Source organism: Pelodiscus sinensis, chromosome 33, assembly GCF_049634645.1.
Source record: "Pelodiscus sinensis isolate JC-2024 chromosome 33, ASM4963464v1, whole genome shotgun sequence".
NCBI lineage: Eukaryota > Metazoa > Chordata > Testudines > Trionychidae > Pelodiscus > Pelodiscus sinensis.
The window spans coordinates 3,337,165-3,479,717 of record NC_134743.1 but is presented as its reverse complement, the minus strand read 5'-3'; the positions used below and the strand labels follow the sequence as shown (position 1 = coordinate 3,479,717).

The 142,553-nt window shown below is 52.8% G+C and overlaps 1 protein-coding gene across 1 annotated transcript; it reads left to right on the top strand.

Annotated features, from left to right (window-relative positions):
• The first annotated feature begins 35,893 nt into the window (after positions 1–35,893).
• On the top strand, positions 35,894–137,682 carry LOC102455270 (uncharacterized). The gene is made up of 35 exons (XM_075914435.1): positions 35,894–36,001; positions 36,305–36,334; positions 39,317–39,625; positions 42,866–42,895; positions 44,921–45,379; positions 46,984–47,313; positions 47,821–48,150; positions 51,933–52,262; positions 53,867–54,196; positions 54,704–55,033; positions 58,816–59,145; positions 60,750–61,079; positions 61,587–61,916; positions 62,796–63,125; positions 67,019–67,348; positions 68,915–69,244; positions 70,261–70,590; positions 76,300–76,629; positions 78,180–78,509; positions 81,400–81,729; positions 90,035–90,364; positions 95,863–96,192; positions 98,061–98,390; positions 99,570–99,899; positions 100,949–101,278; positions 121,573–121,896; positions 123,719–124,048; positions 125,076–125,399; positions 127,673–128,002; positions 129,723–130,037; positions 130,484–130,813; positions 132,394–132,723; positions 133,743–134,057; positions 134,668–134,997; positions 136,330–137,682. Exons 1-35 carry the CDS (start codon positions 35,968–35,970, stop codon positions 136,470–136,472), a joined length of 10,533 nt encoding a protein of 3,510 aa, XP_075770550.1. The 5' UTR covers positions 35,894–35,967; the 3' UTR covers positions 136,473–137,682.
• The last annotated feature ends 4,871 nt before the right edge of the window (positions 137,683–142,553 follow it).

The following is a 142,553-nucleotide window of genomic DNA, read 5'->3' as shown; positions in this document are numbered from 1 at the left end:
ATTCACCTCCCCTCCTGGATCTAGGCCCCTAGGGCTCCCCTCCCATCCCAGATCCCCTTTGTGTCCCCCTCTGTGTTCTGGATGCTCCCAGCCCTGCCAGTGCCGTTCCCCAGACTCCTGTGTCCCTTCCTAATGCCCTGCTTTCCTCTCTGCTCCCTGCTGCTCTGAAGGTTTTCAAGGGCAAGGATCCATTGTGGGACTCGCCCTCACAGCCGGCCTGGCTCTGGTGCTGCTGGGATGCTTTCTGGTGAAGGCGGGTAGGTGCCGCTGGGTTGCAGAGGGAGCTGGGATGAGCGGCTGTTCCTGACCATGACGCTGACACAGTCAGCTCTGCTCCGATGGCAGGGAAGGGCACATCTGTAGTTGTAACCCTGCTGCACTGACTGGTTTGACATCACCCAGCAGTGAGATCCCTGGGCATCTGTCCCCTGCCCTAACCACTGCTCTGTGCTGCCTCCGGGGATGTTGGGCTGCGGGGCGGCTGGACACCACAGGCCAGCGGTGAGGTGCGTTGTGTGGGGGACTGCGAGGCAGCCTCTGTCCCAGCAGTCCCCCCAGGACATGACGGGAGCTTCCCTAACGCTCTTTTCTTTCTCTCGGCAGTTGTGTTGCGCTGCAGGGCTCACAGGTAGGAAGGAACCTCGCCCTGACCCCCATGCCCCTGCTGAGCTGGGGGGCTCATTTCTGCCCTGCATGGAGCTCCACCCTGGGGAGCTGTCCTGGGCCCACCATGCACATGTACCTGGAGTTCTGGGAGCTGGGGGGCTGGCCCTAGCCTGGGAGCCCAGTCTCCACCCCCTGCCCCCAGTGAGGGCAGTGGTGCTGCTGCCCTCCCACCCCTATTGCTAAGGGCAGCAGGGCCCTGGCCAGGCACCAGGTGCTGCCTGTGGGACTGACCCAGCTCTTGTTCCACACAGGGATCCCGGCACAGACCAGAGCAGCCCAGCCACTGACGATCAGATCCAGTGTAAGAGTCTGTTGTTCTGGCACCGCCCTGGGGGGTGGCTCGGCTGTTTGTCCGTCTGTTGGCAGGGGTCAGAGTCCTGGGTGTTGGGAGCAGGCGGGGCCCTGGGTAGCCAGGCCAGAGAGCCCTACCCTGATGGGGACAGTTCTCCCTGCTGCCCCAGCCTCTGCCCAGCCCAGTGATGGGATGACAGGAGCCTCCAGCCATGGGCAGGGGCAGGACAGGTGGGAGCCCGGGCAGCTCCTGGTGCTGCAAACCGCAGGGTGGGATCAGGGGTCTGGGCAGACACCTCCCTGCATGGGGAGAAAGGAGACGCGATCCAGGAACAGCCAGAGCATCGCCCTGTTATCTGTGGGCAGCCAGAGTCCAGGGCGCCTGTCCCAGTTCTCACCCGCAGGTATGGGGAGCAGACTGAGCATGCAGCATCCATGAGACCTCTCCTTTCCTCTCACCCTGACCACGGGCTCAGTGTCCATGGGCCCAGCCAGCCTGCTAAGGCTCACACTGGCCAGGTGGCGCCTGGCTCCATCTCTCCCCAGTGTCCCGTCTGGGCTCCGGGATGGGTCTGTGTCCCTGGGGGACGTGGGGTGAGTCCTCTCCAGGTGCAGGCCAGCAGGACAGGATGCACTTATCTTGGTTCTCTCCCTAGATGCCGAGGTCACCAGAGCCCGCGCCGACCTGGTGAGTCACCCGGCCAGTACCCGCAGCGCAGACAGGGCCTGGCGAGCCGGGGGTGGACAGAGCGTTCCCATGGAAATGGGCAGCAAGAGATGGAGCTAAACCCTGGGAATCCCCCTGGGCCAGTCCCAGCGCCGGCACCTCCAGCCCGGCCAGGAGTGAGGGTCACAGCGTGGGGATCCCTGCCCCGGGGGGTAAACAGGGACCATCCTGGCATGGAGGGAGAACAAATTGGAGGGTCTGGGCGTAGTTCTCCAGTCACTTCCCCTGCATCCACATCACCATAGCTCCACTGGAGTCAATGGGGCCAGATTCCCCACTAGTGTAAATGAATAGTGTCTCCGTTGGTGTCAATTAACCAAATCCCCAGTGGAAATCCACAATGAAACGGATCATTTACAGCAGCTGGGGATCTGGGCCCATAAATGCAATAGTCTGTGAGTCTGTGATCATGGCTGGCTCGGTCGGGGGAGTTTCCCTGAGTGACCCATGGCTGGTCTCACCCCAGAAGCCCTGGCTGAGGGGAGCCCTGGATCCTATGGGGGGCTCCAAGCGCCTGTGTCCACCCCATTGGTTCCAGCAGGACGGGAGCACGTGGACAGTGTTCAGACCTGGGCTCCACCCCTTGGCTCCCACCCTGGTGCTCCCCAGAAGTCACGTTCTGCCTGGGAACAGGCTGTAAATGTCTCACGGGGAGAGCGATGAGCCGCGGGCACCAGTCACCAGGGTCCTGGTGGAGTCTCCAGCCCTGACAGTTGGTAACTCGGGATTGGGTGCGTCTCACAGACCCAGGAGTTGCTGTGGGGACGGCTCCGGCCGGTGTCTCACAGGGGTCAGACGAGGGGGTTGCACTGGTCCTGTCTGGGCTTGGATCCACATGGACCAGGATTCCCGGCCGGCATGTCTGCGTGTTGGGGGATTTCCCCTGGCTCAGCAGGGCTCTGACCTTGCCTGTGTTGTATCTGTGTCCCAGCAGCCCAGGCAGGACGGGCACGAGGCCGTGACGTACGCGGCCATAGGAAAGGGCAGCTCTCGAGCGCAGGACGCCCGGCCGGCTCCGTAGTGCTGGGTAAGGGCGACTCTGTGAATGGGCCCTTGTGGGATGGGGACTGTTCCCCCCACGAAGCCAGTGCAGGGAGTGGTTTGGGGTGAAGGATTTGACCCCACCTCCCTGCCAAGTCAGAGCCTCCATCTCCAACGATGTGGCCTGTGCGGGGCCCCCTCCCCAGCACCCTCCTGCCAGGCCCAGAGCTCCCTGCCCTTCTGCAGCACTTAACTCCAGGGACTGGTGGCTTGGGCTGGGCAGGAGCAGCCTCAGAGGTAGGGAGCTGCCCCAGCTCTCCCTGCAGATACGGGGCAGGCTGCTCGCACTGGAGATCCAGGGCTGTCACCAGCCCACTGCTGGTGGGAAGAGGGGGAAGGGGGCAGTGGCATGCAAGCTGGTCACTGGGATTCCCTGTCACTTCCCCATAGGATCCCCAGGGCCCCACCAGCCAGCGTGAGCCCCACACTCGCTGCAGCCTGAGCGGCGCCCGGGGAAGGAGACGGCAATGGAGCCTGAGAACCAGCCAGCGAGAACCAGCCCTGGGGCCAGTCGATGGTGCAGGGGAGGCTCAGACTCTTCGTGGGCAGCGGGAGCCGGGGGTGGCCGAGGCTGGGCCTCCTGTCACAGCCCGTTGCCCTAGTTCCAGCAGAACCGTCCTGGCAACGTTTCCACCCCGCAGGCCGGTGCTAAATCCCCTGCAGTGACTGCTTGAGGAGGGGCAGGGGCCACGAACCATTTGCACAGGCAGCTGCCTGACGTGCACACCCGGCACGGGACGTGCAAATGCACCAGATGGGTTATCGTGTGGCCCCTCACGGCTCCTGCCTGTACTGAGTGTCCAGCAAGCAGGCGCTGAATCAGATCTCTCCGGGGCCAGCTGACGGTGGGGCGGGGAGGGGGCAGTGTGGGATGCCTGCGTGGGAAGGCCAGCCACATGCTGCAATGCTAGGGGAGGAGGGGAGCGCTGGGGTCTGTGCTGAGCCTCTCTGCAAGCTCAGGGCGAACAAGGGGGCAGATTTTTGAAGGCATTGACGCGCCCAACTCCCATGGATGTCAGTGAGAGTTAGGTGCCTACGCTCCTTTAAGCAGCTGGCCCCAAGGGGTCCCTGGGAGGCTGAGTCTGAGCTGGCTCATGTGCAGTGAATAAAGTGATTTGCCTTCTCCCTGCCCAGCCTGCCTCCTGGGAGCATGCCTGAGCGTCACTGGGGGCTCCCAGAGGTGCCCCACCCCTGTGACCCTGCCCAAGTTTTGATGCTAAATGGGTTGGTCCCTCATCCCCGGCCTGGTTCCTCTGCATGGCCCTGCCTGCATCCCCCCTCCTACAGGCACCAGTTGCCTATGCCTGGGGCCAGGTGTTACAGTGAGACCCACACGGAGCCATCGCCTCCCTGAGCTGCTGGGAACTTGGGGAAACTTTGCAGAGTCGGCTCAAACAGCATTTTCTCATCCTCCGGGGGGCTGCAGAGATTCCCAGAAGCAGAGAGTCGTGAACATCCCAGACAGAGGGGGCAGGGCGTGATCACCCCTCTCCACTCCTCCTACCCCCCCCCCCCCCAACGCTGAGATCAGCCAAATGCACCAGAGCCCTCGGAGTTCAGGTACCTTACACTCAGGCATCCCCAGATCAAGAAGCAGAGTAAAGGGACAGGGCCCCACAACCTCCACTCTGCCTGTGCTCCGGCTTCGCACTTTGGCAAGCGGGAGTTAGGGGAACCTGGTCTCCACTCAAAGGCTGGGCCTGCTACATCTGCACCCCTTCTCCAGCCCCTCTCCTATGCACACAATGTCATTCAATGCTCCGCTTCCACTGCCCTTCCGCAAACCCACAGAGCAGCCCCGCGCCGCCCCACCTACTTGTGGACAGTCCCCATGTGAGAGCACCCTGGAGCCCCGTGACTTGCACATCCTGCACCCTTTGTTGGGCAGCCCTTCATCAGGCAGCGCAGCTCGGCCCTAGAACTGACAAGCCCGACAGGCGCATGATGTGGTGAATCGTGTTACTGGGGCCAGGCTGTGGGAAGTAATGCCTGATTTGGGGCACATGTAAGCAGGGGCTGAACTGCTGCTTGCTATCAGCCAGCTAAAAGGAGGGGTGGGTGTGCCCACTACAATTGTTTAGCTCTGCAAGGTAATTAAGGGAATGTCTACACTACAGCCCTAATTCGAACTAACAACACAAATTAGTTAATTTGAACTAAGCTAATTTGAACTAGTGCATCTAGACCTAAAAACTAGTTCGAATTAGCATTTTGCTAATTTGAACTAGCATGTCCACATTGAGTGGACCCTGAACCGAAGTTAAGACTGGCTGGAACAGGTGCCGGCAGGGCATCAGGTTAGGACTTAAAGCGTGGAGCTGCTGCCTCAGGCTAGCCAAGGGCTGTGCTTAAAGGGACCCGACCCCCACTCTGGACAGACAGTTCTCAGGGTTCCCCACTTGCTTGTCTACCTCGATGAGGGACAGCAAAGCAGTCCTGACTTGGAGTGCCCTGAGTGCCCGCACTCGGCACATCACAGCACTCGGCCATCAGCCCGGCTGCCATTCAGGGAGGTTAATTGGGGGGCTGTCAGGATCCAGGAGGCCCTGCAGAAGAACTTCCACCCCGAGGAGCCTGCAGAGCCACCCCAGTCCTCCCCATTGGGGGCTCGTACCCCATTCCTCCCTCACCTCCTTCCACTTACCCCTCCCTTGCCCCCCTTCCTGATGTAAAAAATAAAGGACACATGTTCAAAAATAGAAACTCTCTTTATTTAACAAAACTGGGGGTTTGTTAACCTCTGGGCAGACTGGGAAAAGGAGGTGGGAGAAGGGAAGAGAGAGAGTGGGAGAGGGGAGGGAGAAGCCAGGGAAGAAGGAGGAGGGGAAGTATAAAACTATGGTACGCCATATCTTCAGTACTGTGTACAGATGTGGTCTCCTCACCTCAAAAGAGATGTTTTGGCCTTGGAAAGGGTTCAGAAAAGGGTAACTAAAATGATCAGGGGTTTGGAACAGGTCCCATATGAAGAGAGGCTAAAGGGACTGGGACTTTTCAGCTTAGAAAAGAGGAGACTGAGGGGGGATATGATAGATGTCTATAAAATCATAAGTGGTGTGGAGAGGGTGCATAAAGAAAAGTTCTTCATTAGTTCTCATAATAGAAGTACTAGAGGACACCAAATGAAATGAATGGGTAGCAGACTTCAAACTAATAAAAGAAAGTTCTTCACAAAGCAAAGAGTCAACCTGTGGAACTCCTTGCTGCAGGAGGCTGGGAAGGCTAGAACTATAAGGGTATGTCTACACTACCCTCCTAGTTCGAACTAGGAGGGTAATGTAGGCATACCGCGCTTGCAAATGAAGCCCAGAATTTGAATTTCCCGGGCTTCATTTGCATAAGCGGGGCGCCGCCATTTTTGAAACCCTGCTCGTTCGAACTCCGTGCAACACGGCTACACGGGGCACGAACTAGGTAGTTCGAACTAGGCTTCCTAGTTCGAACTACCGTTACTCCTCATTCCACGAGGAGTAACGGTAGTTCGAACTAGGAAGCCTAGTTCGAACTACCTAGTTCGTGCCCCGTGTAGCCGCGCTGCACGGGGTTCAAATGAGAGGTGTTTTAAAAATGGGGGCGCCCCGCTTATGCAAATGAAGCCTGGGAAATTCAAATCCCGGGCTTCATTTGCAAGTGCGGTATGCCTACATTACCCCGCTAGTTCGAACTAGGAGGGTAGTGTAGACATAACCTAACAGAGTTTAAAGAGAAGTTAGATAAAGTCATGGAGGTTGGGTCCATGGAGTGCTATTAGCCAGGGAGTAGGAACAGTGTCCCTGGCCTGGTGACCAGCAGATTGGCTGGTGGGAATCACTGGCTGGTGGCGTAACGTGGCGCAGAGCAGCGGCAGGCATGGAGCGATGACCAGCAGCGTGAAGCGGCAACCAGTTATGTGGCATGGCCACCAGTGGCGTGGCGTGGTACAGTGGCAGGCAAGGAGCGGTGACCAGCGGCCTGGTGCGGAGCGGCAACAGACGAGGAGCGGCAGCAGCAGGCGAGGAGCGGTGGCAGGCGACCAGTGGAGCATCCGGTGGTGTGGGACGAGACAGCTGGTGGAGCGTGGCGGAGTGTCGTAAAGTGCCCCCATCTATCCCACCACCCCCATTTCTACCCAGGTTGGGAGGTGAAACCCTGCGGGTGAACTTTGGGACTCTGGGTGGCATGGACCAGGGACAGAGACTTTTGGAGTGTCGGACTTTTTGGACTTCACATGATTCTTGGCGGGGGGGGGGGGGGGGCTTAGCTCATTTTTGTGTTATGAACTCTGTTTGTGGTGTTTCCCCTAAGTTAATGCCGTATGACTTCTCTCTCTGTTTCATTAAATGTTTCTTTCCTACACTCAGACTCAGTGCTTGCGAGTGGGGAAGCATTGCCTCTCAGAGGCACCCAGGGGTGTGTGAATTTCCCAGACTACTGGGTGGGGGCTTGAGCCGGTTCTGTGTGAGATGGACCCCAAGATATTGAACCCAGCCCTGGTTACTGCCAGGCCTACCCGGCAGAAGGGTTACACACAAAACAGCAATTTAGCATATGAGGGTGCTCAGAGACTGTTTGGGTGCTAGGAGCCCTGTGGCACATTCATGCCCATTACAGTGGTTGGCCAAGAATGGTGAGAAGACAGAGATGAGGGTTTGACTGCTAGAAATGTTTTTTTTTTCTGGGACCTTGTGGAAGGTGCCTGGACTAGATGCTCAAGATACCAAAGAGTGGCCCATGGCGGTTGTATGGAGCAGGTAACTGGGGAAGTTGCTCTGAGACCAAGTTGTGAGGATGTAAGACAAGTAATGCAAGTAATAAAGTGTGAGTTTGTTAAACAAGCCCGAAGCAAAGCAGTGGTGACTGTCTGTTCCTGCCTTGGCTTTGAGGAGCATCTACCATATATATCAGTGAGCGTCCCGCTTGTAGGGCTAGGGGCTGGTAAGAAGGGAGAACAGTGGGGGAGATACTAGTAAAATTTCCACTTGTGAAGCTTGGTGGTGGCAGAAGATACATAGTCCCAATGCAGATGGTGTCACGTTACTGGATCTTGAGGGGAGCAGCCAGATCACTGATGCACACATAGGTGGGGGTGTTGGTCCCAAAAATGGTATAGAAGGGGGCCATGTGAGGTATTGAATAGAAGCTTATTATCTGATAATCCTATGTACGCTGTTCATGTGTTTGTATAATGTCTGTGTGTGCAATTCTTAGCATGTACTTGTATGGACACTGAAGATTTCCCTGCATGTGGCAGGGCCGGGCCTGTGGACATGCTAATTAGCGAGGCCCTGTGGGACAATGGCTCTCAATGGGCCAAGGACACACCTAAAGAATGGGGGCTGTCACCTGAGAGCTGCCAGCAGGGAACACAGAGATTGGCCTCTGGCCAGGTGACCTGCTACAGCCAAGAAGGGACCAGGAAGGAGGGATAAATAGGCCATGTGGTAGACGCCATCTTGTTCTCAGCTCAGCACTTCATCCCAGAGGAGCAATTCAGGGATCGAAGAGCCTGAAGGACCTGTGAACCCATCCTGATCCTAGGATGTGCAACAAGGACTTTTAAACCAGCAGCTGTAACATCTCTGCTAGAGCCTGCATCGAGGACTGGGAGATTCGGTGCATGTAATGTATGATTCTTTAGCAACCTTACTCTCATGCTTTTCTTTCTTGTGATAATAAACCTTTAGTTGTTAGATGCTAAAGGATTGGCTCAGTGTGATTTGTGGGTAAGGTCCAAAGGGTAAATTGACCAGGGATCTGTGGCTGGTTTCTTGGAACCGGACAGAACTTGTTCGGGGTAGGTGGGATTGGGTGCTAGGACCCCCCACCTGTGTATGAGGCCCGGGGCCATCTGGGGCACGGATATTGCTGGGGTGTCGGAGGGGTTTTGCTCTTGAGGCTTCAGGCAGGATGCTGAAGTGCTCTGTGGGACTGGTTTGTGGCCTGTTTGGAGAGGTCACCAGTCTGGGGACTGTAAAGAGCCCCGGATTCGAGCAATTCGCCCTGAGCGGACGCCCTCAGCTGTGCCCAGACACGGCCAGGTCCGTCACAGATGGAGCTTGTAACATGCGACTGTCGGGCATAATGGTCACTAAGTACAGCAGAGAGTGAGGGGTGTGGCTATGCCCTGAGGAGAGGCTACTGCAGGTTGGAGCTGTGCAAAGAAACAGTCTGATCTGCCCAGTCTGGGTTCTGGCTGTGAAACAGTTACGAACTGGTAACCTCAGGGAAAATCCAGTTGAGAACTGGAAGGACCGACACGTACCACAGCCCAAGGTGAGCATCAGAACATAAGAACAGCCATAATCAGTCAGAACAATGGTCCATCTACCCCAGCGTCCTGTCTTCTGACAATATCAAATGCCCCAGAAGAAATGGACAGAACAGGAAATTAGGGAGTGATCCATCCCCTGTCGTCCACTCTCAGGCGCTGGCAGTCAGAGGCTAGGGAGACTCAGGGTGTCAAGCCACATTCCTGGCCATTTTGGCTCATACTGATGGATCTATCCTCCAGAACTTACCGAATGGCTCTTTGAGCCAACCCCATGATAGTTTTGGCTTTCAGAGCATCCCCTGGCAACAAGCTCCACAGACAGACATAGTGCTCTGCAAAGTCCTGTTTAAAACCTTCTGCCTGATCATTCCATTGAGTGGTCCCTGGTTCTTGTGTTATTTGATGGGATAAATCACATTTTCTCATTGACTTTCCTCACTCCAGTCACGAGTGTATACACCCCCTTCTTACGTCTATTCTTCTCCAAGTTGAAAAGTCCCAGGCTATGTCTAGACTACATCCCTTTTTCGGAAAATAAAGCCTTTTCCGAAAGATCCCTTAACCCTCTTGAAATAAGGGATAAGGGATCTTTCGGAAAAGGCTTTATTTTCCGAAAGATCAGCGTCTAGACTGGCGCTTTTCTCCGGAAAAGCTCCGTGCCAAAAAAAAGCGGCAGCCATTTTTATGCTAATGAAGCGTGGGAGATTTAAATCCCCGCTTCATTAGCAATTGTGACACATCTCATTTACATCCCTTTTCCGAAAAAGGGATGTAGTCTAGACGTAGCCCCAGTGTTTTTAGTCTCTCCTCGTAGAACAGCTCTTACATACCTGAAGCATTTTTGTCATCCTTCTCTGTCCTTTTTTCAATTCTGAAATAGCTTTCTTGAGATCATGTGTCTATATCTTCCTGCACTATTCAATTGGTGGGTGTACCATGGATTTATACAGAAGCATTATGGTATTTCCAAGATTATCATCTGTCTCTTTCCCAGCTTGAAGGCTTTTCACATTTGTGACTGTACCTGTTCATTTCCATTTAACTTGCTTCCTTGTTTCTGTGTCGTTCCACCTTCTGCAGCTAAATGGCCCTGTGGTGGGCTTCTTTGGTGCCCCCCCCCCCCCCGCCCTCCACCACCACCAACAAGGATGTTACATTGAACTATATTATGGTTGTTAGTACCAAGTGGTTCAACAATATTTACCTCTTGGAACAGGTCTCATGCTTCCCTTCAGACTAACTCAAAAATTGCTTCTCCTCTTGTGGGTTCTAGGACTTTTCCTATAAATAATCCCCTTTGCTCCATTGTCCCCATTGGTGGGTCAGACAGATCCCAGTGGGAACTTAGCCACTGACATCAATGGAGGTTCTCTCCCTCACAAGTGTCAACGTTTTGACACTTGTCTAGCAGATGCTAGAAGGACTTTGCAGCTTTGGAGCAGTGGCTCTGTGAGTAACATCTTGATGAAATAACTCCCAGTTTTCCCCAGCAACCAATGCTACCCCTGTGCCTGTCCCAATTTACCGATGTTCAGGCCGCTCTGACTTTTTGTAGGGATGTGAAGAAGGTGCCAAAGTCAGCAGTAAGCAGGGACACCCCTGCAACTTGAGTGCTGGAGAGGTGCCCTCCCCCAGCTGACATTTCTCTCCTGTGTCACCCTGGCTCGGCTCTGAGTTCAATGTTAAAACCCCAGTGTTCAGCATGAGCCCTCTGACAGAGCAGCTGGGAGAGCAGCATCCCTCTGGCCGCAGAGAGGCCAGTAGCAGACACGGCTCCATCTCTCACAGGGGCTGTAGCTTTTCTTCTCTCACTCTCGGGGAGCAAGTGACAGATCAGAGAGCACCTGCGGCTTCCCTGCTCCCTGCACAGCAGAAGGGGAGAAGTCAGATCAGTCAACCAGACCGACATCTCTGGGAGCAAACAGACAGGCCTTCGCTATCGCCAAATCCTCAAGGAGCCACTGCAACACTCATCGCTTCTCCCAATGGTCTGGCCGCTGGGCCTCTGGCTGCTCTGTGAGTATGGACACAATTAGCTGGGGTTAGCTTGCCATTAAGTGAAGACTGAGAACTGCTAATAAGTAACTTAGTTATTTCTAGGAGGTATGTTCAAGGTCTCCTTTTTTTTAGCTTCCACAGCTCCACTACTCACCATTGGCACAATTTACCAAGGGTCATGGTGCATCTCCATCACTGGCCATTTTTAAATTAAGACTGGACATTTTTGTAAAAGATCTAGAAATTATTTCAGGGAAGTTTTCTGAACTGTGCTGTGAATCCAACTAGATAACCACAGATAGATAACCCTTTGCTCTTAGACGTTGTTAATCTAAGAACCATGTGCTTCCATGAAAGTCCCAACCACTGTGTCCAGTTCTGGACACCAAATTTCAAGAAAGATGGGGACAAATTGGAGAAGGTCCAGAGAAGAGCAACAAAAATGATGAAAGATCTAGAAAACGTGAGCTGTGAGAGAAAAACTGAAAAAAATGGGTTTGTTTAGTTTGGAATAGAAAAGACTGAGAAGGGACACGAGAGCAGCTTTCAAGTATCTCAAAGGGTGTTAGAAGGAGGCAGGAGAAAATATGTTCTCCTTAACTCTGAGGATCGGACAAGAAGCAATGGACTTAAACTTCAGCAAGGGAGGTTTAGGTTGCACACTAGGAAAAAACGTCCTAACTGTCAGGGTGGTTAAATATTGGAATAAATTGCCTAGGGAGGTTGTGGAATCTCCGTCTCTGGAGAGATTTAAGAGCAGGTTAGATAGACATCTATCAGGGATCATCTAGATGGTGCTTGGTCCTGCTGTGAGGACCTCTCAAGGTCCCTTCCAGTTCAATGATTCTGTGAAGGTAAATTATAAACACTGTACTAGAGAGCACAGCCTTTATTTCCTGCATGGTTAGCAACTATAAAGTGATTTCAGTGCTTCATTCCAACTCATATTTCTGCTGCTGGTTTAAATTGAGAGGGGAAGGAGCCAGAGGGGAGCGAGAGCTTACAGAGAAGAGGGAGAGAGGGGCTGAGTGCGGCCACAAGGACCATAAGGAGCTGGGATGAGATGAGGTCACTGGGTCACTATCTGTGGCCGGGGAGAAGAGGGAGAGATCTGTAGGCCCGGGGTGACAAGGGGTGCAGAACAGAGCAAGGAGAGGGGACTGTTGCATCCGTTGTGCCAGCTTTTTCTGGATAGAGCCTGGACAGAGAGCAGAAGAGGCAGACATGGGCAGGACAGTGAGTCAAGACTGGGCCTGAGGCCATGGCATCAGTTTGAGTGGAGACGTGTAGTTGCTTGGCTAAGAAGATGGGAAAACTGATGGAGGACAGAACAAATTTGTAGGGGAGGAAACCAGCCGGGGGACGGGATTCCCACTGGAGATGGTGAGATTGGGAGGGCACCCCCGTGTGCTCATTGCCATGATGGCAAAAGCTGTTCATTTTAACCGTGTGGCTCTGATAACCTCCCTGTTGGCCTGGCGGTACTCTGACAGAAATTCATATTTCATTGTGCAGGGGCACTGGCCGTCAGTCAGGAAATCTGCCGCTCTCCTGGTGAGTGTTGGGGCCAGGTAACGACGTTAATTATAGAACAGAGGGGCCTGATCCCAGGCGCACTGCAGCCTGCTGATAGGCTAAAAGGGAGTGTAAATTCACATTCACTTTACCAGTGGATGGGGCTGCAATGTAAATGCTCCTACTATCTTTTTCCATCCACGTGCAGTATAATTTTTTTCTGTATGACATGCAAAAGTGCAGCACTCTAGAAACACAAACCTAGCAGTGGGAGCTCTTCTAATCACCTGGGCAGCATTGGAATCATTCTGGTGCAGCACCCTAGTGTCCAACTTCCAGGGAGCACTGGTCAGGCCCTGTGTATCCGGTGGGCAAAGCAGAGCCCTGGGGACGAGCCTGATGGACATTTTGGATACCGCCAATGACTGTAAAAAGAGCCCGATGCTGTTGCATTGCTCCAGGTTCCTTCTGTCTTCAGTGGAAGCAGCATCTGACCCACAAGTTCTGGGGGCCCAAATCCAGCCGACGTGTAAATGGCAGCACGGATTGCATGAGATCATGTGCACACTGATGTGAGTGAGATTTGTACAAATTCAGCAGCTGATTTCTCAGGTGTAGCCTGCCAGGCCCCTCCCCTAGGTGAAGCCTCTGGAGTAGATAGGGGTAGTCAGGGCAGCTGCTCCCCAAGGGATAAAAGCAGTAGAGCTGGTGGGAGCAGAAGGAACAATTCCCCCTCAGCCATTCTTGTTCTCCATCACATAAAGTCCCAGGGTGACACACCGGGGCCTGGCGAGTCTCTGCTGTCATACAAATGCCAGCTCCATGAGTGATGAGCCGTTTCGCCAACTAACGTTTCCTCCCTACCCAGGTGACCTCCCCGCCCCGTCACTGCTCATGGACAAGGGCTCTGCCCACCACAGGGACAGCATCATTCTGCTGTGCTTCATCCCCACGGACACCTCAGTGAAGCGCATCATCTTCTGTAAGGACGGCAAGGAAATCTCTACCCTGCCCATGAACAGAAACAAATTTGTCTTTGAGTTGGCCCAGCCAGCGTCTCTGGAGAGTGCAGGGAATTATTCCTGCCGCTACCAGCACAAGGACGACCGGAACCAGGAGAGGAATTCACTCCCCAGTGCCAGCCGGTACCTGAGTGCGCCAGGTAACACGCTACAGGAATGGAGGGCTGCTTAGCACACATGGGTGGGCAGGCAGCATGGGCGTGGTGGATGCAGCCAGTGGCAGATGGTGTAAAAGTTTCTAAACTTCCATCTCTTACACTCATCTCCCCTGCCTGAACCCCAGCTCAGTGTCAGTTAATTTAGTTTATTTAAGCAAGATTCCATCAGCCCTTTTTGAGTTTCGTGAAGATGAAGCGCAGGACTGGCCAATTCAAAACATGGCCAATTCCTTACATGTGAGATTGGCAGGTGTCGTCATTAATGTCTGTACAGGCTTTGCTGGAAGCTCAGAACAGACAGGACTTAACTGAATGTGAAATTGTGTGTTTAGCATAATTTAATCTAATCTTTTTGGTTGTATGTTAATTATTTGGACTTCAGAGTAAAGGGTAGATATATTCATATAGCATTATCTTAGGTTTGATATTTGATACATTGACATGATACAAAGTTTCAGTTTTAGTTTGTGTGGGTGTGTATATATAGAAAGGGTCAGACTGGATGGTTACAAGGAAGTAACAGAAAGCAGGTCTATTAGCTGCAGATTTAAAAAGTTCCTGTTTCCCTAATAACCAAACAAGGTATATTCCAGGTTAATGAAGGCACCTAGAGTCAATAAAAAAGCTGCTAGAACCAGTTGAGATAATAAAGTTTTTAGAGGGACACCTGGGGCAAATCAAGGACCAGAGGGGACTGGTTAAAGCCCTCCCCCCCTTTAGTCAGTTCAGTTGCATGCAAGGTGTGGTAGGAGGTGGACACGCTAGTGGAAAGCAGGAACTGGAGAGATACTGTCAGGTACCAGAAGGGAACCCTGCAGATACAGAGGTGAGGGGCAAGGAGAGCCCTGCCTGGGAAATAGCCCATTTATGTCCTGGAATGCTAAGAAAGGTGAATACCTCTGCTGGAGGGAGAGAGATCAAATTAAGAAATCTTGTCTGTTGCCTCCAAACTCGGAGAGAATAATTTAGACTATGTCTACACTGCATGCTTATTTTGAAATAACTCATCATATATATAGTAGCCCAATGTCTGTGAGTCTGTAACGCTGACGTACACAGCCCCGCTCCCGGCCGTGTACGTCAGTGCCCCGCCCCATTCCCTTCCCTCTGTGGTGGCTCCGCTGAGTGCTGCGCCCCTCAGCCGGGCCACTGCAGGGGAGCCAGCAGTGCAAGGGAATGTTTGGGCTCCTCCTGGCTGTGTACGTCACCACCCCGCCCTCCCCTTCCTCGTGGCGGCCCAGCTGAGCAGGCAGCACTCAGCCGAGTGCCACGGTGGGAGGGGCAGGGGAAGACAAAGGGGGACGGGGAGAGACGGAGGAGAGAGAGAGGCAGGAGGAGGAGGAGGAGAGAAAGGGAAAGTGAGAGGCTGGAGGGGGAGAAGAGAAAGAAAGAGACGGAGAGAGAGGCAGGAGGTGGAGGAGAGCTGAGAGAGAGAGAGGGGGAGGCAGTAGGAGGAGAATGAGGGAGTGGGAGCGAGAGCACGAGCGAGAGACCGGAGGCTCAGAAGAGAAGACCAAGGTGGAGGAGAGACCTGAAAATCCCGTCTTATGACAGGCTAATTGGCAAGTCATAGATATAGTAGCCCAATGTCTGAGAGTCTGTAACGCTGGAATGCTGGCTGTTCCCTCTGGGCAGCGCTGTTGCTGAAATGCTGGCTGTTCCCTTGGGCAGCCCGTGCTGCATGGGGAGTATGGGGCCCAAATGGCCGCTTGCTCCCCTGCGGCAGCCCGGTTGAGTGGCACAGAACTCAGCTATGCGCCACGGTGGGAGGCGAAGGGGGGCGGGGAAGTGATGTACACGCCCAGGGGGCGGGTCCTGGACAAGGGTGCATCCCCGATGGAGTCAGAGGAGAGCGGAGAGTGAGACGCAGGAGGGGGAGAAGAGAAAGAAAGAGATGGAGAGAGAGGCAGAAAGCGGAGGAGAGCTGGGGGGGAGGGGGAGGCAGGAGGAGAGAGAGAGATTGGAGGCTCAGGAGAGAAGACCAACGTGGAGGAGAGACCTGAAAATCTCATCTTATGACTGGCTAATTGGCTAGTTATTTAGAAATAAAAGAGTGTGTGTCAACACAGCAAGCCCCTTATTTTGAAATAATGGGCTTCTTACTCTGACTTCTGTAACCCTTATTTCACAAGGGCTGTGTCTACACTGGCACCCTTTTCCGTAAAAGGGATGCTAATGAGACACTTCAGAATTGCAAATTCCGCGGGGGATTTAAATAACCCCCGCGGCATTTGCATGAACATGGCTGCCGCTTTTTTCCAGCTCGGGGTTTTGCCGGAGAAAAGCGCCAATCTAGACGTGATCTTGCGGAAAATAAGCCCTTTTCCGGAAGATCCCTTATCTTGTCCGTTGCCTCCAAGTTCAGAGAGAATAATTTAGACTATGTCTACACTGCATGCCCTTTTCCGGAAGATCCCTTATTCCTACTTGAAAGGGGTTAGACTGAGGCTGTGTCCAGACTCCATGCCTCCGTCGACGGAGGCATGTAGATTAGCCAGCTCGGAAGAGGGAAATGAAGCCGCGATTAAAATAATCGCGGCTTCATTTAAATTTAAATGGCTGCCCCGATCTGCCGATCAGCTGTTTGTCGGCAGATCGGGAGAGTCTGGACGCGATGCCCCGACAAAGAAGCCTTTCTTCATCGACACAGGTAAACCTGGTTTCACGAGGCTTACCTGTGTCGATGAAGAAAGGCTTCTTTGTCGGGGCATCGCGTCCAGACTCTCCCGATCTGCCGACAAACAGCTGATCGGCAGATCGGGGCAGCCATTTAAATTTAAATGAAGCCACGATTATTTTAATCGCGGCTTCATTTCCCTCTTCCGAGCTGGCTAATCTACATGCCTCCGTCGACGGAGGCATGGAGTCTGGACACAGCCTGAGAGTTGTAGTTGGCCACTGAGATGAGCCATTAGACCAGGAGTTGCCATTTTCCCCACAGAGATAGTACTCGGACTCCCACTACCCAGCAGGACCACTTTGTGAAATTAGGAGCATTGTCACAATATATACACTTGAAATTTTGTGCCAGGCTGATATTCTTTAAATCCAACACTGAAGAATATACAATCTGAGATTTATGGGATGATTTTATGGAGTTGTTGTTCTAGAAAGAAACTCCAGTTCCCTGGCTTCACTCCCAACTACTTCCATGGCAATTATTGTTGTTTTGCTTCTAGTGTATATAAGGATTTCAGATACTGAGGAAGCTATAATCTACTGTACATCTACCCTACAGATCTACCTGGAGCCCGCAACTCTGCAGGGGAAGCATCTGCCAAGGGTAACTGGTTTTCTTAAGCTCTGTGTGTTCTCTCTGTCGGAAGGGGGAAGCCCTGCTCTGACATTGAGCAATTCTGTCCTGTCCTAACTGGCAGCAGCCCCAGGTGACAGCCTGTCGGCCTAACCACAGAGGATGTGGTTTGTTACAGCCGATGCCTTCAGAGACTTGATTCTTTAATTCATGAAATAGCAGCTGATGCTTTCAGCACCCCCTGCCTTGTCCAGGATGTGTCATTGGTGGGTGACATGCCCCCCAAGTTCTTTGTGGGGGGCAGCACTCAGCAAATAGCTCTCCAATCAGGCATGGAGTGGGACTTGCCTATGAGCCCCAACACTCAGCCCAATGGCAGAGCATCTCTCATTCTGCTCCCTCCCATGGTCCAGGGTCTGCTGCTCTGCTCTGGATCTGGATCCTCCGCTCCAGCCTGGTGCTGCTCCTCGTGATGTCTGCCCCGATCATCACCTGCATCGTGGGGAAAAGAGCGGCCCCTCGGCCTGACCTGGAGCGACAGGAGAGGCCTGGAGGGAATGGCAGGGAAGAGCCCCCCTGTGCTGAGGGGAGTGGCAGTGAGGAGGAGAAAGAAGAGGAGGCTGAAGGTTCTGGGGGCCTGTGATGGTCCCCGGGGGCACCCAGGGCCATGAGGCACTTTGCTATCACCTGCCCCGAGCATGAGGAAGCCACGTCTCTGTCCACTGGGTGGGGGCGACCCCTCCCCATCTTCCCGGGTGGGGGCGACCCCTCCCCATCTTCCCCAGCTACAGGCCCTACACTCAGCCCCATGGCCTGGGACCTCTCGTCATGCTCCCTCCCACATTCTAGGATCTGGTGTAGCCAAACCTTAGTAAATGCTCAGGCCTGCCCCCAGCTCAGACAGCAAACAGCCCATCTCCAGGGCTGTGCATTGTCCCATGCGCTGAGTGGGTCAGCCGAAGGGATGGCTACAGTGCAGCGGACGGGCTTGACATCAACACTTTTGGAGCCTCATTAGAGGGAGCACTGGGCTGGAGTGGGCCTGTGGCCAAGCTGTGAGCAGGACGCATCTTTCATCTCTCTTATGCTGTGTCTTGTGCAAACAGCTGGCTGCGATTATGATGCCCAGTGGGTCCCTGGCTCTTGGCAGCGACCTCTCAGGCCACCTCTGGTGAGCTAGGGTGTATGAATCTGTCCCAGGGGGTCCCATAAAATTATGTGCACCCCCCTTCCCTCTGCCAGTTGGTGCCCAGAAGTCCCTGGGTCACAGGGCAGATCAGATTGTGAGCTGTCTAGCAATGAGTCCATGGGGCTCAAGGTGTGTGGGGAGTAACACACCGACCAGATGTGGGGAGGGGGCAGTGAGAAACATGGGACACCAAGAAGCAGCTCCAGGAAGCAGCCCCCATGGGCTCCTCTGTGATGAGAGCTGAGTGTTAGATGTAACTACAGATCCACCCATTTCCCCCGCTATGGCAGTGCCCATTCTCTGTTCCCATGCCCTGGAGAGGTTCTGAGGAGACTGTAAAATGGCCTTCTCCCCCCCCCCCCCACCCCATGCTCTTCAGCCACACCGCTTGCTGCGTGTCTCTGTGTGCTTGTGTCAATAGAGAGGAGGCCGCAGCTCCCACCCCCAGGGCAGAGACCTGCCATGGGTGAGCAATGACATAGTTGGTTACTAAGGTTACTCCCACTGGGCCTGGCTCAGGGAGGGGGAGTTGGATCCAGCAGGAGAGAGCTGTGGACCTTGCTCCCAGCCCACTTCACGTGGCATTCTCCCTACTGTCCCAAAGGGTGCTCTTTGCCTGCCCTCCTGGGGCTGGACCAGGGGCTGTTCTCCCAGCCACCCAGCCTTGCTGAGAATGCAGCACAGCCACTGTCCCGCAGAGAGAAAGGGCCACATCAGATGGGTGCTGGGACAGTCACCACATCACAAGAACGTTGTCACTCTGGGACTGTGTCTATCAATACTGCTGGGGCTGAGGGGTCGGGGTTGGGGGAGGAGACAGTCCTGGACTGGGGACAGTGACCGCAGCCTGTAACCACGGCCCCGTCTCCAGGCTCATTTCACACAGAGCACGGGACTCTGTTTATAACCAGGCTCGGCCGGACTCGCTTGTTATTGGTAATGATCAGCAAACATCCAGTTCCCCACACGCACCCAAATCCATGAGAAAACATGTCTATCGAGAGTAATCAACAGCTGCAGATAAGTGAACTGCTTGAGACATTGCTAGAGGTTGATTTAGGGATATTTACTGTGTATATTTCAATGCGTGAGGATGACAATATGTGTTTTAATGGCTATAAAGCTGCAACTTTTTGAATCTCAGAGTCTAGTTATTAAATAATTGCCTGCACCCTGTGACAGATTCAATTGCAGGGGTTCCCTGGTGGGCTTATCATGCTAGTGAGCCTGCCTACCTGCCCTCTGAAGCACCCCACCATCCTTTCCATCCGAGACACATGCCCTGGTCTCCTCCAGCCAAGGCACAGAGTTGGGGTAACCGTCCCTCAACAGAACAACGCAGACACTGAACCAGCTCATCTCTGGGAGGGATGGGTTATAAGGCCATTGACAGCACCCAGGAACACAGCCCCAAAGAGAACCAAATCCCCAAATTAACCCGGCTTACTCTGTAGAGAAGTTTTACATAGAGAAAACTCATATTATCAGTCTCTTTTATCAATGAAAGAGACATGCACAGCAGTTGCTTCCATTTCAGGTTACAATTTACAATTTACACTGGGCTTGATAATAAAAGGGTTTTTATTAAGTACAAAAATAGGATTTAAGTGATTGTGAGGGAAAGCAGACAGATCAAAGTAAATTACTAATCCAAAATAAATACAAAATGTCTGTTAATCCTAATACACCGAGAAACTTGTTACGTGCAAATTCTTACCCTAACAGTTGTTCTTATCATCTCTTTCACAAGTCAGGCAGCCTCTTAGCCTGATCCTTCCCCCTCTTCAGTTTGAGATGCTTCCAGCAGGCACTTGGGTGGTAAGTGGGGGGGGGGGGGGGGTCTCTTGGCATCTGGCCACCGCCTCAGTTGTTGGGTTCCCCACCTTTATATCACTTCCACTTAGGATGGAATGGGTTTCCTAGGGAGGTGGTGGAATATCCATCCCTAGAGGTTTTTAAGTCTTGGCTTGACAAAGCCCTGGCTGGGTTGATTTAGTTGGGATTGGTCCTGCCTTGGGCAGAGGGCTGGACTTGATCATCTCCTGAGGTCTTTTCCATCTCTATGATTCTATGATGGGGTCAAATACTACAAAGGATTAATATAAACAAATAACACAAGTATGTAGGGAGAAACTTAGAAAGACCAAGGGACAAAATGAAATCTAGCTAGCTAGAGACATAAAGACTGACAAGAAACATGCAACAAATACGAGAGAAGGAAGTGGAAGACCAAGGACAAAGGAGGCACGATACTCAATGAGGGGAAGTAAAGCAGTGAGGTCACACCGCATGATGGGGGCAGTGAGGGACCCCTCGGCACAGCTGCCAGGGCCCCTGCTTCACAGAGCCTAAGACCCAAGTAAGCCCCACTCAGGACCTGACCTATGAGGCTTTCAGCCCTCTGCTTCCTTTCCATGTGGTTTTGCTGCAGGATCCAGGGCAGATCGACTGACGTCTGAGCAAACCCAGTCCCTGTGGTGCACAGCAAACCCCATCCCCCTCCAGACTGCCTCAGCCCTGCCCCCAGCCCTGGGAACCCTAGAACATGGGGCCTCCAGCCCCACTCCTGAGCTGTCACTAGGGTCTGGTGAATTGGGATGATCACACTGGCCTGATGTTATGGGAAGGAGTAAATAGCTCTCTTTTACTCACTTTCTCCACCCCACTCATGATTTTGTAGACCTCAATCCTATCCCCCTTAGTCACCTCTTCCCTAATCTGAAAAGCCCCAATCTGATTCATCTCTCCTCATCTGGCAGCTGTTCCAAACCCCTGACCCTTTCCTTTGCCCTTGTGAATCCAATATACCAAAGAGAACCCTTCATCCCACATTTGAAGCTGCATTTTTGTTCACCTTGCGAGTCACATCGACACCCCCCTCATTGTGGAAAGCGTCTCTTGTGCAGTTGTAAATTCTAAGTAATACGAGATGCTTATAGCTAAGGAAAGAATGCCTGGATCTGTCCTCCCAATTTAGAAGACAAGAAGGATTTGCTGATTTTCATTATAAATAATGATTGCAGCCTAGAAGTAATGGGAAAGGCCTGGCCCAAGGGAGAAGAAATGTTACAAGATATAAACCAAAGTATAACTCTGAGATGCTAAGCTAAAATGCTTTTTTTTTTCGCGAGGAGGGGAGGCAGGGGGAGGAAAGGTGTCCCACTGATCTTAGATTTAGTCAAACTTAAAAGCCTTCAACACTAGAAAGACTGAAGATATTTGTTATACGCCATCACCACCTGCTGGAGAGCAGTGGAAGCAGCAAAGAAACTGAAAGAACTAAAACCTAAGCACTCACCTGGTTCCTGTTCTGGAGGATGCAGAGGGTGCTCTCCCTCTCCCCCCCCCCAGAAAACACATGGAAAGGATTTGCCTCATCACAGAGTCAGAAGGATAAGAAGAAGCGATGACATTTCATTTCGAAGTCTGTATTTCCCTGTATGGCCTTTCATCTCTATAACTGCTGCTCATCTTGCTGCAGCTACACAGGGATGGGTGTGTGGTAGTGTGTGGGCTGCATGAGTGACCCTCCTTCACCTCAGTGGGCCACAGGATCCAGCTCCAGAGGTGGCATGGACAGTGCAGGCCACTCACCAGCACTCCCTGGGACAGGCCCAGGGCAGCGGGGGCCACCCAGTGGCCAGCATCTGCTCCCCAGAGCAAGCCAGAGTCGCAGGGGCCATGCTGCCAACCAGCAGCTGCTCATGGAGTGCTTGCTGCCCCTCCATGCTCATGCTTGGGTATAACTGACCCTGCTGTCATATCCCTCTGTAGCCAGACATGAACCCCATCTTGTTTCCCCCTCCCCCCGAGAGCAAGAGAAAGGCAGTCAGCCTTTGATGCCCTGGGAACGCAGGTGTGCTGCCTGTCCCTGACTCTACCATAAACAGAAACCAGACAGTAAATGGGCTAGCTGACAACCGGGAACCTCCCGTCGTCGTGATGGCTAGTACCAGTAATTGACACGCCCGCACTGTCCCAGGAGAGGAATCTTCGCCCATCACATACCAGAGGTGCCCATTGTCTGCATTTTCCCAGGTGTGAATTATGCTTTGCACCCTTCATGGGAAACGTGGCATTCAATGCCATTTTTCCTAATTGGCCACTTGAGACCAGGAAGAAGCCTATGTGACCCAATGGGTATAAAGAGGGGTTTACTAGCCCACCCCATTTGAGCTCCAATCACCTACACCTGCTGGCAGGTATTGATTGTCTCCCAAGGTCCGTGGGACCCCAACCTCGCCCTACTTCTTCCCCAGGAATTGAGAGAAAGACGCTGGCCACGCCAAGTCTGGAACGCAGGGGTGAGAATTATACCTGCAATGTGTTTCTTTATGTGTACACTTTAATTGTTACTATGTTATAAGTTTAGTTACTCTAGTATAGTTTAAGTCAAACTGCTTCATTTCTATTGTAAAACTGCCTTTGGTAAGGTGATTTAGCTATAAACTGTGGAACCCAATTAACTTGTCAATCAAACCGCAGGGAGTCTTCATATCTATCTGTAAACTGCAATAAACACTTAACTTCTATTAGAACGGCCGTTCCCTTCTATGTAAATTCCGGTATCTTGTTAGGCTGTCAATCACACTTAAGGACACTTTCTCCTTAATTGAAGCACTCGAGTGGCCATTTTGTTTCATTGGAGACCTGCGGTCAGCAATTATCCAATCAGACTGCAGAAAAATCATTAGCTTGTCAATCAAAGGTGCAACAGCCATTTTGCTTCATTCATAAATTGGGCGGCCATTTTTAAAGCCCCAAGAAATCATTTCCCTGTCAATCAAATTGCTGCGGTTTGCTTTCGGACCGCTGCCTAAATTATAGTAAAAATAAGTTGATGCCCTCGTTCACTTTATATCTATTGAACCAAGTTTTCTTTATTTTCTTTCTCTTTCTTTCTCCTACAAATAAGCCAGTGCGTGTCAAGTTTCTGACTTGAACCCGTGCTGCTGTACCCGAACCAAACACAAACAAAAGAGCTCCAGCTGGTCATAAGGGACAGATATAGGGAGAGCTGGGCATTAGTTTTTTTTTATTTAACAGAAATGAGCATGGGCAGGAGGAGGGGAGCTGTCTGAACTGAGAGGGGGATGAAGACTGGGAGGAGTGGTGGAGCAGCTTGCTGAGCCCCGTCGGGTGCGGGGATGTCGTTAGGGTTGGGCGGCTCTGGGGGCCCCAATGAGGTGGGCAGGGTCAGAGTGGGCAGGAGGGGCAGCTGGAGCAGGGCACAGGAAGGCAAAGGAGGCGGAGGAGGGGCCATAGGAGGAGCCGTAGGCATGACTGGGGGAGGAGGCATGGCATGGGGAGGGAAACTGCTCCAGCTGCCCCTCCTGCCCACTCTGACCCTGCCCACCTCATTGGGGCCCCCAGAGCCGCCCAACCCTAACGACATCCCCGCACCCGACAGGGCTCAGCAAGCTGCTCCACCACTCCTCCCAGTCTTCATCCCCCCCCCCTCAGTTCAGACAGCTCCCCTCCTCCTGCCCATGCTCATTTCTGTTAAATAAAAAAAACCTAATTTTGTGTGAAAACCAAGCAGGTGTGGTTGGGGTAGGGGCAAGGGGAGCGGGTGAGAGGGGAAAGGGAGAGAGATGGAAGGGTGGACACCCTGGGGAGATTTACAGTGGTTCCTGTAAGAACCTCTCCCTTACGGCCTCCCAGATGCACACCCCAGCCTCATGGGCCTGGTGGGTCACAGCTGCCTGGGGCTCTCAAAGCTCTGGCCCTCACAGGCAGCCTCTGCCACCCACCCTGGGAGGAAGGCCTCTCCCTCGCACTCCACCAGGTTGTGGAGCACACAGCAAGCCACTGCCACCTCGGGGATGTTCTGCTCCTCTATGTCCAGGCGGGTGAGGAGACAACGGACCCATCCCTTCAGACGCCCAAAGGTGCATTCCACCTGCAGGCGGTCTCTGTTCAGGCATGCATTGACAATGTCCTTTGTGTGATCCAGCTGGCTGGTGTAGGCATGTATTAGCCAGGGCATGAGTGGGTATGTCACGTACCCCACTATGCACACTGCCATAGTCTGGTCACCCACCGGAAACTCCCGTCAGGGGAAAAATGTGCCTGCCTTCAGCTGGGCACTCAGGCTGGAGTTGCAAAAAAAAAAAAAAGGTTAGGGAACTCCAGAACAACAAAGCCTCCCAGGTGGCCTCCAGATCATGGATCCAGATGACTCTGTGCAGCAGCAGGGAGGTGATGGCCCAGAGGACCTGCAGAAGGAGAGAAAGAGACACACAAATGAGGGTGAGAAGGCACCAGCGCCCAGGCCACCATGTACATTGCCCAGAGCCCCTGTCCTGAGGGTCCTCTTATGCAACACCTCCCCTCTCCCTGTGCAGGGCCTCCTGTGATCCTCTTACCTGCATCAGGATGGCACCGACAGTGGACCTCCCCACCCCAAACTGGTGTGCCACCAAGTGGTAGCTGTCTGGGGTGGCCAGCTTCCACAGGGCGATGGCGACCCATGTCTGGAGTGGGATGGCGGGCTGCAGGTGGATGTCGTGTCATTGGAGGGCAGGGCTGAGCCAGGCACAGAGCTCCTGGAAGGTGGCCTTCTGCATGTGGAAGTTATGTACCCATTGCTGGTCGTCCCACCGCTCCAGGACCAGCCGGTCCCATCAGTAGGATATAAGGGATAAGGGATCTTTCGGAAAAGGCTTTATTTTCCAAAAGATCCGCGTCTAGACTGGCGCTTTTTTCTGGCAAAGCTCTGTGCCGAAAAAAAGTGGCAGCCATTTTTATGCTAATGAAGTGGGAGAGATTTAAATCCCCGCTTCATTAGCAATTGCAATATGTCTAATTTGCATCCCTTTTATGAAAAAGGGATGCAATCTAGATGTAGCCATAAAGCCACTGTATCAAGAGAGATGAAACTGAAGAGAAGGAATGGATTAATACCCAGAATAGTCTCACTATATGTACTATTGTATTCATCATTGCTGTGCATTTAACATTGACACTGCTCTTATTATCTCATTCTCATAATACTCACCCTATGGGAGGGGGGGAATGCAATCAATGATTTTAGTTATTATTCACTTACTAGCCAATTAGCCCATCATGTCTCTCCTCCACGTCGGTCTTCTCTCCTGAACCTCTGGTCTCTTCCTCCGTCTCTGTCTCTGTCTCTCTCTCTCTCCTCCTCTTACTGCCTCCTTCTCTCTCTCTCTCTCTCGCTCAGCTCTCCTCTGTCTTCTGCCTCTCTCTCAGTCTCTCTCTTTCTCTTCTCCCCCTCCTGCCTCTCACTCTCTCTCTCTGCTCTCCTTTGTCTCCGTCGGGGATGCATGCTCATTCAGGCCCCACACCTTGGGCGTGTACATCACCGCCCCGCCACCCTTCGCCTCCTGCCGTGGCTCTCGGCTGAGTTCTGAGCCGCTCAGCCTGGCTGCCGCGGGGGAGCAAGTGGCGCAAGCGGCCATTTGGGCCCCGCGCTCCCCATGCAGCACAGGGACTCAGCCAAGAACTCAGCCTAGCGCCACAGCGCGAGGCAACAGTGCGTCCCAGAAGCGACTCATAATGCTACAGCGTTACAGAGTCACAGACATTGGGCTGCTATATCTATGATTGGATGGTGGTAGGATTTTGTTATATCAAAGGTATTCACTAGCAGACTTAGCCCATGTTGCCCAGGTCTTTCAGGGCATGATCTTGGGCATGGATGCAGAAGGCTGGGAGCTAGGGGCTATCCCCCAGGCCACCTCCCAGCCCACCTGAGACCTGTTCTCTCCCCACCCCCGCCAGGTTGTCTTGGCACAACCAAACCCTGATCTTGATTTAAGTTAGGAAAAGAGGAATCTGCCTACCACATTCGGTGGCCCTGGCTCTTACTATTTAGGAGGATTTCTTGAACAAATGGACTCACTGACAGACACACAGACAGACAGATGTACTCTGAAATATAGAGAGAGATTGTATGTTCATTAGAGTGAATTTGTTCCTCTAAATACTGCACTGCGTAACAGACAAGAATAAGACAAGCTGAAATGCAAGAAGCTGTACATTACAGCCTGCAAAACTTTGGTTTAGCTATTTTAGGTCTTGGAGACAAGAAATGCTGACATAAGTGACCGGAAAATAAAAGTGGCCTAAGACTGTGGGAAAAGAGGTACCAAGTAATAATATTGCACAAAATTACCCAGAAGACTCATATTAGATCATAAAAATACCGTAAAGGCGCATCTGGCTCCTTCATGTGTCTTAAGCACAGGGTACAAGTTGTGTGTCGATGCAAATGAGAGTAAAGGGAACTTACCCAGCCTATAGAAAATTGGGGTTCCTTAAGTTTTATGGGGACATGGACGAATTAGAGAAAGGAAAGTGGACATATTTATGGGCATATGCAGAATGTAGGTGTAGACAGAATCACACTGTAGAAAGGGGGTGCCCAGAATGGGAAAACTGAGCTCCCCCTCAGTCACTCCAGCATGAGCCGACCCTCTACTGACAATCAAGCCCTGAGAAACCCGTCAGACCCTAATGCTGCTATCAAGGGTATGAATATAACAACATGTGTAACTTGTGCACAAGCCTGAATAGAATTTCTCTATGCTTGGGTCATCCTACCTTTAACTGTAACTTGAATAAAACTTATACAATAGACTGACCCTTGTGCTGGCGACTGTATGCGTGACCGCCATTGGTCTTTAGATGTCTGCAGACACTTTAAAGCTGCGTCTAGATTCGCAAGATTTTGCATAAATACTTTTAACGGAAAAGTTTTTCCATTACCAGTATAGACGCTCTCTTGCACAAATACTTTTATGTGCCTTTGCGCAAAAGATTTGCTTTTGTGCAAAAGCATCTGTGCCCAGTGTAGACGCTCTCTTGCACAATAAAGCTCCGCTGGCCATTTTAGCCATCGGGCTTTCTTGTGCAAGAAATAAATGTGGCTGTCTACACTGGCCCTCTTGTGCAAGAATACTTGCGCACGAGGGCTTATCCCTGAGCGGGAGCGTCGGAGTATTTGCGCAAGAACCACTTATTTTGTACAGTACAAAGTCAGTGTTCTTGCACAAATACTAGTGGCCAGTGTAGACAGGCAGCAAGATTTTGCGCAAAATCATGCCAGTCTAGATGCAGCCTAAATGTGAAGTAACGGGGGTGACTTTCGCTCTGTTATGCTTGGGACTGTGGCTGCCAGAGCCGAACCCAGGGCAGTGTCACGCAACACTCCACAATGTACTCTCAGGAAAGTTAAGGGCTACGCTTCTGATAATCCTCCTAGCAAGAAGACTCCAGGGCTCCGCTGCTGGCACGGCCTGTGTCATAGAGCAGCAAAATGTTTGTCCATGAAGGAAAACGCACCAGAGCTGTGAGATGTGCTCTCTGTGTCTGTGTGGCACGGAGCAGAGTCAGGACACAGGGAAAGTTTCCTTCTTCCCCTTTCCCCCAATAAATCTCCTCTGGCCAGCCCCACTTCCCTGCTTTACACCAGCCCTGCTCTGCTCGGGGTCATGGGGACTCTCTGGCAGAGGAATAGGTGGGGGGGTCCGCAGGTGCAGGGAGACCTGGTTCTCAGATGTGTCTACTGCTGAGATGCTGGTCTGGCTCCAGAGAGAGGTGGCAAATCACTTTCTCCCATCGTATGACATATCTCTGCCACCTTTTGCACATGTGGCTGCTGGCAGGGATAGCGATCTCGCAGACATGATAGGTGAAAGTGAGGGTCTGTTCGGGCTTCAAAAGGCCTAGGCCAGACTGCACCTGAGAAAAGGGAAAGAGCACACAAGGAATTAGCCAACCAATGAACCTGCAGCTCTGCCATCAGTACAGCAGATAAGAGACAGACAGGACAGAGGCCTTAACCCCAGGTGGGACTCAAACCCACAATCCCTGGCTTCAGAGGCTAATGCCTCGTCCATTAGGACCACATGTCAAAATGTGTGAGGAATGTAAATTCTTTCTCCCAAATGCACATTCCTCTCATTCACTTGGAAGATATATGCCCTGGTTTTGCACTTCACAGGTGTGTCTGCATCCCCTCTTCATGAGGCCATTACACAGGGCTCTCTGGGTATGTCTACACTATGGGATAAGGTCTAATTAAGATACACAACTTCAGCTAGATTGTGTAGCTGAAGTTGAAGTATCTTCACTTAAATTTTGGCGCTGTCCACACTGCAGGAAGTCGGCAGGAGCACACTCTCCCTTCGACTTGCCTTACTCCTCGTAGAGCAGGGTTACTGGCATCAGCCGGAGCACCCCCTCAGTTCAAATTAGCCTATCTTCACTAGACCTGCTAATTCTAACCCTGGAAGATTGACTGCGGCAGCTTCAATCCTCTTGGTAGTGTGGATGTACCGTCCTTTTCCCACACATCTTTAGAGAAGGGCCCATCCTAGAGTCACACCTCCCTCCTTCAGCACCTCCTTGTCTATGGCTCTAGGTGGCATAAGGATCATTTGGGGACATCCAGGGCTGGATGGGTGCTCGAGGCAGCCTGCATGAGTTGTTACCAGATTTGCCCAATGCTCTGGGGTATGCTCATTTATCAGGGTTACTCTTATGGGACTAGGGAAAAGTTAACCATTCTATCAGTGTGCTGTTTGTGCTACTTGTGCTCTCACATGGAGTTGAATTCTCCCTGCTGCCAATTCCCCCTCCCACTGGAGCTCTCTTGCAGGAACTAGGTTCCTCTGGATGGGGTTCTTACCACCTTAGCAACACACACAGACACTCACACCCACTAACAGTATGTCTGAGAGGACTGGGTAATCAGCACTCACAAGCTGACCCCCTTATATGTCCCTGGACTCAGCTGGCTGGGTTTCACAGCAATGCCACACTGCACCCTTATGTGCCTTTGGACTCCGTGGGCTGGATTAAACAGCACTTTAAGCTGCCATCCTCATAAGCCCCCAGGTTCAGCACCCCCTATCCCCACTTTCACACCACAGTCATTCACTGGTAAACCACACGATGAGCAAACCCCACAGGATTTTAGGCACTACAGGGATCTTTAGCTTGGGTACAAGAAGCGTTGTTGCAGAGCAAATGGGGAAGCCAAAACAACACCCCTTAAGGAAGAGAAAGTGAAAGAGAAAGAAAGAGAGAGAAGCAACCAGCTTAACAATGAAAGTGATTTATTTCTGAGTAGTGACTAGATATAAAAAGTTACAATATTAAATCTAAATTGGAACTGATTACAAATGTTAGGTAACCATATAACAGTTTACATAGGGCAGGGTCAGGAGGCTATGCTTAGAGAGAAAGTTGATTGGAGGGGGAGAGAGAAAGAGAGAGAGAGAGAGAGAGAGAGAGAAACCTCACCACTCCACAGAGCTTGCACTGATCGGGGTTCCCAGATGATGATGGTAGCCGGGGGTCCAGAGGGCAGGAGAAAAGCAGGACAGAGCCCCCAGCATGATCAGACAGGAGATGAAGAAGTCTCAATGGAACTGATGCAGTTTAAGTCCAGGTATCAGAACAGTTTTCTTGGGGCAAGGATAGGCATTTTTATAGGGATAGTTCAAAGAGAAAGAGGAGAGACAATAAAGACCGATCACCCCTGGTTATGGGTGATGTTCCTTGAACGAGCTCACAATGCAACTAGGCAGTTTCAGTATTTTAGATGTCAATAGGATCGTTACTAGAATTGGTCTGATAACTACTAATTTGGGCGTGAGCAGGCCTAGGTTCATTAGCATCTGGAGCAGGGACTTCCCATCAGGCAGTGCTTCTCTGCTTTCGGTATCCCATAGTTCAGTACGGTTCCTGCCTTGGAAGAGCTGCTCTCCATTCTGTATGCTAATGAGATGTCCCTCTGTTCCATCTTTAATGCACATGAGGCTGGGGTGTTTCCTTAATTGTATCACCCTTGTCTGAAGCAGTTTAGGTGTGTCTTCTCCGGCCTTTTCATTGCTTTGTCTTTGATTCTAGCAGAGGCCTGAGGGAGGGGGATGTTTTTTTATGAATGTCACTCCCTGGCTCCCCAAGAGCACAAGGCTGACAGGTTCTGGTTCCCAAGAATCACAGAGCTGGTGGGTAACAGAGTGACCTGGCTGGGCATGCCCAGGATGAGGTTCATGGGCTGCTGGGTGGCTGGTGGGGTAGGAGCTCTAGCTCTATTAGATGCAGACACAGGACATCGGTATACAAGGCAGACAGATGATGAGACCTGTACTGGCCCAGGTGAACCCCAAATTGTCCCACCTTCTTCCCAAGGGCATTGAGGAGTCTCTGTCCCTTAACAGTGTGTGGCAGAATAGTTCAGCATGGGTATGTCTAGACTACGGGCTTACGTCGACATAAGTTTTGTTGACAGAATCTGTTGACAAAACTTATGTCGACATAGAGCGTCTAGACTACATCCAGTTCTGTTGACAAAGCAAGCCGCCTTGTCGACATAACAGTGTGGACGCAAAGGACAGTGTAGATGCAATAATGCCTTCTGTCGACAGAACTCTGTAGATAAAAGGCGTTATTCCTCGTAGAATGAGGTTTACATACGTCGACAAAACTGCTGAGTTTTGTCGACGTTATGTCGACATAACTCAAAGGCAGTATGGATGCAGGTATAGTTTTGTCGACAAAATTCCACCTTTGTCGACAAAACCCTGTAGTCTAGACACACCCTAAGTCTCTGAGATGATGAGTGGTGAGAGATGCCTGAGCTCCCTGGGGCTCTCCTGCTCTGGTCCTCAGCCCTGTCTCCTTCCCTGTGCTGCGGTGATGGGGTGAGTGGGCAGGGAGAGAGAGAGAGACTGTGTGAGCTGGATGCTAGGGACATCTCAGACACAGAGCACCTGCTCTTTAAGGGAGGCCATCAGCCATCCCCAGCCATTCCAAGCAGAAGGCAGCAGCTATGAGCAATGGGAGCCCTAGGCAGCTCTGCAGGGCCGGGTACAGGACAGGGGGCTCCTGGACATCAGCACCCTGTACTCTGCTAGCAGGCATGTCCAGGGACACTGAGCCCCTGGTCTCTGGGGATTACAATAAAATTAACTCCCATCTACGCTTGAGGTTTTGTTTTGTCAAACAGAAGCTCAACAGAGAAGATTTTGCAAAACCAAGACCCAGGCCTTCCCCCATTTTGCTCCTCTCTACTGTTAGGTCCTCTCCTGCACTGTGATTCATACCTACAAGTCCCAGGGTATCTTTGCCACACGAGACCAGATTCTCCCTCCAACCACCTTCCCAACAGCCGAGTCACTGCTGCTGAGCTCAGCTTTGGAGACATTTTCCCTTTGCAGGGAGGATCAGGCCCCAGGAGTTTTCGGGAGGCTGGGTTCAGAGATGTTTGAGCTTCCACAACAAATGCTGCATTGCCTTGTGGTCTGGGTTCAGTGTGTGGCTGGGAAGCAGATTGAACGGAGCAGGAAGTGGACACGTGGGTGGAGGTGGGGATGTGACAGTGGCAGCAGGAACTGGAGGTTAAAGAGAAATGTGCAACTGAAGTAATATGTTGCTGCCACCCACTTCTCATTCCCTCCAGCTGTGCTACTAACACTCACTGCTCCATTCCCTGATCATGCTCCCTGTCACCCCAGCCAGATAGCCCCCTTGGCAATTCCTCTCATTCAGCATCCCCAGAGCATGTCCTGGGATGTGCAGACTCCACTCTGGGTAACTGAGGGTGAATAAGCTCTTGTGGCCAACCCAGCCGTATCCTGGGAGGTGCCAGACTTGGCAAGAGGAGAACTCAACACCACAAGGGCAGCTCAGAGAGGGGAGACGGCTTCTGCCCCAGCTCCTGGAAAAGGGCTGGCTGATGGCAAGAACTTCTTGGATGACACAGATCAAACTGCCCGAGTGACTTGTTAGGTGGGCAAAGGCCCCTGACCAGGTTTACTGCTGACAAAGCACAGTACTAGCTCTGCCTGTACACTGCAGGGACACGAATACCCACTCAGACCAGCTCAGTCAGCAGCAGGGCTCTCCACTGCCCTGCCAGCCAGACAAAGATTCTGTGACCCCCCTTTTACACACTGATACCTTCTGTGACCCACCCTTTTACACACTGATACCTTCTGTGACCCTCCCTTTTACACACTGATACCAATAAGCTGCATATCGTCATCCTGTGATGGGTTGAATCCAGGACTAGCCTTACTATGAGGCAAACTGAGGCAGCCGCCTCCGGTGCCAGGCTGGGGGGGGAGCACCACTAGGACCCAGAGTGTCTGCTGCTGGTGCATATGTCATTTGGGGGCATCATTTGAGCTTCCCACCTCAGGTGCCAAAATGTTGTGGGCCGGCCCTATTGAATCACAGATATCCCCAGTGGGTTGTCCCCCAGTGTTCTGGTCAAGCCACTGACACCTCCCTTCCTCCCTTCCGGGGCTGCCCACCAGCATGTCCTGCTGGGCCAGAAGCTCTGGACTTCCCCCAAGCAAAGCACAGAGTTGGGGTTAGTGCCCTCCTGTAGAGCAACACAGACACTGAGAAGCCTCTGCTATAGAGGCTCAACACCCAGGGACCCAACCCCCAAAAGGGTCTAGGACCCCCAAATAAAACCTCTTACTCCGTGTAAGTTTTGCACAGAGAAAGATCATAAAGCCAGGCCTGCCCCCTTTACCAATGAAAGAGAGATATGCACAGTGGTTACCCCCCTCCACACAGTAACAATTATTTACACAAGGCTTGATAATAAACAAGTGTTCTATTCAGTACAAAAAAGGAGGATTTCGGTGACTGCAAATGAAAACAGGCAGATCAAAGTGAAAAGAACACCAGCTAATTCTAATATACTAAGAAACCTGTTCCATGTGAATTCTACCTCTAAGCAATTGATCTAAACATCTCTTCCACAGGCTAAGCAGCCCCCTGGTTTTTAGGCAGACATCTTCAGCAGTAAGAGGGGCTCTTCTGGCATCTGGCAACTGCCCTGTTGCTTGGAGGGTTTTTTCTCCTCTTATATTCTTTTCTCCTGTTATATTCTTATATCCTTTTGCCCAAGATAGAAATTCTTTGTGCTCTGATATTTTTGAGTGGAAAAAATATCAAATCCAAAATGAGTTTTAGTATCAGCTGGCCTAGTCACGTGTCTCTCCAGGACCAACCACAGATAGGGTTTGCAGGACAAACTAGAGTATTCATAGGTCACTACTTTGAGAATTGAATCATTAAGTTTCCAGAGCATCAGAAATGCCCCTCATTAGCACAGTTGGAATGCAAACCAGATTCACACTTCGTATTTCTAACCTCCCATACAAGAATGATACATGCACCAGAACAGGCCAGACACATTCAGCAGGATGTAATATTAACACGGATAGGTCACATGAGGTATTTTGTCCAAAGCATCTTTGACATGCATACTCAAAAGCCAATTTCCATGAAACATGGGAGAGGGGAGACCCAGGACATCCCCTCTGCCTGGTACCTGTTGGCTTAAATAAAACATCTCCAGTCATTATCCTGCCACTGGCTGGCCTAGCTCCCACTGCCAGGGTGAGTGCAGATGAGTGGGGACAGGTGAACCCTTCTGCAGCCCAGCCACAGAACATATCTCACAGACCACAGGGCAAGGGGAAGAGCAGGGACGAGAAGGGGCATGGTGAGGGCAGAGCAGTGGTGGGGCTTGTCATGAGGTAGCTGCCCTGGGTTCTGTGCCTGGCCCATGGGGGGTTGCCCCAGGCCCTGTGCCCTGCTAGGGATGGCCTTGAGCTTCAAAGTACTGATTACAACAATGTAAAACAGAGAGGAGCTGAACCCGGTATTCCACAATACCAAATGCTGTATTCACTGGGCAGCTGATTTCCCTTACTCCAAAACTTTATTTCACATAAATCTGACAAGCTTCAGAATGGATCCGAAAACCTGGGATGGACTTTTTTAGTCCTGAGCTTAATGGTTTCCCCGCCTGGCCTGTGGTGGGAGCCAGGCTCCGTTTTCTTTAGAAAGGAAATGCAGCTGAGTGTTTTCAAATGCCATTCAGGGGTTTGGCTGAATGGGGGAGAGCTCAGTCTCTCTCACTCCTGCAGCCAGTACCCCCCATGCTGGCTGACCAGGCTGTAAGCAGGGCCTCTTCCTGGAACTGGTGCCTTGTTCATGCCCCTATGTGTTTTCAATCAGCTGCCATAGCCCCTCTACTGCACTCTCCCCCAGAGAGGCTGGGGGAGCCTGGTTCCCTCTGCCCCTGCCCATTCAGCCCACAACCCTGCACAGGTCCTGCTCGGGGGGGACAGAGCCCACAGCCCAGGGCTGTTCCTGCCTCACCCCTTCCACCAACACTCAGCAAAGCACTGCCAGGGTGCCAGGCATCACGGAGTAAGGGAGGGGGGCTATGCATAGTCCATGGGCAGGGGCCAGTCCAGCCCGTTGGTGGGGGAATGGGGAGACGCAGACGTGAGAAGGGGATGCCGGCAGAAGGGCAGGGCTGGGTTTTCAGCTTTGAATCATGCTTTTCAATGACCAGTCCATAGACTGGCCCTGGCCCCAAGGTCTCTCTGGGCACAACTTGGGAAGGCAGCAAGCCTGGTGAGAAACATGGGCTTAAAAGCCGGGGACTGTTCCTCTTGGAAAAAGGACAAGAAAGAGGGGTATGGGCAAGGCTATAAACTCATGACTGGGGTGGAGAAGGCGAACAGGAAAGTGTTATTTCCCCCTTCACGTCAGGCAAGATTTGGGGTTCTCCAGTTACACTACAAGGCAGCACACTGAACGCACATGCCAGGAAGTCTGTCACACAGCGCAGTCAGCTAGTGCAACTCATTGGCAGGTGGGGACCTGCAGACCAAAAGTGCAACGTGGTTCAAACCAGAATGACAAGCTCATGGAGGGTAGGTCTATCAATGGCTGTGAGCAAAGATGTTCAGGGACACCCCGTCTCCCCCACGCCCATGCTCTGAGTGCCCCTCACCTCTGACAGTCAGAAACTGGGACAGGACGGCAGGAGTGAGCTCACTCAGTAAACTGCCATTTGGTTCATTCTCTCGGAAACGCTGCCACCAGCCGCTGTCAGAAGACAGGACCCTGAGCTAGAGGGACCATTGGTCGGACTCAGGGTGGCCATTCCTATGGTCTTATGATGGCTCCTGCAGCTCCTAAGTTAGGCCAAGGAAGAGGAAGAGAACAGCTGCAACTGGCAGAGGAGGGCAAAGCACCCTGCACTGTGAGTCGTCTGCCACCCCACGTGGGCCTGACTGGCAGGAGCTGGCCGTGCCCTCCTTGACTGGCAGATGCTGGTTCCAGCCCATTCCCCGTCAGGGCTCTGGGAGGGTGCAGGGCTGAGTGGATAGAGGGGAGCCAGGATGACCTCAGAAATAGCTCCTCACCCTGTGATGGCCCCTAGTCTCAGCCCGTCTCCTGGGTGCCACTCCAGTTCCCCAGCTCCTTCCTCTTCAGGCTCTTGCTGGAGTCAGCATTGTCTGTTTCACTTCCTCCCGGGACTGAGTGGTGCTTCCGGTGCAATGAGAACTCCTGACCCCAGCATGAAGGTGGGGGCAGCTGAGTTCATAGAAGACCCTCTCCCTGGTCCTTCCCTCCCACAGTGTACCAGGTGGGGGAGGGGCCATGATGTGGGAGCACTGTGGCCTTTGCCCCAAATACTCACACCTTGGTGGCAGTGGGGTAGGAACATGTGGGGCAGAACTAACAGGGAACACGTCCCCTGCTGAGCCCCCACCCTGCTCCCTGCAGCACTGCCCATCTGCTGCCTAGTCTTCTTGGTGTATCTGTATGCCACATTATTGACCCCTCTGTCTTCCCCCTACTCTCCTTCCTCCCAGCCCCAGGACACATGCTGAGCCAGCAGCACAGTGATCACGAGACCAGTCGTGGGCTCCAGCCCCTCCCTCGCTGGCCAGCAGAGCCCTGTGCAGGCCATAAAAGGGGCTGCCCTGGGTGGGCGCGTGAGACGCTCTTGGCACCGGATCGTGGCAGGAAGGAGCCGCTTGCTGAGGCAGCCATGGACCTGCGGCTGGGCCTCTGGCTCTGCTTCGGTGAGGGCTCCCTGAGGTGTCAGGCCCTGGCCCATTGGGGGAGGTGCTGGCGGGGACAGGCTGGGCCCTGATGGGGCTGCTCTGTGCACCAGGGTTAGGAGCAGGGCAGAGCAGCCGATGGGCAGCCGGCCTGGGGCTGCCCCGGTCTCCTAGGTCCCAGCCCCGGTCACTGCCGTGTCTGGCCCTAAACACTCTGGACTCTGCCCCATCTGGTGCCACCTGCCCGCAGGTGCCGTGGGGCTGGGAAGCTCTGGGGTGCAAGGGCCCCTCTCTGATCCTGATCGTTTCCTCTTCTCTCCCCAGCTGCCGGCGTGGGAGTGTATTCCCTCTCAGGTACGTATGTCTGGCCCCTTGGCCCCTGCCCTTTGCCAGAGCCCAGGCCACAGCAGGGCCTGAGCAGAGATGGCCATGACATGATTTGCAGAGTCAGCTGTCCGAGCGCAGGTCCCAGCAGGCAGTGGGAGTGAGGTGGCTGACTAATTGCAGGTCCCAGCATGCAATGGGAGCGAGGCTCTAGGAGCGGCCCACTATGGGACTCATTTCTCCCCATCCAGCCGCTCTGGTTTGTCCTTGTGCTGCCGGGCCCAGCCTGCACTGGGACCTGCCAGACACCCCCAGCTGTTTGCCCATCTCCAGCAACACTGAGGGGCACCAGCTTTCTACTTGCACAAATATCCTCGCTCCCCCTCTGGCCCTTCCCACTGAAGTCTCTGATACCGCACCCCTGCTCTGTCCCTGCCCCTCCCTCCGTCACTTGCTCATTCTCAGGGGCTGCACCAGGCGGTTGAGGTGCATGGGGAGGAGGGGAGGACTCTGGCAGGGCATGCAGGCTCTGAGATGGGGCTGGGTGTGAGGTGTTTTCAGCTCCAGGCTTGGATAAAAGGAATCGGGAGGAAGGTGAAGGATCAGGGTGGGCCAGGGAATTGTGACATGGGGGGTGTTAAGGGAGCCATGTCCGGGCAGCACTGACCTTAAGCAGCTCCCAGAAGCAGTGGTATGTTCCCACTCTGGCTTGCCCCCTCTGCAGGCACCACCCCCACAGCTCCCATTTGCTACAGGTCCCAGCCAATGGGAGCAGTGGCAGCCTACAGAGCCCCCTGGCTGTCCCTATACATATGTAACCCCTCCTATTGGCTATCCCATGTGGTTTAAAGTAAAAGGTTCGGGAATGTGGCTAGTCCTAGGGAGATGCAGATATAGGCAAACTAATACTAAATATCGCTTAAACTTTTATTAAAGGGCTTCTACATATAAATTATTATTTTACCAATTTCTTACATATGTAGGCACTAAATAAATTATTAGAATGACCAATGAGCAAAATGCAATACAGTAAAGAAAATTCCTTGAGGTTTCTCTTAATCCCAATAGTTGTTAACAAGGGACTAGGGATTATTACCAGTTACATTTACATCAGTCTTACTTATAAGACTAATCATTTATCTAAAACTTTTAACACTACTACTTAACAATACCTCTAAACAATTTCAGATAACAATACTTACATTTAACAGACACACGAACTACAACAACAACATATTTGGTATTCGTTATGTTTGGTATACGTTACACTCTACAGGAACTCATTTGGTTCGGTGAGTGGGAGGTGGCCCTCGGGTGATCAGTCCTCAGACCTGACTCATATTCTGCCTTTCGATATTTATTTGGGATTCCTCAATTTGATACAGGAGGGGAAGCTGTTTTATAGAGAAAGCTTTTGCGCGCTTTTTGTGATAGGCTAGCAGACCCTGTCTGTTAAGTGATGGGAGAAGGGGGTGAGATGGTTTCCTGTTTTTCCTTTTCTTCCTTATCGGGCATGGCACAGTCAGCACAACCAGCACGAACTTTACATTAACTTTTTGGGTCTGGTTTTGGTTCCTGTTCGTCGCTGATCTTTAAGTTACATAGTGTAAGGGTTTTTCATCAAGGGGAAGTTGACTTTTTGCTTGGATGGCACGAGAGAGGCCTGGCCAGCAAAGAGCCTGCTTTCACAGCCCAGTGCGAGGTTATTCAGCATAGGGGAAGCCTTGTGACTTCTTACACCCCTGAGGGAGGCTAGGCTTGAGGCCGCTTGGTGTGCTCTGCGTTGTGTGTGTGTGAGTGCACCTCAAACTAGACCCACACTGACAAATCACCAGGAACAGGCTTTATTCTGTAAAAAACATAAAACAGGAAAACAGCTCAGCAGCCCCTTCTCTCAGCATGCAGCCTGTGTGCTGCTTCTAGCACAGTCCCTGCTGAGACCCTGCTGGGGGCAGAGGGCACATCCCGGCAGGAACCAGGAAGTTCTCCCAACATGCCGCAGTTTGTAGGCCACAACTTGTAGTTCCCAGGGCTGTTACTGAAACACCCTGGACCTAGGGCTACACATAGGATCCAGAGGGGAACGTGCTCACTGCTTTCTGGAGAGCAGCAGGGAGCCTGCCAGCTCCACCACCTGGACAGTCGATAGCCCAGTCAGCTGTGCCGACCGGAGCTGGGGGGGGGGGGGCATTTTGGTATAGAAAATATTAATAATAATAAAAAAATAACCCTCCCTCCCAGACACCACCAAATAACTTTCCACGGGGTGCGCCTCCCTCGCCGAGCTGCCCCGTGTGTTCACACACAATCTAACTCTATCTCCCCGGTCAGGGTGGCCCCTCTCCCCACGGGGCACCCCCTTGTTGTCCCACTGACCTGGGGCCCACATTGTATCCCAGCCCTGACCCAGCACATTGGCCGCATGCTGACAGCAGGGCCCATGGGACCTGTCCAGGCTGGGCAGCGCTGGGCAGTGTGGATACAAAAGAGAGTGTCGGGAAGTGCAACCAGTTCCCTGGGCAGAGGGGGAGGCAGTGAGTGGTGTATACAAATGAGCGAGGGCAGGTAGGGACATGCCCACCTTGTTCTGCCCTCCAACTGCCAGCCCTGGCTCCACAGCAGGGGCACGGCCCTGACTGCCCAGGAGTCGTGTGCTCTGCAGGCAGGCAGCTGATCTCCAGGGGAGACCCCCCCCCTTCTCTCCCCAGTGTGTGGAGTGGAGGGAGGTTCTAGTCCCTGCTCTGTACAAGGCTCTTGGTGTGACCAGGAGTAAGTCAAGTCCTGGCTGCATGCCTCAGTTTCCCTTCTGCAAAGTAGGGGCAATGAGGCTTCAGCATGTTCTGGGGCTCAGTGACCTGCCTGTGCAGGCATGGAGGTGCAGGACAAGGGCCCAGGGTCACGGGGGAAGCCCGTTCTGCCCTGTTCTGCACTCGCTGGCGATGCCTCACGCTGGGCTGGGCCTTAACCCCGCAGCCCTGAAGCAGGCGTCCCAGCAGCTGTTTCCTTTGCCAGATGTCAGGCTGGTGGGGGGCCCCCACGGCTGCGCCGGGCGAGTGGAGGTGCTTGTGGCCGGGCGCTGGGGCACCGTGTGTGACGACAGCTGGGACGAGAAGGACGTGGCCGTGGTGTGCAGGCAGCTGGGCTGTGGGCAGGCTGTGGAGTCCCTGAGTAGCAGCGTGTTCGGCCCAGGGTCCAAGTCACAGCCTGTCCTGCTGACGGACGTGCACTGCGAGGGGACGGAGGCGGCTCTGGGGAACTGCACATACATGGATGCAGAGTACCTCTGTGAGCATGACGAGGACGCGGGGGCTCGCTGCCAAGGTGAGCTGACCTGGAGCAGTTATGAACAGAAAACTCCTTCCTGCAGCAGGATTAGTGACCCCACACACTGCCCGCGACTGACAGCCCCCAGCAGGGCTGGGAGTCAGGACTCCTGGGGTCCATCTCCGGCTCTGGGAGGGAAGTGGGGCCTAGTGGGTTGGGGGCTGGGAGGCAGGACTCCTGAGGTCTCTCCCTGGCTCTGGGGGTACGTCTACACTAGCTCGTTAGTTCGAGCTAGGTAGGGTAATTAGGGCAAGCGGAGTTGCAAATGAAGCCTGGGATTTAAATATCCTGGGCTTCATTTGCATGTTCCCGGGTGCCGCCATTTTTAAACCCCCTTAGTCCGAACGACGTGCCCACAGCTACATGCGGCACGGAGTAGGTAGTTTGAATTAAAGATCCTAATTCAAACTACCATTACTCCTCGTGGAATGTGGGCACAGAGTTCGGACTAAGGGGGATTTAAAAATGGTGGCACCCGGGAACATGCAAATTAAGCCCGGGATATTTAAATCCCAGGCTTCATTTGCAACTCCGCTTGCCCTCATTACCCTACCTAGCTCGAACTAATGAGCTAGTGTAGAAGTACCCTGGGAGGGGAATGAGGCCTAGTGGGTTGGGGGCTGGGAGCCAGGTCTCCTCGGTTCTGTTCCTGGCTCTGGGAGGTGTCACCTACATACACTAGGGCAGGGCACCCACCTTGTCCCAGTTCCTAGAGCTCAAGGAACCCCGACCTGCTCCCAGTTCTTAGGGGCCTGTGAGAAAGGCACCTGCCTTCCGCCAGGCCCTGGGCCCAGGGAGCAACCTGGGGGTTTGCAGGGGATTTGCACCAATGAAAGAGCCTGACAGTGGTACCTAGATCGGAACACACCCCCTAAGTGTGCAGGGCTCTCTGATGGCTCACCCTGGGGACCCGCGGCTCTGCCTCTGGCTCTGCTTTGGTGACGATGTCACTGGGTGCGTAAAGCGCCCGCCAGCCGGGTGTTTCCCTGGTGGGAGCACAGAGAGCTCACCTGTTCTCGCCCTGGGCTGAGCCCTGCCCTGCTGAGTCCCCTGCACAGGGAGTGTGGATTAGTCTGTGCTGGTAGGGCCCCGGTGGGGCTGGTCTGTGCACAAGGGTTAGGAGCAGGTGTAACATGCCAGGTGGTCGGGGCACCGCTGAGAGGGTCAAATCAGGGAGAATTCTTACAGCCAGGGTTACTTACAGCCCTAGACTGGGGCCCTTCTCCATAAGGCGCCAAGCTAGCCACACACAAACCACTTCAGCTGCCAGTGTGGCCAGTAGGAAGTCACACACGCAATCCCCTTAGACACTCCAGCTTCACCCGTGCCACAGCCGGCACCGCTCCTTACACAGAGGAGGGGTTATCAGACCGATCTCACTGACTCCGAACAGGTTCTTCCAGTCCCAAGGGCCAGCCCCAGTCCCGGCTCAATTTGTACCTCAGCTCTTACCCAAAAGCGCACGCTGGGCCAGGCCTGTAGCATCTGAAATCTAAGGGTGTATTAATAAAAGGAAAGACAAGGTGGAGAATGAGATTGTTAAAGTGATCACATGACATGCGCCAATCACCAAGTCCCTGATGCAGGCCTAGCAGAGATGGAACAACCTGCTAGTGTAACCGTCTCTGGAGGGCATGGATGGTTGGCCGGGTCGACGCTCCTGCCCAGCTCTGTCTCTGGCAAAGGTTCTTCTGGAGCGGAGAGTAAGCCCAGGATCCTTTTCTAACCTTGTCCCTGCAGAGTGAATTCCATTGTCCCCCTGGCTGCTGGGGCCTCCCAAAATGGGGCTGGTCACATGACCACTAAACTAGTTTAAGGCGATGTCTACACTGCAGGTTATTTTCGGAAGAAAGTAGCAAATAGTGAACTGCAATTTGCATACCTTTACCCGATTCTTTTTTCAGAAGAGGCTTTTCTGACATTTGGCCCATCTACACGGGGGCCAAATGTGGGGAAAACCTCCTCTTTCGGAAGATCCCTTATTCCTCATAGAATGAGGGATACAGGGCCTCCAAAAGAGCGTGCCCACTTTTTCAGAAACTGATCCAAAAGGTATCCCAGAAAAACTCTATAGTGTAGACATAGCCTATGTCCTTTCTAAACAAGGAGCCAGGGAGTATCCAGGTGTGTCCTTCGCAGACAAAGGGCCAGGTGTCAATTGGCTCCTCAGGTGTCAATTGGCAACGCTTAAGAGCCTTTGTCAATACAGTGTCCACTATTCATTGGGCCACCCCCCTACCCCCCCACAATAGGTGGATGATGCCGTCTGCAGCCTCCCCATCAGAGAACCTTAAAAATATAAGTACAGAGCCCGTATCCGTAACTTGACCCCTGAAAATCATACATGGATGTGAGCAGCGTAGACAGAATCAGCAAAGCACGAGCTTTCCTTAGACGCCTCCCATGACCCATCTTACGCAGAATTTGGGGCAAACCCACCAGTGGGAGCAGCAGTGATCTGGCTGCTCATATTAAAATCCAATAACATCACAGTAGTGCAGAGCAGCTCATGGGCAGCCAGCCTGGCACCACCTTCCTGCAGGTGCTATGGGGGGGGGAAGCTTTGGGGTGCAAGGGTCCCAGCAGGCAATGAGAGAGAGGCGGCTCCCTGAGTGTAGGTCCCAGCATGCAGTGGAGGCAAGGTGGCTCCCTGAGTGTGGGTCCCAGCGTGCAATGGGAGTTAGGCGACTGCCTGGGTTCAAGAACACAACAGGAACAAACTGGGGCGTGGCTCTAAGAGTGTGGTGTCCAACCAGTTCTGAAGCAAACAAGCTACGGTCAACCAACTACATAGTTCAAGCCAACTGGCCACACTTAACTGGCCAAATAGCCACATGTGGCTAGTGGCTAGAATAGGGCTACTCAACTTTGGAGGCCCCGGGGGGCAATGATACTCCTAGCACATGCCAAGGGCCACAACTTAAGCAAATACCTTCTTTCACACTCACAGGACTGAGTACAAAGATTAAGGCAAGACTACACAACACACAGGCCCCATTTAAGTCAGTTCTGCTGATATTAATAAAATGCAACAGTGGGGCAGAGCGGCCAATGGGCAGCCGGCCTGGGGCTGGCCCAGTGTTCTAGGTACCAGCATCTGTCACTGCCGTGTCTGGTTCCAAGTGCTCTGGACTCTGCCCCACCTGGTGCCATCTTCCTGCAGGTGCCATGGGGCTGGGAAGCATTAGGGTGCGAGGGCCCCTCTCTGTTCCTGACAGTTTCCCCTTCTTTCCCCAGCTGCTGGTGTGGGAGTCTCTGCCCTCTCAGGTACGTACGTCTGGCCCCGCAACACCTTCCCTTTGCCTGAGCCCAGGCCAGAATCCCACCCTGGTGTCACAGCAGGGCCTGAGCAGAGGTGGCTGCCACCATGCTGGGCCCAGCATGCAATGGGAATGAGGCAGCTGTCTGAGTGCAGGTCCCAGCATGCAACGGGAGTGCGTTGGGAGCCCAGATACAGGTCCCAGTGTGCAAAGAGAGCAAATAACGTGCCTGAGGTTAGGACCTAGAAGGCCACAGCAGTGAGGCAGCTGCCCGAGTGCAGAACCCAGCATGCAAGAGGTGCTAGAGTCTCTGGGAACAGAGGGCTGAGTGCTCATGTGCGGCCTCGCTGGGTGATCACTGCACAGTCTGCCTGGGGAGGAAAGAGGGGATCTGGCAGTCCCAGAGGATGGGACAAGTGGGGCCTGGAATTGACACCCTCTCAAGTACCATGGGGCAGGGTTATAGAGGGAAAAAGCTCTCATGTGGCAGGATCAGCTTCCAACACACTATCCGCTACTGACACATCCCAGAGGGGCGGGGAGCCAGGTCTCCTGCATTTCGTCCTCGGCCCTGGGAGGAAAGTGGGGTCTAGTAGCTAAAGCAGGAGTCCCAGAGCTGGGATAGGGTGCTGCCTCTCTGGTCACCATGGTCTGTTCCCAGCTCCAAGGCACCAGCAAATACCAGCCCGCATGTCCCTTAGGATCTCAGTTTGGCTTCTGAGACACTCTGAGTTTGGGTGCCCCACACAGCCCATGGGGAAGACCCCACCGGGGCCCTTGTGACTGACCCTCTGGCAGGGACATCCTGTAGCTCCACATGGGGAAGGGGTTTGATCCCTGGGCAGTGTCTGGGTCATGGTGGGCACCCGTCCTCTGAGAGCACACAGGCTGCTGGAACTGGGGCAGGAATGGGGGGCAGGGATGACTGTTACTGCCAAAGCTCCTCTGGGACCCAGGGCTCAGCTCTCCACACCTGCTCTGACACTGAGACAGCAGGGATGGACAGGGCCTGTGACGGACACAGCACGGGGGGAGGAGGGGCCATGGGAAAGCTGGCTCCCAGACAGCAGCAGTTCAATGTGGCATTGGTAGGAAAAGCAATAGAGCCCTAGACAGCCAGTGTGGGGCTCCGGGCTGTGTGTGTATGAAGCAGGCTGCGTGGGGCAGGCTTGCCAGGGCTCCCAAACTGCCATGACCAGAGGATGTTTGCGGCAATCGTGTCCTGGGGACCAGCCCCTTGGGGACCCTTATCAAGAGCTCGGTTCTTACCCCGTCAGTCAGGCAATTTCCCTTCACTCGCTTACACTTTAACCACAGAGGCGATGCTGGCGTGGGGCGCTCTGGTAACCCTGCCCCAACTATTGCCTCTGGCTCCATCACGGCAAGAGGCAACATTCCATACATCACTTGTTTTGCCAAAACGAGAACCCATTTGCTTCTGCCAGCCAACCAAGATAGCGCAAGGCTCATTTCTGCTAGAGAGACAGGGACAATTGAGATAGGGCTTACCAAGGGAGGCTGTTGCAGTGAAAATGGGATGTATGGTCAACTGTCCCCTTCAAGCATTTGCAGATTCAGGAATTTTGCTGCCTCTATTCTGTGCCAGTTGGTTACTGGACAGAAGATAGAGCCTGACAGAAAGAGGGTTTCCCACTAGATTTATTTGGATTCAGACTGACCCTGTAGGTGTTCATGAAGACTAGAAACTTTGGACAAATATATCCAGAGACTGGCTCTTAAACCTGTCCTTGCTTCACAATGGAGGGCCAATAAATTTGCTCGTGAACCTCTAGCACTATAACCCTGGAGAAGATGCCAGTGTTGACCCCTCAGGTAACCCTTATCCAAATAACAAGTGAATGGGTACAAGACACATCGGAGGAAGGACCGCGTTCCTCAGCAATCTTTGTGATCAGAAGCAATGGATTCACTAGGAGTGTTTCTTACTTTGGGGGTTTCCAGATTTGGCTCCTCCAGGGGAGATTCCGCTCTGGTTGAAGAACGGCTCAAAATGCCAGTGTGGATTCCTCAGGTATCCCTTCTCCATCTCGCAACCGTGGTACAAGATCCATCGGAGGGAGGCACGTCTTTCCCCAGTGTGCTTTCGGATCTCATGCACAGAATTCTCTCTCTGAGCGTCTCTTCCTTTGGATGTTCACAGACTCGGCCCCTCCAGGGGAGATTCCGCTCCGGCTGGCGAACGGCTCGAGTCGCTGCGCTGGGAGAGTCGAGGTGCTACACGACCAGCAGTGGGGAACCGTGTGTGATGACAGCTGGGACTTAACCGACGCTGGAGTCGTGTGCAGGCAGCTGGGCTGTGGCACGGCGCTCTCAGCCCCAGGGGGGGCTCGGTTTGGACGAGGCTCTGAGCGTATCTGGCTGGATGAGGTTAACTGCACGGGGACAGAAGCTGCCCTCTCCGAATGCACGGCCCGGCCCTGGGGAGACAGCAACTGTACCCATGGAGAAGATGCGAGTGCCGTGTGCTCAGGTAACTCTCATCTATGTCACCTCCTAGCTGGCGCAGCAGGGCTCTGTGGTGCAGGGTTGGGTGTTGGTTCTGTCACAGTTCAGGGAAGTCTCATCAGTATTTCCCCTCGGCATCCAGCCACGGCCCCCAAAGGCAGGCTTCCGGTTCCTGAGCCATCGCCGCTCCTCTGTGGAGAGCCCTGTCTCTCCCTTCTGGTTTGCCTATTTTCATGTCAGAAGGCCCCTCTCCCCCATTTAAACCATGATTTCCACCGCCAAGAGAGACTGGCTCGTTAGGCTAGCCTCCGTCTCTGCGGACACTGATTGCAGCATCACTGCCAAAGGTTAAGTTGGCAGCCAGCTCATCTCTTTCTTAGCAAATGCCGTCATTATGAAGATGAGCGCTTTCCGGCTTGGGTTACTCTGGGTGCTGTGACAAAGTGAATTCAGGCTTGGGTTACTCTGGTTACTCGTAGAATCTGTAGCGACCTCTGTGCCCCAGAATGGTGCGGGTACCCTGTCCTGGGAGGAGGCAGACATCCAGCGATAGACCTCTCTGCTCTGAGTCACTGGTGTCTCTGTGACCAGCTCCCAGGGCAGCCAACCGAGATGTTGAGCTTCGGAGGTGCAAAAAGTGGGTACAGAATTAGCCTCTAGATTACAGTTGAGTGTTGATCATTCAAGAGGGATCCAAGCAGGCCTGGAGATCTCCTGTCCATGGATTAAAACCTTCCCAGATAAAGCGTAAGTGAGATTGAAAGTAAAAAGGATCAGGTCTTTGTAGAGCTTTCCAGCAGCCTCTCCACCATTCAGTCCTGGATTCTTCCAAAAAGCTCTTTCTCCCCAGCATCACCAGGAATTAGCTACACGGATTGGGGTGACGTACGAGACAGCCATTCACAGATGATTTGCCATACACTTTAAAGAAAGATGAATTCGGTGTAGACGGGAGCCATTTGATTCTACAGTTCTCCTCTGACAATATGCATGGAAAGACACAAATACACCCACATTCCCTACTGTCTGTCCCTTAAGGTTGAATGTGGCTCATTAATCCTGCGGTATGTTTAAGCCAGTCTGGCCATGGGGCACAGTCTCCAAAACCTCCCTGTGGCATCGGCACTACCGTCATGCAGGCCGTGGGGAGGATGACTGAGTGTGGGAGGGGATGTCTTCCCCTCTCTGTTCTGGGTTAGCCCTGCGAGCCAGTGAGGATGACTGTCTGGAGTAGCGGGTGTGGACTGGAGCTGTGAAAGATGTTTTGCCATCTGAGTCATCCCAGACCCTGCTGGCTCACAACACTAGAATGGGGCTGTGTATGGGCAAGGACCCCACTAGATGCATTTGGAGTCAGCATGACCCTGGAGATGATCATGATAATCAAGGTTTCCAGGAACATGCTCTTAAACCAGCCTTTGTTCAAGAACATCGTCTCCCCTCATTTACCCTTGCGTCTCTAACCCTGTAATGATGGAGAAGATGCCAGTGTTAGTCCCTCAAGTAACCCTAATCCACCTCACAGCCAAGGCGGTGCAAGAACCATCAGAGGGAAGCACTTCTTTCCCCGGCGTTCATTTAGATCTGATGCACGGGAATCTGAGTGTCTCTTTCTTTGGCTGTTCCTAGATTCAACCTCTCCAGGGGAGATTCCGCTCCGGCTGGCGAACGGCTCGAGTCGCTGCGCTGGGAGAGTCGAGGTGCTACACGACCAGCAGTGGGGGTCCGTCTGCGATGACAGCTGGGACTTATCTGACGCTGGAGTCGTGTGCAGGCAGCTGGGCTGTGGGACGGCGCTCTTAGCCCCAGGGGGGGCTCGGTTTGGACGAGGCTCTGAGCGTATCTGGCTGGATGACGTTAACTGCAAGGGGACAGAAGCTGCCCTCTCCGAATGCACGGCACGGCCCTGGGGAGACCACAACTGTAACCATGGAGAAGATGCGAGTGCCGTGTGCTCAGGTAACTCTCATCTATGTCACCTCCAACAGTGCACAACATTATGCTGCAGGGATGGCTGTTGGTTTTGCAACACTTCAGGGCGGTCTCATCAGTATTCCCCCTCGGCATCGAGCAAGGGCCCAAAAGGCAGGATTCCAGCTCCTGAGCCATCGCTGCTCCTTTGTGGGGATTCCTGTCTCTCTCCCTCCTGGCTGGGCTATTTTCATGTCACAAGGCCCTTCTCCCTCATGTACACAGTGATTTTCACCACCAAGAGATACTGGCTCGTTAGGCTAGCCTCTGTCTCTGCAGACACTGATTACAGCATCACTCCCAATGGTTAAGTTGGCAGCCAGCTCAGCTCTTTCTTAGCAAATGCCTCAATGATGAAGATGAGCGCTTCTGGCTTGGGTCACTCTGGGTGCTGTCATCATAGAGTCTGTAGCGATCTCTGCGCCCCAAAATGGTGCTGGTACCCTGATGCACAGGAATCTCTTTCTCAGCGTCTCTTCCTTTGGATGTTCACAGACTCGGCCCCTCCAGGGGAGATTCCGCTCCGGCTGGCGAACGGCTCGAGTCGCTGCGCTGGGAGAGTCGAGGTGCTACACGACCAGCAGTGGGGAACCGTGTGTGATGACAGCTGGGACTTATCCGACGCTGGAGTCGTGTGCAGGCAGCTGGGCTGTGGGACGGCGCTCTCAGCCCCAGGGGGGGCTCGGTTTGGACAAGGCTCTGAGCGTATCTGGTTGGATGACGTTAACTGCAAGGGGACAGAAGCTGCCCTCTCCGAATGCACGGCCCGGCCCTGGGGAGACAGCAACTGTAACCACGGAGAAGATGCGAGTGCCGTGTGCTCAGGTAACTCTCATCTATGTCACCTCCTAGCTGGTGCACCAGGGCTCTCCTCTAGCTCTATATGTGCAAACACACTAATACACTAACCTTCTCTACCAGTGGGTGTGTCTACACAGCAGGGTTAACCTCAAAAAAAGCTATGCTAATTGCGTAGCTTGGAATCAAACAGCTTATTTCCAAGTTGGGAACGTCTACACAACGCTTGCTGGGAAAAAGCGCCTTCCCTTCCTCCTCGTACAATGAGGTTTACAGATATGGGAGTAAGCAGCACAGCATAATTTCGACATTATGTTGAATTCACCTCTTGTGTCCAGACGCTGTTATTTCGGAATAACGCTGCTGTGTGGACGTACCCAGTATGTCCCGAGAGGTTAAATATGAGTCATTTATCCTGCGGAATGTATAACTCGTTCCGGCCCTAGGTCGCTGTCAGCAAAACCACCGTGTGGAGCTGTGATTGCCCTTTCGCAGGCCCGCGGTGGATGAGAGGAGTGAGTGGGGGGTGTTCTGCCCTCTCTGTCGCTCGTCATCCCCATACTCCAATGTGCAGGAAGAGCTCAGTGAGTGCACGGACGACACGTGTTTGCAGCCAGACCGACCCTGCGAGCTCTCATGAACACTTGAAACTTGAGGCCTGTGAGTCCAGAGACAGACTCTGAAACCACTACTTGCTTAACTATGGAGCCTCAGCTAATTTACCACTGAGCCCCTAACACTGTAACAATGGAAGAGATGCCAGTGTGGGTTATCATAGAATCATAGAATCATAGGACTGGAAGGGACCTCAAGAGGTCATCGAGTCCAGCCCCCCGCCCTCAAGGCAGGACCAAGCTCCACCTACACCATCCCTGACAGATGTCTATCTAACCTGTTCTTAAATATCTCCAGAGAGGGAGATTCCACCACCTCCCTTGGCAATTTATTCCAATATTTGACCACCCTGACAGTTAGGAATTTTTTCCTAATGTCCAATCTAAACCTCCCCTGCTGCACTTTAAGCCCATTACTCCTTGTCCTGTCCTCAGAAACCAAGAGGAACAAATTTCCTCCTTCCTCCTTGTGACACCCTTTTAGATATTTGAAAACCGCTATCATGTCCCCCCTTAATCTTCTTTTTTCCAAACTAAACAAGCCCAGTTCATGAAGCCTGGCTTCATAGGTCATGTTCTCTAGACCTTTAATCATTCTTGTCGCTCTTCTCTGTACCCTTTCCAATTTCTCCACATCTTTCTTGAAATGTGGCGCCCAGAACTGGACACAGTACTCCAGCTGAGGCCTAACTAGTGCAGAGTAGAGCGGCAGAATGACTTCACGAGTTTTGCTTACAACACACCTGTTGATACAACCTAGAATCATATTTGCTTTTTTTGCAACAGCATCACACTGTTGACTCATATTCAACTTGTGGTCCACTATGACCCCTAGATCCCTTTCTGCCATGCTCCTTCCTAGACAGTCGCTTCCCATCTTGTATGTATGGAACTGATTGTTCCTTCCTAAGTGGAGCACTTTGCATTTCTCTTTATTAAACCTCATCCTGTTTACCTCTGACCATTTCTCTAACTTGCTAAGGTCATTTTGAATTATGTCCCTATCCTCCAAAGAAGTCGCAACCCCACCCAGTTTGGTATCATCTGCAAACTTAATAAGCGTACTCTCTATCCCAATATCTACATCATTGATGAAGATATTGAACAGTACGGGTCCCAAAACAGACCCTTGAGGAACTCCACTTGTTATCCCTTTCCAGCAGGATTTAGAACCGTTAACAACAACTCTCTGACTACGGTTATCCAGCCAATTATGCACCCACCTTATCGTGGCCCTATCTAAGTTATATTTGCCTAGTTTATCAATAAGAATATCATGCGAGACCGTATCAAATGCCTTACTAAAGTCTAGGTATATGACATCCACCGCTTCTCCCTTATCCACAAGGCTCGTTATCTTATCAAAGAAAGCTATCAGATTAGTTTGGCATGACTTGTTCTTCACAAACCCATGCTGGCTATTCCCTATCACTTTATTACCTTCCAAGTGTTTGCATAGGATTTCCTTAATTACCTGCTCCATTATCTTCCCTGGGACAGACGTTAAACTGACCGGTCTATAGTTTCCTGGGTTGTTCTTATTCCCCTTTTTATAGATGGGCACAATATTTGCCCTTTTCCAGTCTTCTGGAATCTCCCCTGTCTGCCATGATTTTTCAAAGATCATAGCTAAAGGCTCAGATACCTCCTCTATCAGCTCCTTGAGTATCCTGGGATGCATTTCATCAGGACCTGGTGACTTGCTGACATCTAACTTTCCTAAGTGACTTTTAACTTGTTCTTTGTGTATCCTATCTTCTAAACTTACCCTCTCTCTGCTTGTATTCACTACGTTAGGCACACCTCCAGACTTCTCGGTGAAGACCGAAACAAAGAAGTCATTGAGCATCTCCGCCATTTCCAAGTTTCCTGTTACTGCTTCTCCCTCCTCACTAAGCAGTGGGCCTACCCTGTCCTTGGTCTTCCTCTTGCTTTTAATGTATTTATAAAAAGTCTTCTTGTTTCCCTTTATGCCTGTAGCTAGTTTGATCTCATTTTGTGCCTTTGCCTTTCTAATCTTGCCCCTGCATTCCCGTGTTGCTTGCCTATATTCATCCTTTGTTAGTTGTCCTAGTTTCCATTTTTTATATGACTCCTTTTTTATTTTGAGATCGTGCAAGATCTCCTTGTTAAGCCAAGCTGGTCTTTTGCCATATTTTCTATCTTTCCTACACAGCGGAATTGTTTGCTTTTGGGCCCTTAACAACGTCCCTTTGAAATACTTCCAACTCTCCTCAGTTGTTTTTCCCTTCAGTCTTGCTTCCCATGGGACCTTACCTACAAGTTCTCTGAGCTTATCAAAATCTGCCTTCCTGAAATCCATTACCTCAATTGTGCTGGTCTCCCTTCTACCTTTCCTTAAGATCATGAATTCTATTATTTCGTGATCACTGTCCCCTATACTGTCTTCCACTTTCAAGTTCTCAACTAGTTCCTCCCTATTTGTTAAAACCAAATCCAGAACAGCTTCTCCTCTGGTAGCTTTTTCAACCTTCTGAAACAGAAAGTTGTCTCCAATGCAGTCCAGAAACTTATTGGATAGCCTGTGCCTCGCTGTGTTAGTTTCCCAACATATGTCTGGATAGTTGAAGTCCCCCATCGCCACCAAATCTTGGGCTTTGGATAGTTTTGTTAATTGTTTAAAAAAGGCCTCATCCACCTCTTCCACCTGGCTAGGTGGCCTGTAGTAGACTCCTAGCATGATATCACCCTCGTTTTTTACCCCTTTTAGCTTAACCCAGAGACTCTCTACACAGCTATCTCCTACATTCATCTCCACTTCAGTCCAAGTGTGTACATTTTTAATATACAAGGCAACCCCTCCTCCCTTTTTTCCCTGTCTGTCCTTCCTGAGCAAGGCGTACCCTTCCATACCAACATTCCAATCATGCGTCCCATCCCACCAGGTTTCTGTAATACCAATGATATCATAGTTGTATTTATTGGTTAGCAATTCCAGTTCTTCCTGCTTATTACCCATACTTCTCGCATTTGTATATAGGCATCTAAGATACTGATTTGATCTTGCCTCCCTGTTGTGCCCTGACCCTCCTGAGGGTTGCTCAGGTATCCCTTCTCCATCTCGCAACGGTGGTACAAGATCCATCGCAGGGAGGCACATCTTTCCCCAGTGTGCTTTTGGATCTCATGCACAGAATTCTCTCTCTGAGCGTCTCTTCCTTTGGATGTTCACAGACTCGGCCCCTCCAGGGGAGATTCCGCTCCGGCTGGCGAACGGCTCGAGTCGCTGTGCTGGGAGAGTCGAGGTGCTACACGACCAGCAGTGGGGAACCGTGTGTGATGACAGCTGGGACTTAACCGACGCTGGAGTCGTGTGCAGGCAGCTGGGCTGTGGCACGGCGCTCTCAGCCCCAGGGGGGGCTCGGTTTGGACGAGGCTCTGAGCGTATCTGGCTGGATGAGGTTAACTGCAAGGGGACAGAAGCTGCCCTCTCCGAATGCACGGCCCGGCCCTGGGGAGACAGCAACTGTACCCATGGAGAAGATGCGAGTGCCGTGTGCTCAGGTAACTCTCATCTATGTCACCTCCTAGCTGGCGCAGCAGGGCTCTGTGGTGCAGGGATGGGTGTTGGTTCTGTCACAGTTCAGGGAAGTCTCATCAGTATTTCCCCTCGGCATCCAGCCACGGCCCCCAAAGGCAGGCTTCCGGTTCCTGAGCCATCGCCGCTCCTCTGTGGAGAGCCCTGTCTCTCCCTTCTGGTTTGCCTATTTTCATGTCAGAAGGCCCCTCTCCCCCATTTAAACCATGATTTCCACCGCCAAGAGAGACTGGCTCGTTAGACTAGCCTGCGTCTCTGCGGACACTGATTGCAGCATCACTCCCAATGGTTAAGTTGGCAGCCAGCTCATCTCTTTCTTAGCAAATGCCGTCATTATGAAGATGAGCGCTTTCCGGCTTGGGTTACTCTGGGTGCTGTGACAAAGTGAATTCAGGCTTGGGTTACTCTGGTTACTTGTAGAATCTGTAGCGACCTCTGTGCCCCAGAATGGTGCGGGTACCCTGTCCTGGGAGGAGGCAGACATCCAGCGATAGACCTCTCTGCTCTGAGTCACTGGTGTCTCTGTGACCAGCTCCCAGGGCAGCCAACCGAGATGTTGAGCTTCGGAGGTGCAAAAAGTGGGTACAGAATTAGCCTCTAGATTACAGTTGAGTGTTGATCATTCAAGAGGGATCCAAGCAGGCCTGGAGATCTCCTGTCCATGGATTAAAACCTTCCCAGATAAAGCGTAAGTGAGATTGAAAGTAAAAAGGATCAGGTCTTTGTAGAGCTTTCCAGCAGCCTCTCCACCATTCAGTCCTGGATTCTTCCAAAAAGCTCTTTCTCCCCAGCATCACCAGGAATTAGCTACACGGATTGGGGTGACGTAAGAGACAGCCATTCACAGATGATCTGCCATACACTTTAAAGAAAGATGAATTCGGTGTAGACGGGAGCCATTTGATTCTACAGTTCTCCTCTGACAATATGCATGGAAAGACACAAATACACCCACATTCCCTACTGTCTGTCCCTTAAGGTTGAATGTGGCTCATTAATCCTGCGGTATGTTTAAGCCAGTCTGGCCATGGGGCACAGTCTCCAAAACCTCCCTGTGGCACCGGCACTACCGTCATGCAGGCCGTGGGGAGGATGACTGAGTGTGGGAGGGGATGTCTTCCCCTCTCTGTTCTGGGTTAGCCCTGCGAGCCAGTGAGGATGACTGTCTGGAGTAGCGGGTGTGGACTGGAGCTGTGAAAGATGTTTTGCCATCTGAGTCATCCCAGACCCTGCTGGCTCACAACACTAGAATGGGGCTGTGTATGGGCAAGGACCCCACTAGATGCATTTGGAGTCAGCATGACCCTGGAGATGATCATGATAATCAAGGTTTCCAGGAACATGCTCTTAAACCAGCCCTTGTTCAAGAACATCGTCTCCCCTCATTTACCCTTGCGTCTCTAACCCTGTAATGATGGAGAAGATGCCAGTGTTAGTCCCTCAAGTAACCCTAATCCACCTCACAGCCAAGGCGGTGCAAGAACCATCAGAGGGAAGCACTTCTTTCCCCGGCGTTCATTTAGATCTGATGCACGGGAATCTGAGTGTCTCTTTCTTTGGCTGTTCCTAGATTCAACCTCTCCAGGGGAGATTCCGCTCCGGCTGGCGAACGGCTCGAGTCGCTGCGCTGGGAGAGTCGAGGTGCTACACGACCAGCAGTGGGGGTCCGTCTGCGATGACAGCTGGGACTTATCTGACGCTGGAGTCGTGTGCAGGCAGCTGGGCTGTGGGACGGCGCTCTTAGCCCCAGGGGGGGCTCGGTTTGGACGAGGCTCTGAGCGTATCTGGCTGGATGACGTTAACTGCAAGGGGACAGAAGCTGCCCTCTCCGAATGCACGGCACGGCCCTGGGGAGACCACAACTGTAACCATGGAGAAGATGCGAGTGCCGTGTGCTCAGGTAACTCTCATCTATGTCACCTCCAACAGTGCACAACATTATGCTGCAGGGATGGCTGTTGGTTTTGCAACACTTCAGGGCGGTCTCATCAGTATTCCCCCTCGGCATCGAGCAAGGGCCCAAAAGGCAGGATTCCAGCTCCTGAGCTATCGCTGCTCCTTTGTGGGGATTCCTGTCTCTCTCCCTCCTGGCTGGGCTATTTTCATGTCACAAGGCCCTTCTCCCTCATGTACACAGTGATTTTCACCACCAAGAGATACTGGCTCGTTAGGCTAGCCTCTGTCTCTGCAGACACTGATTACAGCATCACTCCCAATGGTTAAGTTGGCAGCCAGCTCAGCTCTTTCTTAGCAAATGCCTCAATGATGAAGATGAGCGCTTCTGGCTTGGGTCACTCTGGGTGCTGTCATCATAGAGTCTGTAGCGATCTCTGCGCCCCAAAATGGTGCTGGTACCCTGATGCACAGGAATCTCTTTCTCAGCGTCTCTTCCTTTGGATGTTCACAGACTCGGCCCCTCCAGGGGAGATTCCGCTCCGGCTGGCGAACGGCTCGAGTCGCTGCGCTGGGAGAGTCGAGGTGCTACACGACCAGCAGTGGGGAACCGTGTGTGATGACAGCTGGGACTTATCCGACGCTGGAGTCGTGTGCAGGCAGCTGGGCTGTGGGACGGCGCTCTCAGCCCCAGGGGGGGCTCGGTTTGGACAAGGCTCTGAGCGTATCTGGTTGGATGACGTTAACTGCAAGGGGACAGAAGCTGCCCTCTCCGAATGCACGGCCCGGCCCTGGGGAGACAGCAACTGTAACCACGGAGAAGATGCGAGTGCCGTGTGCTCAGGTAACTCTCATCTATGTCACCTCCTAGCTGGTGCACCAGGGCTCTCCTCTAGCTCTATATGTGCAAACACACTAATACACTAACCTTCTCTACCAGTGGGTGTGTCTACACAGCAGGGTTAACCTCAAAAAAAGCTATGCTAATTGCGTAGCTTGGAATCAAACAGCTTATTTCCAAGTTGGGAACGTCTACACAACGCTTGCTGGGAAAAAGCGCCTTCCCTTCCTCCTCGTACAATGAGGTTTACAGATATGGGAGTAAGCAGCACAGCATAATTTCGACATTATGTTGAATTCACCTCTTGTGTCCAGACGCTGTTATTTCGGAATAACGCTGCTGTGTGGACGTACCCAGTATGTCCCGAGAGGTTAAATATGAGTCATTTATCCTGCGGAATGTATAACTCGTTCCGGCCCTAGGTCGCTGTCAGCAAAACCACCGTGTGGAGCTGTGATTGCCCTTTCGCAGGCCCGCGGTGGATGAGAGGAGTGAGTGGGGGGTGTTCTGCCCTCTCTGTCGCTCGTCATCCCCATACTCCAATGTGCAGGAAGAGCTCAGTGAGTGCACGGACGACACGTGTTTGCAGCCAGACCGACCCTGCGAGCTCTCATGAACACTTGAAACTTGAGGCCTGTGAGTCCAGAGACAGACTCTGAAACCACTACTTGCTTAACTATGGAGCCTCAGCTAATTTACCACTGAGCCCCTAACACTGTAACAATGGAAGAGATGCCAGTGTGGGTTATCATAGAATCATAGAATCATAGGACTGGAAGGGACCTCAAGAGGTCATCGAGTCCAGCCCCCCGCCCTCAAGGCAGGACCAAGCTCCACCTACACCATCCCTGACAGATGTCTATCTAACCTGTTCTTAAATATCTCCAGAGAGGGAGATTCCACCACCTCCCTTGGCAATTTATTCCAATATTTGACCACCCTGACAGTTAGGAATTTTTTCCTAATGTCCAATCTAAACCTCCCCTGCTGCACTTTAAGCCCATTACTCCTTGTCCTGTCCTCAGAAACCAAGAGGAACAAATTTCCTCCTTCCTCCTTGTGACACCCTTTTAGATATTTGAAAACCGCTATCATGTCCCCCCTTAATCTTCTTTTTTCCAAACTAAACAAGCCCAGTTCATGAAGCCTGGCTTCATAGGTCATGTTCTCTAGACCTTTAATCATTCTTGTCGCTCTTCTCTGTACCCTTTCCAATTTCTCCACATCTTTCTTGAAATGTGGCGCCCAGAACTGGACACAGTACTCCAGCTGAGGCCTAACTAGTGCAGAGTAGAGCGGCAGAATGACTTCACGAGTTTTGCTTACAACACACCTGTTGATACAACCTAGAATCATATTTGCTTTTTTTGCAACAGCATCACACTGTTGACTCATATTCAACTTGTGGTCCACTATGACCCCTAGATCCCTTTCTGCCATGCTCCTTCCTAGACAGTCGCTTCCCATCTTGTATGTATGGAACTGATTGTTCCTTCCTAAGTGGAGCACTTTGCATTTCTCTTTATTAAACCTCATCCTGTTTACCTCTGACCATTTCTCTAACTTGCTAAGGTCATTTTGAATTATGTCCCTATCCTCCAAAGAAGTCGCAACCCCACCCAGTTTGGTATCATCTGCAAACTTAATAAGCGTACTCTCTATCCCAATATCTACATCATTGATGAAGATATTGAACAGTACGGGTCCCAAAACAGACCCTTGAGGAACTCCACTTGTTATCCCTTTCCAGCAGGATTTAGAACCGTTAACAACAACTCTCTGACTACGGTTATCCAGCCAATTATGCACCCACCTTATCGTGGCCCTATCTAAGTTATATTTGCCTAGTTTATCAATAAGAATATCATGCGAGACCGTATCAAATGCCTTACTAAAGTCTAGGTATATGACATCCACCGCTTCTCCCTTATCCACAAGGCTCGTTATCTTATCAAAGAAAGCTATCAGATTAGTTTGGCATGACTTGTTCTTCACAAACCCATGCTGGCTATTCCCTATCACTTTATTACCTTCCAAGTGTTTGCATAGGATTTCCTTAATTACCTGCTCCATTATCTTCCCTGGGACAGACGTTAAACTGACCGGTCTATAGTTTCCTGGGTTGTTCTTATTCCCCTTTTTATAGATGGGCACAATATTTGCCCTTTTCCAGTCTTCTGGAATCTCCCCTGTCTGCCATGATTTTTCAAAGATCATAGCTAAAGGCTCAGATACCTCCTCTATCAGCTCCTTGAGTATCCTGGGATGCATTTCATCAGGACCTGGTGACTTGCTGACATCTAACTTTCCTAAGTGACTTTTAACTTGTTCTTTGTGTATCCTATCTTCTAAACTTACCCTCTCTCTGCTTGTATTCACTACGTTAGGCACACCTCCAGACTTCTCGGTGAAGACCGAAACAAAGAAGTCATTGAGCATCTCCGCCATTTCCAAGTTTCCTGTTACTGCTTCTCCCTCCTCACTAAGCAGTGGGCCTACCCTGTCCTTGGTCTTCCTCTTGCTTTTAATGTATTTATAAAAAGTCTTCTTGTTTCCCTTTATGCCTGTAGCTAGTTTGATCTCATTTTGTGCCTTTGCCTTTCTAATCTTGCCCCTGCATTCCCGTGTTGCTTGCCTATATTCATCCTTTGTTAGTTGTCCTAGTTTCCATTTTTTATATGACTCCTTTTTTATTTTGAGATCGTGCAAGATCTCCTTGTTAAGCCAAGCTGGTCTTTTGCCATATTTTCTATCTTTCCTACACAGCGGAATTGTTTGCTTTTGGGCCCTTAACAACGTCCCTTTGAAATACTTCCAACTCTCCTCAGTTGTTTTTCCCTTCAGTCTTGCTTCCCATGGGACCTTACCTACAAGTTCTCTGAGCTTATCAAAATCTGCCTTCCTGAAATCCATTACCTCAATTGTGCTGGTCTCCCTTCTACCTTTCCTTAAGATCATGAATTCTATTATTTCGTGATCACTGTCCCCTATACTGTCTTCCACTTTCAAGTTCTCAACTAGTTCCTCCCTATTTGTTAAAACCAAATCCAGAACAGCTTCTCCTCTGGTAGCTTTTTCAACCTTCTGAAACAGAAAGTTGTCTCCAATGCAGTCCAGAAACTTATTGGATAGCCTGTGCCTCGCTGTGTTAGTTTCCCAACATATGTCTGGATAGTTGAAGTCCCCCATCACCACCAAATCTTGGGCTTTGGATAGTTTTGTTAATTGTTTAAAAAAGGCCTCATCCACCTCTTCCACCTGGCTAGGTGGCCTGTAGTAGACTCCTAGCATGATATCACCCTCGTTTTTTACCCCTTTTAGCTTAACCCAGAGACTCTCTACACAGCTATCTCCTACATTCATCTCCACTTCAGTCCAAGTGTGTACATTTTTAATATACAAGGCAACCCCTCCTCCCTTTTTTCCCTGTCTGTCCTTCCTGAGCAAGGCGTACCCTTCCATACCAACATTCCAATCATGCGTCCCATCCCACCAGGTTTCTGTAATACCAATGATATCATAGTTGTATTTATTGGTTAGCAATTCCAGTTCTTCCTGCTTATTACCCATACTTCTCGCATTTGTATATAGGCATCTAAGATACTGATTTGATCTTGCCTCCCTGTTGTGCCCTGACCCTCCTGAGGGTTGCTCAGGTATCCCTTCTCCATCTCGCAACGGTGGTACAAGATCCATCGCAGGGAGGCACATCTTTCCCCAGTGTGCTTTTGGATCTCATGCACAGAATTCTCTCTCTGAGCGTCTCTTCCTTTGGATGTTCACAGACTCGGCCCCTCCAGGGGAGATTCCGCTCCGGCTGGCGAACGGCTCGAGTCGCTGTGCTGGGAGAGTCGAGGTGCTACACGACCAGCAGTGGGGAACCGTGTGTGATGACAGCTGGGACTTAACCGACGCTGGAGTCGTGTGCAGGCAGCTGGGCTGTGGCACGGCGCTCTCAGCCCCAGGGGGGGCTCGGTTTGGACGAGGCTCTGAGCGTATCTGGCTGGATGAGGTTAACTGCAAGGGGACAGAAGCTGCCCTCTCCGAATGCACGGCCCGGCCCTGGGGAGACAGCAACTGTACCCATGGAGAAGATGCGAGTGCCGTGTGCTCAGGTAACTCTCATCTATGTCACCTCCTAGCTGGCGCAGCAGGGCTCTGTGGTGCAGGGATGGGTGTTGGTTCTGTCACAGTTCAGGGAAGTCTCATCAGTATTTCCCCTCGGCATCCAGCCACGGCCCCCAAAGGCAGGCTTCCGGTTCCTGAGCCATCGCCGCTCCTCTGTGGAGAGCCCTGTCTCTCCCTTCTGGTTTGCCTATTTTCATGTCAGAAGGCCCCTCTCCCCCATTTAAACCATGATTTCCACCGCCAAGAGAGACTGGCTCGTTAGACTAGCCTGCGTCTCTGCGGACACTGATTGCAGCATCACTCCCAATGGTTAAGTTGGCAGCCAGCTCATCTCTTTCTTAGCAAATGCCGTCATTATGAAGATGAGCGCTTTCCGGCTTGGGTTACTCTGGGTGCTGTGACAAAGTGAATTCAGGCTTGGGTTACTCTGGTTACTTGTAGAATCTGTAGCGACCTCTGTGCCCCAGAATGGTGCGGGTACCCTGTCCTGGGAGGAGGCAGACATCCAGCGATAGACCTCTCTGCTCTGAGTCACTGGTGTCTCTGTGACCAGCTCCCAGGGCAGCCAACCGAGATGTTGAGCTTCGGAGGTGCAAAAAGTGGGTGCAGAATTAGCCTCTAGATTACAGTTGAGTGTTGATCATTCAAGAGGGATCCAAGCAGGCCTGGAGATCTCCTGTCCATGGATTAAAACCTTTCCAGATAAAGCGTAAGTGAGATTGAAAGTAAAAAGGATCAGGTCTTTGTAGAGCTTTCCAGCAGCCTCTCCACCATTCAGTCCTGGATTCTTCCAAAAAGCTCTTTCTCCCCAGCATCACCAGGAATTAGCTACACGGATTGGGGTGACGTAAGAGACAGCCATTCACAGATGATCTGCCATACACTTTAAAGAAAGATGAATTCGGTGTAGACGGGAGCCATTTGATTCTACAGTTCTCCTCTGACAATATGCATGGAAAGACACAAATACACCCACATTCCCTACTGTCTGTCCCTTAAGGTTGAATGTGGCTCATTAATCCTGCGGTATGTTTAAGCCAGTCTGGCCATGGGGCACAGTCTCCAAAACCTCCCTGTGGCACCGGCACTACCGTCATGCAGGCCGTGGGGAGGATGACTGAGTGTGGGAGGGGATGTCTTCCCCTCTCTGTTCTGGGTTAGCCCTGCGAGCCAGTGAGGATGACTGTCTGGAGTAGCGGGTGTGGACTGGAGCTGTGAAAGATGTTTTGCCATCTGAGTCATCCCAGACCCTGCTGGCTCACAACACTAGAATGGGGCTGTGTATGGGCAAGGACCCCACTAGATGCATTTGGAGTCAGCATGACCCTGGAGATGATCATGATAATCAAGGTTTCCAGGAACATGCTCTTAAACAAGCCCTTGTTCAAGAACATCGTCTCCCCTCATTTACCCTTGCGTCTCTAACCCTGTAATGATGGAGAAGATGCCAGTGTTAGTCCCTCAAGTAACCCTAATCCACCTCACAGCCAAGGCGGTGCAAGAACCATCAGAGGGAAGCACTTCTTTCCCCGGCGTTCATTTAGATCTGATGCACGGGAATCTGAGTGTCTCTTTCTTTGGCTGTTCCTAGATTCAACCTCTCCAGGGGAGATTCCGCTCCGGCTGGCGAACGGCTCGAGTCGCTGCGCTGGGAGAGTCGAGGTGCTACACGACCAGCAGTGGGGGACCGTCTGCGATGACAGCTGGGACTTATCTGACGCTGGAGTCGTGTGCAGGCAGCTGGGCTGTGGGACGGCGCTCTTAGCCCCAGGGGGGGCTCGGTTTGGACGAGGCTCTGAGCGTATCTGGCTGGATGACGTTAACTGCAAGGGGACAGAAGCTGCCCTCTCCGAATGCACGGCACGGCCCTGGGGAGACCACAACTGTAACCATGGAGAAGATGCGAGTGCCGTGTGCTCAGGTAACTCTCATCTATGTCACCTCCAACAGTGCACAAAATTATGCTGCAGGGATGGCTGTTGGTTTTGCAACACTTCAGGGCGGTCTCATCAGTATTCCCCCTCGGCATCGAGCAAGGGCCCAAAAGGCAGGATTCCAGCTCCTGAGCCATCGCTGCTCCTTTGTGGAGATTCCTGTCTCTCTCCCTCCTGGCTGGGCTATTTTCATGTCACAAGGCCCTTCTCCCTCATGTACACAGTGATTTTCACCACCAAGAGAGACTGGCTCGTTAGGCTAGCCTCTGTCTCTGCAGACACTGATTACAGCATCACTCCCAATGGTTAAGTTGGCAGCCAGCTCAGCTCTTTCTTAGCAAATGCCTTAATGATGAAGATGAGCGCTTCTGGCTTGGGTCACTCTGGGTGCTGTCATCGTAGAGTCTGCAGCGATCTCTGGGCCCCAAAATGGTGCTGGTACCCTGATGCACAGGAATCTCTCTCTCAGCGTCTCTTCCTTTGGATGTTCACAGACTCGGGCCCTCCAGGGGCGATTCCGCTCCGGCTGGCGAACGGCTCGAGTCGCTGCGCTGGGAGAGTCGAGGTGTTACACGACCAGCAGTGGGGGACCGTGTGTGATGACAGCTGGGACTTATCCGACGCTGGAGTTGTGTGCAGGCAGCTGGGCTGTGGAATGGTGCTCTCAGCCCCAGGGGGGGCTCGGTTTGGACAAGGCTCTGAGCGTATCTGGCTGGATGACGTTAACTGCAAGGGGACAGAAGCTGCCCTCTCCGAATGCACGGCACGGGCCTGGGGAGAACACAACTGTAACCACGGAGAAGATGCGAGTGCCGTGTGCTCAGGTAACTCTCATCTATGTCACCTCCTAGCTGGTGCACCAGGGCTCTCCTCTAGCTCTATATGTGCAAACACACTAATACACTAACCTTCTCTACCAGTGGGTGTGTCTACACAGCAGGGTTAACCTCAAAAAAAGCTATGCTAATTGCGTAGCTTGGAATCAAACAGCTTATTTCCAAGTTGGGAACATCTACACAACGCTTGTTGGGAAAAAGCGCCTTCCCTTCCTCCTCGTACAATGAGGTTTACAGATATGGGAGTAAGCAGCACAGCATAATTTCGACATTATGTTGAATTCACCTCTTGTGTCCAGACGCTGTTATTTCGGAATAACGCTGCTGTGTGGACGTACCCAGTATGTCCCGAGAGATTAAATATGAGTCATTTATCCTGCGGAATGTATAACTCGTTCCGGCCCTAGGTCGCTGTCAGCAAAACCACCGTGTGGAGCTGTGATTGCCCTTTCGCAGGCCCGCGGTGGATGAGAGGAGTGAGTGGGGGGTGTTCTGCCCTCTCTGTCGCTTGTCATCCCCATACTCCAGTGTGCAGGAAGAGCTCAGTGAGTGCACGGACGACACGTGTTTGCAGCCAGACCGACCATGCGAGCGCTCATGAACACTTGAAACTTTAGGCCAGTGAGTCCAGAGACAGACTCTGAAACCACTACTTGCTTAACTATGGAGCCTCAGCTAATTTACCACTGAGCCCCTAACACTGTAACAATGGAAGAGATGCCAGTGTGGGTTGCTCAGGTATCCCTTCTCCATCTCGCAACCGTGGTACAAGATCCATCGGAGGGAGGCACATCTTTCCCCAGTGTGCTTTCGGATCTCATGCACAGGATTCTCTCTCTGAGCGTCTCTTCCTTTGGATGTTCACAGACTCGGCCCCTCCAGGGGAGATTCCGCTCCGGCTGGCGAACGGCTCGAGTCTTTGCGCTGGGAGAGTCGAGGTGCTACACGACCAGCAGTGGGGGACCGTGTGTGATGACAGCTGGGACTTATCCGACGCTGGAGTCGTGTGCAGGCATCTAGGCTGTGGGACGGCGCTCTCAGCCCCAGGGGGGGCTCGGTTTGGACGAGGCTCTGAGCGTATCTGGCTGGATGACGTTAACTGCAAGGGGACAGAAGCTGCCCTCTCCGAATGCACGGCACGGCCCTGGGGAGACCACAACTGTAACCACGGAGAAGATGCGAGTGCCGTGTGCTCAGGTAACCTCATCTATGTCACCGCCAAGCTGGCACAGCAGGGCTCTGTGGTGCAGGGATGGGTTTTGGTTTTGTCACAGTTCAGGGCAGTCTCATCAGTGTTTCCCCTCGGCATCCAGCCAGGGCCTCCAAAGTCAGGCTCCCGGTTCTGTAGGCATCACCGGTCTTGGGTGGAGAGCCTCGTCCCTCTCCCTCCCGACCGGGTTATTGGCATGTGACACAACTCTTTAAGTATACCCTGATTTTCACCACCAGTCAGGCTGGCCTACTGTCTTTGTGGTGACTGACCAGAGCATTATGGGCTCCCGTTACGTTGGCACCCAGTTCTTACTCAGCACGCACACTGACTCTTAAGGAGAGTACGTCACACAGAACATTTTCAGAGCAATAGCAGAATCCGCCCACATGGTAAAAGGCTCAGCAGAGATCAATCCTCTGCAACACGGGCTGTGGCAGGGGCAGGTCTTCACCCTTCTGTGCTGTCATGTTGATGACACGCTTAGGTCTGAACAGGAACGCCGCCCTATGGTACCTCAGGGGGCCAAGTGCTTCCAATCCTTCCCCCGGGACTGGGGTTTCTGCGCACCTGTGAATGGGCCAGACCGTTAGGTGGATGAGGCCCTGAGACACTTGCCACACAAAGGTATTTATTTCAAAGTTCCTTCTTGGTCATTTGGTCCCCTAAAGACTCCAGCTGGAACCTTTGAAGAGACCGAGAACAGGTAATGAGCCAGAGAACGGGAGCAGCACTTCAGGTCTGGGTGACTCTGAACATGGAGCAACCAGCTCAGACTCTGTAGTGACCTTCCTTCTCCAGAACAGCACTGGAAGAAAGGGGACATCCATTAATAGACCTCTCTCTTCTGGGTCACCAGCATGTCTGTGACTGAGATTTCTCAATTAGGGTCCCACTGCAAAGGACGGGAGAGCCACTCTCGAAATATGGTGCCTGTTGCAATATTAAGATTTACCAGACCAGCATCTAAGACACTTTAGTGCTAACCCAGAAGCCAACGACATAGTTCCTTTCAAGCAAACTGGCCTTAGGTGTCCCACCCACATACCCAAGTCAGATAGTTTTCCCACTACCAAATGGCCAGAGAGGTTACTGTAAAGATCAATCAATATTTCAGATCTCACCCCCACCTATGTGCTGATAGCCAAGTCTTAGTAACTAACCTCACATTAATTTTTAAAAAGAGGAGGGATTAGTGGTTAAAAGCGATCAGCACCTACATAGACATGAATACAGTGCCGAGATCTGACTGAGAGTAGAGATGGTGACCTTTGGAGATGCAAAATGTGCTTACGGAATTACTCCATCGGTCAAAGGACAATGCTCATATGCAAGGCTGGATCCAAGCAGGCTTGCCGGTCTCATATCAATGGCTGAAAGATTTCCCAGATGAAGCATCAAAGCTCTCTCAGATAAAGTGGATCAGGTCTCAGGGTTCTTTGTAGAGTTTTCCGGCAGCCTCCTCAACATTCAGTGAGAGGAGAAAGCGGGAGTCAAGGAGAATTCCAAATCGACCTATCTCCCAAGTATCACCGGGAATTAGCTAAAAGGCTTATCCAGCAAAGGAGGGGTAGGAATGGTGTCCCTAGCTCTGTTTGTCAGAGGCTGGAAACAGGTGATAGGGGAGGGATCACTTGGGCTATGTCTACACTGCAGCACTCTTTGGGGGTAGCGAAAGTTTCCTGAAATAGCTCTTTCTGGTCTTTTCAGCACACCCATTATTTCAAAATGAAACGGCGTCGCTATTCCGACACCCCTGTCAACCTCATTCCATGAGGAGTAAGGAACGTTTGCGAATAGCCGTTCATTGTGAAATAAGTGCTGTGCAGACAGCGCCAAATTTCAAATTAAGCTGGTTTGAAATAAAATTGAAAAAAGATACACCATTTGCCTGGCTCAAATAGCGTATCTTACTTTGAACTGCACGTGTAGTATAGATGCGCCTGTTCCATTAATTCTCTCCGGTGCACCCAGCATTAACCAATGTCGGCAGGCAGGATACTGGGCTCGACGGACCTTTGGTCTGACACAGTACCACTGTTCTCATGTTCTTATGATTATTATGACAGTCACTCAGAGGTGATTTGCTAGACACTTCGAACAGAGATGAATAGAGTATAGATAGGAGCCATTTGATTATACTGTTCTCCTCTAGCTCTATATGTGCAAACACACTTATACACTTACCTCCTCTACCAGTGGGTGTGTCTAAACAACAGGGCTAACCTCAAAAAAAGCTATGCTAATTGTGTAGCTTGGAATCAAACGGCTTATTTCCCATTTGGGAACGTCTACACAGCGCTTGTTGCGAAATAGAGCACTCTTCTTCCGACTTCCCTTCCTCCTCATGCAATGGGGTTTACAGAAGTCGGAGTAAGCAGCACAGCATTGTTTCGACATTATGTTGAATTAACCTCTTGTGTGCAGATGCTGTTATTTGGGAATAACGCTGCTGTGTGGACGTACCTAGTTTGTCCCAAGAGGTTAAATATGAGTCATTTATCCTGCGGAATATATAACTCGTTCCGGCCCTAGGTCGCTTTCAGCAAAACCACAGTGTGGAGCTGTGATTGCCCTTTCGCAGGCCTGCGGTGGATGAGAGGATTGAGTGGGGGGCGTTCTGCCCTCTCTGTCGTTCGTCATCCCCATACCTCAGTGTGCAGGAAGAGCTCAATGAGTGCACGCACGACACGTGTTTGCAGCTAGACCTGTTGCGAGAATCACAGGTCCGATTATGAATACCCAAGTGGGGAAGGATAGAACCAGGTGGACAGTTTTAATAAATAAAAAATATTTATTTATGACAGTGGTGAATTTATAGTATTTATTCTAAGTTTTTTAATAGACAGTGTTAATAATGAATTTACAGTATTTATTATATTTATTCTACGATTTCTAGTTAAACGTGTCAGAGATATAAGGATGGGAATGGCAAGGGGAATAGTCTCTATTCTTAAAATATCTAGCTACAGTAATTAAATAACAGTGATAACTACAAACTCTATGTACTACCCCAAAACAACTACAACACTAAGCTTATACAACAAGAAAAAATCAAATCATACATACCAACTTACACAGCACACGGAACATTTCACAGATATCAGTTTGGTTGCGAAGGCCTTGGTTACGCCCGAGAGTCGGGGGAGGTGGCTGGTCGGTTGATCAGGCCGGCAGCGCTTTGAAGTATACGAGAAGGCACATGCACGGTGGTACATGTTGTGAAGACCTCCTAGAGCGAACTGTGCGATGGGTATTTATCCCCAAATCTGCACATTGTTATCCCGTGCTTGCATATTACCATATATGGCCCAATGGTCACCAAGTGGGGGGCTCTGTGTCCCAAGGGTTGGGCCAAAGCTTTGCAGGTTTCATGCGACCAGGTAAGCCCTGCAGTTCTCACGGCAAGGTGACGGGTGGGAGAGTCTGAGGCTATATTCCCCTTTTCACACCTTCCCTTTTTCTAAAGGCAATGGTATGCAGAAAGGGTGCAGACGGTTTCTCTCAAGGAGTACGGCAGCCCACTATAGCAAGAGCGGCCTGGCCAAACTTTTTTTACTGGGGGGGGGGGGCAGTTTCTTTTCTCTAACGAGACCAACCCTGCGAGCGCTCATGAACACTTGAAACTTTAGGCCAGTGAGTCCAGAGAAAGACTCTGAAACCACTACTTGCTTAACTATGGAGCCTCAGCTAATTTACCACTCAGTCCCTAAGGCTGTAACAACGGAAGAGATGCCAGTGTGGGTTGCTCAGGTATCCCTTCTCCATCTCGCAACCGTGGTACAAGATCCATCGGAGGGAGGCACATCTTTCCCCAGTGTGAATTCAGATCTCATGCACAGGATCTCATGCAAGTGTCTCTTCCTTTGGATGTTCACAGACTCGGCCCCTCCAGGAGAGATTCCGCTCCGGCTGGCGAACGGCTCGAGTCGCTGCGCTGGGAGAGTCGAGGTGCTACACGGCCAGCAGTGGGGAACCGTGTGTGATGACAGCTGGGACTTATCCGACGCTGGAGTCGTGTGCAGGCAGCTGGGCTGTGGGACGGCGCTCTCAGCCCCAGGGGGGGCTCGGTTTGGACGAGGCTCTGAGAGTATCTGGCTGGATGACGTTAACTGCACGGGGACAGAAGATTCCCTCTCCGAATGCAAGTCTAGACCTTGGGGAGACCACAACTGTAACCATGGAGAAGATGCGAGTGCCGTGTGCTCAGGTAACCTCATCTATGTCACCTCCTAGAGGTTTCAACATCAAGCTGCAGGGGTGGGTTTTGGTTCTGTCACAGTTCAGGGCGGTCTCTCTAGTTGTCCCCATCCATGTCCTGCAGGGGGTCCCGAAGCAAGGTTTCCGGCTCCTGAGCCATCGCTGCTCCTTTGTGGAGATGCCTGTCTCTCTTCCTCCTGCCTGGGCAATTTTCATGTCACAAGTCCCCTCTCTCCCATGTACACCGTAATTTTCACCACCAAGGGAGACTGCCTCGTTAGGCTAGCCTCTGTCTCTACGGACACTGATTACAGCATCACTCCCAATGGTTAAGTTGGCAGCCAGCTCAGTTCTTTCTTAGCAAATGCCTTCATTATGAAGATGAGCGCTTTCCGGCTTGGGTCACTGTGGATGCTGTCATCGTAGAGTCTGTAGTGACCTCTGTGCCCCAGAATGGTGCAGGTACCCTGTCCTGGGAGGAGGCAGACACCTAGCGATAGACCTCTCTGCTCTGAGTCACTGTTGTCTCTAAGACGAGCTCTCAGGGCAGCCATCCAAGATTTTGAGTTTTGGAAGTGCAAAAAGTGAGTACAGAATTACCCTGTAGATTATAGTCGAGTGTTGAATATTCAAAAGGGATCCACGCAGGCCTGGAGATCTCATATCCATGGCTTAAAACATTCCCAGATAAAGTGTAAATTAGATATAGAGTAAAAAGGATCAGGTCTTTGTAGAGCTTTCCAGCAGCCACTCCACCATTCAGTCCTGGATTCTTCCAAAAAGCTCTTTCTCCCCAGCATCACCAGGAATTAGCTACACGGATTGGGGTGACGTAAGAGACAGCCATTCACAGATGATCTGCCATACACTTTAAAGAAAGATGAATTCGGTGTAGACGGGAGCCATTTGATTCTACAGTTCTCCTCTGACAATATGCATGGAAAGACACAAATACACCCACATTCCCTACTGTCTGTCCCTTAAGGTTGAATGTGGCTCATTAATCCTGCGGTATGTTTAAGCCAGTCTGGCCATGGGGCACAGTCTCCAAAACCTCCCTGTGGCACCGGCACTACCGTCATGCAGGCCGTGGGGAGGATGACTGAGTGTGGGAGGGGATGTCTTCCCCTCTCTGTTCTGGGTTAGCCCTGTGAGCCAGTGAGGATGACTGTCTGGAGTAGCGGGTGTGGACTGGAGCTGTGAAAGATGTTTTGCCATCTGAGTCATCCCAGACCCTGCTGGCTCACAACACTAGAATGGGGCTGTGTATGGGCAAAGACCCAGCTAGATGCATTTGGAGTCAGCATGACCCTGGAGATGATCATGATAATCACGGTTTCCAGGAACATGCTCTTAAACCAGCCCTTGTTCAAGAACATTGTCTCCCGTCATTTACCCTTGCGTCTCTAACCCTGTAATGATGGAGAAGATGCCAGTGTTGGTTCCTCAGATAACCCTAATCCACCTCACAACCAAGGCGGTGCAAGAACCATCAGAGGGAAGCACTTCTTTCCCCGGCTTTCATTTAGATCTGATGCACGGGAATCTGAGTGTCTCTTTCTTTGGCTGATCCTAGATTCAACCTCTCCAGGGGAGATTCCGCTCCGGCTGGCGAACGGCTCGAGTCGCTGCGCTGGGAGAGTCGAGGTGCTACACGACCAGCACTGGGGGACCGTGTGTGATGACAGCTGGGACTTATCTGATGCTGGAGTCGTGTGCAGGCAGCTGGGCTGTGGGACGGCGCTCTCAGCCCCAGGGGGGGCTCGGTTTGGACGAGGCTCTGAGCGTATCTGGCTGGATGAGGTTAACTGCAAGGGGACAGAAGTTTCCCTCTCCGAATGCACGGCCCGGCCCTGGGGAGACCACAACTGTAATCACGGAGAAGATGCGAGTGCCGTGTGCTCAGGTAATTCTCATCTGTGTCACCTCCTAGCTGGCGCAGCAGGGCTCTGTGGTGCAGGGATGAGTGTTGGTTCGGTCACAGTTCAGGGAAGTCTCATCAGTATTTCCCCTCGGCAACCAGCCACGGCCCCCAAAGGCAGGCTTCCGGTTCCTGAGCCATCGCCGCTCCTCTGTGGAGAGCCCTGTCTCTCCCTCCTGGTTTGCCTATTTTCATGTCAGAAGGCCCCTCTCTCCTATGTACACCATGATTTCCACCGCCACGAGAGACTGGCTCGTTAGACTAGCCTCCGTCTCTGCAGACACTGATTGCAGCATCACTCCTAATGGTTAAGTTGGCCGCCAGCTCATCTCTTTCTTAGCAAATGCCGTCATTATGAAGATGAGCGCTTTCCGGCTTGGGTTACTCTGGGTGCTGTGACAAAGTGAATTCAGGCTTGGGTTACTCTGGTTACTCGTAGAATCTGAAGCGACCTCTGTGCCCCAGAATGGTGCGGGTACCCTGTCTGGGAGAAGGCAGACATCCAGCGATAGACCTCTCTGCTCTGAGTCACTGGTGTCTCTGTGACCAGCTCCCAGGGCAGCCAACCGAGATGTTGAGCTTCGGAGGTGCAAAAAGTGGGTACAGAATTAGCCTCTAGATTACAGTCGAGTGTTGATCATTCATGAGGGATCCAAGCAGGCCTGGAGATCTCCTGTCCATGGATTAAAACCTTCCCAGATAAACCGTAAGTGAGATTGAAAGTAAATAGGATCAGGTGTTTGTAGAGCTTTCCAGCAGCCTCTCCATCATTCAGTCCTGGATTCTTCCAAAAAGCTCTTTCTCCCCAGCAAACGGCTCGAGTCGCTGCGCTAGGATAGTCGAGGTGCTACATGATGCCAGTATTGGTCCCTCAAGTAACCCTTATCCACCTCACAACCAAGGCAGTGTAAGAACCATCAGAGGGAAGCACTTCTTTCCCCGGCGTTCATTTAGATCTGATGCACGGGAATCTGAGTGTTTCTTCCTTCGGCTGTTCCTAGATTCAACCACTCCAGGGGAGATTCCTCTCCGGCTGGCAAACGGCTCGAGTCGCTGTGCTGGGAGAGTCGAGGTGCTACACGACCAGCAGTGGGGGACCGTGTGTGATGACAGCTGGGACTTAACCGATGCTGGAGTCGTGTGCAGGCAGCTGGGCTGTGGGACGGCGCTCTCAGCCCCAGGGGGGGCTCGGTATGGACGAGGCTCTGAGCGTATCTGGCTGGATGACGTTAACTGCAAGGGGACAGAAGCTGCCCTCTCCGAATGCAAGTCTAGACCTTGGGGAGACCATAACTGTAACCACGGAGAAGATGCGAGTGCCGTGTGCTCAGGTAATTCTCTTCTATGTCACCTCCTAGCTGGTGCCACAGGGCTCTGTGGTGCGGGGATGGGTGTTGGTTCTGTCACAGGTCAGGGCAGTCTCATCAGTGTTTCCCCTCAGCATCCAGCCAGGGCCCCCAAAGGCAGGCTTCCAGTTCTGGAGGCATCACCACTATTGGGTGGAAAGCCTCGTCCCTCTCTCTCCCGGCTGGGTTATTTACATGTGATACAAGTCTTTACGTATACCATGTTTTTCACCACCAGCCAGGCTGGCCTGCTGTCTCTGCAGTGACTGACCAGAGTATCATGCCCCCCCTGTCTGTTACTTTGGCACCCAGTTCTTTCTCAGCACGCACACTGACTCTTAAGGAGGGAGCATGACACACAGAACATTTTCAGAGTAATAGGAGAACCTGCCCACATGGTAAGAGGCTTAGCAGAGATCAATCCTCTGCAACATGGGCTCAGGCAGGAGCAGGCCTTCACCCTTCTGTGCTGTCACATTTATGACATGCTTAGGTCTGAACAGGAACGCCGCCCTATGGTACCTCAGGGGGCCAAGTGCTTCCAATCCTTCCCCCGGGACTGGGGCTTCTGCGCACCTGTGAATGGGCCAGACCGTTAGGTGGATGAGGCCCTGAGACACTTGCCACACAAAGGTATTTATTTCAAAGTTCCTTCTTGGTCATTTGGTCCCCTAAAGACTCCAGCTGGAACCTTTGAAGAGACCGAGAACAGGTAATGAGCCAGAGAACGGGAGCAGCACTTCAGGTCTGGGTGACTCTGAACATGGAGCAACCAGCTCAGACTCTGTAGTGCCCTTCCTTCTCCAGAACAGCACTGGAAGAAAGGGGACATCCATTAATAGACCTCTCTCTTCTGGGTCACCAGCATGTCTGTGACTGAGATTTCTCAATTAGGGTCCCACTGCAAAGGACGGGAGAGCCACTCTCGAAATATGGTGCCTGTTGCAATATTAAGATTTACCAGACCAGCATCTAAGACACTTTAGTGCTAACCCAGAAGCCAACGACATAGTTCCTTTCAAGCAAACTGGCCTTAGGTGTCCCACCCACGTACCCAAGTCAGATAGTTTTCCCACTACCAAATGGTCAGAGAGGTTACTGTAAAGATCAATCAATATTTCAGATCTCACCCCCACCTATGTGCTGATAGCCAAGTCTTAGTAACTAACCTAACATTTATTTTTAAAAAGAGGAGGGATTAGTGGTTAAAAGAGATCAGCATCGACATAGACATAAATACAGTGCCGAGATCTGACTGAGAGTAGAGATGGTGACCTTTGGAGATGAATGTTTTCATGCCCAGGAATGTTTTTTCAGTTTTTTCAGCACACCCAGTTTTTTGAAATGTAACGGCCTCACTATTCCGATATCCCAGTCAACCTCATTCCACGAGGAATAAGGGATGTTTGCGAATAGCCGTGCATTTTGAAAAAAGTGCTTTGCAGACAGTGCCAAATTTCAAATTAAGCTGTTTTGAAATAAAATTGAAAAAAGATACACCATTTGCTTGGCTCATATTGCATATCTTACTTCGAGCTACACGTGTAGTGTAGATGCGCCTGTTCCATTAATTCTCTCCGGTGCACCCAGCATTAACCAATGTCGGCAGGCAGGATACTGGGCTTGATGGACCTTTGGTCTGACACAGTAGAGCTGTTCTCATGTTCTTATGATTAGCATGACAGTCACTCAGAGATGATTTGTAGACACTTCAAACAGAGATGAATAGAGTATAGATAGGAGCCATTTGATTATACTGTTCTCCTCTAGCTCTATATGTGCAAACACACTAATACACTTACCTCCTCTACCAGTGGGTGTGTCTACACAGCAGGGCTAACCTCAAAAAATACTATGCTAATTGCATAGCTTAGAATCAAACAGCTTATTTCCAATTTGGGAACGTTTACACAGAGCTTGTTGGGAAATAGAGCATTCTTCCTCTGACTTCCCTTCCTCCTTGTATCATGGGGTTTACAGAAGTCGGAGTAAGCAGCACAGCATTGTTTCGACATTATGTTGAATTAACCTCTTGTGTGTAGACGCTGTTATTTAGGAATAATGCCGCTGTTTAACCCAGTATGTCCCAAGAGGTTAAATATGAGTCATTTATCCTGTGGAATGTATAACTCATTCTGGCCCTAGGTCGCTGTCAGCAAAACCACCGTGTGGAGCTGTGATTGCCCTTTCGCAGGCCTGCGGTGGATGAGAGGACTGAGTGGGGGGTGTTCTTACTCTGAAACCGCTACTTGCTTAAAGATGGAGCCTCAGCTAATTTACCACTGCAGGGGCTTGGTTTGGACGAGGCTCTGAGCGTATCTGGCTGGATGACGTTAACTCTAAACAGAGTTAGGGACACCATTCCTGCCCCTCCTTTGCTGGCTAAGCCTTGTAGCTAATTCCCAGTGATGCTTGGGAGATAGGGCGATTGGAATTCTCCTTCACTCCCGCTTGCTCCCTCTCACTGAATGAGATAACTTGGCTGCCAGAAAACTCTACAAAGAACCCTGAGACCTGATCCACTTTATATCAGAGGTAAACAGCCAGCATTTCAGGCAACAGTGCTTCCCAGAGGGAACAGCCAGCATTTCAGCATTACAGACTCACAGACATTGGGCTACTATAAATATGATAGTCCCAGCCCATAATGTTACAAAGCCTCCCACAGTGTTGCAAAGCCTCCCTCAATGTTCCAATGTAAGGGTGTGTCTAGACTACAGAGTTTTGTCGACAAAAGTGGACTTTTGTCAACAAAACTATACCTGCGTCTACACTACCGCTGAGTTCTGTCGACATAACGTCAACAGAACTCATCGGTTTTGTTGACGTTGGTAAACCTCATTTTACGAGGCATAACGCCTTCTGTCGACAGAGTTTCTGTCGACAGAAGGTGTTATTGCATGTAAACTGTCCTTTGCGTCTACACTACCATGTCGACAAAGCAGCTTGCTTTGTCGATAGAACTGAATGTAGTGTAGATGCTCTTTGTCGACAGAAGTTTTGTCGACAGTATCTGTCGACAAAACTTCTGTCGACAAAAGCCTGTAGTCTAGACGTACCCTAAATGTTCCTTAGACACGGTGCTATAAGTAAATATCTCCAACATACCGTGTTGCAAATCCTCCATATGGCTGGAGCCACGAACTTTCATCCTTGTCTCAAGACTCTACGGCAGAGGGAATCTTATACCAATTACTACACCCGTTCATGGGCTGAGGCAGGGACCCTAAACCTCCCTAATTCTCAGGACTCTACAGCTGAGGGTATAGATACCTAAAAACAATTCACCATTTTCTCCTAGCACCCTCACCTAGTGAGGGGAAAGCAAAGACTCTAATCCTTCTTCCTAACCCAGGGAGTCTACAGCTGAGGGTGTGCACACCTTAATCATCGATCAATTTCCAATACTTCTCAATACTTCTTCTTTCATTACCATGTAAACCTTCCCCCTTTCGCAATTCTGCAACAAAATGTTGTGCTTAAAAGAGGCACAGCCAGCTCTTTCTTAGCAAATGCCTTAATTATGAAGACGAACGCTTCAGGTTTGGGTCACTCTGGGTGCTGTCATCGTAGAGTCTGTAGTGACCTTTGCACCCCAGAATGGTGCTGGTACTGGGAGGAGGCAGACATCCAGCGATACACCTCTCCGCTCTGAGTGCAGGTCCCAGCATGCAATGGGAGTGTGTTGGGAGCCCAAATACAGGTCCCAGTGCACAAATGGAGCAAAGAACGTGCCTGAGGTTAGGACCCAGAAGGCCACAGCAGTGAGGCAGCTGCCCGAGTGCAGAACCCAGCATACAAAAGGCACTAGAGTCTCTGGGAACACAGGGCTGAGTGCTCAGGTACGGCATGAGACCTCAGGAGTCATTCAGTCCAACCCCTGGCCCAACGCAGGACCAATCCAATTAAATCAACCCAGCGAGGGCTTTGTCAAGCCGAGATGTAAAAACCTCCAGGGATGGAGATTCCACCACCTCCCTAGGGAACCCATCCCTGTGCTTCACTACCCTCTAGGCAGGCGCTGCAGTCTCTGGGAACACAGGGCTGAGTGCTCAGGCGCAGCCTTGATGGGTGATCACTGCACAGTCTGCCTGGGAAGGAAAGAGGGGACCTGGCAGGCCCAGAGGATGGGACAAGCGGGGCCTGGGATTGACACCCTGTGGAGTACTATGGGGCAGGGTTATGGAGGAAAAACGCCCTCATATGGCAGGATCAGCTTCCAACACACCATCTGCTACTGACACACCCCAGTGGGACAGGGATTCAGGACTCCTGGGTTACATCCCAAGCCCTGGGAGGGGAGTGGGACCTAGTAGCTAAAGCAGGAATCCCATAGCTGGGATCAGGTGCTGCCTCTCTGGTCACCATGGGACTCTGTTCCAAGGCACCAGCCAAGACCAGCCAGCAAGTCCCTTAGGATCTCAGTTTGGCTTCTGAGACACTCTGAGTTTGGGTGCCCCACACAGCCCATGGGGAAGACCCCACCGGGGCCCTTGTGACTGACCCTCTGGCAGGGACATCCTGTAGCTCCACATGGGGAAAGGGTTTGATCCCTGGGCAATGTCTGGGTCATGGTGGGCACCCGTCCTCTGAGAGCACACAGGCTGCTGGAACTGGGGCAGGAATGGGGGGCAGGGATGACTGTTACTGCCAAAGCTCCTCTGGGACCCAGGGCTCAGCTCTCCACACCTGCTCTGACACTGAGACAGCAGGGATGGACAGGGCCTGTGACGGACACAGCACGGGGGGAGGAGGGGCCATGGGAAAGCTGGCTCCCAGACAGCAGCAGTTCAATGTGGCATTGGTAGGAAAAGCAATAGAGCCCTAGACAGCCAGTGTGGGGCTCCGGGCTGTGTGTGTATGAAGCAGGCTGCGTGGGGCAGGCTTTCCAGGGCTCCCAAACTTCCATGACCAGAGGCTGTTTGCGGCAATCGTGTCCTGGGGACCAGACCCTTGGGGACCCTTATCAAGAGCTCGGTTCTTACCCCGTCAATCAGGCAATTTCCCTTCACTCGCTTACACTTTAACCACAGAGGCGATGCTGGCGTGGGGCGCTCTGGTAACCCTGCCCTGGCTGTCGCCTTTGTCTCCATCACGGCAAGAGGCAACATTCCATACATCACTTCTCTTGCCAAAATGGGCTCTTCTCCCATTGCTTCTGCCAGCCAACCAAGCTGGCCCAAGTAAGTGGAGTGAATGCTCACTTCTGCTAGAGAAACAGGGACGACTGAGACAGGGCTTGCCAAGGGGGTTGTTGCAGTGAAAACGGGATATATGCTCAAGTATCCCACTCAGGCATTTGCAGATTCAGCAGTTACTGCCTCTATTCTGTGCCAATTGGTTATTGGATGGAAGATGGAGCCTGACAGAAAGAGGGTTCCCCACTAGGTGTATTTGGACACAGATTGACCCTGTAGATGCTCACGAAGACTAGAAACTTTGGCCTAATATGTCCAGAGACAGGCTCTTAAACCTGTCTTTGCTTAAAAATGGAGAGTCACCGAATTTGCCCTTGAACCTCCAGCACTATAACCCTGGAGAAGATGGCAGCCTGGGCTCCTCAGGTAACCCTTATCTATCTCACAAGTGAAAGGGTACAAGATCCATGTGAGGGAGGACCCGCGTTCGCCAGCAGTCTTTGTGATTTGAAGCAGTGAATTCACTTGGAGTGTTTCTTCCTTTGGGGGTTTCTAGATTCAGCCCCTCCAGGGGAGATTCCACTCCGGCTGGTGAATAGCTCAAGTCGCTGCGCTGGGAGAGTTGAGGTACTGCACAACCAGAAGTGGGGGACGGTGTGTCACGACAGCTGGGACTTAACTGATGCTGGAGTCGTGTGCAGGCAGCTGGGCTGTGGGACAGCATTATCAGCTCCAAAGGGGGCTTGGTTTGGACAAGGCTCTGAGCGTATCTGGCTGGATGACGTCAGCTGTAGAGGGACAGAAGATGCCCTCTCTGAATGCAACTCTAGACCTTGGGGAGAACATAACTGCAACCATACAAACGATGCGAGTGCCGTGTGCTCAGGTAACCAAATCTTTGTCACCTTCTAGAGGGCACAATACTATGCTGCAGGGATGGGTCTTGTTTCTGTCACAGTTCAGGGCACTCTCACCAGTACTCCCCGTCCATATCCAGGAAGGGCCCCAAAAGCAGGCTTCCGGCTCCTGAGCCATCAGCACACATTTGTGGAGAGCCCTGCTTTCTCCCTCCTGGCTGTGCTATTTCCATGTCAAAAGACCCGTCTCCACCATGTACACCATGATATTCACCACCAAGAGACACTGGCTAAAAAGGCTGGCCTAGTTCTCTGCAGACACTGATTACATATCACTGCCAAAAGTTAAGCTGTCACCGAGTTCAGCTCTTTCTTAGCAAATGACATAATAACTAAGATAAGCACTTCAGGTCTGAGTCACGCTGCGTGCTGTCATCGTAGAATCTGTAGCGACCACTGCATCCCAGAATAGTGCTTGTATCCTGTCCTGGGAGGAGGCAGACATCCAGCAATAAACCTCGCTGCTCTGAGTCACTGGTGTCTCTGTGACCAGCTCCCAGGAGAGCCATTCGAGATGTTGAGCTTTGGAGGTGCAAAAAGTGTGTACAGAATTAACCTATAGATTATAGTCGAGTGTTGATCATTCAGGAGGGATCCAAGCAGGCCTAGAGATCTCATAGCCATGGCTTAAAACATTCCCAGATAAAGCGTAAGACAGATAAAAAAAGGAAAAAGGATCAGGTCTTTGTGGAGTTTTCCAGCAACCTCTCCACCATTCAGTCCTGGATTTTTCCAAAAAGCTCTTTCTCCCCAGCTTCACCAGGAATTATCTACACCGATTAGAGTGACATGAGAGCCAGACATTCACAGAAGATTTGCCATACACTTTACACAAAGATGAATTCAGTGTAGACAGGAGCCATTTGATTCTACAGTTTTCCTCTGACAATATGCATGGAAAGACACAAATACACCCACATTCCCTACTGTCTGTCCCTTAAGGTTGAATGTGGCTCATTTATCCTGTGGTATGTTTAACCCAGTCTGGCCATTGGTCACAGCCTCCAAAACCTCCCTGTGGCACCGGCACTACTGTCATGCAGGCTTTGGGGAGGATGACTGAGCGTGGGAGGGGATGTCTTCCCCTTTTTGTTCTGGGTGAGCCCTGCGATCCAGTGAGGATGACTGTCTGGAGTAGCGGGTGTGGACTGGAGCTGGGAAAGGTGTTTTGCCATCTGAGTCATCCCAGACTCTGCTGACTCAAAACACTAGAATGGGGCTGTGTATGGGCAAGGACCCCACTAGATGCATTTGGAGTCAGAATGACCTTGTAGATGCTCATGATGATCAAGATTTCCAGGAACATGCTCTTAAACCAGTCCTTGTTCCAGAACATTGTCTCCCTTCATTTACCCTTGCGTCTCCAACCCAGTAACGATGGAGAAGATGCCAGTGTTGGTTTAGCCACCTCACAAACAATGTGGTGCAAGATCCATCAGAGGGAAGCATGCCTTTCCCCAGCGTTCTTTCAGATCTGATGTACCGGAATCTGAGTGTCTCTTCCTTTGCGTGTTCATAGATGCAACTCCTCCAGGGGAGATTCCACTCCGACTGGTAAACGGCTCGAGTCGCTGCTCTGGGAGAGTTGAGGTGCTACACAACTTGCAGTGGGGAACAGTCTGTGATGACAGCTGGGACTTAACTGATGCTGGAGTCGTGTGCAGGCAGCTGGGCTGTGGGACGGCGCTCTCAGCCAGTGGAGGAGCTCAATTTGGACAAGGCTCTGAGCGTATCTGGCTGGATGACGTTAGCTGCAGGGGGACAGAAGCTTCCCTCTCCGAATGCAAGTCTAGACTTTGGGGAGACCATAACTGTAATCATACGGAAGATGCAAGCGCTGTGTGCTCAGGTAAATCTCATCAATGTCACCTCCTACAGGGCACAAAATTATGCTGCAGGGATGGGTGTTGGTTCTGTCACAGTTCAGGATGGTCTTTCACAGTTCAGGGGCCCCCTAGGCAGGCTTCCCACTCCTGAGCCATTGCTGATAATTTGTGGAGAGCCCTGTCTCTCTCCCTCCTGGTGGGCTATTTTCATGTCACAAGGCAGCCTTTCACCCATGTACACCGTGATATTCACCACCAAGAGACACTGGCTTGTTAGGCTAGCCTCTGTCTCTTCAGACACTTATTACAGCATCACTGCCAATGGTTAAGTTGGCAGCCAGCTCAGCTCTTTCTTAGCAAATGCCGTCATTATGAAGATGAGCGCTTCAGGCTTGGGTCACTCTGGGTGCTGTCATCGTACGGTATGTCTACACTACCCCACTAGTTCGAACTAGCGGGGGTAATGTAGTCATCTGCAGTTGCAAATGAAGCCCGAGATTTGAATTTCCCGGGCTTCATTTGCATGAAGCCGGCCGGCGCCATTTTTAAATGCCGGCTAGTTCGGACCACGTGTCGCGCGGCTACACGCGGCACAGAGTAGCTAGTTCATATTAGGCTTCCTAATCCGAACTAGCTACTCCGTGCCGCATGTAGCCGTGCGGCACGGGGTCCGAACTAGTCGGCATTTAAAAATGGCGCCGGCTGGCTTCATGCAAATGAAGCCCGGGAAATTCAAATCCCGGGCTTCATTTGCAACTGTGGATGACTACATTACCCCCGCTAGTTCGAACTAGTGGGGTAGTGTAGACATACCCATAGAGCCTGTAGTGGCCTCTGCGCCCCAGAAAGGTGATGGGACCCTGTCTTGCGAGGAGGCAGACATCCAGCAATAAGCCTCTCTGCTCTGAGTCACTGGTGTCTCCGTGATGAGCTCTCAGGGCAACCAACCGAGATGTTGAGCTTCGAAGGTGCAAAAATAAGGTGCGGAGTTAGCTTATAGATCATAGTCGAGTGTTCATTTGAGATGGATCCAAGCAGGCCTGGAGATCTCATATCCATGGCTTAAAACCTTCCCAGATAAAGAGTTAGTCAGATAAAAAATTAAAAAGGATCAGGTCTTTGTAGAGCTTTACAGCAGCCTCTCCACCATTCAGTCCTGGATTCTTCCAAAAAGCTCTTTCTCCCCAGCATCACCAGGAATTAGCTACATGGATTCGGGTGACATGAGAGCCAGCCATTCACAAAGATGAATACAGTGTAGATTGGGGCCATTTGATTATACAGTTCTCCTCCAACAATGTGTGAGCAAAGACTCAAATATACCCACATTCTCTACCAGTCTGTCCCTTAAAGTTGAATGTGGGTCATTTATCCTGAGGAATATTTAACCTAGTCTGGCCATAGATCACAATCTCCAGAACCACCCTGTGACACTGCACTACCCTCATGCAGGCCTAGGGAAAGATAACTGAGTGTGGGAGGGGACGTCTTCCCTCTCTGTTGTGGGTGAGCCCTGTGATCCAGTGAGAATGACCATATGGAGAAGCGGGTGTGGACTGGAGCTGGGAAAAGTGTTTTGTCATCTGAGTCATCCCAGAGCCTTCCGGCTCATAACTTTAGAATGGGGCTGTGTATGGGCAAAGATCCCACTGGATGAATTTGGAGATCAGTGTTTCTTAAACTTTTTAAGACTGAGGAACACCAAACAATTTTTTTATGGGGAACACCAAAGATAATAGTAAATAAATGGTCAATAAGGTCATGTATTTGGCCAGGAGGGAGGGTAGAGGGGCTGACTGTCTGGCTAGGAGCGGGTATTGGGGCAGCGGGTCTGGCCACGAGGGAGGGTGCAGGGGGGTACTTGGAGCAGGGTGTCAGAACAAGTTGGAAATGTGGGGTCTTGGCAGGGGGAGGGGAGTGAGGGGGGTTTGGGTGTGGGGTCTGGCCATGAGAGGGAATGCTTACCTGGCTTGGCACCCTGCTGCAGTAGGGAAAGCCTCTAGGGAGCATGCTTTTGTTCCAGCGGGGGGTAGGGGATGGAGAACTCAGTTCTCTGCCCTTCCCCCCACCCTCCGCCCATGCAGCGGGGAACCCAGTGCAGCTGCAGCCCCAGGCCAGGCTTTCTGCTGGCACGGCGTGGCAGGGGGAAGAAACTTCGACTGTCCCTGCCAGATTAAACTCTGCCACATCCACTGCAAACTGGGGAGGGGCACAGGGGAGAGACAGCAGCAGCGCATGGGGAGCAGCAGATGCTAAATATCTGCCGGGAGGGTGGTAGCAGAGCGTGAGTGCACCTAAGGTGCAGGGGCGGGGGACAGCAGAGCCTGAGTCGGGGTCATCACAGTCGGCAGTTTCTAAATGCTGATGTCCAGGAGAGGCTCCTGAGCTCCGGTCACCCCTCCCCCTCCGAGCAGAAGCGGCCGCTGTAAACGCTGCTGCCTGCACACGTGGAGGAGGACGAGGCTGCAGGGCACCATAAGCCCCATGGGACAGGGGCCGTCCTGCGGTCTGGAGGTTGAGCGGGAAGCAGCCGCAGCAGGAGCTCTGCAGGGGGTGGGCGAGCAGAATATTTCTGTTCTTTCCACGGCACACTGCTGACTGCCTCGCTGCACACTGGTGTGCCATGGAACATTGTTTAAGAAATGCTGCTGCAGATGCTCATGCTGATCAAGATTTCCAGGAACACTCTCTTTAACCAGTCCTTGTTCAAGAACATTGTCTCCCCTCCTTTCACCTTGCGTCTCTAACCCTGTAACGATGGAGAAGGTGCCAGTGTTGGTCCCTCAAGTAACCCTTATCCACCTCACAATCAAGGCGGTGCAAGAACCATCAGAGGGAAGCACTTATTTCCCCAGCGTTCTTCCAGATCTGATGCACAGGAATCTGAGTGTCTCTTTCTTTGGCTATTCCTAGATTCAACCTCTCCAGGGGAGATTCCGCTCCGGCTGGCGAACAGCTCGAGTCGCTGTGCTGGGAGAGTCGAGGTGCTACACAACCAGCAGTGGGGGACCGTGTGCGATGACGACTGGGACTTAACTGATGCTGGAGTCGTGTGCAGGCAGCTGGGCTGTGGGACGGCGCTCTCAGCCCCAGGCGCGGCTCAGTTTGGACGAGGCACTGAGCATATCTGGCTGGATAACGTTAACTGCAAGGGGACAGAAGCTGCCCTCTCCGAATGCACGGCACGGTCCTGGGGAGACCACAACTGTAACCACGGAGAAGATGCAAGTGCCGTGTGCGCAGGTAACCTCATCTATGTCACCTCCTACAGGGCACAACATTATGCTGCAGGGGATGGACGTTGGTTCTGTCACAGTTCAGGGTGGTCTCTCCAGTAGTCCCCATCTGTGTCCAGCAGGGGCCACCTAGGCAGGCTTCTGGCTCCTGAGCAATTGCTGCTCCTTTGTGGAGATGCCTGTATCTCTCCCTCCTGGCTGGGCTATTTTCATGTCACAAGGCCTCTCTCCCCCATGTACACCATGATTTCCACCACCAAAGGAGACTGGTTCGTTAGGCTAGCCTCCGTCTCTGCAGACACTGATTGCAGAATCACTGCCAATGGTTAAGTTGGCAGCCAGCTCAGCTCTTTCTTAGCAAATGCCTTCATTATGAAGATGAGCGCTTCAGGCTTGGGTCACTCTGGGTGCTGTCATCATAGACTCTGTAGCGACCTCTGCTCCCCAGAAAGGTGATGGGACCCTGTCCTGGGAGGAGGCAGACATCCAGCAACAAACCTTTCTGCTCTGAGTCACTGGTGTCTCTGTGATGAGCTCTCAGGGCAACCAACCGAGATGTTGAGCTTCGGAGGTGCAAAAAGAAGGTACAGAATTAGCTTATAGATCATAGTCGAGTGTTCATTCGAGATGGATCCAAACAGGCCTGGAGATCTCATATCCATGGCTTAAAACCTTCCCAGATAAAGAGTTAGTCAGATAAAAAAGTAAAAAGGATCAGGTCTTTGTAGAGCTTTACAGCAGCCTCTCCACCATTCAGTCCTGGATTCTTCCAAAAAGCTCTTTCTCCCCAGCATCACCAGGAATTAGCTACACGGATTCGGGTGACATGAGAGCCAGCCATTCACAAAGATGAATACAGTGTAGATTGGGGCCATTTGATTATACAGTTCTCCTCTAACAATGCGTGTGCAAAGACTCAAATATACCCACATTCTCTACCAGTCTGTCCCTTAAGGTTGAATGTTGGTCATTTATCCTGAGGAATATTTAACCCAGTCTGGCCATAGCTCACAGTCTCCAAAACCACCCTGTGACACTGGCACTACCCTCATGCAGGCCGTGGGGAGGATGACTGATTGTGGGAGGGGACGTCTTCCCCTCTCTGTTGTGGGTGAGCCCTGTGATTCAGTGAGGATGACCATATGGAGAAGCGGGTGTGGACTGGAGCTGGGAAAGCTGTTTTGCCATCTGAGTCATCCCAGAGCCTTCTGGCTCATAACTCTAGAATGGGGCTGTGTATGGGCAAAGATCCCACTAGACGCATTTGGAGATCATAGACTCATAGACCTTAAGGTCAGAAGGGACCACTATGATCATCTAGTCTGACCCCCCTGCACAATGCAGGCCACAGAATTTCACCACCCATTCCCAGAATAATCCTCTCACCTATATCTCAGATATTGAAGTCCTCAAACGATGGTTAAAAGACCCCAAGATACAGAGAATCCTCGAGAAAGTGATCCGTGCCCCGTGCTACAGAGGAAAGCGAAAATCCTCCAGGGCCTCTGCCAATCTGCCCTGGAGAAAAATTCCTTCCCGATCCTAAATATGGTGATCAGCTGAACCCTGAGCATGTGGGCAAGACTCACCAGCCAGACACACGGGAAAAAGTTCTTTCTAGTAACTCCTATGATCCCTCCATTGACCTATTTACCACTGATAGTGAAAGGTCAATTAGTTACCAAGATCATGTTATCTCATCAAACCATCCTCTTCATAAATCCATCTAGTTTAATCTTGAAGCCAGATAGATTTTTTGCCCTCACTACTTCCCTTGGAAGGCTGTTCCAGAACTTCACTCCTCTAATGGTTAGAAACCTTCATCTAATTTTGAGTCTACACTTCCCGGTAGCCAGTTTATATCCATTTGTTCTTGTGTCTACATTGTTATTGAGCTTAAATAATTCCTCTCCCTCCCTGGTATTTATCCCTCTAATATATTTTAAAAGTGCAATCATGTCCCCCCTCAGCCTTCTTTTGGCTAAGGTAAACAAGCCAAGCTCTTTGAGTCTCGTTTCATAAGACAGGTTTTCCATTCCTCGGATCATCCTAGTGGCCCTTTGTACCTGTTCCAGTTTGAATTCATCCTTCTTAAACATGGGAGACCAGAACTGCACACAGTATTCCAAATGAGGTCTCACCAATGACTTGTATAATGGCACTAACACCTCCTTATCCCTACTGGAAATACCTCGCCTAATACATCCCAAGACCGTATTAGCCTTTTTCACAGTCATGTCATATTGGCAGCTCATAGTCATCCTGTGATCAACCAGGACTCCTAGGTCCTTCTCCTCTACTGTCACTTCCAACTAATGTGTCCCCAGCTTATAACTAACATTCTTGTTTTCTTGTTATTAATCCCTAAATGCATAACCTTACACTTCTCACTATTAAATTTCATCCTACTGATATTACTCCAATTTACAAGATCATCCAGATCTTCCTGTATGATATCCCGATCTTTTTCTGAATTGGCAATACCTCCCAACTTTGGGTCATCCGCAAACTTTATTAGCACACTCCCACTGTTGGTGCCAAGGTCAGTAATAAAAAGGTTAAATAAGATTGGTCCCAAAACTGATCCCTGAGGAACTCTGCTAGTAACCTCCCTGCAGCCTGACAGTTCACCTTTCAGTATGGCCCGCTGTAGTCTCCCCTTTAACCAGTTATGGTATGTGTACACTACCACCCTAGTTCGAACTAGGGTGGTTAATGTAGGCAACCGAAGTTGCAAATGAAGCCCGGGATTTGAATTTCCCGGGCTTGATTTGCATCTTGCTGGGCGCTGCCATTTTTAAATCCCCGCTAATTCGGACTCCGTGCCCACGGCTACACGCAGCACGGAGTAGGTAGTTCGGATTAGGCTTCCTATTCCGAACTACCGTTACTCCTCGTGGCCACTGGGAGTAACTACTTATCCACCTCTCAATTTTCATATTGATCCCCATCTTTTCTAATTTAACCAATAATTCCCCATGTGGTACTGTTTCAAATGCCTTACTGAAATCGAGGTAGATTCGATTTACTGCATTTCCTTTATCTAAAAAATCTGTTACTTTCTCAAAGAAGGCGATCAGGTTGGTTTGGCATGATCTCCCTTTTGTAAAACCATGTTGTAATTTGTCCCAATTGCTATTAACCTCAATGTCTCTAACTACTTTCTCCTTCAAAAATTTTTTCAAGACCTTGCATACTACAGATGTCAAACTAACAGACCTTTAATTACCTGGGTCACTTTTTTTCCCTTTCTTAAAAATAGGAACTATATTAGCAATTCTCCAGTCAAATGGTACAATCCCTGAATTTAGAGATTCATTAAAATTTTTTGCTAATGGACTTGCAATTTCATGTGCCAGTTCCTTTAATATTCTTGGATGAAGATTATCTGGGCCCCCCGCTTTACTCCCATTAAGCTGTTCGAGTTTGGCTTTTACCTCGGATATGGTAATATCTACCTCCATATCCTTAGTCCCATTTGTTCTGTTGCCATTATCCCTAAACTCTTCATTAGCCTCATTAAAGACTGAAGCAAAGTATTTTTTAGATATTGGGCCATGCCTAGATTATCCTTAACCTCCACTCCATCCTCAGGGTATGTCTACACTACCCCGCTAGTTCGAACTAGCGGGGTAATGTATGCATACCAAACTTGCTAATGAAGCCCGGGATTTGAATTTCCCGGGCTTCATTAGCATAAAGCCGGCACCGCCATTTTTAAAAGCCGGCTAGTGCGAACCCCGTGCCTCGCGGCTACACGCGGCATGGGCTAGATAGTTCGAACTAGCTAGCTATTCCGAACTATCTGTACGCCTCGTGGAACGAGGCGTACAGATAGTTCGGAATGGCTACGTAGTTTTGTTACGTAGGCTCCTTCATTTTGTTACGTAGGCTCCTCGCATTAGTGCACAAACATCTTAATATTTGCTGTTTGGCCTCAACTCACATTCTTTACCCAATTTGGCATGGACATTGTACCTCCAATATGATCTATTAGACTAGTATCCACTCTGCCCTTCCTCCTTATGTCCACTCTCCTACCCCCGGCTATATCCTTTCTTACTTTGTTTTCCTCCCTCTCAATGCTAAAATCTGGCGTAGAGATTACCTGGACATCTCCCAACCGTCTCCCCCAAATTCTTAGTTTAAAGCTCTCTTAATCAGTTGTGCCAGCCTCCATCCTAGAAGTCTGTTTCCTTCCCTACTTAGGTGAAGTCCATCCCAAGAGAACAGTCCTCTGTCCGTGAATGCCTCCCAGTGGCCATACATCTCAAAGCCCTCCTTATAGCACCACTGCCTGAGCCATCTATTGATCATCATAATCCTGTCACATCTTAGTTGCCCTTCTCTAGGAACAGGCAGAATCCCACTGAAGATCATCTGAGCCTCGATTTCCTTAAGCATCCTCCCCAACCTGGCATAGTCTCCCTTGATTCGTTCCAGCGAGAATCTAGCCACATCATTTGTTCCTACATGAAGGATGATCAATGGATTCTTTCCCACTCCCTTTAGGATCCTCTTCAACCTCAGTTCCACATCCCGTATCTTAGCACCTGGCAGACAGCACACCCTTCTATTATCTGGATCAGCTCTGGTTACAGGCCTATCTATTCTTCTCAATGAGGAGTCCCCAATCATGCAGACCTGCCTTTTCCTGGTGACATTGTGATTCTCTGGTCTATCTCTCGTTTCCTCTGGCTGCAAATCCTTTCCATTCCTATTTTCCTTTGTAATCCTCTTCAACCCATCCTGTGTCCTCCTGGTGCTCATTATTGCTTTTGTCTCCATCTACTCTTCCCCTTTATCTATGGGACTAACCACTCTTCTCTTCGGGTATGTCTACACTACAAAGTTAGTTTGAACTAACGGACGTTAGTTCGAATTAACTTTCATAGGCGCTACACTAGCGCTCCGTTAGTTCGAACTTAATTCAAACTAACGGAGCGCTTAGTTCAAACTAGGTAATCCTCATTCCACGAGAATTAAGCCTAGTTCGAACTTACTAGTTCGAATTAAGGGCTGTGTAGACCCTTAATTCGAACTAGTGGGAGGCTAGCCCTCCCCAGGTTTCCCTGGTGGCCACTCTGGCCAACACCAGGGAAACTCGTCTGCCCCCCTCCCGGCCCCAGATCCTTTAAAGGGGCATGGGCTGGCTACGGTGCCCGTGCCAGGTGCAAGCCTGCCAGCACCCAACCCTCAGACCCTGCACCTGGCATGGATCGAGCCAGCCACCCGATGCCCCCCAGCCCTCCCCCTCTTCCCGGGACCAGGCTGGCGGCTCCCGGGAGCTTGCCCTGGACCGCAAGAGGCGGGCACCTGCCTGGGCTAGTGCGGACATCATGGACCTCGTCCACGATCTCCGCACTAGGCACAGGAAAGTGGCCGTCTAGGGCAGGAGAGCTGCCAGCCTGGCCACCCAGGAGCAGGTGTGCAAGAGAATCAAGGGGGTCCACTGAGACCCCCGACCCTGAGCCCTCAGCTTACAATGGCCGTACTGGGTCAGACCAAAGGTCCATCTAGCCCAGTAGCCTGTCTGCCGACAGCGGCCAACCCTAGGGACCCTGGAGGGAATGGACCGAAGACAGTGACCAAGCCATTTGTCTCATGCCATCCCTCTCCAGCCTTCCACAAACCTTGGGCAGGGACACCACTCCTACCCCCTGGCTAATAGCACTCCATGGACCCAACCTCCATGACTTGATCTCACTTCCCTTTAAACTCTGTTCTAGTTGTAGCCTTCACAGCCTCCTGCAGCAAGGAGTTCCACGGGTTGACTCTTTGCTTTGTGAAGAACAACTTTCTGTTACTAGTTTGAAGCCTGCTACCCATTCCTTTCCTTTGGTGTCCTCTAGTCCTTCTTTATGGGAACTAATGAAGAACTTTTCTGTATGCACCCTCTCCACCCAACTCCTGCTTTTAGAGACCTCTATCCTTTCCCCCCTCCGTCTCCTCTTTTCTAAGCTGAAAAGTCCCAGTCTCTTTAGCCTCTCTTCATATGGGACCTGTTCCCAACCCCTGATCATTTTAGTTGCCCTCCCCTCTCCCAGCCTTTCTCTTCCCCTCTCCCACCTCCTTTTCCCAGTCTCCCCCAGTTGTGTTCAATAAAGACAGATTCCATTTTTGAACACAATTGTCCTTTATTTTGTACATCAAGAAAAGGGGCTAGGGAAGGGTAAGTGGAAGGAGGTGAGGGAGGAATGGGGTACAAGCCCCCGATAGGGAGGACTGGGCTGGCTCTGCGGGCTTCTGGGTGTGGAAGCTCTCCTGCAGCTCTCCAATTGCCCCCTCTCCCCGGATGGCAGCCTGCGGCAAGTGCAGCCGGGCTGATGGCCGAGTGCTGTGATGTGCCCAGTGTGGGTACTCAGGGCACTCCAAGCCAAGACTGCTTTGCAAGCGGGGCACCCCTGAGAACTGTCTGTCCGGGGTGGGGGTCGGGACCCTTTAAGCGCAGCCCTCAGCTAGCCTGAGACAGCATCTCCACGCTCTAAGTCCTCCTCTGATGCCCTGCCGGCACTGCTTCCGGCCATCCTTAAGCCGGTTCAGGGTCCACTTAATGTGGACATGCTAGTTCGAATTAGCAAAACGCTAATTCGAACTAGTTTTTAGTTCTAGACGCGTTAGTTCGAATTAGCTTAGTTAGAATTAACTAATTCGAACTAAGTTAGTTCGTATTAGCGCTGTAGTGTAGACGTACCCTTCTTCCTTGCCTTTCCACCTTCAGTGGCCACCTGCTGTACCCTTTCTCCATTCTCCAACTCCGCATGCCTGTTCTTAAGCTCAATTTCTCCTTCACTGGCCCATCTTTTCCTCTGCCTGATTCTCTTAGTCACATGCTTCCACTGTCCATTTTCTTCGCCCAGCAGTCCCCCCTCAGAGGCCTTTGATCCTGCTTCCATCTGCATGTCTAAGCTTTCCCCTTCAGCCACATCATGCCTTTGCTCCATCATCTGCTCAAACCCCCTTCTAAACTCGACCAGAGTTTCCACCTCCAATTCTCAGATATTTTCTTCCATCAGTTCTATGAGGCGGCACTTCATGCAAACAAAACTCCTTTCAGGTACCCCCTCCAGGATCATGTACATACCGCAGCTGCCACATCTTATCATCCTCCTTGTGTCCTCCACTACTTGGGTCATGGCCACTGCTGCCTCTGTGTTTATTGGCCTTCTCCCCTAAATCCTGTTAATCTGGCAAACACAAAAACAAACCAAAACACGACCCCCCCAACGGCAAAAACAAATCCCAAACGAGTCCCATAATCCAAACTCCCTTTACCAACTCCCACTCAAACTCCCCTGTTCACAGCTCTGTTTGCTGACTTCTCTGCCGCTGCAGCTGTTTCTTAAACTTTTTAAGACTGAGGAACACCAAACAATTTTTTTATGAGGAACACCAAAGATAATAAAAAATAAATGGTAAATAAGGTCATGTGTTCGGCCAGGAGGGAGGGTAGAGGGGCTGAATGTCTGGCTAGGAGCAAGTATTGGGGCAGAGGGTCTGGCCAGGAGGCAGGGTGCAGGAGGGTACTTGGGGCAGGGTGTGAGAGCAAGCTGGGAATGTGGGGTCTTGGCAGGGGAAGGAGCGTGAAGGGGGGTTAGGGTGCGGGGTCTGGGCATGAGGGGGATGCTTACCTGGCTTGGCACCCTGCTGCAGTAGGGAAAGCCTCCAGGAAGCATATTCTTGTTCCTGAGGGCTGAGGGGGGACAGGGGATGGAGAGCTCAGTTCTCTGGCCTCCCCCTCACCCTCCACCCATGCAGCAGGGAACCCAGTGCAGCTGCAGCACCAGGCCAGGCTTTCTGCTGGCAGGGCAGGTAAAAGCTGCTGCCAGCACATGTGGAGGAGGACAAGGCTGCAGGGCACCAGAGGTCCCATAGGACAGGGGTCGTAATGCGGTCTGGAGGCGGAGCGGGAAGCAGCCGCAGCAGGAGCTGTCTACGGGCTCTGCAGTGGGTGGGAGAGCAGAATTGTATCTGTTCTTTCCATGGCACACTGCTGACTGCCTCCCTGCACACTGGTGTGCCGCGGAACACCCTTTAAGAAATGCTGCTGTAGATGCTCATGCTGATCAAGATTTCCAGGGACACTCTCTTAAACCAGTCCTTGTTCAAGAACATTGTCTCCCCTCATTTACCCTTGCGTCTCTAACCCTGTAACGATGGAGAATATGCCAGTGTAGGTCCCTCATGTAACCCTTATCCACCTCACAACCAAGGCGGTGCAAGAACCATCAGAGGGAAGCACTTCTTTCCCCGGCGTTCTTCCAGATCTGATGCACAGGAATCTGAGTGTCTCTTCCTTTGGGTGTTCATAGATTCAACTGCTCCAGGGGAAATTCATCTCCGTCTGGTAAACGGCTCGAGTCGCTGCTCTGGGAGAGTCGAGGTGCTACGCAACATGCAGTGGGGGACCGTCTGTGATGACGACTGGGACTTAACTGATGCTGGAGTCGTGTGCAGACAACTGAGCTGTGGGACGGCGCTCTCAGCCCCAGGCGGGGCTCAGTTTGGACGAGGCTCTGAGCGTATCTGGCTGGATGACGTTAACTGCACGGGGACAGAAGCTTCCCTCTCCGAATGCACGGCACGGCCCTGGGGAGACCACAACTGTAACCATGGAGAAGATGCGAGTGCCGTGTGCTCAGGTAACCTCATCTATGTCACCTCCTACAGGGCACAAAATTATGCTGCAGGGGTGGGTGTTGGTTCTGTTACAGTTCAGGGCGGTCTGTCTAGTAGTCCCCGTCCATGTCCAGCAAGGGCCCCAAAGCCAGGCTTCCGGCTCCTAAGCCGTCGCTGCTCCTTTGTGGAGATCCCTGTCTGTCCCTCCTGGTTGGGCTATTTTCATGTCACAAGGCCCCTCTCCGCCATGTACACAGTGATTTTCACCACCAAGAGACTCGTTAGGCTAGCCTCTCTTCCTGCAGACACTGATTACAGCATCACTGCCAATAGTTAAGCTGGCCGCCAGCTCAGCTCTTTCTTAGCAAATGCCTTCATTATGAAGATGAGCGCTTCAGGGTTGGGTCACTCTGGGTGCTGTCATTGTAGAATCTGTAGTGACCTCTGTGCCCCAGAATGGTGCTGGTACCTGCACTGGGAGGAGGCAGACATCCAGCGATTGACCTCTCTGCTCTGAATCACTGGTGTTTCTGTGACCAGCTCCCAGGGCAGCCAACCGAGATGTTGAGCTTCGGAGGTGCAAAAAGTGGGTACAGAATTAGCCTCTAGATTATAGTCGAGTGTTGATCATTCAAGAGGGATCCAAGCAGACCTGGAGATCTCCTATCCATGGATTAAAACCTTCCCAGATAAAGAGTTAGTCAGATTGAAAGTAAAAAGGATCAGGTCTTTGTAGAGTTTTCCAGCAGCCTCTCCACCATTCAGTCCTTCCAAAAAACTCTTTCTCCCCAGCATCACCAGGAATTAGCTACACGGATTGGGGTGACGTAAGAGACAGCCATTCACAGATGATTTGCCATACACTTTAAACAAAGATGAATACGGTGTAGATTGGGGCCATTTGATTCTACAGTTCTTCTCTAACAATGTGCTTGCAAAGACACAAATACACCCACATTCCCTACCAGTCCGTCCCTTAAGGTTGAATGTGGCTCATTAATCCTGCGGTATGGTTAACCCAGTCTGGCCATAGCTCAGTCTCCAAAACCTCCCTGTGACACCAGCACTACCGTCATGCAGGCCTTGGGGAGGATTGGCTGAGTGTGGGAGGGGATGTCTTCCCCTCTCTGTTGTGGGTGAGTCCTGCGATCTAGTGAGGATGACTGTATGGAGTAGCGGGTGTGGACTGGAGCTAGGAAAGGTGTTTTGTCATCTGAGTCATCCCAGATCCTCTTGGTTCATAACACTAGAATGGGGCTATGTATGGGCAAAGACCCCACTAGATACATTGGAATCGGAATTACCCTGTAGATGCTCATGATGATCAAGATTTCAAGGGTCACACTCTTAAACCAGGGTTAAGAGGGGGACGGAGTAGCTGATGGGCCACTGGTGTGTGGCTCCCCTGATCTCCTGGGTCCCAGCACCTCTCACTGCTCTGTCTGGCCCCAACTGCTCTGGACTCTGCCCCACCCAGTGACACCCAGCCATTTTTGCGATCGGGGTTTTTTTGCAGAAAACAAATCTGAGCTGTCTACACTGGACTTTTGCCTTAATGGGAGCAGAATAGTATTTCTGCAAGAAGCACTGATTTCTTACAGTAGGAAGTCAGTGCTTTTGCGGAAATTCAAGCGGCCAGTGTAGACAGCTGGCAAGTTTTTCCGGAAAAGCGGCTGATTTTCCGGAAAAACTTTCCAGTCTAGACACAGCCCAGGTGTGGCCTCACCAGAGCTGAATAAAGGCGAATAATCACTTCTCTAGATCTGCTGGCATTGCTCCTCCTAATGCACCCTAATATGCCATTCATCTTCTTGGCTACAAGGGCACACTGTTGACTTATATCCAGCTTCTCATCCACTGTAATCCCCAAGTCCTTTTCTGCAGAAGTGCTACTTAGATATTCGGTCCTCGGCCTGTAACAATGCTTGAGATTCTTCCGTCCCAAGTACACTTTTCATTGTTGAACCTCATCAGATTTCTTTTGCCCCAATCCTCTAATCTGTCCAGGTCACTTTGGACCTTATCCCTGCGCTCCAGCGTATCTGCCTCTCCCCCTAGCTTAGTGTCATCTGCAAACTTGCTGAGGGTGCAATCCATCCCCTCATCCAGGTCATTAATAAAAATGTTGAACAAAACCAGTCCTAGAACAGATCCATGGGACACTCCACTAGAAACCAACCACCAACCTGACATCGAGCCGTTGATCACTACCCGTAGGGCGTGACTGTCTAGCCAGCTTTCTCTCTATCTTACATTTATCCAATCCATACTCCCTTATCTTGCTGGCAAGAATATTGTGAGAGACTGTATAAAAAGCTTTGCTAAAGTCAAGGTAATCAGCTAATCAGATTGGTCCAGCAGGACTTGCCCTTTGTGAATCCATGTTGAATATTCCTGATCACTTTCCCCTCTTCCAAGTGCTTCAAAATGGATTCCTTGAGGATCCCCTCCATGATTTTTCTGGGGACTGAGGGAAAGCTGACTGGTCTGTAGTTCCCTGGATTGTCCTTCTTCCCTTTTTTAAAGATGGGCACTACATTTGCCTTTTTCCAATAATCCGGGATCTCTCCCGATCTCCACAAGTTTTCAAAGATAACGGCCAAAGGCTCCACAATGATGGTTGCCAACTCCCTCGGTACCGTTGGATGCATTAAATCTGGACCCATGGATTTGTGTATGTCTAGCTTTTCTAAATAGTTCCTAACTTGTTCTTTCCCTACCAAGAGCAGTCCACCTCCTTCCCCTACTGTGTTGTCTCGTGCGTTAGTCTGTGAGATGACCTTGTCCATGAAGACAGAGGCAAAGAAAGCATTGAATACTTCAGCTTTTCCCACATCATCTGTCACTAGGTTACCTCCCTCATCCAGTAAGGGCCCTACACCCTCTCTGATCACCCTCTTATTGCTAACATGCCTGTCTTCGGTCCATCCCCTCCAGGGTCCCTAGGGTTGGCCGCTGTCGGCAGACAGGCTACTGGGCTAGATGGACCTTTGGTCTGACCCAGGACGGCCATTGTAAGCTCAGGGCTCAGGGTCGGGGGTCTCAGTGGACCCCCTTGATTTTCATGCACACCTGCTCTTGGGTGGCCAGGCTGGCAGCTCTCCTGCCCTAGACGGCCACTTTCCTGTGCCTAGTGCGGAGATCGTGGATGAGGTCCACGATGTCCGCACTAGCCCAGGAAGGTGCCCGCCTCTTGCGGTCCAGGGCAAGCTCCCGGGAGCCGCCAGCCTGGTCCCGGGAAGAGGGGGTGGGCTGGGGGACATCAGGTGGGTGGCTCTGTGCCGTGCCAGGTGCAGGGTCTGCCGGCTGGGTGCTGGCAGGCTTGCACCTGGCACGGGCACCGTAGCCAGCCCGTGCCCCTTTAAGGGGTCCGGGGCCTGGAGGGGGGCATAGAGTTTCCCTGGTGTTGGCCAGAGTGGCCACCAGGGAAACCTGGGGAGGGCTAGCCTCCCACTAGTTCGAATTAAGGGGCTACACACCCCTTAATTCGAACTAGCTAGTTCGAACTAGGCTTAATCCTCGTAAAATGAGGTTTTCCTAGTTTGAACTAAGCGCTCCGCTAGTTCGATTCAAATTCAAACTAGCGGAGCGCTAGTGTAGCGCCTATTAAAGTTAGTTCGAACTAACGTCCGTTAGTTCGAACTAACTTTGTAGTGTAGACATACCCAGGGTGATTAAAGTCCTCCATGAGAACCATGGCCTGTGATCTGGAAGCTTCTCTCAGTTGTCTGAAGAAAGCCTCGTCTACCTCATCCACCTAATCCTGTGGTCTATAGCAGACACCAACCACACCAACACCCGTGTTGCTTTCACCTCTAAACTTAACCCATAGAGCAAAGAACATACCTGACATTAGGACCCAGAATGCCACAGGAGTGAGGCAGCTGCCCAAGTGCATATCAAAGAATCCTAGGTCATTGAGTCCAGCCCCCTGCCCCATGCAGGACCACCCCAACTAAATCAACCCAAGCCGAGACGTAAAAACCTCTAATGATGGAGATTCCGCCACCACCCTAGGGAACCCATCCCAGTGCTTCACTACCCTTCAGGCAGGCACTCTGGGAACACAGGACTGAGTGCTCAGGTGCGGCCTCGCTGGGTGATCACTGCACAGTCTGCCTGGGGAGGAAAAAGGGGACCGGGCAGGCCCAGAGGATGGGACAAGCGGGGCCTGGGATTGACACCCTCTCAAGTACCATGGGGCAGAGTTATGGAGGGAAAATGCCCTCAAGTGTCAGAATAAGATTCCACTCACACTGTCTGCTACTCACACACCACAGCGGGGTGGGGAGTCAGGACTCCTGGGTTATGTCCTCGGCACTGGGAGGAAAGTGGGGTCTAGTAGCTAAAGCAGGAGTCCCAGAGCTGGGATAGGGTGCTGCCTCTCTGGTCACCATGGTCCATCCCCAGCTCCAAGGCACCAGCCAAGACCAGCCAGCAAGTCCCTTAGGATCTCAGTTTGGCTTCTGAGACACTCTGAGTTTGGGCGCCCCACACAGCCCATGGGGAAGACCCCACCGGGGCCCTTGTGACTGACCCTCTGGCAGGGACATCCTGTAGCTCCACATGGGGAAGGGGTTTGATCCCTGGGCAGTGTCTGGATCATGGTGGGTGCCCATCCTCTGAGAGCACACAGGCTGCTGGAACTGGGGCAGGAATGGGGGGCAGGGATGACTGTTACTGCCAAAGCTCCTCTGGGACCCAGGGCTCAGCTCTCCACACCTGCTATGACACTAAGACAGCAGGGATGGACAGAGCCTGTGAGGGACACAGCATGGGGGGAGGAGGCGCCATGGGAAAGCTGGTTCTTACCCCGTCAGTCAGGCAATTTCCCTTCACTCGCTTACACTTTAACCACAGAGGCGATGCTGGCGTGGGGCGCTCTGGTAACCCTGCCCTGGCTGTCGCCTTTGTCTCCATCACAGCAAGAGGCAATATTCTGCACATCACTTCTCTTGCCAAAATGGGCTCTTCTCCCATTGCTTCTGCCAGCCAACCAAGCTGGCCCAAGTAAATGGAGCAAACGCTCACTTCTGCTAGAGAAACAGGGACAACTGAGACAGGGCTTGCCAAGGGGGTTGTTGCAGTGAAAACGGGATATATGCTCAAGTGTCCCACTCAGACATTTGCAGATTCAGCAGTTACTGCCTCTATTCTGTGCCAATTGGTTATTGGATGGAAGATGGAGCCTGACAGAAAGAGGATTCCCCACTAGATGTATGTGGACTCTGACGGACCCTGTAGGTGTTCATGAAGACTAGAAACTTTGGCCTAATATGTCCAGAGACAGGCTTTTAAACCTGTCTTTGCTTGACAATGGAGGGTCACTGAATTTGCCCTTGAACCTCCAGCACTATAACCCTGAAGAAGATGCCAGTGTTGGCTGCTCAGGTAACCCTTATCTATCTCACAAGTGAAGTGGTAAAGGATCCATCTGAGGGAGGACCCGCGTACACCAGCAATCTTTGTGATTTGAAGCAGTGAATTCACTTGGAGTGTTTCTTCCTTTGGGGGACTGTAGATTCAACCCCTCCAGGGGAGATTCCGCTTCGGCTGGTGAATAGCTCGAGTCGCTGTGCTGGGAGAGTCGAGGTGCTGCACAACCGCCAGTGGGGAACAGTGTGTGACGACAGCTGGGACTTAACCGATGCTGAAGTCGTGTGCCGGCAGCTTGGCTGTGGGACGGCGCTATCAGCCCCAAAGGAGGCTTGGTTTGGACAAGGCTCTGAGCTTATCTGGCTGGATGATGTCAGCTGCAGGGGGACAGAAGATGCCCTCTCCGAATGCAACTCTAGAACTTGGGGAGAACATAACTGCAACCATACAGAAGATGCGAGTGCTGTGTGCTCAGGTAACCTCGTCTATGTCACCTCCTACGGGGCATATTATGCTGCAGGGATGGGTGTTGGTTCTGTCACAGTTCAGGGCAATCTCACCAGTATTCCCTGTCCGTGTCCAGTAAGTGCCCCAAAATTAGGCTTTCAGCTCCTGAGCCATCACCACTCCGTTGTGGAGAGCCCTGTCTCTCTCCCTCCTGGCTGGGCTATTTCCATGTCAAAAGGCCTCTCTCCACCATGTATACCATAATTTTTACTACCAAGAGAGATTGGCTAATGAGGCTGGCCTTTGTCTCTGCAGACACTAATTACAGTATTACTGTAATTAAGCAGGCACCCAGCTCAGCTCTGTCTTAGCAAATGCTTAAATTACTAAGGGTACGTCTAAATTACATGGCTCCGTCAGTGAGCCATGTAGATTAGTCAGGACGGCAAAGGGAAATGAAGCCATGATTTAAATAATCGCAGCTTCATTTACATCAAAATAGCCGCCACACTGTGCTGATCAGCTGATTGTCGACTCAGCGCAGTAGTCTAGACGGAGATCTACCGACCCCAGAACCTTTTGTCGGCAGATCCTGTAAGCCTCGTTTCACAAGGAATAAAGGATCTTCCGATGAAGGGTTCTGGTGTCGGGAGATCGCCATCTAGACTACCGCACTGAGCCAACAATCAGCTGATCAGCACAGCGCAGTGGCCATTTTGATGTAAATGAAGCTGCGATTATTTAAATCACGGCTTCATTTCCCTTTGCCGTCCTGACTAATCTACATGGCTCCGTCGACGGAGAAATGTGGTTTAGATACACCCTAAGACGAGCACTTCAGGTCTGGGTTTCTCTGGGTGCTGTCATCATAGAATCTGTAGCGACCGCTGCATCCCAGAATAGTGCTGGTATCCTGTCCTGGGAGCTTCGGAGGTGCAAAAAGTGGGTACAGGATTAGCCTATAGATTATAGTCAAGTGTTGATCATTCAAGAGGGATTCAAGCAGGCCTGGAGATCTCCTATCCATGGATTAAAACCTTCCCAGATAAAGCGTAAGTGAGATTGAAAGTAAAAAGGATCAGGTCTTTGTAGAGCTTTCCAGCAGCCTCTCCACCATTGAATCCTGGATTCTTCCAAAAAGCTCTTTCTCCCCAGCATCACCAGGAATTAGCTACACGGATTGGGGTGACGTAAGAGACAGCCATTCACAGATGATTTGCCATAGACTTTAAACAGAGATGAATACACTGTAGACGGGAGCCATTTGATTCTACAGTTCTCCTCTAACAATGTGCTTGCAAAGACACAAATACACCCACATTCCCTACCAGTCTGTCCCTTAAGGTTGAATGTGGGTCATTTATCCTGAGGGATGTTTAAGCCAGTCTGGCCATGGGGCACAGTCTCCAAAACCTCCCTGTGGCACCGGCACTACCGTCATGCAGGCCGTGGGGAGGATGACTGAGTGTGGGAGGGGATGTCTTCCCCTCTCTGTTCTGGGTTAGCCCTGCGAGCCAGTGAGGATGACTGTCTGGAGTAGCGGGTGTGGACTGGAGCTGTGAAAGATGTTTTGCCATCTGAGTCATCCCAGACCCTGCTGGCTCACAACACTAGAATGGGGCTGTGTATGGGCAACGACCCCACTAGATGCATTTGGAGTCAGAATGATGCTGTAGATGCTCATGATAATCAAGGTTTCCAGGGACACCTAATTTACCCTTGTGTCTTTAACCCTGTAATGATGGAGAAGATGCCAATATTGGTTGCTCAAGTAACCCTTATCCACCTCACAACAAGGCGGTGCAAGAACCATCAGAGGGTAGCACTTCTTTCCGCAGCATCCTTTCAGATCTGATGCACAGGCATTTGAGTATCTCTTCCTTTGGGTGTTCCTAGATTCAGCTCCTCCAGGAGAGATTCCACTCCGGCTGGTGAATGGTTCGAGTCGCTGCGCTGGGAGAGTCGAGGTGCTACACAACCTGCAGTGGGGAACCGTGTGTGATGACAGCTGGGACTTAACCGATGCTGGAGTCGTGTGCAGGCAGCTGGGCTGTGGGACGGCGCTCTCAGCCCCAGGGGGGGCTCGGTTTGGACGAGGCTCTGAGCGTATCTGGCTGGATGACGTCAGCTGCAGAGGGACAGAAGCTTCCCTCTCTGAATGCAAATCTAGATCTTGGGGAGATCATAACTGTAACCACGGAGAAGATGCGAATGCCGTGTGCTCAGGTAACTCTCATCTATGTCACCTCCTAGCTGGTGCAACAGGGCTCTGTGGTGCAGGGATGGGTGTTGGTTCTGTCACAGTTCAGGGCAGTCTCATTGTTATTCCTCCTCGTCATCCAGCCAGATTCTACTAAACTGCTCAAGATGATTAAGACCAAAGCAGAATGTGAAGAGATTCAAAAGGCTCTCACAAAACTAGGTGATCGGGTAATAAAATGACAAATGAACTTTAATATTGATAAATGCAATGTAATGCACATTGGAAAAAATAATCCCAACTCTACATACAAAATGATGGGGACTAATCTAGCTATAGTCACTGAAGAATTAGATTCTGGTCTAAGAGGCTGGAATTCCTAGGCCTTGGGTCCCAGTGGCACTAGCTAACTCCAGGACCTAACCACTAGGCCACTCTACTACCCATGAGATCTGGCCACACCACTCAAAAGTGAGATCTTAGAGTCATTGTGAATAATTCTCTGAAAACAGCCACTCAATATGCAGCAGCATGCAAAAAAGCAAACAGAGTGTTAGGAATCTTTTTTTAAAGGATACAGATGTGGTCACCTCATCTCAAAAACATTATCTTGGCACTGGAAAATGTTCAAAAAAGGGCAACAAAAATGATTAGGGGTTTGAAATGGCTGCAATATGAAGAGAGAATAAAAGGACTGGGACTTTTAAGCTTAGAAAAGAGGAGCCTAAGAGGAGATATGATAGAGGTGTATAAAATTATGACAAGTGTGGAGAAAGTGAATACAGAAAAAGTATTTATTTGTTCCCATAACATAAGAACTAGGAGTCACCTAATGAAATTAATAGGTAGTAGGTTTAAAACAAACAAAAGAAAGCTTTTCAGTGCACAATCAACCTGTAGAACTCCTCACCAGAGGATGTTGTGAAGACCAGGATTTTAACAGAGTTCAGAAAAGAACTAGATAAAATCATGGATGTTAGGTCCATCAATACTTATTAGCCAGAATAGGTAGAAATGGTGTCCCTACACTCTGTTTGCCGGGGCTGAAAATGGATGACAGGAGAAGGATCACTTGAGGATTAACTGTTCTGTTCACTCCCTCTGGGGCATCTAACATTGGCCATTGTTGGAAGACAGGATGCTGGGCTAGATGGACCTTTGGTCTTATCCAGTATGGCTGTTTTTATATTTGGATGTTCTTATAGATTCAGCCCCTCCAGGCGAGATTCTGCTCCGGCTGGTGAACGGCTCGAGTCGCTGCGCTGGGAGAGTCGAGGTGCTACACAACCTGGAGTGGGGAACTGTGTGTGATGACAGCTGGGACTTGCAGGATGCCAGAGTTGTGTGCAGGCAGCTGGGCTGTGGGATGGCGTTATCAGCCCCAAGCGGAGCTCAATTTGGACAAGGCTCTCAGCATATCTGGCTGGATGAGGTTACCTGCGCGGGGACAGAATCTGCCATCTCTGAATGCACGGCACGGCCTTGGGGAAAGCACAACTGTAACCACAGAGAAGATGCGGGTGTTGTGTGCTCAGGTAACCCTCATTCCAAGGGGGCATGAAGATAAATAGAGCATTGGCCGCCCTTCAGGGACTAACCCTGACAAGCTGTGTACTGCCCATGGGTTGTTTATTGCCTTCCCTTGCCCTAGATAGATCCTGGGACCATCCCTGTTTTAATCATTCGCTCCCACTCCCCTTTCATCATTGGAGCAGGTTAGACAAACATCTGTGAGGGACCATGGTGTCCAACACACTAGCCACTAGTGGCTGTTTGCTGGTTGCATTTGACTAATTGGCTTAAACAATGTGGCTATTTTGCCAGCTGAGTATGGCTAGTTCACTATGGCAGTAGACTGCTTCAGAACTGGTGGCATACCACAGCTCTAGATGGTGCTTGGTCCTGCCGTGAGTGCAGGAGACTGGACTTGAGGACCTCTTGAGATTCCTTGCAGTTCTATGATTCCGTCGAGACAATGCCTGGCAAGTATTTGACCTGCTCTTAAACATCTCCTGTGGAGAACACACCAGTGCTGAGCATCAGGTGATCCTCATCCATGTCATGTCCCATGTGGCTCTAGAGCTGTCAGTGAGGTGCCATGTTCCCCCACATCTCGGCTGTGTCTAGACAGCCGCTTTTCCAGAAAAACTTGCCAGCTGTCTACACTGGCCGCTTGAATTTCCGCAAAAGCACTGACTTCCTACTGTAAGAAATCAGTGCTTCTTGCAGAAATACTATGCTGCTCCCGTTCAGGCAAAAGTCCCTTTTGCGCAAAACTTTTGTGCAAAAGGGCCAGTGTAGACAGCTCAGATTTGTTTTGCGCAAAAAAGCCCTGATCGCAAAAATGGCAATCGGGGCTTTCTTGCGCAAAAGCGCGTCTAGATTGGCATGGACGCTTTTCCGCAAAAAGTGCTTTTGTGGAAAAGCGTCCGTGCCAATCTAGACGCTCTTTTCCAAAAATGCTTTTAACAGAAAACTTTTCCATTAAAAGCATTTCCGGAAAATCATGCCAGTCTAGACGTAGCCTTAGTGATCAGATGTAGAAGACTCTCTCTGAATGTCTCTTCCCATGGGGCATTTGCAGATTCGGTCATCCCTGACACTGTTCCACTCCGGCTGGTGAACGGCTCCAGTCACTGCGCTGGGAGAGTCGAGGTGCTTCACAACCACAAGTGGGGAACCGTGTGTGATGACAGCTGGGACCTACAGGATGCTGGAGTCGTGTGCAGGCAGCTGGGCTGTGGGACGGCGCTATCAGCCCCAGGGGCGGCTCATTTTGGGCAAGGATCTGACATTATCTTGCTGGATGAGGTTCAGTGCACAGGCACAGAAGCGGGCCTAGAAGAATGCCAGGCTCGGCCATGGGGAGAACACAATTGTAACCATGGAGAAGATGCCAGCGTTGTGTGCTCAGGTGAGCTTCCTGCATATCACTTCCTGTGTGTGCTGCCGGGAGGTATTGGTCATTCTGCAGGGAGCTCTGTCCTCCTGCAGTCAGTGCTGATGCAGGGCTGCAGCGTGGTGCTCGTGGGCCTGTGCTCCACGGCATGGGGTGAGACTGCCTGCCTGCAGTCCGAGCTGGCCCAGAGATGCAGTTTGGTGCCTTGGGGTCCATGCTGCAGGTAGGAGCATTGGTGTTGTCCTCTCACAGTCAGCGCTGAGCACAGGAGTCACTCCCCCGCCGCAGGCTGAGGCAGAGGCTGGGTCGAATCCTGGCCTCTTGAGTCCCAGCCCAGTGTCCACCTGCTGCACCAGGCTCTGAGATAACAGCCTGCTACTCTTGTGCAGGTCGCGCTCCCTCCAATGGCCCCAACGGGGTCCCTGCTTCAGGACTGGCCGATTGCCCAACTGTGTTTGTGCCCATGGTCCCAGAGTGTGGATGTCCCTGCTCCTGGGAAAGGGGATCCATTCAGAGACTGCCTTGTAGTGCAAGGGAAGGGAAATCTAGGGAGAACCAGGCCCTGGTGTGTTAACCCAGTCTCCTTTTTTGCAGGTGAAGAGCATCTAAAGTAGCTGGTGATGAAGGGACGCTGTCCCCAGACACAGCACACCCAACCCCACAGACAGAGCCCCTCTCAGAGCCCAGCAATGAGACAAACCAGCTGGAGGAGACCTGATGTTCTCTGAGAGCTACCCCCAGGCCAGGTTGTGACAGAAGTAGGGAAGACTGGGCCTAGGCCTCGACATGAGCTGCGCTGGCTGGAGCTGCCTGGGCAGACCATTCAATGGGACATTGGCCTTTGGAGAGCTGTGTGTCCTGAGCCTGAAGAGCCCACAGTGATCATCTCGTCTGAGTCCCCCTCCCACTTCCCTCATCTAGCACAGGCCAGAGAACTGACAGGGAGGAAGTTTTTCCTATGGTCCAACCTCACCATCCCTTGCTGCAGTTTAAGCCCATTGCTTCTTGTCCTATCCTCAGAGGTTAATGAGAATCATTTTCTCCCTCTATTTGCAACAACCTCTTAGGTTCTTGAAAGCTGTGATCATGTCCCCTCTCCGTGATGACGGTACTATTGTATTGTACTAATACTCAACACGCAGCTATGGCACGTCACATTTTAACAGACATCAATAATCAATAAAAGTCATTAATTCTGTCTAGTGTTGGCTGTTGGCTGGGTGTTCCTATCCTCTCTGGGTGCAGCGTTTGTGTGGGTGTCCTGTGCCTAGACCTACCAGGGACTCCTTGCCGGACAATAGCAAGCAGAACACCGGTGCAGTTCCTCCTAATTGCAATAGGGTTATTCCACCCACCCACCCCTACCTCTGCCTGTTTGGAGCTTTAAAAAGAGAGACTTTGGGGACCAAACTCAGAGAGCAGACCCCTGGGATTCCTCAGGGACAGGCTTTCACTTCACTCCAGAGACTCTGTCTGCATTGCTGAGCCTGGGTCACTGGGATGTCCAGGCTGGCGCCAGGCCATCAGGACTGGACCGTCAAGAGGCCCTCCTTGTGCTCATGAGATTCTACCCTGCCGTCCCTTCTCTCATGGGCTGCTTCCCAACTGTGGGCAGTTCAGGGTGCGATCACCCCTTCCCAGCGCGAGAGGGGGGCTCAGTGAACCCCTCCGCCCTTCCTTCCGCCAGTATCCTGCCCAGGGCCCCTGTTTATACGCCCTGTCAATGGGGTGCGATCACCCCCTCCCCAGAGGAGGGGGGAGTCAGTGGACCCTGCAGTTGTCACCCACCTCTGCGGGGTGGGGCCTGAGCCCCCAGTCCAATCCCTTTCGTGCGATGGTCACCTTGCTCAGTCGCACGCCTGCGTGGCGCTGTGCACGACTGAATGCTCCTCAGGGTAAGGGAGGGGGACCCGGTCCCACCCTCTCTCCGGGTCCCAGCCCGGGGCCCTAAGCGTCGGGGCTTGCTTGCGCCCCGACGCGGTAGACGGGGGTCACTCCAGCCGTAACCCGCCTACCCACAGACGCCAAAAGGGCCCCGCCCCGGGCTTCTTCCTCCCTTCCTGGGTACCTTTGTACCGCTGGCCCAGTTCCTGGAGCCTACCCTGCTTCAGGAGCCCGGGTCCGGAGTCGCTCCGGCGATGCGTCGTGGGTCCGTTCCCTCCGCCGTGTCCGATCTCTGCCGGGTCGTTCCTTCCAGGGCCAGCGGGGCAGGGTTCAATCTCCGTCGGAACCGGGACTAGTCGACCGCCAGCTGCGGTGGTTGTCCCGGGAACCCCTGGGCTGAGGCGGGCTGGCTGCCGGCCTCGGTGCAGCTTGGGGTCCGTCCTGCGTTCGGGGCTCTCTTCCCTCTCTGCAAGGAGGCTGCCCCCTCCCTCGCTGGCGGTGAGCCTTTTTAAAATGGCCCGCCGCGCCGGACGCTGCCCAGGGCTCCTCCCCTTCCAGCAGCGTGCCGGCGTCCTTGGCTCCGCCCAATCCCCGCCCAGCGCGGCCTCCGGAGCAGGACCAGCGGTTCCCGCTGACGCAGATGCAGAGGCCGAGCGCGGCCCCGCCGGCTTCCCCTGCCCGTGCCAGGGCCAGTGGGAGGGGCTTGGGCTGCGCCGCCACTTTCCGCGGCCCGGCGGCCCAGGTCGTCTCCCATGCGGGTCGCTGGCAGCCCGTCACACCAACCCTCAGTGTCTTCCTCCGATCCTCTCTCCTGCTCTTCTGCTGAGCCATTTCGCAAGAGTCACAGTCCTACGTTGCCAGGCCAGCAGGGACCCTTGTGACTACCCGGTCTGAGCGCCTGTAGAACGCAGGCTGGAGACCCTCCCGCAGCAAGCCGTGCACCTAATCCCTGCTTGTGGCTGGGATGAAGCATGTCACAGGAAGACATCCACGATTATTGGGTCCCTTGCAGGAACCTCCTTCCTGTGCCTCTGCAGGGCCCACCCTCTGCGTCATCTGCCCCAGGGAGCCTCCCTCAGCTGCCTGCCCCGAAACTGATACTGGCCCTGCCCTGCCTGATGGACCCCAAACACCCTGCTCCTCCCAAACAGTCAATCACTTTCTGGACACACCCACAGCTTGGAGAATGGCCAGGCCAGGAGCAGCTGGGCCAGTGGGCGGTGCTGCAATCCGGACCCGGGCTCCTGCTCCCTCCCCATGCCAGTTCCTCTGTTCTCTGTCTACATGGCTCTGTCCTACACCACTCTACTCCAGAGCCCGTCTGCTTCGGTGCCAGATTTCCCTGGCTCAGTGCCACTCTGCCGCACACTGTTAGCTGTGAGCAGTGCGGCCCTGGCCAGGGTCACCAAGACTGGCCGAGGCCAGGAGGAAAGATGCTTATTGGGGGACTGGCCAGGGAAGAGACAGTGGGGCAGACCTGGGACAACCTGATTCAGTACTTGGGGAAGCTGCCCCCTAGGGTATTGACCCAGACAGTCCAGTATTTTTACTTCCTGTCCAGTAAAAAATTCAGAAAATACCGGATACCCTAAACTGTCCAGTATTTTCTGATTTTTTTTCCCTGCCAGGAAGCAAAAATGCTGGACACCTGGTAACCCTACGACACACTCGGCAACTGGGCTCACCCCCGGACACCCTGCTTACCTGGTTCTGTAGGGGAGCTGCGTTTTGGCTTGATCGATAACACAAAATGGCCGCTGGCAAAAAGCCTAAACACCAAGGGGAAGCAATGCCTTCCCTGGGCCTTAGTGCTCAACTACTCCCCTATTCCTATTCTGACTCTGCAGGCACTCTGAAAGGGGCCGTGTTGTTTCAATGCTGTTTTATTATGTATTTATATATTGCTTAATAACTCTCGGCATTCTTTTTATTATTAGTAGTTTTTTTGCTCAACAACTTTGATGTCTCCCCCTCCCTTTTTCCCCCCCCCTCAACCAAATTTTTTCCCTAGTGGGTTTTTTTTGGGGGGGGGGGAGTTCAGTATTTTTGGTTAAACCATTTGGCAACTGTCCTGCTCCCCCTCCCCCCGCGACTGCTGGGTTATATGCAGGAGCTGGCTTGTTGGCAGGGACCAAGGGTCAGTGCATTTCCCTTCCTCTGCTGCATGGGACACACCCGACCGCTTGTCTCTCTCCCAGTCCATGCTCTAGGTCCCTCTGTCCCATCTGCCATACCTGCCCCTCCCTACTGCAATGAGCCCCGGCTGTTCAGTCTCCCCACAGAGGAGACCCCTGACCCCAGCTCTGCCCATCCGCACCCCCTGCTTCTGAGCCCTCACTTCTGCTGAACACTTGCTGGAGAGTGAGGAGAGCAAGGGGGAGGGGCACTGTACATGGTCTGTGGGGTGCACCCCACGGCTCCATCCACCATCAGGGCACATTCTCACAGGGGCCCCGGCCTGGCCCCCGTGACCCAGCACCGAGTCCGCAGTGACCCTGCCACACACTGAGCCCTGGTTTCCATGGAGCTGCCCTTGGCCTGTCCCTGCGCTGTGATGGTTCATGCAGACTCAGGAGAGGTGGGTGAGGGGTTCACATGGCTTCCCCCAGCCTCAGGGAACCTTGTACCAGCCTCCTGTCCCCCCCACCATTGGGCTGCCCATCCCACACCCCCTGACCATGTTTTTCATGATTTGTCCCCTGGAATCAGTTGATCCCTAGGTCCAGTTGTCCCTCTCACAAGGCTGGGGGAGGGGCTTTTAGAAGAGTTTCAAATAGACCCAGCCCACTCCTGTCCTGGAACACCCGAGGCAGCTCTGTGCCTGCACCCACCTGCCCTTCCACCACTACCCTGCTCCAAGATGGGAATAAATGTGTGAAACTTCCCCCTCGCCCCCCCACCTCCACTGCGCAGGACAGGCTTAGCCTCATGTCTCCCTGCTGCCAGGGAGAGACACTGCTGGGTGTTCCTCTTTGTCCCTGTCCACACTAGACCGGTCGCTGCAGCTGGCAGCTGCCTAGTTAGACATTAATAGCTAATTAGTAACTAGCCTGGCTGCTCTAGCTACACAGGGTGAGGCCGGTTCCGTGATGCCCCTGCCCTGGGCAGACAAGGGCCGTGTCGACCCTACACTTGCAGGACTGTGCCGCTGGAGTGTTGTAATACAGACCCTGCAGCAATGGAAGGGGCGTCACTGTCACCATAGTTAATCCGCCCCCCTCCTCTCCTGCCCAGTGGCATTAGCCAGGTCAGTAGAAGAATTCTTCTGTCCCTACTCTGCTGTCCACACCAGTCGGCTGACCCAGGGGGCTCTGGATTTTTCACACACACTGATGCAATATAGCTGCGCCCATCCAAGTTTTAGGTGTCAGCCAGGCCAAGTCTCTGCCTCCTTCAGTTGGAGACAGGGTGTCCACACAGCCATCAGCCTGGCTTTAATGGCATGGGCTGATCCTCGTCCCCTCAGCCAAACCCGGGAAGCTGTCCCGCATCCACCAGCCCTCCGTGGTTCATTTCTACTGAGTCCCTGCAAACCTGCTCCAGGAACTGCCCCTCCTGCCCCATGTGTCCCAGAGCCAGCTGTTCCAAGAGGAGTTTGTTTGCTCAGCATGGTCCCAGAATGCAGATTTCACAATCTAGTGATAAAAATAAGGCCACAGCGCTGGGCACGAGCACACGCCCACGGGTGCAGAGGGAGGGGTCTCAGCAATGAGAGGCCTGTCGCACATCCTGCCCCCTTGGGTGCCTGCCCCATCTCCCCCACCTCCCAGCCTCGAATCGTCACACTGAGCTCAGCCTGCCTCTCTTGCTAGGGCCATCGCCTGCCCTAGTGCCTGGCCACGCTGCCCCGCAAGCTCTGTGCTGCTGGGAACATGGGTTTTCCCAGGCACCTCCTGCTCCCAGCTGGGCAACCCCATGGCAGGAGTTCAGCTGCCTGCTCTGGAGCTGGGTACACAAGGATCCCCATCCTCCTGGCCTGGCTGTGGGGTGAGTGGCCTTTTCCCTTTGCTCTGGCTTTGAATAGCCCCGTGGGCAACCTGCTTTCCTCCAGTCCCACCCATCAGGCACAGCATAGCTGTGTCCTGGGAGCCAGGACTCCTGGGTGCATTGCTGCTGGGGGCAGGAGAGCTGAAGGGAACCAGTGGTTAGAGCTAGTGGCTGGGAGTCAGGCCTCCTGGGGTCTATTCCTGCCATGGGAAGGAGAGTGGGGGCTAGTGGTTAGACCAGGGGGGTAACAGCCAAGATTCCTGGGGTCCATTGCTGCCGAAGGGGAGTGGAAGTGAGCAGTTAAAACAGAGATGGTCTCAGGACCTATCTAGGGTTGAGAAGGGGAATGAGGGCTAATGGCTGGAGCTTGGAGCCAGAACTCCTGGAGTCTATTACTGCTGTGGGAAAGAGAGTGGAGATTAGTGGTTAGAACAGGGGGCTGGGAGCCAGTACACCAGGGGTCTATTGCTGCTGCAGGAAGGGGAGTGGAGATTAGTGGTTAGAACAGAGGGCTGGGAGCCAGTACACCAGGGGTCTATTGCTGCTGCGGGAAGGGGAGTGGAGATTAGTGGTTAGAACAAGGGGCTGGGAGCCAGTACACCAGGGGTCTATTGCTGCTGTGGGAAGGGGAGTGGAGATTAGTGGTTAGAACACGGGGCTGGGAGCCAGTACACCAGGGGTCTATTGCTGCTGCAGGAAGGGGAGTGGAGATTAGTGGTTAGAACAGGGGGCTGGGAGCCAGTACACCAGGGGTCTATTGCTGCTGTGGGAAGGGGAGTGGAGATTAGTGGTTAGAACAGGAGGCTGGGAGCCAGTACACCAGAGGTCTATTGCTGCTGTGGGAAGGGGAGGGGGAGCGAGTGGTTAACACAGAGATGGTTCCAGGATCTGTCTAGGGCAAGGGCAGGCAGTAAACAACCCATGGGCAGTACACAGCTTGTCAGGGTTAGTCCCTGATGGTCTGCCAATGCTCTATTTACCTTCATGTCTGCAGATTAACTGCTCGCAGCTCCTATTGGCTGGGTTTTTACATTCCTGGCCAATAGGAGCTGCAGGACGTGGCATGGGGGGGCCATTGGCTTCCCATTGACCAGGAACAGCAAACCACGGCCAAAGGTTGCTGCCAGCAGCCGTACCTGCAGACGCACAGATACATAAAGTATCTGGTATCTCGCCAGGGGCTAGCCCTGGTGACCCGTGTCTGGCGAGAGGGCTGATTATTTCCCACCCCATCTAGGTGTACGTACAATTTTCCAATAACTTTAGTGTCATTTGTTAAGTTTCAAAAGAGTAAAAAGAACCTGGGAAGTCAGTGAATCCTGGAGGTGTTTCCCAGCCACCCTGGGCTGGTTTCTTTGGGATCATGGGGCGTCGGGCTGGGAGGACACGTCATACAATCACACACTTATCAAGCGTCATCTTCACGCATGTTAGGCTGTTTTCCCTCCCCCGTTAGGAGGCTGTTCCCGACCCCCCTTCTCATTTCCAGCCTAATGTGACTCCTGGACGGTTTGTCCCCAGTAGCTCTTGTGCCAACACTGTTCTTTGGCTTCAGTGGTTCTTCTCTCTCCCCGGGGTTCCCTGACGGGGTCCTACAGAGCAGTCAGGTCCCCGCTCAGCCTGCGTTGTGCCAGCCAAACCCGCTCCTCTCTTACGACCACCCTCCATCCTCCAACCCCCAGCAGCCCTTCTCGGCCCCTGGGCCCGTCAGAATCCATCCGGCCTGCATGTGCGTGGCCAGAGCTGCACACCGGCTCCCAGACGATGTCCCTGAATTTCCGAACACAGTGGTGAGCAATCTGCAATCCGGAGTTCTATGTGTGGCCCACGAGATATTTTGTTTCCTGTTGCCCAAGTGCAGAGTTGCTAGAGTCTGATGGTTTCCGTCCACGTCATTTTTTCTAGTGATGTTACTAAAGTGACACGCTGGATTCCCATGCCCAGGTCGGGTATCCCCAGTGTGCAAAAGAGGTTGGTGAGTTGGAGGGGCTCAGAGCAGAACCCCAGGAATTACTGAGGGACCAGAAAACCCACTTCATCGGTGTCGCTAAAGAAAGAGAAGGCCAAGGGTGACCTGAGCCCAGTCTCTAAGCACCTGCGCGGGGAACACGCAGGTTTAATGGGCTCTTCCCTCCAGCGGGGGGGGGGGGGGGGGACAAGATCAAGCATGGTAGGTGAAGCTAGACACATTCAGGCTGGAATGAGGCCTTTACCAGAGATTCTCCAACACTGACACCATTTACCAAAAGATGGGCTGTTTAGCTAAATACTCCAGACTGGCATGATTTTCCACAAATACTTTTAATGGAAAAGTTTTTCCGTTAAAAGCATTTGCGGAAAAGAGTGTCTAGATTGGCATGGATGCTTTTGCACAAAAGCACTTTTTGCAGAAAAGCGTCCGTGCCAATCTAGACGCGTTTTTGCGCAAGAAAGCCCCAATCACCATTTTCGCCATCGGGGCTTTTTTGCGCAAAACAGTCCTCCCCTGTCTACACTGGCCCTTTTGTGCAAATCCTTAGGCTTATCCCTGAGTGGGAGCATCATAGTATTTGCGCAAGAACACTGACAATCTTACATGAGATCGTCAGTGTTCTTGCGTAAATTCAAGCGGCCAGTGTAGACAGCTGGCAAGTTTTTCCGCAAAAGCGCCTGCCAGTCTAGACGCAGCCTAGGGTAGATCTCAGGCCTGGGCTATACAGCAGTCAGAGAAGATGCCTGCAGTCCCCTTGGCCTAGGAATCTCTGGCTCTGTAACCCCCCCGAAGACTGACTGAACCTTTCCCTTGGCCCCTGCCCCTGTGCGGGGTGCGCGGGCTGGGCAAGTTTTGCGGAGCCCATTGAATCTCACAAGGCTGCAGGTACACTTTGCACTGAAAGTTTCTCCTGTGATCTGAGAGGAGCACTGCTGGACTCCACACCTGGTGAAGAATTCATGCCCTGGAATGAGCGAGTCACATCGATTCATTGTGTACTTACTAGCCACAGAGAAATCCAAGCCACCTACTGTCCCGGCTTCTTGTGCAAATACCAGCGGTCCTATTTGCAAAACCAATTTCCCCCATTTTTGGAACGATGCTCATTCCTCAGGTAGAGGGTACATCTATACTGAGCACAGAGCCGGCTGTGTGTGAGAGGGGTGATGTGTTACAAAACGCACTAAAGAGCGGCACTCAGACTGCCCTGTGCTGATGCTGCTGACCTGAACAGACCTGTCTGAAAGAGGACTATGGTAACTATGCCCCCCCCCATATACTGAGCAGGCAGGGGGAGTTCAAACACAGTACCTGCCCCCCTACACACACACACACACACAATGGGGAAAGCTCTAGGCTGAGCTGTCCCAGAAACATCCCCCCACACGCTGCCTTGAGACCTGCCGTGCAGTGAGCTGTGACTGCCCCGGACTGGCAGGCAGGCAGATGACCGCAACTGGCTTGGCAGAGGTTTACCTGACCCTGTCCTGAGGCAAGGCCCTGTGTTAGCCGTGTACGGCCTGGACAAAGGCAGCCCCACCTCACAGCAGGCCGGAGCTCAGAGGAGGAAGGGTTTTTCTTTTCTCGATTTCTCTCCCTTTCAGTTGACTCTTGGCTACAGGGGCTGAGAACACACTGCCTGGTGACTAGCACTCGGCTGGGGCAGTCACCAGTGTGGGCGGTGGGTCTTGGCCACTCATGAGAGCATCTGGGGAAAAACATCTAGTGACCTTCCGAACCAGGCTCTGTTAGGCGGGAAGATGTGGGGGCTAGCGCAAAAAGAGAGAAAAAAAGTGGGAGAGGCTGCACACTGCTGTGATAATTTGTGTGGAACGTCAAGGGAAGCCATAACCCGGTGGAAGGGACATTGCCCTCATCACACTCCCCATCTGGGGCAAGGAAACCAAAGCCCCAAATGTCAGCGCTCCAGAGAAGAGAATGTTACTGTTAAAAGTGTGTTGGTTTGTACCTTTACATAGTGGCTACATCTACACTGGCATGATTTTCCGAAAATGCTTTTAACGGAAAAGTTTTCCGTTAAAAGCATTTTCGGAAAAGCGCATCTAGATTGGCAGGATGCTTTTCCGCAAAAGCACTTTTTGCGGAAAAGCGTCCATAGCCAATCTAGACGTGGTTTTCCGCAAAAAAGCCCCGATCGCCATTTTCGCGATCGGGGCTTTTTTGCGGAATACAGTACTGTTCTGTCTACACTGGCCCTTTTGCGCAAAAGTCTTTCGGAAAAAGACTTTTGCCTGAACGGGAGCAGCATAGTCTTTCTGGAAAAGCACTGACAATCTTACATGAGATCGTCAGTGCTTTTCTGGAAATTCAAGCGGCCAGTGTAGACAGCTGGCAAGTTTTTCTGGAAAAGCGGCTGCTTTTCCAGAAAAACTTGCCAGTCTAGACACAGCCAGTGAGTAAGTAGGTCGGTATGTTTCCCATCTGGGTGTCAGCCACAGCATGATGATTGCTCTAAAACCTTTCAGCTACTTAGTATATTCTGAAACCTTCTAACAAGTTTCCTCCCCTTTCCAGGCTGTTCCAGGGAGAGAGAAATCTGTTGTGCTTGAGTTGGCATTTTGTGTGTGCACCCTTTTTAATAGCTCAGATGTGGATAAAGGTATAACCCCAATTAGGACAATGTTACTCATTCCCAAATTGGCAGTTCACGTACCACCCATGTTATTGATCTGTAACTCAGAAGAGCAAAGAATGACTGTTCCTGCTGTGGAATTTTCTTGCCTATCTGTACAGCTCGTTCAGCCTCTCCATTTGCTTGTAATAGCATCAAAATCATAGATCGCTTGGACTGACAAATTCTGCGTCAGTGTCTGATTACCAAAGTGAACAAAAGTTCACTTCTGTTTCTTCGTAACAATTGTAACATGTCTTTCAAGTGCATTGTCTCTATATACCTTGAAAAACGGTCAATAATGACAGAGTCTGAATTTCCATAAATCTGCTGCCAATCTCTTCAAAGTCTCTCTGTTAGGAATGTTTGTACACTGTATGTTAAAAAGTCTCAGAGGAGTAGCCGTGTTACTCTGTAACTCTAAAAAATGAGTAGCCCTGTGGCACCTTAGAGGCTAACAAAACTTGTATAGTATCATAAGTATCAAAACACACTTTTTCAGATGAGCTGGAAGCTGGAGTGGAAACTGTATGGCTCAACATTATCTAAGTTCATATTTCAAAAGCACAATATCATAAGACCATAAGAACAGCGTATTAGATCAGAGCAGTGCTTCATCTAGCCCACTATCATGTCTTCCCATAGAACCATAGAGCTGGAAGAGACCTTAGAATGCCATCAAGTCCAGCCCCCTCCTCTAGGCAGGACCAATCCCAACTAAATCAACCCAGCCAGGGCTTTGTCAAGCCGAGACTTAAACACCTCTAGGGAGGGAGACTCCACTACTTCCCTAGGGAACCCATTCCAGTGCTTCACCACTCTCCTAGTGAAATAGTTTTTCCCAATATCCAACCTGGACCTCTCCCACTGCAACTTGAGACCATTGCTCCTTGTTCTGCTATCTGTCACTACCTTTCTCCATCCTCTTTGGATCTCCAGCCTCTTTGGCTAATGCCACATGCTTTAGAGGGAATGAAATAGTAACCACCATGTGCTAGATCAATTCCTTGTCATTCACACCCAGTTTCTGATAAAACCAGATTGTCAACACCTAGTATGGTGTTGCATCCATGCCTGTCCCGGTTAACAGCCTTTGATGGACCTATCATCCAGAAACTTCTCTGGTTCTTTTTTGAAGTCTGTTATAGTTTTCGCATTCACAACATCGATTGGCAAGAAGTTCCACTGACTGACTTTGTGTTATATCAGCAAATCCTCCAGTGAGTTCTTCTGTCTCTCTCATCAGACCCATCAGGGATTCCACACTGCAGTTGAGAAGGCAGTTGGTTGTTTGTGGTTCTTTGATCACATGCACTCTGAATGCAAAGCTTTTATCTTAGGAAGTTGTTTCTGACTGAGGCAGGTCAGATACCTCCAAGGCTAGTCACAGCTGTGTCAGGTGACTTCCACTCTGGCACAGTTAAAGGGAATTGTTAGTCCCTTTTAAAATGCCTGAGACATCAGCTTCTGAGTCAATTTTATAGCCAATTGTCTTGCCACGAATATTCAGTTTCACGCAGGCACTATGTCATCACAAGCAACAAATCTCAGAAACAATGGCTCTTGATTCTCTGTAATCAACAGCAGCAAAATGTCTATATTTCATGCAAATATTGCACCATGTGCCTCTGGCTGGACATGCATCCTCTCTTGAGCTAAAGGCTTGTCTATGCTGACACATATCGATACCAAAAAAACTTCCAACCCTCTGAGAATATGTCTACACTACCACCCTAGTTCGAACTAGGGTGGTTAATGTAGGCATTCGAACTTGCAAATGAAGCCCGGGATTTGAATTTCCCGGGATTTGAATTTCCCGGGCTTCATTTGAATGTTCCTGTGGAACGAGGTGTACAGATAGTTCGGAATAGGAAGCCTAATCCGAACTACCTAGTTCGTGCCACGTGTAGCCGCGGGCACGGAGTCCGAACTAGCAGACATTTTAAAATGGCGGTGCCCGGCAACATGCAAATGAAGCCCGGGAAATTCAAATCACGGGCTTCATTTGCAAGTTCGAATGCCTACATTAACCACCCTAGTTCGAACTAGGGTGGTAGTGTAGACATACCCTGAGAGATTTGTCTTTTTCCGTCCCTTTATTGTTGAAAATAGCCAGTCTAGACTCTGCTGTCTGTTTTGTTGAGAGAACTGGCTTCCACAAGTATCCCACAATGCCTGTCTTGATGGCTGTGCTCAGTGTTTTGTGATCTCTGCTGCCCTGCAAGCTTGCACCCCTCCCCTTTAGAAGTTCCAGGAAGTATCAGACAGCTAAATGAGCTGCTCTGTTTGGGGAACAAACAAAGAATAAAACACCTGAATGCTTCTGATCTGCCTTGAGGCAGGCAGACTGTGGCTGCAGGGGGAGGGCTGGAGAGACGGCTGTGCTGCTTTGACATTCCTTAGCACAGAAAGTTCACAGCGCTAGAACAGAATCCCAAGAAGTGCAGGGATCAGCTCTGCCTTCACTCTACACTGCACTGTGGGATGCTTATCCACATTTCTTTTCTCTATGGCCGTGTCCAGACTCAGAGTTTTTTTCGGGAAAAGTAGCCTTTTCCCGAAAAAACTTCCCCTGCGTCCAGACTCAAGCCGCGTTCTTTCGAAATTATTTCGAAAGAACGCGGTTTTTCTTTCGATGGCAGTAAACCTCAATTTACGAGGAAGAACGCCTTCTTTCGAAAGTTCCTCTTTCGAAAGAAGGCGTTCTTCAATGTAAAGAGGCCGTCTTCGAAAGAGAGCATCCAGACTCGCTGGGTGCTCTCTTTCGAAAAAGCGGATTTCTCTTTCGAAAGATCCGCCTGCAGTCTAGACGCGATCTTTCGAAAGAGGCTCTTTCGAAAGAAGCCTGCAGTCTAGACATAGCCTATCTGTCAACAGGGTGCTAATAACATATCTGTCAGGGATGGTGTAGACGGAGCTTGATCCTGCCTTGAGGGCGGGGGGCTGGACTCGATGACCTCTCGAGGTCCCTTCCAGTCCTATTATTCTATGATTCTATGAATAATGCGGCTGTGAAATGTTGACAATAGGAGGCAGAAAAACTGATTTGGCCAGTTTTCACTTTTAGTGTCTTTGGCATGTTGACAGCACTTTTGTAATCAGACCTTCCTAGTGTAGACATAGCCCAGGACTTTTTCCACAACTTGTGTGTGTAGGCTGGGATTTATCCCTCTTAAGGTATGTCTACACTGCAGAGTTTTTCTGGAAAAACAGCCATTTTTCTGGAAAAAATTCACTTACGTCCACACTGTAATTGCGTTCTTTCAACAAAAATTTGAAAGAATGCAAGGGTTTTTCCAACAACGGTAACCCTCTTTCGATGAGGAAGAAGCCTTTTTAGCCTTTTAGTCTGATCTTGCTAAAACAAAAGGAAAAACTATGTAGCGCTTTAAAGACTAACAAGATGGTTTAATAGGTGATGAGCTTTCCTGGGCCAGACCCACTTCCTCAGATCATATCTGAGTTCATATCTGAGGAAGTGGGTCTGGCCCAGGAAAGCTCATCACCTATTAAACCATCTTGTTAGTCTTTAAAGTGCTCATAGACTCATAGACTTTAAGGTCAGAAGGGACCATTATGATCATCTAGTCTGATCCCCTGCACAGTGCAGGCCACAGAATCTCACCCACTCCTCTTAGAATAATCCACTCACCTATATCTCCGATATTGAAGCCTTCAAATACTTTGAAGGTCCCAAGATGCAGAGAGTCCTCCAACTGTGATCTGCACCCCATGCTACAGAGGAAGGCGAAAAACCTCCAGGGTCTCTGCCAATCTACCCTGGAGGAAAATTCCTTCCCAACCCCAAATATGGCGATCAGCTAAACCCTGAGCATGTGGGCAAGACTCACCAGCCAGACACTCAGAAATTCTCTATAGAAACTGCTATCATCCCTCCATTGACTCATTTCCCACTGAAAATGAATGGTCAATTAGTTACCAAGATCATATTCTCTCATCAACCCATCCCCTTATCATAGAATCATAGAACTGGAAGAGATCTCAGAAGGTCATCAAGTCCAGCCCCCTGCTCTAGGCTGGACCAATCCCATCTAAATCAACCCGGCCAGGGCTTTGTCAAGCCAAGACTTAAACACCTCTAGGGATGGAGACTCCACTACTTCCCTAGGTAACCCATTCCAGTGCTTCACCACCCTCCTAGTGAAATAGTTTTTCCTAATATCCAACCTGGACCTCTCCCACCACAACTTGAGACCATAGCTTTTCCTTTAAGACAATGAGGGCACATCTACACAGCAGCGTTATTTCAGAATAATTGACGGTATTTCATAATAATATGTACTCATCTACACAGCAAGCCCAGTATTTTGAAATAAGTTTGAAATAACGGGCTTCTTACTCCCACTCCTGTAACCCTCATTTCACAAAGAGTAAGGGAAGTTGGAGGAAGAGTGTTCTTCCTTCGACTTTCTGCTGTGTAGACAGCGCCAAAAGCCTAATTAAGCTACAGGCCGTCCCCGGGTTACATCAATCCGACTTAAGTTGGATCCCTAGTTACGAACGGGGGGGGGGGGGGGGGAGGGCGCAGCTAGTGCGGGGTGCCTCCCCCACTGTTGCTGCCTCTGGCGGCGCGGGGGCGCTTCCCCCCAGCAGACCAGGGAGACGCGGAGCGGCTTTTCTCGCCGCGGAGGACGTGGATCTGCTGGGGGGAACAAGACACCAGCCAAAAGGGGGCACTTCAGAGCAGAAACATTAATTTCCTAGGGAACAGCAGGAGCAGCAGGCAGTGAGACCCATTGTGTTACAGTCCCCACCTTGGGAGCAACAGCTCTTTCCCTCTTCAGCACTAGAGCTGCAAGTATCTTGTTAGCGTCACATGAAATTAACAAGTCCCTTCCAGCCTGGCAGAGGTGAAGCTGAAAAATTACCCAGTGGTGTGGGTGGGCAAGAATGGGGAGGAGCAGGACAGAAGGGAAGAGGGGTTAAGCCCCAACCCCACACCCTGGCTGGAGCGAAGCAGGGTAAGCCCCGAGGGGATGGGTCTGGTTGCAAAGTGGATGAGTGGACAATGAGGACCCACCTGTGGCTAAACTCCTGTTCCCAACACAGAATTTTTCTTTACAATTAATCCTGTGGATAAATTCACACACACACTTCACAGGAAGGGATTTCCATTTTCTGCTCAGCAGAATTCAACAACAGCTTTGATTGTATCAATATTTCACTGTGCTCTCCAATGACTATTGATTACACTTAATACCCATTTCACTGAATCATCTGTAGCAAATTCTATTTGGAACAGTAATATGCATTGAATAAACTTTTTTTAGTTATAAAAAACAAAGATTCTGACTATTAAATGAATAAGTGCCATAAAAGGAAGATTTGGATATAGCATGAAACACTGAAACTTATAATCAATTTTTAATTAAAATATCAACCAAAAAAACCTTCATATCAAAACAGTATGTGTTTTTCTTAGAATAAGGAAGTTGTATGAGAATCAGGGTCTTTTCCACCTAACTCCAGCTCCCCCCCCCCAAAAAAAATATGTACCAGTTCCGACTTACATACAAATTCAACTTAAGAACAAACCTACAGTCCCTATCTTGTACATAACCCAGGGACTGCCTGTATTTCTAATTAAGCTATGCAATTGATGTAGCTGAAATTTTGTAGCTTAATTCAGCTTTCACCCTGCTGTGCAGACATGCCCTGAGTGACATAAGTTATACCACAGTAGATGCAAATGTAGACATACCCTGAACTATGTTCAGGTTTTTCAAGTTGCTCTTACCTTTTTGTTGTTGTTGTTGTTTGGCTAATTGAGACAGGTTTTCTATTTGAATGACAGTGACTAGGGTTAAATCTCTCGCCAGTTGTCACTAATGTGAAAAGATTTTTTTATGTTAACCCAAGAACCAGCATTTCTGTGATATTTTTCTGCTTTGCGTTCCCAAACCCCAGTTTTAAGACAATTGCAGAGCTCTTATAAAACATTCAAAACTTGCCCCTCATTCTTGAGTACTCTGGTGAAAACAAGCTGTTTAATAAAACTTAATTTCTGTGAGGAATAAAGTATGCATCAAATACAGCCAGACCCTTTTCACAGTCACCTTTGTGAGTCTCTTCAGTAAAGTCAAAGAAATTAAAGATACATTCTGCCAGCTTCCTGTAGCCTACATTAAAGAAGATTCCTGCATCTCTCCAGTTTCTTTGTGCAGCTTGGCAGCAATGTGAAATCTTCTGCAATCTTATTTCCATTCTGGCCATGGTGAAGTTTGTCAAAGCTGAAGTTCTCTGAGACACTGAAGAGTGGCATGGGGACAAGATCCTGTAACTTCTGTAGCTTTGTCCCTTCTATTTCTGTGCATAGTTTACTCCAGACCCCATGCTGTGTCCTTCTGTAGCAGACATGGACTGGTCACAGAGCTTACTTTTACACACCACGATCCTTTAAGGCTCTTCCAGGCCTGGCTGAGGATAGATTTACATAAGGTATTTTACACATTGTCACCTAGTGGCTGGGCCGAATAACACTTTTGGGTTCCACTACAGGGTGTGTGGGGCTGTTGCACTCCAGGGCAGGGGGACACTAGCCACAGCCAGGCCTGAGGGGAGCAGGGTGTGTGGGGCTGTCACACTCCAGGGCAGGGGGACACTAGCCCCAGCCAGGCCTGAGGGGAGCAGGGTGTGTGGGGCTGTCACACTCCAGGGCAGGGGGACACTAGCCACAGCCAGGCCTGACGGGAGCAGGGTGTGTGGGGCTGTCACACTCCAGGGCAGGGGGTCGCTAGCCCCAGGCAGGCCTGAGGGGAGCAGGGCGTGTGGGGCTGTCACACTCCAGGGCAGGGGGACACTAGCCCCAGCCAGGCCTGAGGGGAGCAGGGTGTGTGGGGCTGTCACACTCCAGGGCAGGGGGTCGCTAGCCCCAGCCAGGCCTGAGGGGAGCAGGGTGTGTGGGGCTGTCGCACTCCAGGGCAGGGGGTCGCTAGCCCCAGCCAGGCCTGAGGGGAGCAGGGCGTGTGGGGCTGTCGCACTCCAGGGCAGGGGGTCGCTAGCCCCAGGCAGGCCTGAGGGGAGCAGGGCGTGTGGGGCTGTCGCACTCCAGGGCAGGGGGACGCTAGCCCCAGCCAGGCCTGAGGGGAGCAGGGTGTATGGGGCTGTCTCACTCCAGGGCAGGGGGTCGCTAGCCCCAGGCAGGCCTGAGGGGAGCAGGGCGTGTGGGCCCCTCAGCGATGCAGGCCGTGTGAAATCAGGCGGCTTGGCCTGGAAGGCCTGGTGCTGTGTCACTGGCTCAGTCGCCGCTCACCAGGTCTTGCCATCTGCCAGCTGCTTCGGGCTCGTCTGCACTTGGAACATTGCAGCGGCCCTGTGGCAGCTCGGCAGCAGCAGCGCTTCCGTGTAGATGCTACCGACGCCGGCAGGAGGGGCTCCCCCATGGGCGCAGGCAAACCACTGCCCGGGCGGGGGCCAAGTCACTGAAATACGCAAGTGAGCGGCTGAAGCCTTTCCTCCCGCGCATCACGAGATGGCAGGGGAGTGCTCGCTCAGGCAGCCTTTGCACATCCCCACAATGTCCAGCCACAGAGACAGAGACTCACCTCAGCTCTTTGCTTTCTTTCAGCTTCCATGACCGGATTCCCCGTGGCAGGTTGGTACGGACACAGGCAGAAGGTTTGGGGGTCTGGCTGTGTGTGGGGGCTGGAGGGAGCATGTTGCAGAGTGCAGCTCTGAGTGCAAGCTATCAAGGGGAAGGGCAGAGTTAAGGGGAAGGGCCGAGTCAGCCCTAGTCAGGGCAAGTGGGGCTTTTGGGGGAGCAGCACTACAGCTCCACAAGGCTGTTATTGTCGTCACTGGTCAGACAGGGATGTTGGGGTGCAGAAGGAGAGGAGCCCAGGCAGGGGCAAAGAGCAATTTCAGTCTCCTGACCATAGGCAGCAGGTATCAAAGACTGGGGAAGGCTAAATCTACTCTAGCCCTGCCCACACTCACTCCAGACCCCCTCCTGCTTCCCAGCACACTCTGCAGCCGGAGCCCTGGGCTGGAATCGAGGAGGTAGGGGAGACAAGTACGCAGGGACTGGCCTATCTGCTTTTCACTGGGACAGACCCCACGTCCTTCCCTTACTCTTCCCCCCAAGGCGCTCTCCCAATCAGGCCAGCATGGAGCCAGGGCAGACCCTCCCCCAGCCCGTGTCCCCATTCCCCAGGAAGGATCACACCTCCCCACTGGCTCCCACAGCTGCCTGTGAGGCTGTCCCCAGCTTGGCTCCAGCCGGGAGGGGGGAGGGATGGAACTGCAGCCCAGCCATAGTAAGAGTGGTGCAGGCAGCTGTGGGGAGCCACAGAGTTACAGCCCGCCCTCTGATTGCCCCAGGTGGGTGAGGGGCCCGGGGGGTGGGGACATGCTTGGGCCCCCTGCACCGTGGACAGGTGGAGTATGCACTATGGCCCCTGCCCATCAGAGATCGTTTGGGGAGATCTGTCCGGCCGGCTGTGGGAGCCATGGTCTCTTCACCTGCCCTGAGCAGAGGGCCTGGGACACAGGCAGAGGGCTGCTTTTGCCTCCACCTTGGGCAGGAGTGCTCCTCTCCCCCGCCCCCCTTTGGGGAGGGTTCCCGTGCCCTTGCCCTGGACTGGGTCTATTGGGGCCCGGCCTGCATGCAGGGGTGCCCAGATGCAGGACCCCCTGTTCATGCCACCCCTGACCTGGCGCTACAGAGCTGCAGGCCATGTTACCTGCCTGCCCACCGCTCTCAGGGCCACACTCAGCTCATGCCCACCCGCGGCTCCAGGGCTCAGGCTGGGAGCCATGCTTCCTGTCTGCCTGCCAGGCACTTCAGGGCTGGGGGGAGGGGGACTCAGATGCTGCAGGGCTGAGGCTTCTGGACCCTGGCGGGGGAAAGGTGGCTGAAGGGGGCGGCCCAAGCAGAAGAGACGGGCCTACTGGCATCTAATCTCCCCAGGCCAGTGGTTCACCCACCACCCACACTCCTGACCAGCTAGTCCCTCGCCCCTCGCCTGGGAGCCGCTCAGACTGAGGCTGGGCCGGGCGGCACACACCTGCCCGGGCACAAGGGAAATTCTCCCCAGCAGCTCATTTCACACACTGGGCACCAGAGAGCTGCACTGGCTGCCACTGCCAGGCAATAGCAGAAGCTCATCCCCCTCACACAGAGTGAGGGACCAGTGTCCCCTGGGGGGGAAACCCCTGTGTCCCATTCTCCGCCCCACCAGTCAGCCCTTCCCCCAGGCTGGGGCTGGATCAGGGCTGGTGACCTCCAGAGGGGAACCTCAAGTGTCCCATTCTCACCAGCCCCCCTCCCTTTCCTGCCCCAGTCCGCCACACGGGATGAATGGGAGCCCAAGCAAACAGCAGGGCTACGTCTACACTGGCATCCCTTCCGGAAAAGGGATGCTAATGTAGACTTCGGAATAGCAAAATCTGCGGGGGATTTAAATATCCCCCGCGGTATTTGCATTAACATGGCTGCCGCTTATCCCCGGCTTGGGGATAAGCCGGAGAAAAGCGCCAGTCTAGACGTGATTCTCCGGAAAATAAGCCCTTTTCTGGAGGATCTCTTATTCCTACTTCAAAGTAGGAATAAGAGATCCTCCAGAAAAGGGCTTATTTTTCGGAGAATCATGTCTAGACTGGCGCTTTTCTCCGGCTTATCCCCAAGCCGGAAAAAAGCGGCAGCCATGTTAATGCAAATACTGCGGGGGATATTTAAATCCCCTGTGGATTTTACTATTCCGAAGTCTACATTAGCATCCCTTTTCTGGAAAGGGGTGCCAATGTAGACACAGTCCAGGAGAAAAGCCTCTTGCCGGCCCTGAGTGTCTGTCCCTTTGGATGTTGCAGACTCAGGCAGCCCAGAACTAGCTCAGCTCCGGCTGGTGGACGGCCCCAATCGCTGCGCTGGGAGAGTCGAGGTGCTGCACGACCAGCAGTGGGGAACCGTGTGTGATGACGGCTGGGATTTAACCGAGGCCAGAGTCGTGTGCCGGCAGCTGGGCTGCGGGACGGCGCTAGCAGCCCTACACGAGTCTCACTTCGGACAGGGAACTGGGTATATCTGGCTGAACGAGGTCAACTGCACCGGGACGGAAGCTGCCCTCTCCGAATGCAGGGCTAAGCCTTGGGGAGAGCACAACTGTAACCACGTGGAAGACGCCGGCGTGGAGTGCTCAGGTGAGCCCTGTCTCAGGTCATGGCAGGTGCTGCAGGGAGCAGATTCGGAAGGTTTCAGCCCAGTCAGCTGCTTCCCCGTCTGAGTTCTGAAGGGAGCAGGCTGGGAAAGCAGTAGGGGGCTGAGGCCAGCCCTCCTGCTGCCTGATAAAAGGTCTGTGTGACTGGGTGTGGGGCTCAGACGGGGGAGCTCTCACCCCTTAGTCAGTGACGCTCTCTATTCCCTAGAGTGGACATGAGCTGCAGGGAGGCACAGTGAGAGTCCTTCCCCCTGCTCTGATTGTTCTGACCCCCTGGCACAATGTTGTGCTGGGGAAGCCTGGGTCCTGTAATAAGAGGAAGGCCTGAAACATAAGCCAGGTGTGAGGCCTGAGGCCTAGACAGCAATGGGCCAGACTTTGCCAATATGAAGCAGAGTTAAGCTGTGAGCAAGAGCCAGGCCCCTGCTCACAGAAACCGGCAGGAACAGGGCTGAGATCACAGAAACACTCCTGCCTAAGAGGTACTAGGCACCGGCTGTGAGCACATTCCAGAGGGGTCGGAACAGAACATCTCGTCGAGAAACATCTCGGCACCAACACCTCCCCCCCAGATAACGAGAGCCATACCAACCCAGGCTCAGGACCGGGTCTAAACTGACAGCAAGATAGTGATCGACCGGCCATGTACAAAATACATCAGAGGTTGGCAACCTCACACATCAGGAGAGATGCGTAGCTTGCTTGTACCCCTGTATAAAAGTGCACCCCACAGAATTGTCGTTGGCTGAGGTGACAATACTGGATCCATAATATTGACTGAGCTAGTCCATTGTCACGGGGTACACATGTGTACTAGTTCAGTGCGAGTGTGTTTGCCGACGATTATTGAACTTCGCTTGTCAATAAACCTGGCCTGGTGCTTCAATCCTTATCTGATGTTGTGGTCTCCGGGGATTCTCTCAGAATCTGTCTTATTGACTAATTGCACATGGTTAAACCGGTAGGCAGGAGAGCACACACACACTCACGCAGCCAAAAGTTTGTCACCACTGATGGCGCAGACGACCTGTCAGGAACCTATCGGGAACACCTGACTGGTGACAGGTCCCAGCTGTGACACTTGGTGTCACACACAGCTTGCAGGCCCTCCTGGGGACTAGAAACTTGGAAGCACTTTGTCAAGAGCTGAGCTCCTAACTCAGCGGTGCAGGACAATTTGCACCACAGAAAATTGGCCCTGACCCTGTGACATCCCCACAGCTCTGACTGGATGCAACATTTCCCCCAAATTCCTGTCATGTGCAGTCACCATATTTCTGTGCCCTGACCCTCAGCTGCCCTGTCCCACCCCAGCAGTGGCAGCATGTCAGTGGAGGGGACTGAGCCTTGGGCATGCAGTGGCTGTGTGAGGAGGCCAGTGGTACCCATCCGTGGTAGGGATTCATTCATCAGCATCATGGGCAGCCGGTAATGTAGGCAAGGGAAGGCATAGCCTTCCCAAAATTGCCTACATGCCTGGGCCACCCAGGGAAACGAGCTGCAGTGTGGCAGCCTGATTCTCCGGTGGCAGGGGAAGGCTGGGGCCATCAAACGGCAGCCTGGCTCCCTGACTGCTGGGAGAGCTGGGGTTGGAGCTGGGGCTGCAGCATGGCAGCCCCAGCCCTGCAAGTGACCAGGAAGGATTGGACTGGGGGTGGGCGGGGCTTGGCTCCAGGGGCAGATCTCGGGCAGAAGGGGCAGGACTGACTTGCCTTCATCAGCTGGGCCTTCACCCGCTGCCCATGATCAGCATCACTTGTGACTGGGTGCACAGGACTCTCCGTGAGTGTTTATTGCAATTGCAGACACGGTCATTCCGGACCCAGGTCCTCTCCGGCTGGTGAACGGCCCCAGTCGCTGCGCCGGGCGAGTCGAGGTGCTACATGACCAGCAGTGGGGAACGGTGTGTGATGACGGCTGGGACCTAACCGATGCCGGAGTCGTGTGCAGGCAGCTGGGCTGCGGGATGGCGCTATCAGCCCCCGGGAGCGCTCAGTTTGGGAGAGGTTCTGACCCCATCTGGCTGGACGAGGTTAACTGCACCGGGACCGAAGCTGCCCTCTCCGAATGCAGGGCTCGGCCATGGGGAAAGAGTAACTGTCACCATGGAGAAGATGCTGGTGTGGTGTGCTTAGGTAACCCCGTTATGCCCCTGTGAGTGCTGTGAGAAGCAGGTCAGGGACTCACTGGGGCGCTCCCCCCGCACAGCGAGTCCCGACCTTGTGTGCCAGCTCCCCCTGCAGACTCCTGTGTTACTACAAGGCCCCAGGTCAGATCTAATGGCCTTGCTGCAGGGAGCGGTTTGGGGACCCCAGGAGGGGGCTGTTCTCTCAGAGTCAGCGCTGACCCTGAGACCCCAGCGTGGTGCTGGGGTCTATGTCACTGTGAGAGGCCCTCTCCACCGCTGCTCACTGTGACCCCCCACCCAGCTACAGCACTGCGGGCGCTCTGTGGCCACTGAGTTCTAGTCTGACTCACCTGAGGCCTGATTTGATGAGCGGGGAGGTTTGGCTGCTTAAGGGAACAGCCTTGATGTGCTCTGCTTGGACGGCTGCCATGTTTGTGTCCATGTAGTGCCAGCCATGTCGGTCCCAGGCTACGAAAGGGACAAGGCGGGTGATGTCTTTTATTGGATCGGCTTCTCTTGGGGAGACACAAGCTGTCCAGCCACACACAGCTTTGACCTGAAGAAGGTCTTGTGTGAGCTCCAAAGGGCCTCTCTCACCACAGAACGGAGGTCAGACACAGGGCTCACAGTGGACCTTTTGGGCCTTGGAATCTATGAGTCCTGCTGGCCAGATTCAATGTCAAATAGAGCCTAAAGCTGTTCACAAGGAGGGCCCTGGGTCACTTGGTCAAGCATAGGGCTCTTAACCCCATCACCCCAGCCAATTAGCATCTTAACTGATAAGCCAGGAACCTGTAACACTTAGCACCATTGCAACTGGACAGAAACTTGTCCCACTTGTCCTGCCTAAATGACTGGACCAGATTTCTCTCACCTGCTTCTCAGCTGCTCTGTTGCAGCTCAGAGCAGTGATGGGGAGAGAGAACCTGATAAGCGGCTATGTGTGGAGGCTGTTCAGACCCAGTGGGAGGTGTTATGTTCCCCAGCATCACTAACAATATGGTGCACAGGAATCTCTGTTTCTTTCCTTGAAGTGTTTGCAGATCCAGCTCCACTCCGGCTGGTGAACGGCCCCAATCGCTGTGCCGGGAGAGTCGAGGTGCTGCACGACCAGCAGTGGGGAACCGTGTGTGACGATGGCTGGGACTTACATGATGCTACTGTCGTGTGCAGGCAGCTGGGCTGTGGGACGGCGTTGGCAGCCCCAGGGGAGGCCTGGTTTGGGTATGCATCTGACCACATCTGGCTGACTGACGTTAACTGCACTGGGACAGAAGCTGCCCTCTCTGAATGCAGGGCCAGCCCTAAGGGAGACAATAAATGTGGCCACAAAGAAGATGCCAGTGTCAGGTGCTCAGGTAAGCCTCGCCCATGTCACAGACTCACAGACTTTAAGGACCATCATGAAAGCCAAGAACCTCACCTGCCCACTCCTGTACCGGGCACACTTCTTCTTTCATTGTTTTCTGTTATGTGTTGGGCTATGTAACCTGTTATTGTTGGGTTTAATTTCATTTGCAAAGGACAACTCTGCTTGGCTTTTGGCAGTTCTTACTTCATCCCTACACTTTCTGACCTCCAAAAGGTAGCTTGCCTTTCTGATGCCTCCCAGCTTCTAGTCCGTGTAGGCTTTGTCCTTTCTCTGGCCAGGTCTGCCCTGTGGGGGAAGGTCAACTTAAGGTACACCACTCCAGCTATATAAATAACGTAGCTGGAGTCCAAGTACCTTAGGCTGAACTTGGTGCCATCTCCACAGCAGGAGGTTAACAAGAGAAACACTCTTGTCATCTTCCCTTACGCCTCATGACAGAGAAGAGAGGAGTACCCGCACCAACAGGGGCAGCTTCAGCATTCAATTTAGCAGGTTTTTACTAGATCTGCTAAATTGAACCCTGGAAGATTGATCGCCAGGGCACTGATCCTCCAGTAAGTGCGATGTGGCCTTAGTCCCCTGTCTAAGATGCTTCCTCATCCAGCTTAATCCGCAACCCTTCCCTGCGATTTTTCCCCTTGCTTGGGGTGCAGCTTTCAAATCATTTCTGCAACTTTGACTTAAAGTAACTCCAAGGATCCTCCACGTTCAGATCTTTTGATTCTTCCATTCAATCCACTTCTCTCACTCATTCCTTAATTTTCTCAAGTTTGCCATTCTGAAACGAAGGGCCCGCGGTGCAGAGCTGTTTTCTGTTTAGCCTTCCATTCCATTTAAACTGAATTGGGTCGTGGTCACTCAAGCCAAGCTCGTCTCCTCCAACCAGTTCTCCTCTGAGGTCCCCCCTACCGCCCAATGCCCACCCTAACGTGGCGTCACCTCTTGCTGGTTTGGTGACTGTTTGGTGAAGAAATCTGTCAGGTGTCACACCCAGGAAAAGCTGGGTCCTACTATCCCAATTTATCCTCCAGCCTGTAGCTGGGAAGTTAAAGGCTCCCATCGTCACAATTCCGAGTACTATTCATGAAATTAAACATTGGGTGCCTCTCTAGTTGCAGAGCCGAGCCTGAGGCCCGCAGGGGAAACGCTGATGGCTTCACCAGAATGATTTTGGCCCAAACAAATGCTGCCTTGTCCATTCCGTCTCCTCCACATTGGGACACATAACAAAATTCATTCTGAGCGTGGCTGAGGGGCTCAGAGTGTGGGAGGGGTTCAGGCTGAGGGGGGTTGGTTCTGGGGTGGGGCTGAGGATATGGGGGGCTCAGTGCAGATTTCCCATGAGCGAGGGCTCCGCCCAGCCCTCACTCGCCACAGCAGCGGCAGCTCCGTGCTGGGGCTGGCAGGCAGAGGCAGTGCTCTATGCTGGGGGAGAGGCAGCTCTCAGAGCCGCAGCCCTGAGTGCCTGCACTGGGCTTGTTAGGCAGCTGCAGGGCCCTGCACGCCAGAGGAAACACGGCCCCCAACCGCCTGCCCCAGGCCTCCTGCATTCCAATCCCCTTGGCACAGCCTGCAGTCCCTTCCTGCACCCAAACCTCCCAGCCCCGGCCCAGTGGAAGTGAGGCTGGAGGAAAACAAGCAACAGAGGAGGTGGAGTGAGCAGGAGGTGAGGTCACATAGAAGGGACAAGGCAGGGGGCAGGGCAAAGGTGTTTGGTTTTGGGTGGTTCGAAAGCCGGCAACCCTTCAAAAGTTTCATGCTGAAATGAGTGAATGGGTGATTGGTCAGCAAATGGGTCCCCACCCCAGGGCCAAGTTCCAAAGGGCTGAGACTGACCCCCCACCCATTAATTACCCCCCTTCTCCTGCCGGAGCAACAATCTCGCACACACAGAGGTGCGATTGATTTTTAACTCCCGATACCCAGCGTAACGCCCAGGCACCTCCAGGACAGTGTCGGACTATCACAGGTGTCTCACTAGGGGACTTTCTCCCTTCTGAGTGCATGGCGGCCCCCGTGATCCGTTGTGCTGCTGACGAGCGATGTACATTAGGGGAGGCAAGTGGGTGACTCAATATGAGGAAACCTGTCCCCTGACTCAGTGTTTGCCCCAGTGACCCAGGTACATATAGTAGTGGGGGCCTGCCCAGGGCTAACCCCGGTGGACTGGATGTGGCCCACAGGCCAGTATTTGCCCAGCCCTAGTGATCTGGGGCATAGTAATTTCTTTGCGTGTGTCTTCCCTGGGGGTGTTTGCAGAATCAGCTGATCCCGGCACGGCTCCGATCCGACTGGTAAATGGCCCGAGTCGCTGCGCTGGGAGAGTCGAGGTGTTTTATAACCAGCGCTGGGGAACCGTGTGCGATGACAGCTGGGACTTGCAGGATGCCGGAGTCGTGTGCCGGCAGCTGGGCTGTGGGTCGCCGTTATCCGCCCCCTGCAGCTCTTGCTTTGGAGAAGGATCTGGCGCTATCTGGCTGGATGACGTGCACTGCACAGGGAAAGAAGCTGCCCTCTCCGAGTGCAACATTAGGCCGTGGGGCGACAATAACTGTAACCACACAAAGGATGCCAGTGTGACATGCTCAGGTGCGTCCCATTCACATCCCATCAACTTGGCAGGAGGAAGCGCTGTGCTGCAGGGAGGAGCTGGGTGCTTCCCAGGGGATGGGCCTCTGTGTGCTGACCTCAGTGGCCAGTTGCTTTGCTATGAAGCGATGCCCTTTAGGGAGCTGCTAGTGGCTAAGGAGGGGGAGCCCCTCTCTGAGTCATTGCCCAAGAGATCTGCGTGAAGGCCTGTGCTGGCAGGAAGCCCCGTGTCAGTCTGACAGCTCTGAACTCCGTTGGAAGGGCAGGACTCCCTGGGGCCACTGGCCTTTGGGAAGCAAGATCACATGTTGGGAGCTCTTTAGAGGAATCTCCTGTCCCAGTCCATACTGACCCAGTGCCTCAGCATGGCTCACCGTGCTGCCAGGCGTAGCATTGCTGTCAAACCAGCGGGCAATTCGCTCACCGATCTTGCTGCAGTGTGATGCTCCAGGGTGCTCCGTGCATGGGGCATCCTGGAGCAAAAAGTGGAACTTAAATTCAGCTGGAGCAGCAGGAAATATTTTCCAGCCTCCCCTGAGTTTTTACTGCATGATGGAGAGGCTGGGGGCCACGGGATATATTATATTGCTACATCTACATTGGCATGATCTTGCGCAAATACTCTTTAATGCAAGAGTTCTTGAGTTAAAGTATTTGAGCAAGAGAGCGTCTACACTGGCATGTGCCTTTGCACAAGAGATGTGCTTTTGCACAAGAGCATCCGTGCCAGTGTAGACACTCTCTTGTGCAAGAAAGCTCTGATGACCATTTTAGCCATCGGGCTTTCTTGCGCAAGACATTCATGTTGCCTGTCTACACTGGCCTCTTGCGCAAGAACAGTTGTGCAAAAGGGCTTATTCCTGAGTGGGACCATCCTAGTTCTTGCGCAAGAAGCCCTGATTTCACACATTAGAATGTCAGTGTTCTTGCGCAAGAACTCCCCGCCAGTGTAGACAGGCAGCATGTTTTTGTGCAAAAGCAGCCCCTTTGGCACAGGATCGCGCCAATGTAGACACAGCCTATGGGTGCATCTACACAGCAGGGCTTAACTAGAAATAAGCGATGCAAATTGAGCTATGTCAATTGCGTAGCTTATTTTGAAATTGAGATCGTCTACACAGCCCTTATTTTGAAATAGAGCACTCTTCCCCCTTACTCCTCGTACAATGAGGGCCACAGGAGTTGGAATAACTCCTCCAGCTTGACAGGATTTCAACACTATTTTGAAAGAACTGCCTGCTGTATAGATGTGGACTATGTTATCTCGAAATAATGTTGCTGTGTAGACGTACCCTGTGAGAATTTAATCCCTGGTGAAAAGTGTTTTCTCACATGCACTATTGATGACCCCCTCTCTCACTGCAGCACCATGGGGCACCGTAGGATTACAGATCCCATGGGAGGGGCTCGGTGGCAAATGGAACCTGCAGCTGCTCTCCAGCAGCAGAAATCTGGGCTCCCGTTGCGAACAGTCAGACTTGTGACTCCCATTATTTGCAATGACTGGACAATCTCTTTGCTATTCCTTAAACCTCTCACAGGGCAGCTGTAGAGCAGGTGCCACACTGGATGCCACGGGACCCTTTATTCCGCTCACAGTGTAATGGCACTTGATCCGTCAGCAGGGGGCGTAACATTCCCCAATGTCTCAGCGATGGCATGTGCAGGCGCCTGCCTGAGCGTTTAACCAGTGTGGGGCTTGTGACTTTCCCCGTTATAGACCCACCAGAGCTCCGGCTGGCTGATGGCCCCAATCGCTGCGCTGGGAGAGTCGAGGTGTTGCACGACCAGCAGTGGGGAACCGTGTGTGATCACGACTGGGACTTAACCGACGCCGGGGTTGTGTGCCAGCAGCTGGGCTGTGGGACCGCAGTGGCAGCCCCAGGGCAGGCTCGGTTTGGGAAAGGATCTGGTTCCATCTGGCTGAACAAGGTTAACTGCACCGGCACGGAAGCTGCCCTCTTGGATTGCGGGGCTCAGCCTGGGGCAGACGATAGCTGTCGGCATGGAGACGACGCCGGCGCTGTGTGCTCAGGTGAATGGAACTGAATGAATGGATCTGTGTTAAGCTATGGTAGATCTGGCTCCTGTTGCTGCAGTTTTAAGATCAACAGAGTGAGAATCACCCTCAGTGATTTCTTAGGGATGGGGAAACCCAGAGTCCGAAGTCCACGCGTACTTCCCTCTCTGGTTGTCTACAGGATGGGTCCCTTTCTACAGGGAGGGACCCTTTGGGCAGCTGTGTCAGAGTCTTTGGCTTGGCTCTGCTCACCTCCAGCTCAGCCACACAAATAAGCCAATTCCCTGGCTGCAGATCTGGCAGGGTGTGGCTGGCAGAGCCCAAAATAATCCCTTAGCCCCTCATTGTCTAGGGTGGGGTTTGTACACCCCATCCCGGCCGGGCCCGACCTTCCCCGGTGTTATTCATGATCAGAGTTAGAAAACGTTGTCTGTGTGTTTCTTTCCTTGGCGTGGTGGCAGATTCAGTCATTCCTGACACGCCTCCGCTCCGGCTGGTGAATGGCCCCAGTCGCTGCGCTGGGAGAGTCGAGGTGCTGCACGACCAGCAGTGGGGGACCGTGTGTGATGACGGCTGGGACATGCAGGATGCTGGTGTTGTGTGCCGGCAGCTGGGCTGTGGGACGGCGCTATCAGCCCCTGGGGAGGCCTGGTTTGGACAAGGCTCTGACCGTATCTGGCTGGATGAGGTTCAGTGCCGCGGGGCAGAGGCTGCCCTCTCCAGATGCAGGGCTCAGCCATGGGGAGACCATAACTGCCACCATGGAGAAGATGCCGGTGTTGTGTGCTCAGGTATCCCACATCCGTCTCCCCTTCTACACAGCGCCACGTGCCTGCGCTGCCGGGAGGGAGGGTGGTCTTGTCACGGGTCCGTGTACTTGTGCCTGCGTTCCCCCTTCAGGATCAAGGGGTCCCTCCCACCAGGCTTCCAGCTTCGTAGCCATCACTGTCCTTGGGCAGAAAGCCACGTCTCAATCCCCTCTCCCAGGGGTGCACTGCACGTGACCTTCCCCAGCAAGACAGCCTTCTCTTCAGAGGCGACTCACAGCGTCGCTGCCCAGTTACCCGACACGCACACGCCCCACAATAAGCAAACACATTTATTCGTAAAGTAGAACAGTGAGAGAGAAAACATTCAAACCATGAACGAGCCGACATGCATGGTCAGAAACTGGCCAGCGATCCCCCCACGGGCTGGGGCAGGAGCTGCCCGTCACCCCCTACCCAGTGGGCTCGGCTCTGAGCAGGAACTCAGTCCTGTAGGGCTGAGGGCAGGCCAGCCCCTCAAACGCTGCCCTAAGGAGTAGGGCCCTCGGGGCACGGCACGGCCTGCCCCTCCTCTGGGCAAGGAAGATGCCCCAAGGCAGTTTCTCGCCGGTTATTTAACCCAGTCCTTTTGGCAATGCGGGTCTCTAGCAAGCCACTCTCCCCCTTTGAGGAGATGGTGAATGGGTGGGCAGCCAGCCCCTCCCCAGGGCCAAGCTCCCAAGGGCTGAGAGGCAGGGGGGCTGCATTGGCTCACCCCCTCCTCGTAGAGGAGCCACAGACAATCTGAGTCACACGGAGCCGACTGCCTTTGTAACTCAACAGACCCCAAAGGTGTGAGGCGCTGCCGGGAGGGTTCAGGGCTTTCTTGGCAAGACACGGGGGCGGGGCTCTCCCCGAGTGCTGACGAATGCGAGTTGCATTGCTGGTGGGGGGGACGAGCAGGTGGCTGAGCAGGGCGAGAGCTGCCCATGACGCAGTGTTTGCCCCAGTGCCCACGCCTGCACCAAAGGGAGGCGCGTGAGCCAGCAGGCATGTGCCCTGGACACTGTGTTTGGGCGTCCGCGCCGCAGCGATTCCAGTGCCGCCCAGCTGATCAGCAGAGCGCCCACTGCGAGGTTTTGTTCCTATGGGTGGTGCACAGCCCCACATGCTTCGCTGCAGACAAAATTTATTCCGCACATGAACGGAAATGACTAGAGGGGACATTAACCAGCAGTGGCCGCTCTCCCCTCCTGCTCCCTTCAAATCTCGAGGCAGAGGCACAGCACAGGGGTTCTGTACTGCATGTAGTGCAGGGCCCTCTGCTCTCAGCCCCAGTAACAAGCTCAAGCAGGCAGTGAGCCACTAGGAGAGTGGAACCCGCAGGGCCTGGCCTCAAAAGGGAGCTGTCACCTAAGCCCATGCACCACATAGCACTGGTGTCCTGTGTGCCGGAGGCGGCGGGAGGGGGGGGCTCACCGACACCTCCACTCTCGGGACGTCTTTAGCCATCTCACCCCCTGTGAGGGGCTAATCCACCAGTGGATACGATTACGTTACCGCATCGCTTGTGATTTCACGCACACAAGCCTCCCTGAATGTTTCTGTCCTGGGGGTGTTGGTAGATTCAGCCCTTCCGGATATGGCCCCGCTCCGGCTGGCGAACGGCTCGAGTCGCTGCGCTGGGAGAGTCGAGGTGCTGCACGACCAGCAGTGGGGGACCGTCTGCGATCGCGGCTGGGACCTACAGAATGCTGGAGTCGTGTGCCGGCAGCTGGGCTGCGGGGCGGCTCTGTCAGCCCCACACGAGGCTCGCTTTGGGCGAGGCTCCGGCCCCATCTGGCTGGACGACGTTCGCTGCACCGGGACAGAAACTGCCCTCTCGGATTGCTGGGCGCGGCCGTGGGGAGAGCACATCTGCGACCACGAAGAAGATGCCAGTGTTGTGTGCTCAGGTATCCCACGGGGTGGGGCGGGGCGCTGGTGTCTCCCTACACGTGCATGGGCACCAAGCGCCGCTTCCCCCGGCAGCCCTTCCAGGGTAGAGCTGTTGGCACCGGCTGGAGCCCCGAGCCCCTCCTCCATGCCAGCCAATCTGCCCATGGCCCCCTCTGCCCCTTCCCCTGCAGCCCCATGGCCCATTCTGCCCACAGCCCCACCCCTCCCTCCACGGCACTGCCCCATTCTGCCCATGGCTTCCAACTGCTGGCCCTATTCTGCCCCCACCTCTTTCCCCTAGCCTCGGCCCCACCCCCACTCGCGTCTTTCCACCACCAAACTCCACGCAGTGGCCCTTATGACCCGAAAAGCTCTGTGCCCTGGCCAGGGCCTCTGGGATGCAGCAGGGAGCATGAGCTCCTCCGGCCCCTGGGCCTTGCCGGGGAGGTTTTTCTAGCCCCCCCCCCCCCCCCCCAAACTGGCAGGGACCCTGTTGCACAGGCAATGCAGCAATCTGCCATTGCTCCCTCCTCTGGCGGCAGGAGGCACAGGGAGGCCGCGCCTCCCCCCGCCTGCAGTGAGTGCTGCGCATGCTCCCTTGCCGGGGAGGTGCTGATCACAGTGCCAGGGAGCTGCCAGCAGGCGGGAGGAGGTTGTCAGCCGGTAGGAAGGGGACTCCCGGGCTGTGCTGGGGGGCATTGGCCTGTAGGGAGCAGGCAGCGTGGGGGGGCTCACTAGGAGAGTTTCTTGCACTCGCTGATGCTCAGGGCCTCCGCGTAGTGTTGGGGCTCAGCGCTGCTGGGGTCCCTGATTAGGAGTCAGACTCTGCACCCCATCATCCACTGTGATTTTAACTCAGGTCACCAGGCCTTAAACCTCCAACGCTGCAGCCAGGCCTTGGGCTCTCAGGGAATCTTTATCCATCAAGTTCATGCACTTGATCTGCCTGCCAGTGGGGCGCTGCACCCCCTGGGCCTGTAACGACCAGGTGCGCTCGAATCTCCCGGCCCCTTTCACCAGCGGCTGTTTGTTCCAGAGGCACCTCAGCTCCGGCTGGCGAACGGCCCCAGTCGCTGCGCTGGGAGAGTCGAGGTGTTTCAGTACCAGCAGTGGGGAACCGTGTGTGACGGCGGCTGGGACCTGCAGGATGCCGGAGTCGTGTGCAGGCAGCTGGGCTGCGGGACGGCGCTGGCAGCCCCCCACGGGGCTCACTTTGGGCCAGGGTCTAACCCCATCTGGCTGGACCAGGTCACCTGCAACGGGACAGAAGCCACCCTCAGCGAGTGCCTGGCTCAGCCGTGGGGAGACAACAAGTGTCACCATGGAGAAGATGCCGGCGCTGTGTGCTCAGGTACCCTCCGCGTCACCCCCTGCAGCGAGCGCTGGGGCTGCAGGCAGGGCTCGGTCGCCCTCAGTCGGTGCTCCTTCCAGGGGCAGACCTCACCCATGCAGCCCAGGGCGGGGGGGGGGGGGGGAGGTCTGTGCTTCGGCTGCAGAAGTGAGTGGCTCTTCCCCTGTGCTAGCGAGTGACAAGGCGAGGTGCTCTGGTGGGGGAGGGGTACCTTGGGCTCTTCCCTTTCTGGAGTTGGTGCCCCCAGTGCCTGGTGTGGGGCACAGAGCAGTGTGTGGAGGACAGGCCCTCCGAGGGGAGCAGTGACGGGTGTTCTCCCATCTGGCTCATCCCAGATACTCCTGCCCCACACCAGCTCAATGGGGCGCTGCAGGGCCACAGATACCACTGAATGGATCGGGGACATGCAGTTTTCACTCGGGTAATTAATCTCTGCACCTCTAAGACGCTAAGGGCGGTGCAGGTGCCAGCGCTCGGCGAGGTGGCAGCTCTTAGCCGGGCCACATCCGACAGTGCTGGGTCTCTCGGCGGGAGGTGCGAGGTCCCCAGCATCAGCAGCAAACCGATGCACAAGACTCTCCGAGTGTCTCTTCCCTTGGCATGTTTGCAGATTCAGCCATCCCCAGGAAAGCTCAGATCCGGCTGGCCAACGGCCCCAGTCGCTGCGCTGGGAGAGTCGAGGTGCTGCATGAGCGGCAGTGGGGAACCGTGTGTGACAACGGCTGGGACTTGCACAATGCTGCAGTCGTGTGCCAGCAGCTGGGCTGTGGGACGGCGCTTTCAGCCCCCGGGGGGGCTCGGTTTGGGCAGGGAAGTGACAGTATCTGGCTGGCTGAGGTGAACTGCACCGGGACAGAAGCTGCCCTCTCAGACTGCTGGGCTCGGCCGTGGGGAGACCAGGCCTGTAGCCATGAAGAAGATGCCGGTGTTGTGTGCTCAGGTAACCCTCCGCCATGTCACCTCCTGCATGGCACGTGCGCTGCACAGCCGGGAGGGGTGTGAGCCACTGTGCAGCGAGCTGTTCCCTGCCTCGGTGCTGGCCCAGCGCTGCAGCGTAGTGCTCGTGGGCATGTGCTTCATGCAGTGGGGTGGCCGCTGTCCCCTAGGAGTCCAGGCTGGCCCCAGAGCCCCAGTTTGCTGCGTGTTCTCATCCCGCAGTGAGTGGTGTCACCTCAGTTAGCAGGTGTCACGGTCACAGGTCGTGCTCACACCTGGCTCCTCGGCTCCTGGGCAGAACCCCCCCTCCAGTGCGGCAGCCCCTTGTCAGGGAGCCCCCTCCTCTCCAGTGGCAGTGAAAGCCCTTTCCCAGGGAGTCCACTCCACTGCGGCAACCCTCTCTTGGGGGGCCCACTCTCACCTCGGGGGTCCACCCCTCCGCCTCTCAGGGCCTTCAGCCACCTGCCTCACTGTGAGCCCTTTGGGGGGGGTCCACTCCCTCTGGACCCCCGGGGCCGCCACTCCCAGAAGGAATAGCGCCCCCCTGTTCTCTAGACCAGGGCAACTATCAGCCAGCACGAAACAGGAGGGTTTATTGAGCTTTGAACACAGCAACGGGTCTCTCGGGCCAGTTGGCCTGGGCCCTCAGCCCACACATCAGCCTCTCCTGCAGTCTTGCCTGCTTTTCTCTCAGTTCCCCAAAAAACAGCCCCCAGTCTCCCAGCAGAGCCTCCAATATCCCCAGCAATGGCCCCTCCCCGTCCATTGTCTTCTCCCCAGGTAACAGGGTCGACTGGCCGCTCTCTTCTCTGCCTCCCTCCTCCGTCCATGGTTCTCCCCTTGCTGGGATCAGCTGAGCCGGTTGCCGGGGTCTCTCTCCGTAGCCCACTGTCTGTCATCTGACCAGAACCGGCCCGTCCTCCAAGCAGAGCTAGGGTCACCAGGGTCCCAGACACCCTGGCTCCAACTCTGGGCTGTTCTCTGAAACAACCAACTCCCCCCCTTTGTCACATTAAACCAGTAACTTCTGGGCACTGAGCGCCCCCCTGTATGCAACCCCCCCTTTTGAAATCCCCAAATTCCCCACTTCCTCACAGAAGTGCCGAGTCACTCCGGCCCCTGCAGCAGGCAGGTCCCAAGCCACTGCACAGCTCTGGGATGACAGCCCGCTGCTCCCACGTAGCTCGCGCTCCCACCACTGGTTGCAGAGGGGTCCCTGGCCAGCTGCGTTTGCACCCATGGTCCCAGAGTGTGGAGAACCTGGCCCTCAGCCTGGGGAAGGGGAACCTGGGGGGCATCAGGCCGTGGGGCATTAACTCGTCTCCCTTCTCTGCAGGCGATGTGCACCTGGAGCAGCTGATGACCACCGAGACTCTGTCCCCAGCCACAGGGACCAGCGCCCCTCCCACCAGAAACAGCGCCCCCCTGGGAGCCCCGCAGCAAGACGTCCCAGCTGCAGGAGCAGACGATGCTCTCTGAGAGCCGCCCTGGCTGGAGCTGCTGGGAGATCGTTCCAGAGACTGTTGCCTTTGCAGAGCTGCCGAGATTCGAAAGCCCAACGTGGCCACAGGCCGGAGCTGAGCTACCCCTTCTCCCAGTCCTAATTGTCACTGATTGAGAAGCACCATGAGCCTTGGGGAACTGCACAATGGCTGCTGGCCCTCACTGTCCGGAATGCCCATCCCCCTCCCAGTGATATGCACTCAGTCCCAGGAATGCCCATCCCCCTCCCAGTGATACGCGCTCAGTCCCAGGAATGCCCATCCCCCTCCCAGTGATATGCACTCAGTCCCAGGAATGCCCATCCCCCTCCCAGTGATACGCGCTCAGTCCCAGGAATGCCCATCCCCCTCCCAGTGATATGCACTCAGTCCCAGGAATGCCCATCCCCCTCCCAGTGATACGCGCTCAGTCCCAGGAATGCCCATCCCCCTCCCAGTGATATGCACTCAGTCCCAGGAATGCCCAACCCCCTCCCAGTGATACGCGCTCAGTCCCAGGAATGCCCATCCCCCTCCCAGTGATATGCACTCAGTCCCGGGAATGCCCATCCCCCTCCCAGTGTTATGCACTCAGTCCCGGGAATGCCCATCCCCCTCCCAGTGATACGCGCTCAGTCCCAGGAATGCCCATCCCCCTCCCAGTGATATGCACTCAGTCCCAGGAATGCCCATCCCCCTCCCAGTGATATGCGCTCAGTCCCGGGAATGCCCATCCCCCTCCCAGTGATATGCACTCAGTCCCAAGAATGCCCATCCCCCTCCCAGTGATATGTGCTCAGTCCCGGGAATGCCCATCCCCCTCCCAGTGATATGCACTCAGTCCCAAGAATGCCCATCCCCCTCCCAGTGATATGTGCTCAGTCCCAGGAATGCCCATCCCCCTCCCAGTAATACGCGCTAAGTGCCAGGAATGCCCATCCCCCTCCCAGTGATATGCACTCAGTCCCGGGAATGCCCATCCCCCTCCCAGTGATATGCACTCAGTCCCGGGAATGCCCATCCCCCTCCCAGTGATATGCGCTCAGTCCCGGGAATGACCATCCCCCTCCCAGTGATACGCGCTCAGTCCCGGGAATGCCCATCCCCCTCCCAGTGATATTCACTCAGTCCCGGGAATGCCCATCCCCCTCCCAGTGATATGCGCTCAGTCCCAGGAATGCCCATCCCCCTCCCAGTGATACGCGCTCAGTCCCGGGAATGCCCATCCCCCTCCCAGTGATATGCGCTCAGTCCCGGGAATGCCCATCCCCCTCCCAGTGATATGCGCTCAGTCCCGGGAATGCCCATCCTCCTCCCAGTGATATGCGCTCAGTCCCAGGAATGCCCATCCCCCTCCCAGTGATATGCGCTCAGTCCCAGGAATGCCCATCCCCCTCCCAGTGATACGCGCTCAGTCCCAGGAATGCCCATCCCCCTCCCAGTGATATGCACTCATGTGACGGACCGGGCCGTGTCTGGGCACAGCTGAGGGCGTCCGCTCAGGGCGAATTGCTCAAATCCGGGGCTCCTTACAGCCCCCGACTGGTGACCTCTCCAAACAGGCCACACACCAGTCTCACAGAGCGCTTCAGCAACCTGCCTGAAGCCTCCCGAGCAAAACCCCTCCGACACTCCAGCAATATCCATGCCCCAGATGGCCCCGGGCCTCATACACAGGTGGGGGGTCCTAGCACCCAATCCCACCTACCCCGAACAAGTTCTCTCCGGTTCCAATAAACCAGCCACAGATCCCTGGTCAATTTACCCTTTGGACCTTACCCACAAATCACGCTGGGCCAATCTTTTAGAATCTATATCTAAAGGTTTATTATTACAATAAAGAAAAGCATGAGAGTAAGGTTGTTAAAGAATAGTACGTTACATGCACCGAATCTCCCTGTCCTCGATGCAGGCTCTAGCAGAGATGTTACAGCTGCTGGTTTAAAAGTTCTTGTTGCGCATCCTAGGATCAGGATGGGTTCACAGGTCTTCCGGGCTCTTCAATCCCTGCAGTGCTGCCTCTGGGATGAAGTGCTGAGCTGAGAACAAAATGGCATTGACCGCATGGCCTCTTTATACCTCCTTCCTGGCCTCTTCTAGTATGTAGCTGGTCACCTGGACAGAGGCCAATCTCTGTGTTTCCTGCTGGCTGCTCTCAGGTGACAGCCCCCATTTTTTTGGGTGTGTCCATAGCCCATTGAGAGCCATTGTTCCACAGGGCCTCGGTAATTAGCATGTCCACAGGCTTGGCCCTGCCCAATGCTTAACCACATGCAGGGAAATCTTCAGTGTCCATACAAGTACATGCTAATAATTGCACACACAGACATTATACAAACACCAGAACAGCGTACATAGGATTATCAGATAATAAGCTTCTATTCAATATCTCACATGGCCCCCTCCTATACCATTTTTGGGGACAACACCCCCACCTATAGGTGCATCAGTGATTTGGCTGCTCTCCTCAAGATCCAGCAACGTGACAGCTCAGTCCCAGGAATGCCCATCCCCCTCCCAGTGATATGCGCTCAGTCCCAGGAATGTCCATCCCCCTCTCAGTGATACGCGCTCAGTCCCAGGAATGTCCACCCCCTGTCAGTGATATGCACTCAGTCCCAGGAATGTCCATCCCCCTCCCAGTGATATGCGCTCAGTCCCAAGAATGCCCATCCCCCTCCCTGTGATACGCGCTCAGTCCCAGGAATGCCCATCCCCCTCCCAGTGATACGCGCTCAGTCCCAGGAATGCCCATCCCCCTCCCAGTGATACGCGCTCAGTCCCGGGAATGCCCATCCCCCTCCCAGTGATACGCGCTCAGTCCCAGGAATGCCCATCCCCCTCCCAGTGATACGCGCTCAGTCCCAGGAATGCCCATCCCCCTCCCAGTGATACGCGCTCAGTCCCAGGAATGCCCATCCCCCTCCCAGTGATACGCGCTCAGTCCCGGGAATGCCCATCCCCCTCTCAGTGATATGCACTCAGTCCCAGGAATGTCCATCCCCCTCCCAGTGATATGCGCTCAGTCCCAGGAATGCCCATCCCCCTCCCTGTGATACGCGCTCAGTCCCAGGAATGCCCATCCCCCTCCCAGTGATACGCGCTCAGTCCCAGGAATGCCCATCCCCCTCCCAGTGATACGCGCTCAGTCCCGGGAATGCCCATCCCCCTCCCAGTGATATGCGCTCAGTCCCGGGAATGCCCATCCCCCTCCCAGTGATATGCGCTCAGTCCCGGGAATGCCCATCCCCCTCCCAGTGATATGCGCTCAGTCCCAGGAATGTCCATCTCCCTCCCAGTGATACGCGCTCAGTCCCAGGAATGTCCATCCCCCTCCCAGTGATATGCGCTCAGTCCCAGGAATGCCCATCCCCCTCCCAGTGATATGCGCTCAGTCCCGGGAATGCCCATCCCCCTCCCAGTGATATGCGCTCAGTCCCAGGAATGCCCACCCCCCTCCCAGTGATATGCGCTCAGTCCCAGGAATGCCCATCCCCCTCCCAGTGATACGCGCTCAGTCCCAGGAATGCCCATCCCCCTCCCAGTGATATGCGCTCAGTCCCGGGAATGGCCATCCCCCTCCCAGTGATACGCGCTCAGTCCCAGGAATGCCCATCCCCCTCCCAGTGATATGCGCTCAGTCCCGGGAATGGCCATCCCCCTCCCTGTGATATGCGCTCAGTCCCAGGAATGCCCATCCCCCTCCCTGTGATATGCGCTCAGTCCCAGGAATGCCCATCCCCCTCCCAGTGATATGCGCTCAGTCCCAGGAATGCCCATCCCCCTCCCAGTGATACGCGCTCAGTCCCAGGAATGTCCATCCCCCTCCCAGTGATACGCGCTCAGTCCCAGGAATGTCCATCCCCCTCCCAGTGATACGCGCTCAGTCCCAGGAATGTCCATCCCCCTCCCAGTGATATGCGCTCAGTCCCGGGAATGCCCATCCCCCTCCCAGTGATATGTGCTCAGTCCCAGGAATGTCCATCCCCCTCCCAGTGATATGCGCTCAGTCCCGGGAATGCCCATCCCCCTCCCAGTGATATGCGCTCAGTCCCAGGAATGCCCATCCCCCTCCCAGTGATATGCGCTCAGTCCCAGGAATGCCCATCCCCCTCCCTGTGATATGCGCTCAGTCCCGGGAATGCCCATCCCCCTCCCAGTGATACGCGCTCAGTCCCAGGAATGCCCATCCCCCTCCCAGTGATATGCGCTCAGTCCCAGGAATGCCCATCCCCCTCCCAGTGATATGCGCTCAGTCCCAGGAATGCCCATCCCCCTCCCAGTGATACGCGCTCAGTCCCAGGAATGTCCATCCCCCTCCCAGTGATATGCGCTCAGTCCCAGGAATGCCCATCCCCCTCCCAGTGATAAGCGCTCAGTCCCAGGAATGCCCATCCCCCTCCCAGTGATACGCGCTCAGTCCCAGGAATGCCCATCCCCCTCCCAGTGATACACGCTCAGTCCCAGGAATGCCCATCGCCCTCTCAGTGATATGCGCTCAGTCCCAGGAATGCCCATCCCCCTCTCAGTGATATGCGCTCAGTCCCAGGAATGTCCATCCCCCTCCCAGTGATACGCGCTCAATCCCAGGAATGTCCATCCCCCTCCCAGTGATATGCGCTCAGTCCCAGGAATGTCCATCCCCCTCCCAGTGATACGCGCTCAGTCCCGGGAATGCCCATCCCCCTCCCAGTGATATGCGCTCAGTCCCGGGAATGCCCATCCCCCTCCCAGTGATATGCGCTCAGTCCCGGGAATGCCCATCCCCCTCCCAGTGATATGCGCTCAGTCCCGGGAATCCCCATCCCCCTCCCAGTGATATGCGCTCAGTCCCAGGAATGCCCATCCCCCTCCCAATGATATGCGCTCAGTCCCAGGAATGCCCATCCCCCTCCCAGTGATATGCGCTCAGTCCCAGGAATGTCCATCCCCCTCCCAGTGATACGCGCTCAGTCCCAGGAATGCCCATCCCCCTCCCAGTGATATGCGCTCTGTCCCAGGAATGTCCATCCCCCTCCCAATGATACGCGCTCAGTCCCAGGAATGTCCATCCCCCTCCCAGTGATATGCGCTCAGTCCCAGGAATGCCCATCCCCCTCCCAGTGATATGCGCTCAGTCCCAGGAATGTCCATCCCCCTCCCAGTGATACGCGCTCAGTCCCAGGAATGTCCATCCCCCGCCCAGTGATACGCGCTCAGTCCCAGGAATGCCCATCCCCCTCCCAGTGATACGCGCTCAGTCCCAGGAATGTCCATCCCCCTCCCAGTGATACGCGCTCAGTCCCAGGAATGTTCATCCCCCTCCCAGTGATATGCGCTCAGTCCCAGGAATGCCCATCCCCCTCCCAGTGATATGCGCTCAGTCCCAGGAATGTCCATCCCCCTCCCAGTGATACGCGCTCAGTCCCAGGAATGTCCATCCCCCTCCCAGTGATACGCGCTCAGTCCCAGGAATGTCCATCCCCCTCCCAGTGATATGCGCTCAGTCCCGGGAATGCCCATCCCCCTCCCAGTGATATGCGCTCAGTCCCAGGAATGTCCATCCCCCTCCCAGTGATATGCGCTCAGTCCCGGGAATGCCCATCCCCCTCCCAGTGATATGCGCTCTGTCCCAGGAATGTCCATCCCCCTCCCAATGATACGCGCTCAGTCCCAGGAATGCCCATCCCCCTCCCAGTGATATGCGCTCAGTCCCAGGAATGCCCATCCCCCTCCCAGTGATATGCGCTCAGTCCCAGGAATGCCCATCCCCCTCCCTGTGATATGCGCTCAGTCCCGGGAATGCCCATCCCCCTCCCAGTGATAAGCACTCAGTCCCGGGAATGCCCATCCCCCTCCCAGTGATACGCGCTCAGTCCCAGGAATGCCCATCCCCCTCCCAGTGATATGCGCTCAGTCCCAGGAATGCCCATCCCCCTCCCAGTGATATGCGCTCAGTCCCAGGAATGCCCATCCCCCTCCCAGTGATATGCGCTCAGTCCCAGGAATGCCCATCCCCCTCCCAGTGATACGCGCTCAGTCCCAGGAATGTCCATCCCCCTCCCAGTGATATGCGCTCAGTCCCGGGAATGCCCATCCC

Bases quoted from the DNA above. Each gene is read 5' to 3' on its own strand.
- LOC102455270 (XM_075914435.1), top strand. From the start codon at position 35,968: ATGGACCTGCGGCTGGGCCTCTGGCTCTGCTTCG. The intron at 63,126-67,018 runs GTAACCTCATCT...GGATGTTCACAG, and splicing joins TGCGAGTGCCGTGTGCTCAG to ACTCGGCCCCTCCAGGAGAG. The intron at 76,630-78,179 runs GTAACCAAATCT...GCGTGTTCATAG, and splicing joins TGCGAGTGCCGTGTGCTCAG to ATGCAACTCCTCCAGGGGAG.